At 51.1% G+C, this 142,736-nt stretch overlaps 1 protein-coding gene and 1 long non-coding RNA gene across 2 annotated transcripts; both read left to right on the forward strand.

The window, feature by feature from the left end:
- Positions 1-6,561: 6,561 nt before the first annotated feature.
- On the forward strand, positions 6,562-77,684 carry Lmx1b (LIM homeobox transcription factor 1 beta). The gene is made up of 8 exons (XM_070006507.1): positions 6,562-7,270; positions 8,145-8,331; positions 73,917-74,149; positions 74,870-75,051; positions 75,183-75,260; positions 75,423-75,489; positions 76,735-76,878; positions 77,176-77,684. The coding sequence occupies exons 1-8, from the start codon at positions 7,132-7,134 to the stop codon at positions 77,331-77,333; spliced, it is 1,188 nt and encodes a 395-aa protein (XP_069862608.1). The 5' UTR covers positions 6,562-7,131; the 3' UTR covers positions 77,334-77,684.
- Positions 77,685-96,717: 19,033 nt separating this feature from the next.
- On the forward strand, positions 96,718-114,880 carry LOC138816628 (uncharacterized). Its single transcript, XR_011368699.1, has 5 exons — positions 96,718-96,802; positions 97,885-97,961; positions 112,508-112,652; positions 113,934-114,088; positions 114,507-114,880. It is a non-coding gene; the product is annotated as an uncharacterized lncRNA (long non-coding RNA).
- The last annotated feature ends 27,856 nt before the right edge of the window (positions 114,881-142,736 follow it).

Here is a 142,736-nt window from a genome sequence, read left to right on the forward strand (position 1 = left end):
AGAAAGCTCAGGGATAGTGCCCAGGCCCTGAGTTCAAGCCCCAGAACTGGGGCGGGGGATAAACCTTCTCTGGAAGGTGGTTTGAAGATTCCTCAAAACAAAACAAAACAAAACAAAACAAAACATAGAGCCAGCCATATCACTTTTGGGCATCTACCCAGAGCATTAAAAGTCAGGACACTATAAAGACACTTGTACATCCAGGCTCATTGCTGCACTATTTATGATAGCCAAGATATGGAAACAGCTCAGATGCCCTACAAGGGATGAATTAGCCAAGGAAATGTGGTACCTATAGTCATTGGAAATTTACTCATCTATCAGAAAGAACAGTATTATGTCATTTGCGGGGAAGTAGACAGACCTGGGGAGGGGCAGGGAATCATGTTATATGAAGTTAAGCTCAGAGAGCACATATTTTTCTCATATGTGGATGTTAGATCCCATAACCATACATACATGATAACATATGCAGGGTCATATATGCATATACATGTGAACAAACTGACTAAAGGATGGTATACTTAGGGGAGGAGTCCAATGGTGTAGCTCTTCTGAATGACTAATGAACTCTTTCACAAAATGAATACCAGAAAGTGGAAACGTGTTCTGGTGTGGAGCATTAACAGGAGGGGGACAGAGAATGGGGAGAGGAAACGTGAGCAAACACAGTCATTATATTCAATGCACATTATGCAAAAAATGAAATATGTAACTTGAGGGTAGGAATGGGATGGGAAAGGATGAGGGAGAAGGATGGAAGGGATGACAATCATTAAGATAATTGTACTCACAATCTGACTTCTGTAACTAAAACTCCTTTGTCTGATACTCAATAAAAATAAATAGTTTTTTAAAATAGGGACCAGGCACCAGTGGCCCACATCTGTAATCCTAGCTACTCAGAAGGCTGAGATCTGAGGATCATAGTTCAAAGCCATGCTGGACAGGAAAGTATGAGAGACTCATCCCGAATGACCCACCAAAAAGCCAGAAGTGGAGCTTTGGCTCAAGTAGGAGAGTGCCAGCCTTGAGCACAAAAGGTCAAGGATAGTGCTCAGGTCCAGAGTTCAAGCCCCAGGACCTCAGGACCAACACACACACACACACACACACACACACACACACACACACACACACACACACATCCTCCTAAAACCTAAATGCCACCAAGTCTCCCACCCAGCCCTGAGCACCCCCACACGGCTACCCCAAAGGCGGCAAACTCAGCTGGCAGCATCCCGGTACCCCCTCCCCCACTGGAGCGCACACATCAGAGGGCTGTTGATGGGCAATGCGCCTGCCCTCGCTCCACCCTCTGCCTGATTAGGAGGTCTTAGTTTTATTTTTATTTTCACCGTCGTTCTTTTCTCTTCCCAGGGCCAACAGAGCACGCGTGCACCTCCTACATCAAGTGGCGCTAGCCAAAAACAAATGCACATAAGATGCATTTATTTGCACAGACACTCATAAAAACTTTACTAGACACCAAATAATTACAGGAAGGGGCGAACCTCCAACTCCACGGAGCCTCGGTGTTTTGAAGTGGATTTAAGATAAAGATCAAATACAACGGGCACCGGCCCCCTGCTCACACCCAGGCCCCTTCCCCAGCCGCAGACCCTTGGGGTGGAGACCAATGAATTCCCTAGCTTTTGGGAATTTGTGTCCAATTCATATAAAATGTCTTTTTGTGAGTTTTTCTGAGAGTCTTGATGGGGCTTTTATGACTCTGACTATGGTCCTTGGCCTTTGTTCTAGCTCGGGTCCTTGGTTGGGGATTCCCTCCCCCGCCTCAGTTTTTGATGGGCTTGCTGAAATAATCCCAACATTTGGCAAGAAATCCGAAGATTCTGGGAGAAAGTGCCTGTTCAGAATAAATGTAAGAGACACCTTGGGGGTCCCACATGGTGGTTTAGATGCAATAGGCGCAGGCAACTGAGCAGTGGCTTTTCAGCCTCCAATTCCAGTGCACGCCCTGGGATCTCGTCTGTACTTGAACTTCACCTGCCCTGCGGAAGGGAAGGGACCATGGCTGTTTTCCCTCCAGCTCTGGCTGGCAAAGGAGGTAGCTGCGATGCCCCCTGTGTTCTGGCATGCACTAAACTCATCCAATTATTTGCCAACTATTTTCAGAAGCCTACTACGTGCCAGGCCCGGGGCAGGCGCTTCTGTTTCTTCCTCTGTGGGACGGATGCTGGCGCTCTCTCCCGGGTCTAGGTCACCATTGTACCCGGACGCTGCCTTACACAGACGCAGGATCTGCCGGCCATCTCCTCCTACCCAGACCCAGACCTTGACCACTCCTAGTTACCACCGGGAGACCTCAGGCCTCCGCCACCAACCTGGGGCAGCGACCCGCGAGAAATCCCACAGATTCCTGTAGGATTCATGGGTCTGTGGCCAGAGGAAGGGCGCTGAGGACCGGGCAGGGAGGACTTGGCTGGAGATTGTTTTTGTTCTACTTCCCACATTGGGCACAAGACACAGACCCACACTGGGCCAAGTCCACACGCAAACTCCTCACCCCGCTTCTCCCACCACGCCTCCCACACCCCCAACTCCAAGCACCCCAACAGGACCCCCTCCAGGGCCTCTGGGGTTCACCCACCGGCACTCTGCCTGGGGCTGTGGGAAAGCGGCCGTGTGACTTTACGATCGCATGACCCTTTGACCCGCGTGTCCTGGGTCAGGCCCGGCCGGGCTGCACCGAGGGGAGCGGCCCTCGGCCTCTGCCGTGTCTCGGGGCGTCCAGGCTCCATTTCCCGAGTCGGGGCGCTTCTCCCGGAGCCCAGGCCAGCAGCTCCCGCTAACCTGGCCCCTGCTGGGGCCGCTCTGGTCCGGTGTGGCTTCCGCAGAGTAGAGGCCCCCGGCGGCCGGGGCGGCTCAGGGCGGGCCTGACGCCCTCGGTGCGGGCTCTGGGCGCAGGAAAGCCCGGTCGGCTCCTTCCCTGCTCGGGCACCGGCACCGGGGCAAGCCGGCGCCCAGGGCTTCGTCCCTGCCGCCATCTGCGACTCCAGCCGGAGTTCTAAACTACAACGGGGACCCAGCTCCGGCTCGGGTCAGAAGCACAAAACACCCCGGACAGCCCGGGGCAGGACGGCCGCGGCCCCGGGCCGGGAGCGCTGCCCGCCGCGCGCGCTCGCAGGAGGCGGGTCGCCCCGGGGAGAATCCGGGAGAAGCACCAGGCCCCGGGAAGAGAAGCCCGGGAGGGAGCCGGGCGGGGTTCCGGGGAGACGCGGCCCGGCGGACTGGGAACCGGCCAGGACCCTTCCGATCTTGCTTCTTAAGAACGAAAACGACCGGGCGACTCGCTCCATCCTCCGTAAAGGAAATCCCGAGCTGTTTCTGCAGCTGAAGCCGGAGCCCTCGCATCCCGGGTCGGACGGCATTTGCCGGGCGCACGGACCGCGGGCGTCGCGGGTCCCGGGGCCGCGGATGGCCTCGAAGGGCGCACCCGGCTCGGGGCTCGCATCCCGCGGGGCCAGCTGCCGCTTGACTTCCTCGGGTGGAAGACGGCTGTGAGCCTGGGTCTCTGCCCTCCCGTCCAGTCCGCCCGCTCTTCGGCGGAGGCGCGATCGGTAGGGGCAAGCGCCCCGGTGATGGGGTGGGGGGGTCTGGGAGCTTCTGTGTAGCCGTCTGCGAAGGACCCGGGACGGCCAACTCGGCAGCCTGACTGGGGGGCTGGCGGGGAACGGAGACAAAGGGCAAGGAACGGAGCGTGGTGGGGCGGTGAATGGAGAGGGAGGGAGCGAGGGTACGGACGGCGCCCCCACCCCGGCCGGAGGAGGCTGACTGTCTCCCCGGTGCACCGAGGGAGTACCGCCCGGTCGCGGCCCCGCGCTCCGGGCCCATCCTGGTTGCAAGGGCTGTGACTTGGACGGGAATCTGTGAATCGAATGCATGCGTCCCTCCGGGGTTACGGACGCGTCCTCGTGAGCTAAGACCAGGCCCCCAGGCGCCCCCCAGAATGCGCCCTTGGATACCATCACTGACTTCGATCCCAGGGTCAGGAAGCCCCAGAAGCAAGGTCTTCATTCAACCAAGTGGGGCACGGAGAGTTATGGAAAGGAAGAGGCCGGGAGCAGAGAAGGTGGACAGTGGGAAAGAGGAGGGGACGGGCACGCAGCACAGGAGTTAGGCCCCAGTGTGGACCTGCCGGGCTCGTGAGATGACAAGATACTTCCCACGCGCCCCGAAGGAGAGCACAGGGATCTGGGCCTGGAAGTAGGACTTCAGCCCACAGGCGGTGCCCAGCGAAGGGTGTAAGGAGTCACGGTAGCCAGCAGAGGGCGGAATGCGTCCGGTCCTCCCGCCAGCCCCGCGCGGGGTTCGGCGCCACCCGGCTCCGCACGCCCCAGCCTTATCTGTGGAGGCGCGCCCGGGCCGCGGCGCCCAGAGAAGGCGGTCCGGGCCCAACCTCAAGGCCCAGGGCTTTCCAAGCTGAGCAAAAACAGGGGACGGAAGGAGAATGAGGGAGAAACTCCACACCCACTTATCCATCCTCCCCAGTACAGGCACACAAAGGCGATGAGAAAGATGCAGAACACAAAGCCAGACACACATTTAAAACAAAAACAAAACCCTCTGGGAGATGCATGATCATTCAGAAACTCCAGGATAGCACAAAGGTAACATGGAGCTACATGTGCACACACACCCCAAAATCTCCCACATTACAGAGACGGAGATGCACACAAAGATGTAAGTGCCCTCGTAGAGTGACACCGCACAGACACACAGGGACGCTCACAAAGACGTACAAAAACACCTTAAGACACAGAAGCACAGAGCATCAATCTGCAGGTTTTTGAGGCACGCACAAGGATGCAGGGAATCGGAATCGGATGCGGATTCACGGAGCCTGGAAAGTGGCAGGGACACACGCGCGCGCACACACACACACACACACACACACACCGGGTGTAACTGGGTGCTCACGTACGCAGTGGACTCGGGCGGGAGCCTGGACACACACAGTTGCACACGGATACCCACCAACACACACGCAGGTACTGGGGTGGGGCGGCAGCCTCTAATCCTCCACAAAGCCGGGCCGCTCCGACCCCCCCCCCCCCCCCGGCACAGGAGGCCACTTCTGACCGAGCCTCCCGTAGGCTCCAAATCCGACCCGCCCTCTCGCCTCCAGCGGGGTCAGGGGACCCGCCCCCCATGCCCTCCGCCCCCGCCTGGCTCCGCGCCGCTGCCCCGCTCCGGGAGGGGCCCGGTCGCCCCGCAGCGGCCCACCGGGCTGGGGGGGGGGAGGACAGCAGTGCCTGCTCTTGGGCCTCATTCGCCCTCCAGCGCGTGGATGGGCCGTTGTTGGGGATCCGGGGGCCACAGCTGGGGCGCAGTCCTCGATGACCCCCCGACACGGTGTCTTCTCGCATCCGATGCTGGTGTCAGGCCCGACGGGCGCAAAAGTCGCCAGCTGAGTTCGGCTGGCCTTTGGCCTCATGGCCCACGCCGGTTCAGCTGGTCAGGGCACGGTCCCAGACCCGAGCTGAACAACCCCTCGGCCACGGAGGCCTGTGCCAACTGTGGACCCGAGGTCCTTGGAGAGGCCGAACCCAGGTCCCCCGCTAGAGCTTGGGAACCACCGCTCCCCGCCCCCCACGCCTCGCTTCCGAACCCCAGGGCCCAGCGGTCGGCCCCTATCGTCCCACTAGCCCCCCCCCACCCGGCCCCAGACCCCCTGCCCACTCCTAATGGTCCTCTCAACTCTCCTGGCCTGAACCTGGGCCTGACCTTCCTGTCTACCCCATGTCGCCCATCCTCGGCCTGCAGCCCCCTTTCGGCTCACCTCCTCCGCCCAATCTCTGCCAGGCCCGAAGCTTTCCCACAAACCCCGAAGTCGCCCCCCGCCCCGCCTCCGTTTCCCCCCCCGGGGCCAGAGCCACTTTTGGAGAGTCCAGAGCCAGCAGTCCTCTCCTTCGTCCGCCTGGATCCCGAGCGCGCGGTCCCGGACCGGCGCTGCCGCCAACTCGTCCCGTCCCTCCCCCCCGTGCGGTCCCCACCCCCGGCACCGCGTCCTACCTCGATTTACCTCGCCGGCATCCGGGGTCCCCCGGCGGCCGCTTCCCCGGCCGCGGCGTCGCTGCGCAACCCGCCGTCTGCGCGGTCTGGCCTCGCCGCGCTCGGGGCCACTCCTCCCAGCGCTGGAGCCTTACGAAATATTAATAATAAAGAAGGCAAGAAAGGAAAAAGAATGCCTTCATTCCCCAACTCCCAAATCAATTTTTTAAGGGGGTGGGGCAGGGGATTTGTTCCGAAGGAGATCTAAACTTCGGAGAGGGGCCGGCGGGCCGACCGGGCGGGCCGGGGTTCCCCGGGGCTCCCCCAGCCGGCACTCGGGGCCAGACGCGGCTCGGGGCGCCGGCCGGGGGCGCGGGGAGCCCGCTGGGGGGAGGGGGGCCGGCCCCGGCACTATTTGACGTGGAGCCGCCGGCTCATCCCGGCGCAGGGATACGAGGCGCACCAATGAGTTCAAATGTCAGGAAGTTTGAGGAGGGGTGAGGCGGCTCCCGGCCGGAGTATCCCTCCGCCGCCAGCCCCAGCTCTAAACCGAGCGGCTCCTCGGGCGCACCATGGCACTGGAGTAGCGCGGGGAGCGCGCCCGGAGCCCCGCGGCCCGCTGCGCCCCGCCCGGGACCCCGCTGAGCCGCCCGCGCCCCCCCAGCCCGCGGGGCCGCCCCTGCACCCCCGCCCCCTCCCCCGCCCGCCGCCGCCGCCGCCGCCGCCGCCGCGGCCGCCGCCTCCTCCCCGCGGCTCCGTCTGCCGCCGCCGCCGCCGCTGCTGCCGCCGCCGTCGCCACCGCCGCCGCCGGGCTCCGGGGCTGACGAGCAGGTGACAGAGGAGCCGGCGCGCGTGGCCGCGAGGGCCCGGGAGAGCGCGGCGCGGGCTGCAGCCGCCCCGGCCCACCCGCACGACGCCGGGGCCCGGGGCCAGCGCGCCGCCGCTCCGCGGAGCTCGCCGGGGGCAGCGGGCGGCCCCGGCCGCAGCCCGAGCCCCGCGGGGGCCGCGCCTCCCCGGCTCCAGGGCCGCGGCCGCAGCGGCGAGCGGGCGGACGGGCGGGCGGGCGGCGGCGGCGAGCGGTCCGGCCGGCGAGGTCCGCGGCGCGCCCCGCGTCCCATGGATATAGCAACAGGTCCCGAGTCGCTGGAGAGGTGTTTCCCTCGCGGGCAGACCGAGTGCGCCAAGATGTTGGACGGCATCAAGATGGAGGAGCACGCCCTGCGACCCGGGCCCGCCACTCTGGGGGTGCTGCTGGGTGAGTGCGAGGTCGGGACGGACTCCCCGAGTGGTCACGAGTCGGAGACGGGGGGCATCCCGGCCAGCGGATGAAGGAAACGGGTTGGCAGGACGTGGGCACCGGGCACCGGGACAGGACTCCTGGAAAGACCCCCGAGGGGGGCAGCAAGCACGCCCAGGGCATGCTGGGGAGGGTGGACCGAGTGCGGGGACCTCACCCGGGAGGAGAGCACCGGACGGCTGCAGCCGCCGCCACCCTCTCCGTCCTCAGCGGGCCGGGACCTAGAGTTGTCCAGGCGGGGCGAGGCTAGCGGGACGAGCGGCGGGAGTGATGCGGGACCCCAAGTAGTCACCTTGGCGAGGCAGGGATTAGTGCCAGGTCACCTGGAGAAGGGGAGATTCTAGAAGGAAAAGGAAAAAAACAAAAACAAAAACAAAAATGTTCCCTGGGTCATCCAAACCACAGGCTTGGGGGAGATCGGGGAGAGAAGATCCCCAGCGCCCCGTGTGGGGCGTGTCCGCCAGCGAAGCGCCCCAGCCTCGCCTCCCTCGCCTCTTTCGGTCCCAGCCGGCGACCCCGCGCGCGCGGGGCTCCTGCTCGTTTGTATGAACCCCGAGCTCTGGATCTCCCGAGGACCGGAGAGCGCGAGCACCGGGGCCAAAGGGGCTCCAGGCCCGTGAGGCCTGTCGGTGCCAGAGCCCATAGCCTGGGAAGTACCGTTTGGGGCTGCCCGGCTTCTGCGGCGGAGGCCAGGGGACCGCTGGCGGCGGGGATGGGGGGAGCGCCCCGGGGCTCCCAGCTTGGGGACTTGGGGACCCCGCGAGATCGGGGCGCCGTGGCTGGGCCGGGCCAGGCGGCGCTGACCGCCGGGCTCTCGCTGTGTGCGCCGCAGGCTCGGACTGCCCGCATCCCGCCGTGTGCGAGGGCTGCCAGCGGCCCATCTCCGACCGCTTCCTGATGCGAGTCAACGAATCGTCCTGGCACGAGGAGTGTTTGCAGTGCGCGGCGTGTCAGCAAGCCCTCACCACCAGCTGCTACTTCCGGGATCGGAAACTGTACTGCAAACAAGACTACCAACAGTAAGCGCCTCTCGTCCTCCTTCCCCGCCGCCGCGCCCGCCGCTGCAGCCCGGCCAGCTCCTTCCCCGCCGCCTGCTCTGCGCTCCGCGGGGAGCCCCCCGCGGCGCCCCGAGTTCTAAGAGCTGCGCGTCCCCCGTGCCGGCTTCGGAGAGTGGCCCCCCTACGTGCCATCTGTGGTCCCGGAAATCTGCGCGGGGTAGCCGGCTGGGGGTACAAGACAGAAAAGCTCTGGGGCCGACTGGCAGATAGGATAGCCTGGGTGTGGGGAAGGGCTTTGGCCCCATTGAGGCCCCAAGTGGGGACCAAGAATTGGTTTTCAAATAAACGCAGTGCTTTAGAGAGCCAAGCCTGGAGATGTGCTTTCCTAGCCCCAAAGCAGCTACGTTGGGGGTTTGGGATTCCTGGAACAGGGAGGTGGGCACTGAAATGTCTTACTTAGACTGCAAGGGCCCCATCTGACCAGGCTCCCTGCTGCATGTTTAGTCCCTGGTTGGGAGAAATGGGTGTCCATCTTCCCCCAGACCGTTCCATGCGGGAAATTCGCACGTACAATTTTTTTCTTGGCCGGAGAAGCAGTGTAAGCCGAGGCATCTCAGTTGAGGTGGGAGATTGACCAGGTCAGCCCTCTGCTAGCGGCCTACTCTGTTGCAGTGTGTTGGGTAGGGGTGGCTCATTCTTCCCCTGGTATACTCCAGCCCTTGGGGCTGAAGGGCTTGAGCTATGGGTTGAGCAATAGCTAGACTTCTGTGTTTAGCTGTGGCTGTAGATTTGCCTGACAAGAAGCTGGGGACAGGGCAGACTAGGGAGAGGATTTTTTTCTTTTGACCTTCTGGGGTTTGTGGGGATCCTCTGGAGTGGCATTGCTGAGACAAGTGGGTGTTTGGAGAACTTTTGAGAGATGCTCAGAAAACCTTCTTGATGTGACTGCGGGTGGGTAAGTTGGCTCCGTTGCTTTAGGCTCAGAGAGGGCCCTGTCTGCCCAATTCTTTGAAGGGAGTCTGAACTACAAAGGCAGATTCTTAGTGGTGAGTGCAGTCTACCTGCTTTTCAGACTGCTCTGCTGGGGCCTGAAAATAGTAGGACTCTGTGGCCAGAGCCTTAGATAGGGCATTGGATTTTACCCCAAAGATGCTTGGCTGGGTCCCCTGGGACAGGCAAGAGCTGTTTTCTGCACCTTGCATTTTCTGCTGGCTGGGGGTTTCTGTGGACCAGCCCAAGGACTGATTCTGCTGGTTCTGGAGCACAGCTGAGACCTCTCTCCCTGTGCTCCCCAGTTTTAGGTACACAACCAACAATTGGTCTGGTCTGTGCCATGCCTTAGTGCCCTGGAACTCTTTAATTCTTCAAAAAGAAAAAGGCACTGGTCAGTTCACTGGCAGCTGGGCTTAAAGCAGGACAAGTAAAATGGGGATGCTATGGTTGGGGGTTTTGGGTGGTCCAAGGAGCACCATGCCATAGGATGTGCCCAGCCTTGCTTGCCTGTATGACTGGGAGGTGTGCTCTTGGCAGTACTGCTGACCTCAGCAACTCAGTATGTGGGGTCAGAAGGCCTGAGAAACTAGAAATAGGCCTCTGAAATATTTGTGTAGTTTAATTTTTTGTTTTAACCATCGGAAAGACTTTTTACTATGACCTGTATGTATTTGTGCCTGCAATTATTAAGAGGCTTCTTTTTAAAAGAAAGCAAGTATGATCCCCCCACCCCCACCCCATCCTGCTGGCAGACATAGAGCCACAAGATCACAAATTAGAGATGAATGGCAAACTCGTTCATTTTACAAAAACAATTAAACGTTAGCAATTGCTTTGTCTGAAGTATATTTGTTTTTAAAATAAGAGAAGTCTTTTCAGATAGTCTTCACTGCAAAATGATCCTGGTGTTGGGAATGAATTTGTTAGTCTGTTGAATCTCAAGTTGGGAGTCTGGAGTGGGTCCCGTGCTACTGAAGTCTGGGTGTCCTCAAAGTTTCCTCCTTCTCTTCCTTAGTCCCCTCTTTCTTCCTATAATGCCAATTAAGTATCTGCACTAGATGGGCCTCTGGTGACTGGGCCCCCAGTGGCCTGGCCGTTAGCAAGACAATGTTGTGGACAAATTCCCAGCCAGCTATGCTGGAGAAGCAGTGTTCTTTACTCAATAAAAATACTTTTTATTCACCATTTCTTTTTTTTTTTCCTTTGAGAATCGCAGATGCATATTTGTTTCATCTGTGCACAAATGCTTTTCAGACCAGAATCCAGGCAAGTGGCGCAGAAACGTGCCTTCTTGATTCTGCGGTGTCTGTGTCAGCGTATTGGGAAATTAACACCCCCCCCCTCAACTTTCCTAAAAATGCATCCTTACTGGGCTGCAGAGAGCTGCAGGGTCTGTCCTTAGAAAGCAAGAGGTTGACATTTTTAGTATCTTTCTGCTTTCGTTTTGTTCTCAAAGATTCCCGGCAACCCCAAGTGCAAAGTTATTTTACGCACCATGGGGGTGATTAATTGACGTTTGTGTACTTTTTAATAGTATTTGATAAAATTCACTCGTTCCTGTTGGTAGAGCCAAAGAGATGACAGACTAGGGCATTTGGACATTTTCACTTGTAATTCAACAAATTCCTCTTTTTCTCCAGGTGTATGGGTTGTGTGTGTGTGTGTATGTGTGTGTGTATGTGTGTGTGTGTTCTCAACACAAAAACAAAAAAGCAGCCATGGCCTCAGCTCCTTTTCCAACACAAAACCCAGTTAGGAATCAGTAGGAAACACAGCCTCTGCAACATGGGGCTGGCCTTTCACATCCTCCACAGAAAAAACCTATTTTAAAATAATAATAACAACAACATCGGACGCATGCAATTTTTTTTTTTCCTAGCAGTTTGGCTGAGTAGAATTATGTAATTCTCGTTTCTTGCCGTCTGTCGCTGGCTGTCTGGAAAGGGTTTTTATCCTGAGGAGGTGGCGAATTCCTGGAGGAGGCTCCGGAAAGGGGGAGGGTCGGTGGGAGAGTCCAAAAATCTGTCACAAAATGGAGTCTAATCGCTTGTAATACAGCTCCAGGTCTAGTGACCCGGGCCTTGTTGGTGTGCGCTGGGGGCCTTTGTGCGAGCTCACGGGACGGACTTGGGGCTCCAGCCCAGAGCGCTTACACGGGGGCAGAGGCTTGTGGTGCGTTAAGCGGGCGGGCAGGCGGGAAGCAGGGCCTAACCCGGTGCCCAGCCTCCTCTCTAGCTCCAGTTCACAGAAGAAGGGGCATCCAGACTTTGATGGGCTTTCAGAAAAAGCCTTCTCAGGCCTGGGTTGGTCTTTGGTTTTGGGGTTTTTCTCTGTTTTGTTTGTTTGTCCTTAAGAAAAAAATCTCCCCAACCTGGCCAGTGGCTCCAGTGGCTCTACTGGGTTGTTCCAGCACATTCCTTTCCTTGGAAGTGTTTATACCGGCAAGGCCTTCCTGGGAGGGTCACCTTGCCCACCTGCCTCTGAAGTCTTAGCAGTGTGTTTGGGTGTGGCAAGGGGGGCACAAAACCAGGCTCCAGTCTTCCTGGCTGCTGCTCCTGTGCCCTAGGAAGGTCTCCGCAGGCCTTACTGCAGGGTACCTCTTCCTAGCAGTACTCCCTGCGCAGTGGGGAACCTAGCCCACAGCCTCAGGTGGAGTCTGCTTCGGATTGGGAGCCAAGACTTCGTTTTACATAAAGGCTCTCACGCTCTTCCCACAGGACTAAGGGCTCACGCTGCAAGCCCCAGTCCTTGGCCCCTTAGAGGGCGCCTCTCCACTTAACCCCAGCACCTTGGGCTATGGGCAGGAAGGTAGCAGGCAGGCCTTCCCGACGCTTCAGTCATCTGCTCAACTCAGGCATTATTCACAGCAACTCCTAGTTCACCTCCTATTCCCCAAGCTCCAGGCTGGTGTGGTCTTATTTGTTTGCTGGATTTTTCTCAAGTGGAGGAAGCAGGCTGCAAGGGTCTGCTCTGTGGTATGTGATTGATAACCCTTTACTCCTTTTTGCCTTGAAGCTAAGCTTCAAACCCTGGCACCTGCTTGATCTGTACAACCTGCATCGGGGAGGGGGAGGTGAGTTGCTACTGGGACAGAAGCGTTTTTATAGACAGCAGATAAGGTGCCCCAATTCTTGCTTACCATGTCATTAGCAGCATTGATGTTGTTACTATTGTTGTTGCGCAGAATGCCTTGTCTCCAAAGACACATAGGCCAAGACAGGTTCCATGCCCAAGGTGTGGCTGGTCTGCTAGGCTTTCCATGCGTGAGCTTGTTGGTGTGGAAAGGGTGAGGGGCATTGCCAGGAATGAGAGGATACTCTGAGGGTCCCGCCTTACTCCCATGTAAAGAGTGTTAAACTCTGAGGCACAGCCGGCTCACCTTCCAGCCCCAGTGCTCAGCCTGTCCATCCCAGAGCCTGGGTTCTCTACTGGATACAATGATATCACATTGCAGGGTGGCTGTGAGAATTGCAAGGGGCAATGTTTCATTCCAAACAGATCCATTATTCTCTTCTGCTGGAGGAACTTCTGGCTGTGAAGATGAGCACAGGCACACAGGCACTGGATGGCAGGGCAGGGTGGGTCTGATGTGTTACTTTGTTTTTTGGGGGGAGGGGGCATAGAGGTTGGCACACAGCAATGATGTTTCCACTGGGGAACATTTGACATCTCCAGGGTCTGCATATCACTTGGAAAAGCAAACTCAATAATATAATTTTATACTTGAAGAACTGTCTGTGCTCATTGTTTTTGTGATTCAAAGCTCAGCCTACATTTCCAAGGCTGATCTGGAAGAGGGGACATGCAGGGGAGAGATTCAGGGTTGTGTGCAGTTCTTGGAATGGAAGCAAGGCTTAAAAGCTAGAGAAGAGATTTCCATCCCAGGCTCTGTAGCCATGTGAGGTTTCCACTGTGCAGGGCTAGGCTGCCTGGCTGCCTCAGGGAGCTTCCTCTGGCCAATGGCCGTGGAGTTTTTAAAAGAGAAAGAAATGGAAGAAAGTTTGGGGGGGGGGGCGGCATCAATTTGGCTGAAGGACAGAGGATACTCCCAATGACATGAGTTATAACTTACAATTTGTTGGACACCACAATCAGGCCTTGGCTTGCAAGCGGGAGGCCGGAGGCTGGGTTAGCCTTCCGTCCAGAAGTGAGTGGGAACTGTCAGTCAGCCAGGGATGAGGGGTACTCTAGGTCTTCGCCTCGCTGGCTGACCCAACCGGAAGTTCCTCGATTTCTCTCCAGCCCCCAGACTCTATGCTGATGGCAGCAAAGAGCAAAATCAAAATTATGTATATTTATTGCCACTGCAGCCAGAAAGTGGGGGGTAGGGAGTGAGACTGAAAACCGTATTTGAAAAAGTTGATTCAGGAAGGCAGAGGAAGCAAAGTGGCAGACGTTTGCCATTTCATCAACTGGCTGGTGTTCTCCATTCATGTCATAAATGTCTCCTGTCATTTGATGCCAAAAGCAACATGATTTGGTTCCCCGGTGGCCTATAGAGTTTTTCTCTCTATCGCTCGCTTTCTCTCTCTTTTTTTTGCAGTAAATGTTTATTTGTTAATAATATACTTTAAACAGCCCAGCCTTGACCTCGAGTCTCCTGAAGCATCCATCTTCTCCTAGAAAAATGTTTCAAGTTTGTGTAATTTGGGGGTAAGGTGTAAGTGATGGCCAGTGAAGGGCCTGTGTTTGCTCTAACTACTGCTGTGGTGTGGACTGGTTGTGCATAAGGGGCCACTGTGCTCCGAATGGCAACTTTCTTAGGTTTCAGGCCTGGCTGACAGCACTTCCTCAATGTCCTTTACCTTTTGCAAAAATTGCCTGATCAGTACAAATAAATTTCTGCAGGAGCCCTTCCTTTGTTATTCCCTGGGCAATATTGCATCCATCTCCAAGCTTTTGACTGGCAGCCTTGGGCCTGCCCTGCTGACCCTGGAACCCAGACGAGGAGGGGAGGAGGGGAGAAGGTTGTGTGAGTGCATAGTAGGGGAAGCTTTGACTCCATGAAAGCCTAATGAGTGCCCTGGTGGATAGCTGAGCACCTGGCTGGCCTGGTACTGGGTGAACTTGCAGAAGTGCTGCTGCCAGAAACCCCCAGTGTTGGAGCCTTGGTCCAGAAGAAACAAAGATTTTTGCTTCCTGGCCTTCCAGTGTGGAAGGCTTCTCCAGTGCCATGGGGAGCTTACTAGTTGGGGAAGGAGGGTTCTCAGGACTTCCCTGAGCAATGGAGGTGCCCATACCTAAAGGAAGAGGCTGGATAGAGGAGCATGCTGGGACACGTGGTGCAGGGGAGAGGGGGGAAAGCTGCCAGGCATCTCCTCTCCCCCCCCCAGCCCCCAGCATCTTGCATCTTGGGGATGCTTCAGCAAGGATGATGGTGGGAGGGGTGGAGCAGCATTGCATTGAAACAATCTGGGTGTGACTGGCTTCCCCTGTGGAGGGTACTCAATGACCTTTCTCATGTGCCTAGATTGTTGTGGGAATGGAGCTGTGGGCCATGGGCCTCAGTCCAGGCCTGAGCTGCCTAAGCCTGGGGAGATCAGAGGTGCTATGGGGGTGATTTCCAAGTAGAGGGGCAATTTCTCAAAGGTAGAATAAGATGGTTGGCAATTACAGCTTTGGGATGGAGAACCTTTTAATCTCCCAGTGACACAGACCCAGGGCCTTTAGGGAAGAACTGGTAGCTGTCTCCCTGAGACTCAGTGCCTTCTTTACCACAGGTGATCATTCCAGCCTCACGGGATTGCTTTGGGGATAAAGTAGAACACACCCAAAGGTGCCGGCCTGTATGGGCATTCAGTCCATGTGCATTTTCTTTTTTCCTGCCGGGAAGAGCTAGAAGCTGCTCTGTCTGGCAGGAATGCATTGTCTGCTTTGCGTGGGAGGCCTAGAAAGTGCTGCGGCCTAGAAAGGTCTGTGGAGGGGCCTTGCTCACCCTTTGCTGCTCGCCAAGTCTGGGATCTGGGTTCTGAATCTTGCCCTTGAGAGGGGAATGAGCAGGTCTGGGTGCCAGAGGTTGCGCCTCCCTGTGCGGGCAGCGTAGATGAACTTGCAGGGGACAGCGTGGGGCTGGGAGAGCCCAGGGGGGCAGCAGCATGTCTAGAAGGGAAAGGAATGGGTGCCTGCTTCGTGAGTGCCTGTGAAGTTTACCAGCTCTATTGCTCTAGCTCGGGTGTGTGCATGAGGAAACTGAGCTGGAGGAGGTCAAACACCTCCTAACCCCAAGGGATCCCTAAGTCCTCAGGTCCTGACCAGATGTTAGGTCTGGACTGTTGTAGCTCTCCCTAGAGGCCAGCCTACAAGATAGGGTAAGGAGTGTCACGGTTGCCCAGCACAGAACGACCAGCCTTAGCCAGAGGAAGGAAGGTCAGGTTAACTCCTTCCCCCGAGCCAGCTTCCTTCACCACCCAGCGCCAGAGCGCAGCGGCCGGCGGCTTCCCGCGGCCTCGGCCCGGCGCTCTCCTCCAGGTGATCCCCTCAGCAGCCCCGGCTCCGTGTGGCTGTCCCTTCCCCGGAGAGCACAGCCCCGGTGCACTCGGCTTCCAGGGCCGCGGGGCTCCCACGTTCCGGGCCGAGCGCGGCGCCGCGGAGGTTGATGAATTTCGGTGTCACCAGGGGTTTAGCCCGGATTTGGGAACCGAGCGCTCTAATGCGCGCAGGCGGCCCGCCCTCTCCAAAGCGCAGCCCTTTCACCCAGCCGCTGATTTATGAAGGAATCCGATCCCGGACCCCAGACGGGCTGAGCTGGAGCGGGGAGCCTGGGCCCCCGCGGCAGCCTTCGGGTTCCCGCGCGTTTGGGAGATCCTGGGAGAACCGGAGGCTCTCCCAGGTTGCAGCCAAGGTGCCCGGCAGAGTGGGAAGTGTGGTGGCCCAGAAGGCGCGGTTCCCCCGGGGAGCCACTGAAGGCTGCAGGGAGGAGGCTGGAGGACGGGACAGAATTCAGTTTTCCTTTGGGGTAGAGCAAAGCCCGCCCCTTCCCCAAGCCCTCCGGCCGACCCCTGAGGGCAGGCGCAAAAGTAGTGAGTTTGAGAGGTTTGTTTATGAAGGGAACAGAAAACTGAAGGGAAAACGGCTTAAGATACACACACACACACACACACACACACACACACACACACACACACACACACACACACACACACACACACACACACACACACACACACACACACACACACACACACACACACACACACACACACACACACACCTCTCCCTCTGAGAAATGTGCAAAGTTTCTGGGTTCCTAAAAGCACTACGCTGCCCAAAGCCCATGCTGAGTTGGCTTTGCCGGCTGAGCAACCTTCCCGTCCCTCCTCCAGCACCCCAGCCCCAGGGCAGTGGGCCGGGTTCCCCCCTCCCTTTCTTTTAGATTTGGTTTGCTGGGGGGAAATGTGGTTGTATCAATCCACAAATATTTACTCTTAACAGACTTGTATCTGTGGAGATTTCGAACAAAGACAGTTTAGGGGGATTACAAAACCCCTAAACCTCCGTGTTTTTTTTTTTTCCTCCAGGACTTGGTGCTTTAAATGCCAATTACAGGCGAGTCATATCCAACAGCAACGGGGGAAGGGGGCAGGATCCATCCATTAAATGTAACTTTTCATTATGAAAAGGATTTCGCTGGTTTTATCTTCTAATAAGATTATGTCAGGAACACAAGTACCTAGGATGGTGCTGAGTGACAGGGCTCAGTCGTTTAATCACGGGCTGTACGGCTCAAACCGCAGGGCCCATTGTCCCACCGAGTGAACTACGGAAACTTGCCGTCCTAATCCCCTTATTCATGTCAAACAGAGAAAAGAAGCGGAGCACCTTACAACCGTGTCCCCTCCACCCCTTCCGAGGGCAATGGGAGGGGGCTTGGAGTAGCCATGAGCCCCCTGGGTCCTTTCCTTTCGGAGGGGTCTGAGCCTTTGGCCCTCCAAACCATACCAGCAGAGGTGAGCCAGAGCCCCAATTGGCAGTATCTGGGAAATGGAAGCATAGCTCCACTTTGGACGGAGTTTTGTTTTGTTTTGTTTTCCTTCATTAATGAAGGAAGAATACAATCTCCTCTTCCCCAGGCAAGATGGCATTGGGGGACACCTACCCACCGCCCTGGTCGAAGCAGGATTGATTGATGAGAGAGAGGCTAAATGGAGATTCCAGTCCTGGGTCCTCAGGGGTGGAGTTCGTTGGATCACCGGGACTAATGTGGTAGCCCTTGCAAGCCCGCAGGTCTGCGGGGTTGGCTGTTCCCAACTTCTGGGCTCAGCCAATTCTTCTTCAAAGGCCAGATTCCTTTTTTTGTTAAACTCCTCCCATACTCCCACCTTCAGGGAAACCCTCACTGGGCACTGCTTCCCTTATTCCTACCCTTCTATGTCTCTTCCCAGGACATTTCTGGCAGAGCCAGCCGAGTTTGCCAACCTTGCATGTCACTGATTTGTCCAAGCCCCAGGTGCCTGCTTGGACAAGTAGAACTCCAGCCTTGGCTGCCGGCGGTGGAAGCATGGGCTCGAGCCCCTGGCCTTCCCCTCTGGGCACAGTGGGGAGCCTCCAGCCATGGAGAAGCAGCGGCGCGTGCTTCCGGGGCCAAGAGTCTGCCGCCGAAAAAAAACCAAAAGTAAAACCAATACCCAAGTGAAACCCAGGCACTCCCAAAGATCCACTTCATACCACACCTGCCTCCCAGCCCTTCGGAACTGCTCCTAGGGTTTCAGGCAAGGCTCCCATTGTCTACGGAGCAGGAGGGGACCTCTGGAGTGATTTGTCTCCAGTACCTGGCTCCTTGGACTCCTCTGAAAGTCCTTAGGTGGGGCTCCAGGGATGCCTGACTGCACCCAGTCTCTTCTGCAGAGCCGATCCCAGGCTCCTGGGCACAGGGAGGATGGGGCTGAGAGCAGGGTGTCACCTCGTAAAAGCGACATGCTAGGGCTGTTTTATGGGGAGACAGAAGGACAGGAAGTGATGCTTCCATCTCTGGCTACACTGGGACCCAGAGCTCCAAAGGAGGGGGTCCAATTCACTTCTGAAGGACAGGGTACGGTCTGCAGAGAAGCGGAGGGACTAGGCAAGACCAGAGACGGCCGGATCTGTGGCCATTAACTATGGGACAGACCGATGGACATGGAACGCCAGAGCTCGGCTCCAGACCATCCTCAGAGCCCCCATGTACAGCACTCTGTCTCGCCAACCACAAGTCCTTCCTCTGGGTGATGGAGGAAAGACTTTTTCTCCCTCGAAACACTTGATACCAACTTTGTTTTTTTGGCAAGAAAAATAAATCTTGTTTGGAAAGAGGGGGCATCGAGCGAGGAGGGAAGGAGTGAGCTGGCGGCAGAGCAAACTTTGTGGATTAGGTTTCAGCGCCTCCGCCCTACCCCCAGCCCCACGGCGGTGATTTGTGTGCGGGGGTCTGTGACCCTGCAAGCATCAAACGGCCCGCGGGAACCGGCCGAGTTCAGAGGGACAGTGGGCAGAGGGGCAGCCTAAGACAACGCAGATGGTTCATATCAGCGGGGCTGGCCGCACCCTGGGCTCCCAGCATCTAACCCATCGTTCTGGTTCCTCCACTGGGGAAGAGAAGGGGGCTCAGCCTTGCTCTTTGGGGGCAGGGAGGCACAGCATGAGCTTTCAGGGGGTAGAGGACAGAAGTAGTCATTGGCCTCCGCAGAGACAGCGGAGAGACAGCGAGACCACTTCTTCCACCAGGCTGTCCAGATTCCTCCAGCTCAGGGGGTGCCTGGGGCTCTTGGCTTGGCCGGAGTCACCTTGGAACAGAAAAAGAGGTCCTCCAGTCCCTTGCAAGTGGCCATACTTGCCTCAATCCAGAGCTGGAGCTCCTCCTGGTGCAGTTTGTCTGCATGTCCCCTCACACCTCTCCCCTCTGTAGGTCTCATTCTCCCGTGTCACCCATCAAGCACCTTCCTAGCCTGGGTGTGGGAAGCCCCCTCCTCCTGGGACATTCCTTCACTGGACTCTGGCGGAATGGCCTGCAGGCTTGCTTAGCCGCCTTCTGCCTAGCCTGACCTGAAGGAACCCTGCTGTTCTCTCCTCCTAGTCTCTCAGGAAAGCTAGACACACCCTGACCCACAGCCTTCTTTGCATGTGGTAGGGGGGCTGCTTAGTTGGGTGGATAGGCTCTTCCTTACACCCCACCCACACCCTCACAGGACTGGCCTCTGAACCAGTTACCTCTCTATGCTCAGAGTGGGAGCTAGGCATTCAACCTTAGCAAGCACAGACCTCCAGGCCAGGTCTCTAGACCTTCCAAGGACCCTCAGTTCAAAGAAGGCACCACAGGGGCCTCACACACAAGGTCTCTGGGTTGCTTCAGAATGTCTCATCTGAAGGCTCTTCAAGTTCTCTGTAGCAGTGGGGACACCAAGGTAAGGTACAGCCAGACCTTGTCCAGGCTCATTGGGTGGCAACTGAGCGGAGACAAGAACCCCACTCATATGCTGTCCAGCGAGGTGTCCACATGGCAGCTTCACAGTTCCTTCTAGACATGTCTCCTGGGCTCTGCCATTAACGTTGGCTTTCTCCATCTTCTCTCCTGCTGAGGTCTAAGGACCCTAGCTTTTAAGAAAGGCTGACAGGTAGCCTACAAAAGGAATGATCTTGAGACTTTTCTGGGCCATGTAGACTTGGGACTTCATTGTCTGAATTGGGGCATAGAGGGACAAGACTCAGGTGAGCACAGTCCTGTATCCTCTAGTCCTGTGTTATCTGACTCCCATACTTCCTGGGCTTGGTTCTTCCCCTCCACAGTGGATCACTGAGAGGCTGCAGCCTGGCCAGGGCACTAAGAGCCCCTGGTCCTCAGGGACCTCTCCAGATTCATCTCCCAAGGTCCCTGCCTCAGGGGAGCAGCAGCTGGGTCATCCATGCACGTAAGACACATCTGTCCTCCACATGTTAGAGGCTAAGCTGAGGACATGTGGTTTGGGACGTGTTATCTTAATCATATTTATTAGCCAATGGGGGGGGTTTGATATCATTACAATTTGGAAAAGAGCTCCAAATCCACATGATAGATGAGAAAGGGCCGCCAGTAACAACCAGGGTACAGCTGGTCTGGGAACAGCAGCTCTGTAAGTTCTTTGGGTTGTCCCTGTGCAATGGGACAACCCGGAGACTGAGAAATAGCACTTACCATTTTCCTTTTCCTGAGCAGAGATCTGAAGCAAAATTAATTACCCTGCCTTGACTGATAGTTGTGCTATTGGAGTATGCTTCTAATCCTTATTAACATTCTCTAAAGTCAGGCATGAAATATGACTATTGCACCACACTCTTTGGCATATGTTTTTCTTTTCCAGGATATTTTTCAGGCTACCTCCAAGTCTCACTGTTGTTCATGATTATTACTTTTTTTTTTTTTTTTTGCCATAGGTCTAAAGTTGCCAGCCCCCAAACCAGAACACAGCCAAGAAGGGGGGTGAGGGTAGCAGTATATGACAGGTCCCTGCTCCCAACACAAATTGCTTCTGATTATTGAGCTTTGAGTATTTTCCTCCATCATGTTTTTTATTAAAAACGCCAGCATATTTACGCTTGATAGTGTCTTCAATTAGGTTTAAAAAAAAAGTGGGGGGGGGGGAGCTTTTCATAGCAGTATGTAAAGAAAATAGTTGTTATGACCGCAAAATTACCATCTAAACCTGGTTCGCGTAAAGGGAGCCCTGCTTTGACAAGCCCAGCAGGCTGGGTGCTTTTTCTACATGTTCCAGCTGCTAGGGAAAAAGAGCAGAGAGGAAGCCCTTCGCAGTCCTGTCTGCAGGGTACCTAGGGTACAACTCAGTAGCTAATATTCTCCAAGTCTGAGAGCTAGGGAAGCAGGACAGCTCTACAGGGCAGGGCAGGCTCTGAAAGCAGCAGTTATTAGCCTGAGGGCATGCTGCATGCTTCTATCCCTGAGGATCAGCTCTCTGCTGATCTCTTTCCTTTCTTCTGTGACTCTAAGAGGTAGGTGCTATTCAGAGAAATTGAATAACTTGGGCAAGGCCACACAGCTATTGGGTAGAATTAGAACCGGAGCTCAAGCATTGTGGCATAAGGAAACTTCTAGAGATCCTTTGGAAGCCGATTTTGGTCTCTTGATGGTAGCGGCCTGGCACACTGCTTCATGTTGTTTATTGAATCAACAGTTCTTGATGAATGGCTGGTGTTCCTCGTGTCCATAAGGTTAGTGGGAACTGTCTCACAGACAGGCTCTTCTCCCTGCCTCCGGGACAGGCTTTCTGCATGTCATTTCCCCCTTTTGCCCAGGTTGAAGCTTGACGGGAGAGATGCAGTGTTTTCTTTTCCCTCCAAGGTCACACTGCTTCAGAGGGCAAAGTAAAAGTGCTGCTGTCTGCTGGAAACGGGAGAAAGCTAGGCACAAAAACTAGGACCTAGGGGCTGGGAAGGTGGCTCAGTGGTAGAGCGCTTGCCTCACATGCATGAGGCCCTGGGTTCAATTCCTCAGCACCACATAAACAGGAAAAAAAGGCCGGAAGTGGTGCTGTGGCTCCAGTGGTTGCATGCTAGCCTTGAGCTGAAGAGTTCAGGGACAGCGCCCAGGCCGCTTAGAGTTCAAGCCCCACGACTGACCAAAAAAAAAAGAGAAAAAGAAAAGAAAGAAAGACAGGGGAAAAAAAAGTAAAGAAAACTAAGACTTAGAAAACAAAACCCTTGGCTCCCCGAGTTTGAGGAGTGTTTGAGGAGTGAAAGTACTCTTGATTGTCTGGGTTTCCACTGGGCTCGGATAAAGCCACATACTAGAATCACACAGTCAGTGGGGGGCTCAGAGAATGGATGGAGCCAACATCTGTGGGACCACAGCCTAGCCTCCTGATCACTGCTCAGCCTGGAGCCACCAGAGCTGGGGACATCCAGGTCTCACTTAACCTAAACTTCCATCCTTCCATCCTAAGCAATAGCAGAGCACATTTTGGCACTAAGGTGTATGTGTGTGTGTGTGTGTGTGTGTGTGAGAGAGAGAGAGAGAGAGAGAGACAGAGACAGAGACAGAGACAGAGACAGAGACAGAGAGACAGACAGATAGAGAGAGAGAGAGACCTGCCCTATGTGAATAGGTGTGAATAGGGCAGGGCGGCTCCCTATCTTAGTCCCATTTTGCTGAGCAGGAACCAAAAGCACAGAGAAGTTAAGAGGCTTGCCCAGATCACAAAGCTAATGAAGGACTGAGTGTTTTGAGGGGGTGAGTTACTGTCGCCAGCCCTCTGAACCTTCAGGGTGCTTTGTAAACGCCTTAGGAACAAGATGGTACACTTCCCAAGATTGCACAGCAAGGTATAGCCAGCCTCCCTGCTCTGGATAATGGAGGTCCTCAGGGCAAGAGATTTAAAGGAGAGAGGGAGTAGAGGAACATAGCCGGCCTCCTAGGCCAGGCCCTTCTTTACCTCAGCAGTGCCTTCCTGGCTCCGGACTGACTGCTGGTACAGCAACCCCAGGGCAGGCGCTGTCTGCCCTTTGAAGGGACAGCCGCCGGAGAGTGGCACTTTGAACTGCAAAGGGGCCTGTGGTGAGGGCTTGGCCCCTTCCCACGTGTCCCCTGCTGGCCCACTCCTCCAGGTCTGGTTCCAGTCGGCAGGCGTGGAGCCGGATGGGCGGGTAGGGAGCAGCCCCCTGTGGGATGTCAGCTTGATAAGTAAGCAGTGACAGACCCCTGAAGCTGGCAGCCCACTGGTGGGGGCTGTCCCACGTGGCAAGAGTTCAGGCTGGTCACAGAGGTGCCATCCTCCTACAGACACGCCCTCTTGGCTTCACGCACATCAGCATCAAATGCAAGTATCAGCAATGATGATCCTATTTTGTGCATGCACGTGTCAGTTCTGGGGCTTGAGCTGGGCCTGGGTGCTGTTCCCCAAGCTTATTTGCACAAGGCTAGCACTCTGCCACTTGAACCCCAGCTCTACTTCTGGCTCTTTGGTGATTAATTGGAGATAAGAGTCTCAGAGACTTTCCTGGCTGGCTTCAAATCATGATCCCCAGATCTTAGCCTCCTGAGTAGATTATAGGTGTGAGCCACGGGCACCTGGCTAATAATAATTTTTGTTTGGGTCCTAAACTCAGGTCCTGGGCACTCTTAGCTTAACTTTTCCTGCTCAAAGCCACAGCACTTCTTCTGCCTTTTTGCCAGTTAATTCGGGATATGTCTTGTGAACTTTCTGCCCAGGCTGGCTTCAAACCACAGTCCTCCAATCTCAGTCTCTTGAATAGCTAACAAGTGTGAACCGCCAACACCTGCTTAATAATTTTTTGTTGTGTTGTTGTTGGTTGTGGGGCTTGAACTCTGGGCCTGGGCACTGTCCCTGAGCTCTTTTGTTCAAGTGCTCTACCTCTTTGAACCACAGATCCACTTCTGATTTTTTGAGTGGTTAATTGGAAATCAGAGTTTCATGGACTTTCCTGCCTAGGCTGGTTTTGAACTGTGATCCTTAGATCTCAGCCTCCTGAGTAGCTAGTATTGTAGGTGTGAACCACCAGTACCCAGCTAATAATAATTTTTAAAAGGAAACGTCTTGGGGCTGGGCCTGGTGAGCATCCTGGTAGAAGGTAAGAGACAGGGTCATCTCTACCAGTTAACTGCCAGAGCTTAACTGGGAGCCTCAGGTTTACCTCATTCCTCAGCCAGGTGCTTGCTAAGCTGGACCAGGAAGCTCTGTATTTTATGGATGGAACTCAAGGCCTCATGTGTACATGCCTCATATGCCCATTCCCAGTTCCTTAGCCATGTTCTTCAACAGAGCTTTCGAGCTTCTGATTTTGGAATTTGAGTCTAGGTTCTGCTATGAGATCGCCATGATTTACCTTTTAGGGCCTCAGTTCCCTCAGTATCTATTGAAAATCAAACACCTGCCTCAGGGCAATCACATGTAAAGGAGAGAGTGGGTGCAGTTGTTTGTTTGTTGTTTTTTGTTTTTGTTAGAAGTGGGGCTCTTGATGATTTTCTTGTGGCCGCTCCTACAACCCTTTGTGTTAGAACCCAGCAGTGTGTGTATTGGGCTACAGCAAGAAGAGGACCATGATAGGTGCTTAGTACCAAAAGACATATGGGGGAGGGCTGGGAGTGGCTCAAGTGGTAAAGCACCTGCTTAGCAAGATTAAAGGCAAGAGTTCAAACCCTAGTGCCTCAAAAAACCAAGACAAACAAAAAGCTGAAAGGAGAGGGAGAAAGGGAAGGGAGGGGAGGGGAGGGGAAGGAAGTGCCTGCTAACCAAAAGACTTACAGGGGGATTGGTTAGGAGTTAGACTGGCTGGGCTAGCATCAGGGATTAGACTGTTTGTGACTATGTGACCCTCGGCAGGTTTCTCAGCCTCTCTGGATCTCTGTTACCTCACTGGTAAAATGAGGACAGCAAATAACCTCCCCTCTGGGGTGGTGGGGAGAATGAAATGGGTTGCCTTGGTTAGAAGATGGGCCTGGGTGGATCTAGTTAGTAACCTAGGAAGATAGCAAGGATCTAAGGCAGGCTCCCCTGGCAGGCATTTGTGAGATGGGAGGATTGAGGAGGGCCTTCCAGGTAAGGTACTGGACTGAGAAAGGTGGGCGGGGCTGGCGAGTCTGGCGGGAAGGGCTGCCTAGGGGCTGCTGGGACATGAAGCTGCCGAGCAGGGCAGGGGCCAGTAGCCCTGCTACAGGGCTTAGTGTTTATCCTGTGGACAGGAGGGAGCTATTGAAGGTTATTGGACAGGGGAATGACGGGAACTGGAGAGGCACTTTATGGAGATGATGGTGGTGCCGTGTGCATAGGACTAGAGGCTGGCAGAGGAGGCTGCTGCCACTCTGGAGGCAAGGACAGTAAAGTGAACGGGAGAAGGGACAGAGCCAACTGTTAGTGGCAGTTCTGAGGATTGAGGGAGGATCACAAAGGCTTGGGATGGGCTACATATGGGCCTGGCTAAGACCTTGGGGACCTTGTCCCAGCAAGGGTGACCCACTTGCTGGGTGTCTGGAAGTCTGGTGAGAGGATGGGTGGCCTGTGAAGTCAGTCACTCAGGGCCCCCACATTTCTGTGCTTGGCTTAATTCTCTTCCTAGGAAGTTCTTGATTTGTGAATGGGTAGTCCTGAACTTCTGTTTTGTAGAAGGTGAACCCATGTATGAGACCCTTGTTCATTCTGAGACGGCTGCCCAGGTCCTTCTGCCTCTATAAAGCAGACCTGGCATAAGAGACCCCATGAAATGGGATCTGCACACCTAACCCCATTGTGGGCTGGGGCATGTGCCAGGCCTGCAGAAGAACTGGAACTCTCAGGGTGGGGCCTATGGATCTGCATTCCAAGCTCGCTCTGGAGGGTACCCTGAGCACTGGGAAGCCCTGTCCAAGGTGCAGAGGCTGGCACCGGGTAGTTTCTGGGTGTCCATGGGTCATTTCATTGCAAGAGAATCGATGAGCTGGGGCTTCTGTCTGCTCTTGGCCCATGAAGCTTCCTGGGGACTGGCCCTTTTCCTAGCTTGCAAAGTAGGCAGCGGTGACTGGGATGACATCAGATATGGGACTGGCTGAGAATGGGTCTCTATCTGTCCCTGAAATCCCAGGGCAAAATTGGCACCCTGTCAGAAGCAGAAGTGAGCAGAGGCTGCCTCAGTTCCCCAGCAGATCCTCCCTCCATCTCTCCCCTCCTCTGGAAGGGATGTGTGTGCCAGCCTGCTTCTCTCTGCACATCAGCCTCGACAAGTCTGCCATTGTCCCCATCCCAGAGATGTGGAAACTGAGGCCCAGAAGGGGAAGCTCAGTTATCCAGGGTCATACACTTCAGCCTCCATCAGCCTGAGATTCTTGAGGCCCTGTGGCTCCCCCTGGCAAGGGCCCAGGGAAGCAGCTGGCACTCAGTAGGTGCTGGAGATCGAGGGAAGCAGGAGAGGCTGGAGAAAGACAGCCCAGCCCACCTATCTGCTTCACTGGATCAGGATGCTACCAAGACCCACACTGAGAAGAAGTGTCCCAGCCTGACATGCCTGGGGACAGGGAGCGGGCAGGGGAGCTTGAGAAGCGGCACTGGCTTTGACAGATGAGGGGGAATTGGGAATGTTGCTCTCCTCAGGAAGCCTTGTATAGCCAAGACTGGAGAGCCATCAAGGGTGGCGGCCAGCTGGTCTCTGAATATCACATCCCAGTTCACGGGTGTGTGCAGAAACACACCTCTCCCTGCCCCCCAGGCCCTGCATGAGGGCCCCAGTGCCTAGGAATAGATGGGGGCCTGGGTGCTTGTCTCTAGCAAGGGATGATGCCTGCCAGCACATACTAGATACTCAGGGACTGTCCCCATTGAGGTATGCTGTGGGCCTCTGTCTGGAGCCTCTTGGCCATTCTGAGCCCCAGTTTTCTGATCTGTAAAATGCTTACAAGTGTTGCTCATCCTTCAGAAGTTCAAGGACAGCTAAGCTAGGAAGGAAAACACTCAGGCAGGGCATGGCTTGCATCCCATTTGAAAGTTAGGTAGACTGAGTGCAGAACTCCCCTACCCCTCTCCCCGCCTCCTTCCTCCCCTCCCAGTCCACAAGCTTGTTGCTCCTGCACTGCCCTGTCTCACTGAGCAACAATGAGCAAGACCTCTGGGGTCCTCACAAAGGCAAGGGGGTGCCCTGTGGGACCTGGGGGCGGGGCATCAGCCATGCAGAGTAGGCAACACAGGAAGGCAGGTTCAGACCGAGGAGGGTCCATGCCCAGCCGTGCCTGTGATTGTCCACACGTGATTAGTGACACACTCAGTCACACATGTCCACACATGACAAGTGACATGCACAGTCACACAAATGACCTTGGTGGCTGAAAGAATGTGCATTTCTGGTGGTTCTGACCTTGGTTCCATCACTTCTTTCCTTTTAACTTTATTCTCTTCACCAATAAAATAGGGATTCTAAAATCTCACATCAGAATTTCCAGGAAACCCAGAAAAAAAATTGTTGTTATAATTGTGGTGATTGCTCACGTTTTTCAACCTCATGATGGAGGAAACTGGTTCAGAGAGGTTGAGCAGCTGCACCCACGTCTCCCAGCTGCAAGGCACCCAGAGTAGTGCCTTGGGCTGTACCTCTTTGCTGCCCTGAGCTACAGCACTCAGAGGAAAGAGGCGCAGAGCCTGAGCTTGTGCAGGTTGAGCCAGGGCCCCTCTTGGCCCCTCTTGGGGAGCCAGCGAGGAAACCCACTCCTACAGTCTAGGAATGGGCCCTAGGGACAGTGACAGAAGTGGCAGCGTCATTGTTCCTCAGTATCACGGCATCCTTCCTGCCGGCCCATCTGCAGGTTTGGCTATCTGGCATCCTTAGAGCGTCTTCCTCCCTCCTTTCTGATATTTGCTGAGAGGTCACTGTGTGCCTTGTCCTGTATTCTGGGACAGGCACGGCTCTGTCCCCAAAGAGCCCACTGTCCAGTGGAAAAGGGAAACATATGTCTGATGGTGACTGATCAGCTCTCCAGTGGACAAAGCCCAGGCTTTGTCCCTCAAACCGGGACAGGGCTGCTCTTCTTCCTGGAGGAAGGTCATCTGTCTCATGTGAGAGCAGATTTGGGTCAGAGGTGGCACATGCACGAGCCTAGAGGGGTCAGATCACACAGGGTCTCTAGATGGCTATGCTAGGAGGCTGGTCTTTACTCCAGGGGACACTGGGGGCCGTGGCAGGAGTCGTAAGCAGGAGAGTGCTGTATTGAATGAATCAGAAGTAAGGCAAGGCCCTGACTATGACACAGACTATGGAGAGAGGCTGGGAGCTGGAAAGGAATCTCTGGCCTCTCCTTGGGAGACCAGGAATGGCTGTCAGCAAGGTGAAGGGGAGCTGCAGAAATATTATCTTAGTGTGTGCCCTGCAAGCACATGGCTACACATACATGTGGCGGGAGTATCACTTGCTGGAGTCCCTGAGAGATGCTTGACCTTGGTTCCTACCCAACATCTAGTACAAGGCCTGGCCAGTGGCAGGGACAAATGTGAAGGGTCACTAGGTATCCACACCTGCGTTTATGCATGTGACCATATGTGTGAGTTCTTCAGCCATGGTGGTACTGTGTCCCTGTCTCTAGAGGTGGGGAAGGGGTGTAGGGGTGCACACGTGCACCCACACAGCCAAAAGCCCTCTGTCCAGTCACACACAGTCAGGAGCCTAGGACAAGAGGACAGGCAGCTGTGGGCTATCTGGAGCTGCCCAGCCTGGCATAGACACCACCTGGTCTTCATACCCAGCACTCAGCCACTAGCACAAGTTCTGCTTAGCATTGTTGCCAATGCTGTCTATCTAGGGGTTATAGCTGCTGCAAATTGTCCCAGTTTCTGGCTGCAGTACCTGCTGGCTTGAGCTGACACAGGCAGGTGGTCCCGCCCGACTCCGCTCTGAACACACAGCATCTGGAGAGGCAGGCTCTGCCTCCATAGGGACCCTGGCTTATTCCCCTGCATTCCAATACCAGTGCATATGGCGGGGTGGGCAGCAGGGAGGGCGGAGCACGTGTCCAGACATTTGTACATGGGTGTGCACCAGCAGGCTATGCTACACATGTGTCTGGGGCTGCCTGTCTTCCTCTGCTCATGGCCAAGTGTGCCTGTCTGTCAATGCCACTGTGAGCACAGGATCAGAGTCGGCGCAGCCCCATGCATAGTGAGTACCTTTCCTGGGGTGCATGGCCTATGTGCCTGCCTGAGGGACACTGGCGTTCTGGGTGGCAGTGTATGATGTCATCCTTGGCGGGCCCAGTCATGGGGTTGCCCTTGTGTGGTGGGTATGACATGCTGGGCAGCCTCTGTGTGTCTTGACCCATGACACCCACAGCCAAGGCCCTGCGGCTGGCAGAACCTCCTCTCACCTTCATCCCTGGGGGCAGTGGGGGCAGGAAGGCGTGATGATGGTCTCCCCTCCTTTTCCTCCTCTTTCTCTTCTCAGGGACTGGGCTCAGGCAGGCTTCCGGACTGGACCAAAGGGACAGATACCTAGGTGGGACACAAAACCCTGAGAGGAGGCAGCCAATCAGCCCCCGGGTCTACTTTGGGCCTGTGGTGGACAGGAATGTCATCAGTGAGTACAGACTGGCCAGGGAAACAAGAGGAGAGATGGCAGTAGGGCCTGGGGCAGAAGCAGGTTCTGAGGAGCCCCACCCAGGGGAACCCCTCCCTGACGGTGTCCCTGGCAGGTGGGTCACCCAGGTGTGCCCCGGCTGGTATGTCCACACAGGTGTGTCTACCCTTATCCCCCAACAGGTGTGCCCTGCCAGGCATGCCCTGTCAGTTTCTCTGGGAGGAGCCAGACGAATGGTTGGGCCTCCCACTCCCCCTGCACTGTGCAGCCTGCGCAGCCCCCAACCCAGGAGGCCAGTGCCCTCCCTGCCCCTGCGCCTGCCCTGCCCACCGCCCTGCCACCCTGGGGAGCTGACCCCAACCCCACCCGGCCCCCCCACATCCCAGCCCGGGGGCGGGGCTCACAAAGGGAGAGGAGGGAAGAGAAAAATCGCAGAGATTTGTCTTGTCTCTGGCTGACAGCAGAGCGAGTGATTGCCAGGCCCGCTTGGCAGTTTTTAATCATTTTATCTCTGTTCTCGGCTCTCGGGGGAGACAGCCAGTGCTTAGCAGTCTGCTCAGAAAGACCTCGGGGCGCATGGCGCAGCGGCGGCTCCGAGCTCCCATTATTAGCTGTGCTCTTCGGAGCGCGCTGCGATCTCTCCCAGGGGAGCCGGTGAAAAATTAACACGGGCCGGCGGCGCGGGCGCCCGATGTAACTGTAATTACTCCATTGATATTCCTCACACAATAGCGCTGTCATCAGTCATTTACATAAACTTTACTCCCCTAGACGGGCGGAGGTGCCTAATCCTGTTGGGCGCTTCCACCGCATGCATTATACATGGCAGCTAGCTCCTAGGTGAGCTGGGGAGGGAGGGAGGGAGGGAGGGAGGGTGCTGTTGGGAGGGAGACTTGGAGAGAAGGGGAGGAGAGAAGAGGAAAGGGGAGGAGAAAGGAGAGGTGGGATGGAAATGGGCAGGAGGAAGCAGAGAAGAGAAGGGAGAGTGATTGGAAAGAGGAAAGGAGAGAAAGAAAGGAGCTGAGCAGCAGTAACTGAGTGAGGCAAGGCAGAGCCAAAAGCCATTGCCAGCGAAGGGCGTATGCTGGGCTGGAGTCCAGTGGGGCTGGGGTCTCGCTTGGCCTCACGAGGACCCTCTGAAGCAGGGATGGTTTCCTGGCTGAGTGTGGTTGCTTCCGGCCAGGAGCCCATCATCCATCTGACCTGGAGCAGGTGAATCTGATCCTCCAGGGTTCTCTGGCCTCTGCCTAGGCCATGCCCGCCTCTTCCCACCTCCCTGCAGGGCCATCCTAAGCCCCTCAGAGAATCTCAGCTAGGCCTGAGGCTCTTCAGCTGCTAAGGAGTTAAAACCTCCCTGGAAATTACCCTGTAATGACCTAATTAAAGACTTGGGGGGGCACCTACTCTGGGGTGAAAGCTAATAACACCCGCCCAACAATTATAATCCCCATGGAGCTCCTGTTATTGCTGCAGCCTCACCCCCTCCCACCACCTTCTCCGACCCCCTTCTCTGGCCCAGCCTGTGCAAGCTGTCAGGGACTGGGAAGGGCAGGGGGCTGAGCCCCAGCTGGGGCCAGGAGGGCCAGGATGGGACCAAGGGGACGGGCCTGGGATAGTCAAATTTCCGTTGCTGAATATTTAATGAAGCCTGCTCGGTTAATTTGGTTGGCCTGTCGATTTTTATTCTTCTGTCAATAGCTTCTCATATGTGGGGCTGTGATCTTTAGCAGTGCCTCTCCAGGGACGGCTGCCACTAAATGCAATTATGGATTTTATACCTCAATGTGTTTGATATTTCCACTGATCTAATTTGCAGCCTGGTAGTTTATTGTTTGGCATTTTAATGGCGTTCAAATGCTATGGGAAATTTGATTTCTTTTTATAATTCCTCTTTAACACAGTTAATGCGGGTGGTAGGATGGCCCAGATTTTAGAGCTCAATGTATAGAGGGAGGGATGGGTAAAAATAAGAGTATACCTTGGTATATACTTCGAGATGTGTGCATTGAAGGAGGTCTTCCTTTGAACCACAGGCCCAGATGGTCACCAGGTATAGGGAATCTGCCGGTACCATCCAAGGGCAGTCCTCTAATTCCAGCTAGCTGAGCTCCAGTCCCTCCTGCAGGTCTTATCTCCAAGTGGTTTCAGGTCCCTCCCTTGCCCTCAGGTGGGCAGCCTTCCAAATGACACCACTTTTTGTGTTCTGAATTAGGGTCAGAGACCTGGGGCCAGGGATGCTTCTGGGACAAGCCTATTACTTGGGACAAGTCCACTACATTCAGCACCTGTTCTTGGTCGGGGGGGGGGGTGTCTCCCTTTAGTCCCTGCTTGCTTCTCCCCTTCCCCTTCCTGCCACTTTTAGCATCCTAGCATCCTAGACTCAGCTTCTTGAAGGCTGGGCTTCCCCCCCCCCTCCGCCCCTCCTGGCTAGCCTGGAGCAGAGAGGTCACTCAAGTCCTCAGAGAGGGCTGGAGGTCCTCTACCTCCTTGGGGCAGGTGTCCCAAGCTGAGCCACCTGATAGGAAGTCTATAGAAGGGACGGCTTAGACGGGACAGCCTGGCTAAGGGTGGTTAGGTGGGACCTCAGAGCCTAACCTGGGAGCTGCCTTCCATGAGCTGCAAAACTCTTCCCTTGGAGTTAAGGTGGCCAGAGAGTCTCTTCCAAGGGGCTTGCCTTGGAGGGATGGGGGGGGGGGTTAACAGGGGATAGGCAAGGTGAGTAAATTGAACCCCTGTAGCCCAGGCTCCAGGACTCTACTGGGTAGAGGAATGAGTAGGAAGACAGACAGCCTGGCCCAGGGCCTGTTAGGGAAACTCTGGAGAATATTCTTGGGCTTTCTGGGGGTCTGTGCAGGCTTCTCTGGGCCTGTAGACTCTGAGCTATGGTCTGGAAGATACTGTTTTCTGGAGCACAGAGAACTGGAGTCTTAGGTTGTAGGGTGAGGCCTCGCTGCTCTCTGTGGGGCCCTCACTCTGTGCGGAGCCGCACTGGGTGCTCTATAAATTGCACCCATTTCACAGAAGCACAGATTGAGGCTCTGGGAGTTCTGTGTCACTCACCTAAGATCACAGCTAATACAGGACAGGACTTGAACCCAGGCATGTGTAGATGCCCAGACCCTAGTTCTGATAGGATGATCTTTCCAGGGCTGGGCGTCCTGTGCAGGGAAAGATGGTCTCCCATTGTGGGAGTTTCCTCCTCCATCTGCAGCCCTTCCATTCTGAGGCCCAAGCTTCTGTCCTGGAGCCAAGGCAATCCCCTAGCCCACAGGGCACTGGCTGAGCCCCACAGGCCTGTGTACCCACTGGGCTGATCTCTCTGTCTTTATGAGATTCTCACCTCACTATCTCTGCCAGGTTCCTCCTGGGTCCAATCAGGAAGGGATCTACCTAGCTGCTAACCCTACACCTTGCTCCAGCCAGCCACTGCCCTGACACACGTGAACAGTTGGGAACAATGCACACTCAGAATCCTGCTCTAGGTCAAGCCCTGGACAGACATTTCACAAACATTATCTCCATGAGGCAGAGGCTGAAATCACCCTCTCTTACAGAAGAGGAAACTGTGGCACAGAAAGACCACATTTCTGCCTAGCTGAAACTTTCCTAACACACTCCCTTTCCTCCAGGCAGGCCAAGTGTCAAACCCCATAGCTTTCTGTGGCATCTAATGCTGTGACGGTTAGGCCCAGGTATTTCTCCAGCCAGCCTAAGAGGCCTGAGAGGACCAGGACGTGATCTTTCCCACTTACAGTCCTTGGCTACTGCCACAAGGCTGGCTCTTCACCTCAGACTCCAGGGAGATTCCTAAACCCAGGACTAAATGGAAGTATGGGTGGCTGGGGCATGAGCAGGAAAGCCACCCAGTCACGTCCTTTGCCTGCTTGAAGCCATCTCCAGGCCTCCTGGCACCCATAGGAGAGACAGAGTCAGGATTCCCTGTGCTCATGGCCGTCCAGTTTTACTCCCACTTCCCCCTCCCTTGGACCCATCATGAGCCCCTCAGCTGTGTTCCTTCCCCCAGACATGAAAGCTCTTGCCCACCTTAGTGTCTGCCTGCCCTGTCCACCATCAGGAACATTCCCCCACACCATCCAGCTCCAGTGACCATCAGCCATCAGCAGGTACCCAGCCCTTGTCACATGGTTTTGCCACCATGTTCCCCACACCCTGGTGTTACCCAAGGATGGGTACACACCATAGCAGACACTGGGAAGAATCCAATGAGTGAAGGAGTGAAAGAACGGAGAGGAATGTGGGAGACACTTCTGTGGGTCACCTGGGTCCCGGCCTGTGTGTAGATAGGAGCTCTGTCAGCAGGTAATAGATAAGCAACCGCTTCATAGCTTGGCCTAGTGTCTAGGTGTTAAGTGGCTGCCCCCTTCCCACCCCCAGAAGGCAGTGAAATCAGAGCTGAGTAATCTGATGTTCCACTTAGGAAAGAAAACAGGATTCCCCAGCCTGGGAAGGGAGGAGCTGAGGTTGCAGTGGGCAGAAGTAGCCTGGACTCTGATAAGATCTCCACAGCTTGTTATCCTTGTGTGCACAGCTGGGGGGTGGGGCTCTCCAGGTAGCTGGCCTGCTCTCTGTGACCTGCCCTGGCGGGTGAGGGGCTGTGTGTATTTTTGGAGACAGCTGCAGGAGGAACTGGAGTCCCAGGGCCCTCGTCTGTCCCTGGGAAACCAAGTGTCTGCCTTTGAGCCTCTGCTGCATTTGTTTTAATTGAGCCAATAGAACTGATGGATGCAGACAGCCCAGAGCCCTGGCTCCCCCGCCCCCCTCCCAGATGGGGATCCGTGTGACTCTAACTTCCTTCACTTCCTTCGCATGTCCTTGGGCAAGTCACACACCCTCCTTTGAACCCCTCTTGTTTCCTTTGTAACTCTACTCCTCAACTGTGGTGAGATTTAGTGATATAGCTGAGCAGCTCAACAAATTAGAGACCCTATTGTTTATTGTCCAACAGGGCCACTTTCGGAGTATAAGGGAGTATTATTAATTAATAATGATACCAGAACCATGGGTATAAACCAGGATGGTCCCAAGCACCTAGGACCACCTATGAGTAACGTCTCCTACAGTTCAGTGACAAGGTCCAGATATCTGTGGGTTCCCCTCTCTCTGGCTCATACTTTCCCTGAGGGCTGAAGGAAGCGCCTATTGTGTACCCTTTATGGAACACTTGCATATGCCAGGCAATGTGTTCTATGGATAGTCATGGTAACCCAACAGTCCTACTCACTTTACAGATGAGAAAACTGAGGTTCGGAAGGGTCCAATGTGTGCCAAGCACTGGCAGCTAGGAAGGAGTAGAACTGACAGTGGGTCCCACCCACTCTGAGCTGGAAACTAACCACTGGGTTACACTGCCCGTTTCCAGTGCCAGCAGCAAGGAAGAGAGGAAGCTGTGTTGGACAAGGCCATCTGGAGGCCAGGTGGGAGGCATCATGCCCTGCCAGGTAACCAGGCTTAGCAGCCTCCTGGGCCCTTGGTGTCCTGTACCCCACCAGCACTCTCTGCGGCTGCAGAGTATCCCCCATCAGCTCCACAGCTGTCAGGTTTAAAGAATGAGATGAGGAGAAAAATCTATATATTAAAAAAAAAACAAAAAACAGTGCTTTGAAAAACCTGTTTGCTGGTGAGCTATTGATTGTCTGCAAGGATCCTCCCACTATACTTCCTGGCCACAGAGGAAAGTGGGATCAGGCACAGAACAGGGAGAGGGGAAGATGAGACCCTCCTATCCTAACACCTTGCTTCCTGCCCTTGGGGCGGGGGACCAGGGGGCTGCACCGCCACCCACATCCTCCGGACAGACATCTGTGGAGACCATTTGTTCTCTAAAACTGATATTCCCAAGCCCTGTGGCCCCCAAACTGTGGCTTCCTAGCTGTGAGGAATATTCATAAGGAGCCCCCCTTCACCAAAACTGGGCAAGGAAAAGAATAAGGGAGCCCCCTCCCCCAGATGATCCAAGTGAAGATTCTAACCTGCCCCTTGCTAGCTGTGGCAGGCACCCGTAGGCATGGCTGTCCCTCCCTGGCTTCCTGTCTTGTGAAGTGGGACACCTTGGCCATGCCGAGTGTGGGTCTGGGCTCTGGCAGATGCTGAGGGAAGTCCCTGGATGGGCCCTCCAGCGTCAGGCGCTGGTGGAGGCAGGCATGTTGGCTGGAGATTCTCTCAGGCAAGACAGGCCCTTTCAGCAATGACGTGGGGTTCCTCAGAACCTCTGCCAAGCGCTGACAGGGACAGAGGGCCTGGGGCGCCTCCTGCCCTCCCAGTCTACCTACTGTCAGTCTTCCCCTTAGAGAGGCTCTGAGCCCCCCCCCCCAACCTGGTTTCCTGTCTCACCGTGCCTTTCCAGTTCCCTTATAGTGTGCATTTGGACCTGTTACCCTGCCCCTGAGGGCCTTGGAAAAGAGACCATCAGACCAGGGAGTCCAACTTGCCAGAGCGGGTGGGTACTGTGGGAGTGATACAGGGAGGACTCAGATCAGGACCCTGTCCCTAGAGAGGCAGACATGGATCCCATGGTTACCAGACCGAGGGTGATCCTTACTGTGCTTAAGAGTGGCCCCACAGCCCGGCAGGGCACAGGACCCTCTCTAGCCAACCCTCCCCTTCTAGAAGGATCATGGTCAAAACCATGCTGAATACAGGTTTTCAACCCATGCACACTGGATGAGCTGCACAGCCATATAGGATGGCTTGAGATGGGGAACCGTCCATGCAGAAGACAATAATGTAGACCCCCCTCAAGCCAGATGGTGTTGGCAAGGCTGGAGGGTGGTCGTCCCTCCAGGAGCCTTGAACATCTAAACAGGGAGGGAAACAATGGTGTCACTCAGGAAACAGCTCCAAGGGGACCTAGAGAATTTGCCTCAGAATCCTTGTACACCATCTTGAAGAGTGTGAGTTGACTCTAGGGCCCAAGGGGAGCCATAGAAAGGTGGTAAGCAAGGGAGAGATGGTTCCCCAACTGCTTTATGGTGGGCAGATTGGGAGGAAGCTGATGGGGATGGAGGTTTAGAAAAACAGCTCTACTGTTTCCTGGGATACAGAATCAGCAAGGGCAGGGCTGTTCTACTGTGCCATGAGCTGATGCCATAGGGTAGAATAAGAGGGACATCTTAAGTGTTGAGAAGAACAAGACAGTATGAAATCCCTCCTGTTTTCAGTTATCCATCTACCGTCTACCCACCCATGTGTCATCTATCCATCCACCTACCCACCCACTCACCTACCTGCCTATTCATCCATCCATCCATCACTCATCTATTCAGTCATCTACCTGTCCATCTGTCCTGACTTTCTATCCTTGTACTCATCCATCTGTCAATCCCAACATCCATCCATCTGTTGTCCATCCTGAGAAAACTCCAGAGCAGGTGGGCACTGTGGAGGGATACAGGGGGACTGTGTTAGACAAATGGAGACACAACAGTAAAACCCACAGTCAGAACCTGTCCTGGTGGAGCCTGCACCCAGGGGGAGCTGGATGAATCATGTAGCTGGTGCAGCGTGCTTGCTTCCGAGGGGCCAGGGCCCATGCATGTGTAGGATGAGGCCCTTGGCCCCTGGGTTCCATTTTTGGCAGGTGAGCACAGTCTGGCTCTTAGAGATGAGGTTTCCTAAAGCAAACTTTTGGTCTAGGCACCACATTTTTCTTGAGTTCCCCACTGTGCCAGACCCTATCCTACGTCTGGGTCAGAGTGGACAAGGTCCCTGTCCACCTGCTGTATAGCTCTAGAGTTGCCAAGGTGAAATGAATACCCAGCTCCTAATGTTGAGAAGCTCATGGTCTGATGGAGACATAGTCTGTGTGATGTGTTCACATAGTCAGGACTTGGCTAGGGAGAGGTGAACACATTTTGCTCTGGTGGATCAGCAAAAGTTTTATGTCAGAGGAAAGTAAGTTCCCTCTTTTAGACAAACATCCTTTTTAAAAATAGTTATTATCAAAGGCAATGTATTTTAGCAAAATTCAAGTCAAACAGGATGTATTTTATTTATCCTTATTTTTGTCGGTCATAGGGCTTGAACTCAAGGCCTGGGCACTGTCCCTGAGCTCTTTTGCTCAAGACTAGCACTCTACCACTTTGAGCCACAACACCACTTCTGGATTTTGAGTAGTTAATTGGAGATAAGAGTTTCATCAGGACTTTTCTGCCCGGGCTGGCTTTGAACCATTAGTCTCAGATCTTAGTCTCCTGAGTAGGATTACAGGCATATGCCATGGGTGCCCAGCTAAAATGAGAGAGAGAGAGAGAGAGAGAGAGAGATTCCCCCCTTTTCTGTATCCCCTAGCCACATCCAGCCACTGAGGTGAAGTCCTGTAGAAAGTAAGCCAAATTCTAGGCACTCTCAGCCCTGTTTCCTGCAGAAATACCCATGTAACTTGTGCATCCCTCTTGACAATGTGCATTTCCCCTTTGGGGACAGTTCCTTCCACAGGACATTCAACCCCTCCTCACTGCCCGCTGGCCCCTTATTTAATAAGAGTTAGTGAGATTTGTACCTTGGCCAAGTGCTTTGTCTGTCACGTATATCTGCCTACTTTGGAGAAGTAGCTCCCGGAGGCTGGCTGCAGTGATGTGGGCCTTGAGGGGGAAGTCTGTGATCCACACTTCTGAGGAAGCCATTGAAGCCATGTAGAGTCAGCAGTCCCTGCTGTCCAAAGGTGTCTCAGCCTTCGCGTAAGGTGGCTGCCTCCTGGGAGGCCCAGCTCCACAAGCCACACTGGCTCCTTTTGAGAAATCTGCAGCTCCAGAGCGGCCAGCCTTGCAGAGGTTCCAAGCGGGAACCGAGTGAGTTCCCAGGGATACAGATTTCTTTCCCCAGAGATCCAACATCTGCCCCTACCCTCTATCCTCCTGTCCCCAGGGAGCTGCCATGGCTGATGTCCTGACCCTGGCTGCTCCTGTGGACACCTGAAAGGTCACTCTCTAGCCGGTGGCTTGGGCTTATGCGGTATACATTTTTATTCTTTCAGCACACTGTGAAATTCATAACACCCCATAATGACTTCCTCAGTGGACTGGATAAAGGGAAAGGGAGGAGAAAAATAAAAAGAAGCGTGGAGAAAAATGAACCGTGGCAGGCGTGGACTCCATTTGTAACAATATGGAAATTGATTGTTGAGTCGGAGGAATATTTTGTAGTTTGCTTAGCTGTGCTCGGCACTAATAGCTGAGAGCATTAGTGAGCCCGGGGAATGAATTATGGGCACATTAAAGAGGCCTTGAGGCTCCGGGGCCTCCCTCGAACGCAGGTTCCAGCCTGTGGGGCTGCCCGCCCTGGGTGATGGCTCCTTCTGCCTTGGAGGAAGCAGGTAAGCTTAGCAGCTGGAGGGGAAAAACCAAAAGACAAAAACAAAACCCCCACAAAACCCTGGGCCCTTAATAGCATGGCAGAGGTGGGACCCACCTTCAGATCTCAATTCTTCCTTCTTGAGTGCTATTACCTTGACCAGGTGACTTGACCTGTCTTGGTTTCCACATTTGTAAGTTATGCCAAGTGTCACTGTCTTTCGTAGGGGTACAAGATGCCAGGGGAAGACCACTACTAATGTAAAGCGAAGAGCATAGAGACTGGAGCCTTGAAGCAAGGTGACCTGGATAGACAGACATACACACAAGTGGATGAATGTCCACTGCAGATAATAGCTGGGATCAGGGAGCTTCTGGGCTGATTGGTGGAAGTACCAGGCCTGATAAGGCTGCCTGGGACTGTATGAGTCACTAGAAATGACCAAGCAGTGACTTCACAGCCTGCAGGTTGGGACCAGATGCTTAGATGGGAGGAGTCAGTGCCTTTTTCCTTTCTATAAGCAGGCAACTCTTGGATGCTGAGCTCCACCAGGCTCAGGCTTCCAAGTGATTTCTTCTAGTCCCACTAGGCCTTGTCTGAAGTTACTGTCACCTAGCCCCACTCAGCCAGAACCCGAGCCTATTTCCCCTACCTTGCAGAGAAATGCGGACAGACTCCCAGGTTTTTAGGTCCAAACTGTGTGCAGTCTCCCGCTCACCCCCTCCCTCATGGCCATCTGACACCTCACCATCACCCATCTCCATCCCCTGGGTCTACCACTGACCAAGGCCTCCCCATCCTTTGCCTGAACACCTGCATGGCCCTGTCTTATCTCCCCTCCTTCCTGAGGTCCAGGCAAACATTTCAGGATCTGACCTTGTCTCTCCCTTGCCTCAAACATGCCATAGACTGTCTCTAGCATCCTTCCATGGACTCAGGTCCTCCGGGGCCACCCAGAGACACAGTTCCTGCCCTTCCTGCATCTTCCAAGCCCTTTCTGTGGGTTATCCAGGACTTATTTCAAAACATGAGCAAACACTGGAATCCCTGGAGTCCACTCGGCTTCCTGAGCTTTCCCTCAGCCAGTCTGAACTGAGGCCAGAGCATTTGCCTGTGTACACAATCCCAGGTAAACTGAGACCCCTGTTCCAAGGGAACCTGCTTTTAGAAATCACTGATCTCTGCTTAAACTGCCTGGTTTTATTCCGGCCTCCTGGCCTTTGCACCTGCTGGACCCTCTCTCTTCCCAGCCTGTGAGCTCCTATCCATCCTCTCCACATCCTCAGCATCCTGATGTCCCTGTGGTTCCCAAGAGCTGGAAACCCCTGAGTGTACACACAGGTAGCTGGGGATAAGGGGCTTCTTGCCCTGTGTGTCTCAGCGCAACAAGCACAGGATCTGCTTGGCTGCTACAGCAGGAGTGCATATGTAGGGACACAGACCCAGCCCAGCCCTCCCAGAAGCCAGAGGAAGTAGAGGCCTCTGGGAGGCCAAGGCTGGAGCCGTAGCTCCTAGAAAAGCGGTCAGCTGGAAGGCAGGCACGGGCTGCGAAGGGGCAGCCTGTGTTTTGTTTTAATCACGGGTGAGATGCTGGTGTAGTCCTCCTTGGGGACAGGGAGGGAGAGACCAACCTCCCACCCCCACCCCAGTGCGGTGGAGGTGCTTCTGCAAACAGCCAGGGAAATCCAAGTCAGCACAAGGAGGGTTGGGAGGGACGGCGTCCTGGATGCCAGGGCGGCAGCTGGAAAGCCCCTTGGAGGGCTGGCGGCCGCCTCCTTCTGCCTCCTGAACCTGCCTGTGGCTCAGCCCAGGGCCTCCCTTCTCAGGGCAGTGAAGCCATGGCTGGGACCTCACAGGAGCCACTGAGAAGCTGGAAGTTGTTGTCCACAGCAAAACTTCCAGCGCATCCTTTCCGTGGGTGCCCTGGGCAGCCCTCGGCGGCTGGGAAACTGCTCGCCATACCTATTTTAAACACCAGTGTGATGGTTTATGGCCCATAGAGGGATAATTACGGAGTGCAGAACCCGGCTTTTATGGCCCCTCCTCCCCGGGGCGCACTTAGAGAACAGTATGTGTCATGTAGCCAATTTAGATAATGATTCTGATAAAGATAAACGGAATTGTTTATTATAAGTAATTGGGTCCGCTATGGCCCAGATGAGGCGGTAACGGGGAAGGACTCCGTTAAGATGTGGGGACTTAGGGACAGAGGCCTGGGCAGGGCTCCAGGGCTAGAGCGACAGGCCTGCCCTCTCCCTTCTCCCCATACTGCTCTCCCTCTTCTATAGCTCCTTATCTGCCTGCCCCCCCCCTTCCCCTCTCTCTTTCTTTCTCAGGGACTTCACAGATCTTCCTGCATCCTGGGCAGAGGCTGCTGCTCCTGGGCATAAATAAATCATAGGTTTTTCTGTTGAGTCAGCTGGGTGGGGGAGGCACCTGGAAGGAGGGGCTGGAGAGGGTCCCACCTGTCCCCAGCCCAGGCAATTTGTCCTCTGTAATATGGGTCCCCACATAATCTGGAGATCCCAGGGGGTCTGTAGTCCTTCTCATGGGGCAGCTGGCAAGTGCCAGGGTTTGGGGGGTCAGCCTGAGATTACAGGACTATTTCTAGGGAGGGGAGAGACATCACTCTCCCTCCATGAGGGTCTTTGTGAACAGTAAACAAAATGAAGGCCCTTGTGTTACACGCGCACGTGCACACACACACACACACACACACACACACACACACACACACACACACCCCTATATACCTACCTGGGACCTCTAATTCTGCATAGCTCTAGACAGGGCCATGGGAGCAGTGCTCCTTGATCTTGGTCTCACCCCTCACCCCCAAGTCCTCAGTCCTCTCCAGAGGCCAGACCTGGGTTCAAAACCGTGGTGTGCACAGAGATGAACGCCTCTGACAACAGGACCCATGTTGTAGAGCCTTAAACAGGAAAAACCCACAGCACAGAGGTCTGAGCTAGCAATTCACTCAGCAAGCTTAGAGGTCTCACTGGGCTCCCCAGAGTCTCAGATGGAGAACCCTACCATCCAGTTTGAATGGGGACTGCAGACATCAGAGCCGTGGAGACCAAAGTAAAGTAAAGGAGGAAGAAGTAAAACCTCAGGCCAAGCTACCTGAGACACAGGGGGTCTTTGAAGTGAGGTTCTTCTTGAGGCTTGGGTGTCCCTACAGCCAGGACCCCCGCAGCAGGTTCTCTACAACAGAGGCCCCACGGCCCCTGCAGACCCAGGTGTAGGAGCCCCCCCACCCCCAGGCTTGCCTGCCAGTGGCTGCGGCTCCCCAGCTCTCTGGATTGAAACCCAAACCGGAGGAGCGGCCTGTCAGGGTGCCTGTGATCCCATGATTGAGAGGGGTGGTGGGAGGGGGTGCAGGCCCCAGGGCAGCCCCTGTGTGGAGGGGGAGCACAGCACCAGCAGGAGACGGAGGGATTTTCTTTCTTCCCCTGCTTATCTGATGGCACTGAGGGAAGGGAAGGGCTCCCTTAGTTCAAAGGCAGCCTCCTTATCGGTGGGGGGAGGAGCCAGTGAGTGCACCTGGCAGGACCCTTCCTCATCTGGGGGGTGGGGCATTTGGCCGCAGGTCTGGGTCCTAGGGTGTGTCCACAAGGAGTGGCTAAATACACTTGAGTGTGTGTGCCACCGTGCTATACTGTATGCCTGCCTGGCCAGGCTGTACTGCCCCATGAGTGTGAACACATGGGTAGGGGTTGAATACAGAGCAGGTCTGTTGTGCAGACAAAAAGACGGGGCTTGGCTATGGGCTTGGGACTGGACTGGGAACCGCTTAGCCTCTGTCCCGGTGCTGTTGTGTGCCAATTCACCTGTCCTCCATCCTCCTGAGGCCTGTGGGAGCCAGGGGTGAGGGGTGGGTGAGTAGCTTCTTGTTCATGGGTTCCACAGGAGATGAGATATGGACTGGGGAGGCTGAAGGGAAGACAGGATGGAGCTGGAGCTGGGGGGGGGGGGGGGGAAGGAGGGATGCAGATCTGGTGAGCACAGCAGAGCCACACCAAGCCAGGCCAGACAGTAAACGGGGACCCAGGCAGGGGCTTCCTAAAGGGAGGGGCAGAGAGCCTCCAAAGGGCTGGGGTCTCTTTGTGCTGGAGTTCTATAAGCCTGGTATGAACTTCATCCTGACCACGTGCGCTGGGTAGTGTTTTTCAAGATGTTTCACTCCATGTATAGTGGTGAAAACTAGTTCAGGGCTTCCCTGCCCTCTTCCCCTCTTCTGGGGGGACACATCCCATGACATCACCGCTAGTGTGGACATCAGGGCCCCGCACCCGTCCCACTCAGATCGGCCTAGTGTCTGGGGGATGTGTTCTGTGCAGCGGCACCACATGCCAGAGCACAGAACACAGAACTGGTCCTTCCCCACAGGAATCCCTCGCTGGGACTTCAGCCACACCTCTCCCTGTCTCCCTCTCCAGCCCTGACTCCTAGGCTGGCTGTTTGGTTCTACCTGACTTTACCTGAGGACACCTCCACCTACCAGGCCTCCATGCTGAGCATCAGGGTTCTACATTGGTATCTTTCATCTCTGTTCTCCACTGCTTTGCCTCCCTGATCAGTCCCCAAGGGGGACCAGGAACTAACCTTCCTGGTCATTTCCCCTTTCTCTCCATTGGACCTGGGCGCTGTGCCTCTGGCCCCTGTGCTATGCCCAGCTCTGTTCAGACACAGCACTGTCACATCTCATCTCACAACCCCCTTCCCAGGGTAAAACCCTCCAGTCCCACCAGCCTCTCCAGCCCCTGTCTTCCAGCCATGCTGAACATGTACAGGATGCCATGCCATCCTGCCGTCCTCTGCTGATGCCTGGCAACCTCCTGGTGGGTAAGTGCTGGCATGCTGCAGAGTCCGCCAGGCATCCTGTCCACAGGCTCTCTTAGCTTCTGATCATCCCCAGAGACAGCAAGTGCAGGACCTTGTCTGGGGAAGCCTGGATCTCTGTGGTAGTGAGCCTGTATCTACATCTAACTTGTGTGGATGATAGCGGGTGGATGGATGGATGGACAGGTGTAGGCACATTGGTCTACCTGTTGCTCTCTTGCAGGGTGGAGAGAGATTCGAGGGGAGGAGGAAGGAGGATTGTAGCTTCTCTCTTTCCAGACTCTAGCCATCCATTCCAGAGTGTGGCCCATCTCATGTGGCCAGTCCTCTCCTGTGTGGCCGGACTGACATGGCACAAGTGTCCACCTCTAGAAAAGGAAACAGAGGTATACCTGCCAAGCACACTGTGCATACACTGGTATGAGAGCCGGCCAGTGGGAAGAGGAGGGAGGAGGGCCATCTGTGACACTCAGCCCTGGATCTTGTTTCTGAGCTTTGTGTTCCTGGACAGGTCCTTTCCCCGAGCATTGCGGGAGGCAGCGTTGGTGTCCTTGTTCACCTCTAGGAGAAGCCAGATCCAGATGTGGTGGTGGCATGAATGGATGGACGGCTGTGCTTAGTTGAATGTGAACAACTTTTGGGAGGTCCCTAAAGATGCCTTGACTTAACATGGGCAGAAAGGTGTCTCCAGCCCAGCTCTGACCATCCCTCAGCCCTTGAAGTCCAGCCAGCATGACCCTCAGCTAGATGGGATGTCCTGAACTGTCCTAGGCCATCTCTCTCTACAACCTCTACAGGACATGGCCAAATGAGGGAAGAAGACAGTGCAGGTGGGGCTAGAGCTACAGGCCAGAGACACCTGCTAATTCAGGGGAATTCTGTCCCAAGATAGCAGTCAGATGGTGGGAAGTTAGCGATCCAGGCCGTCCATGTTGGATGGAATCCTGGCTTTGTCCTGACAAGCTAAGTGTTCTAGCACACGGCAGCAAGGAGGGAGAGATGTTTGTCATCTTCTTCACCAATGTGTTCTCAGTGCCCAGAACCATGTTGGCACATAGTAGGTACTCAAAAAAGCATTTGTTGAGTTGGACATGGTGGTATATACTTGTAATCTCAGCACTCAGGAAACAGAAGTAAGAGGATTGTAAATTTGAGGCCAGCCTGGGCTACGTAGCAAGACTCTCAAAAACAAAAATGATAGCTGGTGAACCCTGTGGCTTGTGTCTGTATCCCAACTACTCAGAAGTCAGGGATTGGAGGATCGCGGTTTAAGGCCAGCTGAGGTAAAAAGTCAGTGGAAAGCAGTAGGTAGGACTGTAAGTAGTAGGTAAGATAGGCAATGAGCAAAATTCAAGACCCTGTCTCAAAAATGACCAGTACAAAAAGGGAGCTGGAGGCATGACTCAGTGCTAAAACATCTACCTAACAAGCAGTAGGCCTGGAATTCAAACCTCAAACCCCAGGAAGAGAGAGAGACAGACGGACAGAGGGAGGGAGGGAAAGATAGACTTTTGTGTGAGCAAATCATCATGGGCAAAGTTCTGCTCCTCTTAGCTGAAGATGGCATGTTATAGCTGTGCTGTTTTGTGCATAACCCACATGACATCAATTTCTTTTTTAAGTGTTTTTGTCTATGAGGTGCTAGAGATGCAGCCCAGGGCCTCACACACCAAGCATGGACTCTACTGTGGAGCTACAGTGCCAGCCCAGGCTCACTGCTTTAGTGTTGGGATCCTGTGGGGTTTAGTGTGGTCACGGAAAGTGGACAGGGAATGAGCTATACGCAGGGCCCTGGCTGCCCACAGCTGCTCTGGGGGCGGTAGTTTATTTTTTCCTTCCTGTTGTGCACCAGCTACTTCCTAGAGGAGTAGGTGGAAGGAAACTTCCAAAGGAAATAAGACCAGAAGGATCAAATCCCTGGAGAGCACAGAGGAAGTAATTCAAAGGCCAAGGCTAATAGCTTGTAAAGATAGAGGATTAAGTTGAGCTCTGAGCATCCTAGCAGCCAAGACAGAAGGGGAAATAGGATGGAGTAGAGAACTTGTTCTGATGAGTGCACTGGGAGAGGTTTGTTTTATTTTGTTTTTCCTGTTATCAAATATATTTGTTGCAGCTGTTTCGTATGCAGAAGGAAAGGGGGCTGGTGTCAGATCCCTGGTCCTTTCTCTGTTCCATCAGAGACTCTAGTTAAGCTTTTGATGGAGTGAACAAGATCCTCCCAGGCCATCTCCCTAGATTCAAGGACTCAAGAGAACAAGGAGGAGGAAAGCTTCAGAAGCAAGTGTGGAGGTGCACTGCACACTGCCCTGTGTCCAGGTGGCCTGAGCAGGGGTGCTTCAAGGGGCTCTCCGGCAGGCAGGAAGCAGGGAGGTGGAGGAGTCTAGCTGGAGATCCATCCTCAGGTCCCACCTCCACATTGGTCAGTGTTGGGTTCACTAAGACACGTGGTGACACTGCAGAGATTCCCAGCTGAGGCTTTGCTGATGCACTGAGTCACATCAAGGCCTGGGAGGGAGGCTGTCAGGGAGTAGGGGTGTCCGCAGCCCCTGAGAAAGAGCCTGGGCACCACACCTATTTGTAACCTTCCAGCAGGCTTCCAGACATTGCCAATGCCTGGGCGGGGGTTGGGGGGGGGTGTCACCTCCAGTTAGAACACTAAGGTGGGAGCCCCAGAGTACAAGTGACCATGCATGCAGCCTGATGTGGCCACATCTGGGGGTGTTAGATGTTGAACCCCCAAACACCACACTCATGGGAAGAGACTGTCCATCTCCTGCCCCTGGCCTGGTCCTGCTCCACCCTCTCCTCTGTTTCTTCCTCCCTTTTTTGTCCCCTCCCTTCCTCCCTTCCTTTCTTCCTCCTTCCTCCTTCCTCCCTTTCATCCTTCCTTTTGTTGTTGTTGTTGTTGGTCGTGGGGTCTGAACTCTGGGCCTGGGCGCTGTCCCTCAGCTCTTCAGCTCAAGGCTAGCACTCTACCACATGAGCCACAACACCACTTCTGGCTTTTTTTGTGCTAAGGAATCGAACCCAGGACCTCATAGATATGAGGCAAGCACTCTACCAGTGAGCCATCTTCCCAGCCCTATCCTTCTTTCTTTCCTTCCTTTCTCCTATCCTCCTTCCCTTCTTTCCTTTCTTCCTTTCTCTCTCCTTCCCTTCCTCCTATTCTCCCTTCTTCTTCTTCTTCTTCTTCTTCTTTTTTTTTTTTTGGTTGGCTGTGGGGCTTGAACTCTGGGCGTTGTCCCTGTGCTCTTCAGCTCAAGGTGAGCACTCTACTGCGTGAGCCACAGCGCCACGTCCGGTTTTCTAGTGGTTTATTGGAGATAAGAGTCTCACAGATGTTCCTGCCCGGGCTGGCTTTGAACCGCAATCCTCAGATCTCAGCCTCCTGAATAGCTAGGATTACCGGCGTGAGCTACCGGGCCGGGCTTCCTCCCTTCTTCTTTTCCTTCCTCCCTTCCTGCTTTCCTCCTTCCTTCCCTCCCTCCCTTTCTATACCGAGTAAGGTTTTGACTCAGGGCCTGAGCTTGCTAGGCCACACTACCATTTGAGTTATATATCTGCTTTTCCTTTTAGTTTTGAGATTGGATCTTACTTCCCACCCAGGTGCATGTCTGAGCTATGATCTGCCTATTTTAATTTAGGCTTCCTGTTGTTTCTGAGGTGACAGGCACAAACTTCCATGTTCTGCTTCCCTCCACTGAGAGGGACTCTTCCAGACTTTTCTGCCTGCACTGGCCTGGAACTGTGATCCTCCTATCTCAGCCTCCCATATCACCTGGGATGTCAGATGCATGCCATTGTGCCCAGCTGTGGGTTGAAATGAAGTCTTGTAGACCTTTCTGCCCAAGCTGCCCTTTAACTGCCATCCTCCTATTTTCAGCTTCCCCAATAGTTAGGATTACAGGTGTGAGCCACCACTGCCCAGCTCCACGGCACCTTTTAAGCATTCTGAGATTTAAAAAAGAAAAGAAAAGAAAAAAATTGAGCTGGTGCCGGAGGCTCACGCCTGTAATCCTAGCTACTCAGGAGGCTGAGAGCTAAGGAGCGAGGTTCAAAGCCAGCCTGGGCAGGAAAATCCATGAGACTCTTATCTCCAATTAACTACCAGAAAACTGGAAGTGGCACTGTGGCTCATGTGGTAGAGCGCTCACCTTGAGCTTAGGGACAGCGCCCAGGCCCAGAGTTCAAGCCCCACAACCAAAAAAAAAAAGCTAGGAAGATGAATGATAGATTATGGAGGACTCAGAAAATGCACAAAACAAGCCAAGCACATGTGGGAATCTGACTCCACCTTTGAGGCCTCTCTCAGCCTGTGGAGTGTGTGAGTGCTCCCCCATGGTGACCCCTCCCAGCTCCTGTCCAGCCTCACCTTCCCTGTGCAAGCAGGGGCTGCCTGATCGGGGCTGGGGTCACAGATAAGAAGACCTGCGGGTGTGCAGTGGGGTTGCTCTCAAGCAGCCTCCTGGAGAGTGTGGCAGGGAAGCCTCACTGTAAAGCCCCCGCCATTTCCATAGCAGCATGGCTGCCCTAAGTCCTGGGGGCTCCTGAGCCAGAGTTTCGGGATTGAGAGGATCTGGATGTGTTTCTATTCAATAAAACAGACATTCAGCATACAACTAGTGGGGGTGTGCTGCATCAGTCACCATAGAGATCATGGCACAAACAGGTAAGTAGGAGACCTCAGGAAGCTCCCAGTCTTGTGAGATCCCCTGAGCTGTTCGTGTACTGTTGTGCAGGTTGTTCACTGTGCAGGGTGAAGACTGGAGCCCACCTTGCTCCTCTGGTATGGGCCTATGTCTGGCCAGAAGAAGGAGTAAGACCTAGCACAGACTAGCCATTCAGTAGTCAGCACCTCTGCAGAAGGAGTGACAAGAGGCTTTGGCTCTTCACTTGGGAGAATTAGAAATCACTGGAGAGAAACCAATGGACCTGAGCCCTGACAGCCAAATTGGAGATTCCTTCATGTGAAAGGGACTGCTGAGTGCAGTGCCCTGGAGGCCTGGCCAGGGAGGCCATACTGGTGGCTGGTGGGAAGATGGAGCAGGGAGGGCAAGGAGGAGGCCTATAGCAAAGGAGGGGCCAAGCCTGCAGAGGCCACGAGATGCCAGGCTTGGGGAAGGGGAGTGAGAATGTGTCTCCAAAGCCCTGGCTTCCTTGGCCTGGGCTAGAAGCACCAGCCTCAGACTTAGCCTGCCCCTCCCCCAGGCCGCCAGGGCCCAGGGCACCCCGCCTGCTGACCCCTCTCCCTGCCCTGCTGCCTGTCAGCCCCCTCCCTCCGGTCCAAATTCCCACCTCCTGATTAGATTTGGGAAGGACTAATTAGATATAATTCATTATCCTCAAAAATGAGATCAGAAATCAGGAGCTCTCCTCAGAAGAAGGTGGCCTCGCCCCTCATCCATCATGCCTCTAAGTAACCAATTTAAAGTCAGGTGGACGCACGCTGCAGCGTTATTACCTTGTCATAAATAGTTAGGGGAAGGCCCCCGAATGAGGCAGCCTTATAAATGGTTTTTATCACATTAGTTTGCAGTTATTTGTCATCTACTTTGCTTAAGATAAATGCTGAACAAATAATCAAATTATCAAGCTAAAACCTTGCAAAGTCATTTGCATTAATTGCGGCAGGGCAGGAGAGGCCAGACTTCCAAATCCAGAAAGCTGCTGCCCCGGCAGGACCAGGTTTGGTGGTGAGGGAAGAAGGGGACCACGAGGCACCCAGGACCTCACGTGGGCTGGGATGCAGGAGACATGGAGACTACCAGGAGTCCACTCAGAGCCTGGGGCTGTGGCATTTGTGAGTGGGTTGTTGAAAGTCTGCTGTTTCATACAGAGAGAGAGAGAGAGAGAGACCAACTCCTATGGACACAGACACAGACATGCTTCTTATTGGCTGTTGCCAGCAAGTCAGCCTTTTGTCTGGCCCCAGAAGGGCCCTGTCACAGGCCTGAGTGGACCCCTTCTTCTACAGAGCATGACAACTCTGCCTCAGGCCTGTCTGGTTCCTGTGCCGGCCACCAGTGCTGGGCAGGTGGTGAGGAGCGTCCCGGGCCTGGGTGGAACATGTCCAGGGGCATCCACTGACCCCCTCCCAGCTGGGCCCAGGAAGGCTCCCTCCAGCCACAGCCCTGAGTAGAAAATAGCAATTTCACGCTGTCCCCGGGAGGCCCTCCTGAGCCCCAGCTGGGCCAGGGCTGCAACACCTCCTTGCCCCAGCAGGACCCGTCCTGACCTGTCCAGCCTCTTCCACACACAGCAAGGCAGAGCAAGGCAGGGCAGAGCTGTGTCTGGCTGCAGAAATGGACTTCACTTCCAGGTTGTCCTGTGGAGAGAGTCTACACTAGCCTTGGCCAAGGTTTCTGGGGGAGGTCTACGCCGACCTTGGAGACTGTCTACCACAGCCACGGGGTGTGAGTTTGTGGTGATGGGCATAGACCTGCTGGGATCTGCCCAGCAGGCGACTTCTGACACCAGGGTTCACTCTCAGAAGATGAGCATAGGCCTCAAACCCAAACTTTGGGCAACTCACAGAACCTGTCTGTGCCTCTGTTTTCTCCTCTGTGGCCTGGGGTGGCCACAAGGGGTGAACATTTGCAAGGCGCTCCTATGGAAGCCTAGAGCACAGGTGCCCTTGAGGGTGGGGAAATGCCATAGGCTGTGTGAACGTGGACTGACTGCCGCTTCCTTGTGTCACATGTCCCTTCCACCAGAGTCTAACAGCCAGTGTTCCCTAAGCACCCGGGGTCAGGGCAGCCGCCTTCACCAAGTCTGTGCTTGCTGTGGTTCTTAGGGTAAACTGGGCACCCAGACAATATCATAGACGGCGACAGGGCACTCTGAGGACAGACAGACAGTTGCTGAAGAGGCAAAACAAGAGCATGTGTAGTTGGGCTCCCCCCTTGCGGCAGCCATGGACCCACTAAGATCTGGACCGGGCAAGAGAGGATGAAGGGTTGGAAGACATCCACACATCCTCTGGTCAACCTCTCTCCACACACAGAATGGTCACAGAGGCCCCCAAAGCCTCTGGGACCAGCATGGACCTCACAAGGTGGCTCTGAGCCAGCGTGGGCCTCTCAGGACAGCCTCCACGTCCCAGCTGGGTCTCTCAGGAGTTCCATCCGGGACATGGGGCTGGAAGCAGTCTGGCAGGCTGGAGCTGGGCTACTGCAGACACCATCTCCCTGGCAGCTGCTCCCAGCGAGGTGCACGGAGGGCTGCTGTGTGGGGGCACCAAAGCTGAGCCGTAGCACATGGTTGCTGTCTGTTTATTGAGCAATGGAGCAGGTTTAATGGGCCAGCCCTGAGGCCACAGAGAGGTGGCCTCAGAGGAGCTATACATGAAGGAGGTCCCCCCCTCCCTCCCCGCCCAGTACTGCCCTGTTCAGCTGGGCCTGCCAGCCTGGGGCTCTCTAGGGCCTGTGGAGCCCCTGCCGCCCCTCCCACCAACCAGCCTGGGGCGGGGCTGTGGCCTGTATTTAGCAGACACCTGGGAATGCCTGGCCCTGGTGGGAGGGGCTGGACATGCCCCTCACTCTCTTGAAGCCTCAGGGCTCCCTGCAAGGTGTGGTCACCACCAGTAGGGAGGGAGGACACCTGGCCAGACGTGACCTCTGCCCTGCCCGCCCAGGCAGGCCTGCAGCACCCCCAGGCCCAGTGGCCCCAGGAGCCCCGGCCACCACCATCAGTCATCTCCACACCGTGCGAACAGCTGGTGCTTCCAGGGAAATTACCTAATGAATCAACAATGCAGGGACTGTGGAGGCGGAACGGGACGGGCAGGGGCCTGGCTCTCAGCGCTGGGCCCACAGGGCACAGGGAACACCTGCGGGGCAGCAGAGCCCTGACCTCCACCCCCACCACCCCCGCCCAGGGCTTCATCACCCCTGGCACCTTGCCAGATAAAGGAAGCCAGACCCAGATTGCTGTCCATCCCTGCTCCTCCACTCCCCAGCTGTGGGACCTTTCACAAATCACTTGACCTCTCTTGGCTTCACTTCCTCATCTGTGCAAATGGGTTAACAGGGCATCTTGGGCTGGGAAGCTGTTTCTGATGGAGAAGTAACGGTGTGTGTGGCGCTTAGCACAGGACTGGAAGGTATGTCTGCTTGATAGAAGTCATTATCATTATTACTCTACCTGCCCAGGAAACACTCATTCATCTGTAGTGCCCAATGACTCTTACAGGTGCGTTCTCCATGACCCTCAGTCTCCTCAGCTGTAAAGTGGGTCCAGGAATCACTATGCTGCAGGACAGCCAGCCACTGGCTCCGGCCCCAGGTCCTGGCTCCCAGCCCAGCCTAAGTGCTGACAGCCCAGAGAATTCTGCAGAACAAGTTCCCTGGTCTGGCCAACTGCGCTCCCACGCCCTGCCCTCAGGAGAAGTGATGCTTGCTCCCAGGGTGGGCATAGGGGCCTGGGAGGTGCAGGCGGAAGTGTGGGGCTGGGCTGGGAGACGGTGGGCGGCCTGCTGGAGCAGGCCCTGAGCTGGGCACAGAGGGCCCATTGTTGCTGGGTCCAGCCAGGCCAGGCCCATGAGAGCGGCCACCACTGCTGAGTTTCAAGTGTCTAGACAAGGGCACCCCTGGGCCCTGGTCTGGGCAGCCTCTGGGTAAGGCTGTGCCACTCAGGCAGGCAGGAAAACTGTGCCCACAGCTCAGAAGAGACCCAACAGACAGAGGTGGCTTGGCCCCAGGTAGGGCTGCCAGGAAGAACAGACTTGATGCAAATACTACTGGCCAGGAGGGCGGCCTTGGCCGTGGTGATGCGCTTGGGACCTGGAGAAGGGCCTTGACTGGAAAGTTAGAAAGCCCTGAGCAGCCAATCCCAGCTTTTGTATGTGGTTTGGGGCAAGAGAATACCCCTCTCTGAGCTATCCCAGCTCTCACTGGCAAACAACCTCAGGTCTAAGAACTCTGGGGTCAACGAGACTGTGATTTGAATTCTAGGTCTGTCTCTCCCAGAATTGTGTGACTTTGGCAAGAGCCTTGAGCTCTGAGGACTTCAGTTTCCTCATCTGTAAAATAGGGATAATCAAAATCCTCTCAGCATTTCTACAATGAGAAGTTTAGAGTGGTGCCTGGTGCGCGGTGGGTATGCGGTAAACACTGACAAGGCAAGCTATTGTTACCATCACCATCGTCTGCGTTTGTTTTGGATGGAGCCAGGGTTGTAGATCGCTTGCCAGGTACTGCCTGGCACAAGGCCAGTGCACAGTACTCAGCGGTGCCTTTTCTGAGATCATGCCCCGGGGCCCTGGCCCTGGTTGCCTTCCCAATTCCTAGACCAGGCCACCCACAGGACACGGGCGAAGGCCAGGCCTTTTTGGGGGGGAGTCCCCTCTCATCTCTGCCTCCCCATGGGGGGCTATTTTTAGTCAGGTGGGTAGAAGTTGCCGCTCTTATCTCTGCCTGATATTTTTGGCACATCTTGACTGACAGGGCCCCTCTGCCCTCCTGTGCCAGACACACCCATTGAGCCTAAGGCCTGGATCCTGTGCCATGCTCTCGGCCTCCTAAGCCCAGCCCAAGGGACACCAGGGACAGAGGATGCCTGTCCAGCCACCTTCGCCTCGCACAGCCTCCTGACCACCCACAGCTGGCCTCAGGTCTGAGGCTGTGGGGGTCTCACATCTGTAAAGGGAGCTGCGTGCCCCTCCCCCTCCCTATGCTCTGTGTGGTTTCCATGGTGATGAGCACAAATCCCCCCAGCCCTTCACAGAAGAGCCTTGTTTGTTTTTCCTGCATAACTTTGGAGACCAAGGCACAGGCACAGGCCCCCCAAGTTTCCCTGCCCAGCCCAGCCTAACCCCCTACTGATCAGATGGGCAGGCCCAGAGATGAAGGAGCCAAGGATGAGGAAACGGGAGGGGGGACCTGCAGGCCCCTCCCCACTTGCAGCCTGCCTCCCCTGGTCTGAGGGACAGGGACAGATCACAGAGACAGCATGTGGCCTGTACGAGATGTTCAGTAAATGTACAAGCTATGTAAGTCTTTCCTGACCTTGCCTCAGTTTCTCCACCTGTGCATTGGAGGGCTTGATGAACCTACATTAGAGGGTGCCTGTGTGGGTCTTAGCCTGCCATGAGCAGGTCCCTCTGGGTGGTGAGTGCTTGCTTCTGACTGCTATTTTCATTGTCATCATCCTGTCCAAGTAGGAGGGAGGGTCCCTCCATGCCCTAGTGCCTCTCCAACTTCCCCCATTGCCCTGAAGCTGTCAGCCTAGCTGAATCCCTCTCTTTACTTGCCCCCCCCCACAGTCGCCTGACAGGGGGAGGGGCAGTGCAGCCTGGCATGGCCCAGGACTGGCCTCCCCCTCGAGCTGAGGCTGGGGCGGTGGGGGTGGGGTTACCAGCTGTGCAGTGACATTCCACAGCCCTGCTAACCACTGCTCCTGACTCTGGTGGCTAAATTGAGTCTCGGTTTCCTCAAAATGACTATTTATTGCTTTAATGCAGTACTGAGTATTTACTGAGTGTTAGAGGAAAGGTTTGCCCAGCACAGGGTTTGGTGGCTGCCTGCCTGCCGGTGTTCAGCGGGGCTGCTCCTGGAGGGGCATCTGGGAGAGGGGGGCAGCCGCTCTTCCCAGGGAAACAAAGGCCCCTCCGGTGTTCCCTGTGCTGAGCTGCTGGGCGGGGTCATTCAGTCTCTGATCTGGACCCCCCCCCTTTCCACTGGGTGGTATGTGTTCTGGAGAAAGGGGCCTACAGGACACTCCTACCCAGCCCTCACCAGCCGTGGAGAATTGCTGGTCTTTGAACAGAACAGGCACCAGCTGCCCCCTACCAGCCTCTGGGTAGACTGCCTCCTCAGTGGGGCCGGCCCATGCCAGCCCGGGGCATCTCAGCTGTGTCCCCCTGCCCACACGGGGGGGGGGCTTGGAACCCCCTGAGGGCTACACCATTGTCTCTGGGGTGAATGCAAATGCCGACCAAAACACAGAAAGCAATGTGCATGAAGCTGCACGTGTGCATGCAGGCCGGTGAGACAAAGGTAGGAGGAGAGATTTTTGCAGCCTGGCTACCTACACATTGTCTGTACCAGGCAGAGGCGCTGTGCTCCACATGTTGGCGGTCCTCCTTACACTCTTGCCTGGTGGAAATGATGTTTACCTTATTTTATCAATGTCAAAACTCGGGTGGTAGAGACTTGGTGAGGGGCAGAGACTGGGTCGAGCCTAGGAGGCACAGTGGCGTGTGAAGCAGCAGTAAGAGGAGCCTGGTTCTCAGGCAGGCTCTCTGCAGGAAGTGCTTATGGAATTTAGCCCTGGAGGATCAGAAGCACTCAAAGGACACTCTGGAGGGGCAGCAGGCAGTCTGGGGGGAACAGGGGACGTGCGGGTAAATCACAGAGTTGGGGGACTCTGCAGATTCCAGATTCTGGAGCAGCTGAGCTGGCCATGGAAGAGACCCAGGAGGTTGGGGGCCAGGTTGGGTCAGGGAGAGCAAGCCTGCCTTTGTGCAACCAGAACCAGGGCTAGTGAGTCTTTATGTCAAACCCTATTCCAATTGCTATATGTACAGAAAAGGTTCTAGAAGGAGAACTCAGGCTGAGGAAGAGGCCTGGTAAGCCCCACACTGGGAAGTTAAGCTACTCTGTTGGTTATGAGTGACTCTTTGATTTTTAATCCTGAAGAATTTGGGGATAGCAGAGAAGGATTCGGAGGCCAGCACAGGCAGGTGTCCCCCAGGGACAGGGGCCTGCAAAGGCGCCATGAAAATGAAATGAGAGAGGAAGAGAGGCGGACAAAGGGTCCAAGATTCTGGACCTTCATTCTGGAGAGGAGTAATGTCACTTCCAGAAGAGCTGAACTTGGGTGGAGATAACGAATTGGGTGTTTTCTGTTTACGTTTTCTTCTTTTTGGTATTTCTTCCACTGCTTTCTGTTCATGTTGTAAAAGTCATTGCTGCTCATTGTACATTAGTTCAGGCAAAGCAGAAGTAGGTTAGATAAAATGGGACAGTCTTTGTGCATCCAGTCGGTTTTCCTTCTCATGGGACCCACATTTCCTCTAACTAGGTCCTCTCTGCACTTGCTCCATGCACTTAGCCACATGGTAAGGACGTCTGCCCACATCAGTGCACACAGACTTACCTCTGTCTTTGTGAGCACGATGTAACCGTCCAGGGAATGGGTGAGCTTTGATTTATTAACCCTGTTCCCACTGACAGCCCTCTGGGCGGCTGCCAGGGCTGTGCCGTTGCCCCCTCCCCAATGTTCGTGAGCATTGTGGACATACATCTTTATGCACATGTGCCGCATGACAGGAGCCAGAGTGTGAACACAGGGGGCTCTGCTGCCCTGAGGCTCTCGCAGAGAGGTCCAGGAGGCAGGTGGGCAGAGAGGTCTGCAGTCCCAGGAGGAAGGGAGGAGGCTGGAGGAACAGTCAGGACTATACAACTGAAGGTGATGATTTGAGGGCTTTTGGCATCCAAGTGACAATGAAGCCACAAGAGGACAAAACCCTGAGGGTTCTGGCATTTAAAAGCAGGTGGAATTTTTTTTTTAATGTATGTGTGCTGGTCCTGGGGCTTGAACTCTGGGCCTGGGCATTGTCCCTGGGATCCTTTTACTCAAGGCTAATGTGCTCGAGCCACAGCTTCACTTGCACCTTTTTTGGTAGTTTAGTGGAGATAAGACTCTCACAGACTTTCCTTCATGGGCTTGCTTCAAACCAAGATCCTGAAATCTCAGCTCCTGAGTAGCTAGTATTACAGGCGTGAGTCACTGACGCCCTGCTTAAGCAGGTAGATTTAATCCCAGTGTTCAGGAGGATTGAAGGTTTGAAGCCAGTCTTGGCTGCAGAGCAAGACCTTGTACACACACACACACACACACACACACACACACACACACACACACACACACACACACACACACACACACACACACACACACACGAAGAAAGGAGAAACAAAAGGAAAGAGGAAGGGAAGAGGTGAGCACCAGGAAGGGGCCTACAGATATTCAGGGCATCAGGAAGGCTATGTGCCTTTGTAGAGTTTCCCAAAGAATGGGATGGCTGAAGGCAGTAACAGGCCAGGGAAGATGCGAGCATAGATGGCCAGTGTCTTGCCCAGCGACTCCCTTGTAGAAGCTGTCCAACAAACACTGGCCCGTTGCCTCAATGAACCCAGCATGGACAGAGAGGCCTCTGGGAGAAATGACAGCTGAGTCTGGCTTGGAGGATTAGCTGTTTAGCATCCCCCGTCTCACAGCACCTTTGTCCAGCAGGGACCCAAGGCAGATCATAGCCTTTTATTTACAGATGACGAAACTGAGGAAGAGTCACAAAGCTAAGACAAATAGAGGCAGGATGGGAATCTACATCATGCAGATCCCCAACCTTACACTGCCCAGCTCCCGAATGATGCTGAGCAGGGTATGATGGCAAGTGGAGAGAGCAGGTTCAGAGAGTGGGTCCCCATACCCAGGCCTGGAAGGCTTTGTCAAACTTCTGGTAGGCTATCAGGAATGCTTTCCTGGAGGGGGACATTGAGTGGTCCTTTTGACTGGTAGGGTATTTAGAGATGGGCCTAGAGGCGTTCACTGGGGTCCTGCCTCACGGGAGCTGGAGCAGTGAGCAGCCTTTGCCCTGGCGGCTCACACAGGCAGGGACAGGCAGAGACATTCCAGGGAGCCAGCCCTGCAGACCCTCAGGAGTTCAGAACCTCAGGGAGCAAAGGAAGCCAGTGGCTGAAGTGGGCACTTTCTGGTATCTAAGGGGAGCCAAGAGGTAAAGGCCTGACAGCCAAGAGGGCTGTGAGGACGGAGGTGGACTGGGCTGCCAGGCAGTCAGCCAGTCAGAGGTCCTGCCTGGTCACCAGCCAGCCTGAGCCAGACCTATGCAATTGCCGCACAGCCATGTTCAGATCAGGGGACATTTCTAAGACTCATTCCCCTGAAACAATGCTTGTTCTGTGGGGGGGAGGGGGGCGGCACTAGCCTATCCTGTCCACATGTATGTGAGTGTAGCCCTCTGTATTGCCTGTATGTCTCTTGGGTGAGTAGCTGGCATTGTAGTGATCCACATATAGTTGCCGTGTGAGTGTACAGGCACATGGGCTATGGGGTGTCCCTGTGCATGTCTGTGTCTATACAGCTCAGGGGTCACTAATCAGGGCAGGGCAGGAAAGGAGGCCATCAGAAGCCAAAGTCCTGCTGGATCTGGGCAGCCTGCATCTCTGTTCCTGCTTTGCTACAAAACCCCCAGATGACCTTTAGGACCCCAGGCCACAGCAGAACAAGAGCCACACTGACCATGGCTGAGGTAGGGGAGGCAGATGAGAGCTGTGAAACCTCAGAGGAGGCTCCTGGGCAAGAGGCTGATGACAGCTTAGGGCAAGGCCTACCTGACTGATGGAGGCCAGACCCCCCGCCCTGCGCTAGGGCCTGATCTGACAGGACCCTAACCCAAACTTGAACTCCTGAGAGTATCTCTAGGACTGGCTCCCCCAGAGCAGGTACCTAATTCTGGGCTGGTGAGATCTGTGCAAGGAGCAGACCCCTGAAACTGTCCTGGCAGCTGGGTACACTCAAAATACATAAAGACAGCTTGCGTCCCATGGGCTGAAATGCACATGTGCATGTGTGTGAATGTGTGAACATGCTCCAAGACCCGCCTGTAGGTAGTTGGAGTTGGCTTCAGGCATGTGCTATATGCATGCAAGGACATGTGGCCAGCACGTGTGCATAGATGTAGAACACTCCAACCTGCGAGCACTTTTGCATATGCAGGCATGTGTCAGCACACACGTGCATCTATGCAGAACACTCAGATCTGCAGACCCATTTGCATACAGAGCTGTGTGCACACAGCCCGGGCAGCTGCACATGGAGAGGTCTGTGTGAATTGCCATCTCACTGGAGAGCAAGTTGGTGTATATATGTGTACCAACAGGCACGTGCAGAGAACTCGGGCTTATACAGTACTAGTGTGCATACGTGCTATGTGCACATACCACCGTGGCAGTGCTTGTGCCAAGCAAATTGATGCAGTGGGAATGGGTAGAGGTCTGAGAATCAGACTCTAGCAAAGGAGTACCGAGCAGACACACATACACCAGCTTGGGGCACCCGAGGTAGCCGAGTCACAGCACGGACAGCCTCCAGCAGGGCTCTCCATTCTCCTGAGCTGCAGTTCAGTCCCACCCAGCCAATGTAGCTCAGCCTGGTGGCTCCCACTGCTTCAGGGCCACGAGCTGGGGGAAGGGCTCTGCTCGGAAATTGGCCATAAATTTCTTGAGATGCTTTAATTTTTAAAAAGCCCCACATAGATGCTTTGCATTGCGAAAACCCACAAATATCAGTTAAATGAGGTGTGCCGGCAGCAGGCCTGGCTGAGCCTGCAAGCCTTCTCTGCCCGCCCAGCAGCTGGGCCCCGGGCTCAGCTGGGGCCCCTGGCCTGGCGAGCCTGACCAGCCGAGGGGCCCATCTTTGTTCCGAGTAGGGCTCAGACTGCCGAGTGCCTGGGTAAATAGTGGCCGCAGTAATCGCAGGCTGATTCCAACTAATTAAATCCTGCGCCGAGAGCCCACTCCAACTAGCATCCCGAGAGGCCACGAAAACACAGACACCCCAGACGGGGCTTTGCTCCGGGTCCGGTCTGCAGCTCTAATCCCATATCTTTTGAAAGATAGGCGCGTCCCGGGATGAGGGGTCAGCGGGCCTGCCCTGTGCGGAGCGGTGGAATTTTTCAATAACCAGCAGCTGGGTCACCAGGCACACAAAGGCAGTGTAATATCCTGTGGGCTTTACTCAGGGAGAGTGAGCGGCCACGCAGAGAGCCAGCTCCCTCCAGGCCTAGTGCAGCCCCCCCCACCCCACCCCCCTGCCGCCTAGGCCCCCAGCGGCCAGCAAGAGGCCACTTGGCCAGAACTCCACTCCTCTCCCACAGAAGGGCAGGAGAACGGAGGCCGGCAGCCTCTGCCACCTCCTGCTCCTCCCAGACCGGGCTTCCAAGTAAATTCATCTTCCTTATTAAAAACCAGCTTCCACACTCCAGGCCTCAGCTGCAGCTGAGGTGGCTGGCCCCGGGCAGGACTGCTGGGACCCGACTCCTTCCAAGGGCAGTGAGGGGGATGAGCAGCTTCAAAAGTCAGAGAGACAGGGTTCAGATCCCAGAAGGCCTGTGTGTGTGAAGAGAGCCCGGCTGGGCCAGACACTACTGTCTGGTCACCTTGAACACCAGGGCCTCAGCTGTACTTCTGTGAAGTGGGATCAGCCATCACATTGTAAGGCAGGGGTGAAGTAGACTAGGCCAGGATCTCTCCTCTCCCTCTCCATTTTTTCCACTGTACAAGGTTGTGAGGGGGGGGAGTCAGCAGTATTTGTCACAGACCCTACGGAGAGGCAGCTCTGTGCCCGGGGCTTCCACGCTGTGGAGGGGGGCTGTCCACGGCAGGCACCCCCATAGCACATGTGAGAATGATTAGGAGCTGCGGAGACTCGGTTGATTTTATTTTATTTTATTTTATTTCCCAGAGAAACAATAGTTGCCCCTCTCCTGAGTCTGGAATGCTTTACACCCAGGGTCTGGGACCCCTCATTTAAATTGGCTGCGAAGGGACAGGCGCTGCGGCCCAGGGACGAGGTTGTTAAGGATGGAAAGCCCGGGGCCCAGGAATTTACAATCCGTTACTTGAGGGGTGTCCTGCCTCCCCCTCACCCCATCCAGGCCTTCATGGGCCCCGGCATGTGCCGTAAAGATGTCACATTGGACTGGGGCTCTGAGGAGCCATCCAAGGCCTGGCCTTCGGGAGGGAGTGTGACACCAGGGGCAGAATCCTGGCTGGGTGAGCCCTGGAGAGCTCAGAGCTCTTTATCAGACATCCCTCTCCTCCCCCTCCCCCCCCCTCCCGTAACACCAGCTGTGAGGCAGGCTCTGTGGTGAGGTGGTGAGGGCTCACAGATCCACAGTGGCTTGAAGATGGGTCTGAGTCTGTCAGCCTGTCTGCCAGCCTGGGCCAGGCTCATGGCTAGGAATCCACCACCAGCACCCGCTGTCCATGGCCAGATCAGACTGACTTTCTCTCTTCCTCCAGGCTCTAGCACCAGAGCTGTGGGGCTTGGCCCAAGGCATTGCATCTCTCTGAGCCTCAGTGCTCTCTATGAAGTGGAAAGAAGCATCTCTCAGACTTCTGAGGTTGGAGGAAATGAGATGAGTGTATGGCTGTGCCTGGAGTCAGACTCTGGGCAGGAGGAGCTGGGCAGGTGGCAGAGCCTCTCTGTGTGTGGAGGGAAGCCCAGACACTGTCATTCAAAGAACATCTCCCAGAGGAGTGGGCATTTGGGGAACTCCAGGAAGGAATGGGGAGCCACCAGCAAAGGAAGGGGGGCTGGACTCTGCGAGTGCCAGGAAGCAGGAGGTGCAGGGCCTGGGATCTGCACAGGAACGGACTTGCAGAGAGGCTGAGTGTAGGGGTGGGTGTGATGGGGAGAAGGGAGCTCAGAGCCACGGAGGCAGGGGTGAAGGATGGCGGTCAGCAGCATGGTTGTAGGGAGCTGTGAGGAAAAGGGAGGACAGGAAGTCCTAAGAGCCCTTCCCCCGCCCATGGGAGCTGCACCTGTTAGCAACAGACACATAGCTCAGAGGTGGTCTGAGACGGACCCCAGGCACCCAGCTTTGCCAGGTTCTCCGGGATGGGTGGAGAGGGCTGCACTGTCAGCTTCTGCTCTGGCTGTCGAGAGGGTAGCTGCGAGTGGGGGGACATCGCTAGGAAGAGCTCCCTCTGCATCGCACCCCAAGGTTCTCAGGGACTGGCTCAGCCAGAGCCATCAGCCATTTTAGCCACCAGTTTCTAGAGACCCCAGCGCAGGACAAGAGTGATGAGCATTTGGAAAGCTTCTTGCTGAGGTGGTGGCAGGGACTGGAGTGGAGGGCACCAACCCATGGTGAGACTTCAGGGAGATGTGTGTGTGTGTGTGTGTGTGTGTGTGTGTGTGTGTGTGTGTGTGTGTGTGTGTGTGTGTGTGTGTGTGTGTGTGTGTGTGTGTGTGGCGGGGGCGGGAGCAGAGTAAACAGCCTCTGCCCTGTCCTCTCTGCGGCTGTGGCCAGGTACACAGGCCTGTTTGGACAGCTGCCTTGTCTGTCTGTCTGTTTGGGAGATGCTGGCTGATAGATGGGGGTGGGCTAGATGTTAACCCCTGGCTGCCTGCAGGCCCACATCAGCTCAGAACCTCCTTCCCTGAGTCCTAGGACGGTCCTGGCTCCTCAGGAGAAGCACCTTTAGCTCCCAGTCAGGGGCATTAACTCTGCGACTGGGCAAGGAGGGGGGTACTTCGGAGCACTAACCCCTATCTTTATCAAAGGACCGAGATGCCCAAAGGGGGGTCTCTCCCTTCCCTTGGTCGGGACAGAAATGTATCTCTCAGCCTCTACAACCCTGGAGAAACTCCTCTGGTTTTATAAAAGAGCCAGTCCAGCGCTGCACAAGGCTGGTGTGGGTGGGGCTGCCAGAAGTCGCCCTAGTAAGTATGAACAGAGAGCTGGGGCTTGGGGCTGGCTGTGGGGCACCGGGAGAGTGCCTGCCATAGGGAATGAGCCCAGCCCAATGATGGACCAGTTCCTGTGCTGGCTGTCGGGCAGCTACCTACTGGGCCTTCTCATGGGGTTCCCCATTCCCCACTCTACACCCCCACTCCAGATGGGGCCCTCCAGTCACCAGGTACCTAACAGGATCAGAAGTAGAGCACCTTAGGCTTCTCCACCCAGCCCAGAGCCCGGGCCATCTCACACACTTTATCACCTTCTAATAGCTCACCCGTCTCCCACCGGGGCACCCCCTGAGCCTCCCAAAACAACGATCCCACCCCCCCTGCCCCCAGCAGTCTCCCACACTTGTGTGCGCTCCCAGACCCACCCCAAATCCCCACTCAGAGCCAAAATGATCTTTAAGAATGGAAATCACTCAAGCTACTCCCCACTTAGAACCTTCAATGACTTCCCAAGGCTCTGGAGATTAAGGCCAAATCCTTTAAATAGCCATCCATGGGGTGCAGGTTAAACGAATTAGGGTTTGTGCCCACAATGGAGGACCCAGAGGCTGTAAATCTCAGGCCATAGGCCTGCCTTAGAGGCCTCCCCACTGCTGGGGGCTGGGTCTCTGAGTGGTAGTGTTTGTGTAAAAAAAAAAAAAAAAAGTGGACAGAACCCCCAGCCAGTCCCCATTACAAAAACAAAAGGCCAGGTGTTCGTATGGAGACCAGGATTCTGGGCCCCTAACCTCCCTCACGTCGGAGTTACCTTCCCTGGAAAAGAAGCTCCAGAACTGAAGGCTGGGAGTGGGGTGGAGGAGGCTGCAGTGAGCACCTTTTGAACATTTCTGTGGTGAAACAATCCAGCTCATTAGCTCTTCAAACATAAACCCAGTTGTTTTGTCTTCGTTTTTAGTTTTTCTTTTTGCCAGTACTGGGAACCTGGACATGATCCCTTAGCTTTTTCCACTCAAGGCTGGCACGCTATACTACCGCTTGAGCCATAACTCCACTCCCAGCTTTTCGTTGGTTAATTGGAGATCAAGTCTCACAGATTTGGCCATCAATGTTGGGCTGTGGGGAACATAGGTGGCAGAGGATGCCTGGGAATTCATCCCTTCGGGCTTGGGGAGGTGCCTACCTGGGCTTTGAAGGACTGGAAGAGTTTGGGCAGAGGGCACTGCGGGGGGCAAAGACCAAGCAGCTGGATTCCCACAGCGCCCTGTGTGACAGATGCACGTCTGCCACAGCCAGACTGTGTGTCTCAATAAGTGACTCCCCCCACCCCCACACTAAAGTTTGCCCCGTGGCAGAAATGGGGTGTTGGCAGGGACCTTTCCAAGTTGCCCGAGGAGCCTCGGATCCCCGAGGAAAGGCGCGAGGGCGGTCGGAGCTGGTTAAACGCTGGCGGGGCTGCTCCGGGCGTCCGGAAAGGGTTAAAGCCAGGCGCTTTTTAATTGTCAAATGACTGCGGGCGATTAGCGCTGGCAGCTTCCTCAATAATCGCTCTTCTCTGTACCTGCTGGGAGCTTAATTAAAAAACAAAGAGGCTCAATTTAAAGGCCATTACTATGCTAATGCAGCCGGGCGGGCGGTGATTAAGCGGCTCTAGCGGGCAGCAGGCGGCTGGGGCGGGGCCTGGGGTGATCAGTTACCCACTAAACGGGCGGGCCGGAGCAGAGAGGGTCCCCTCCAGTGGCCAGGCATGCCCTTGCCCGGCAGGAACCCGGACCTGATCTGCCGCATCCACCCCAACCCACTGGGGCTCGGGCAGAGAATAGACAGCACAGCTCCCAGGCAACCCCAAGTCCCTTCTCCTGTCCACACCCCCCCCCCCCCGCTCCTGGGCAGCCCCACCCCTCTCGTGGACCCACTTCTCATGGTCATCTCTCAGGCCCGGGGTGGATGGCTCAGCTGGGGGACATGCTCGCCCACCCACTGTCGCTGTGACCAGGCAAGTAGCCAGCCCCACACAGGCCACTGGCCTGCCTAGAAGCGGGTCTCGGGGTCTTGTACTGGGCAGTGTTCTGTTCCCGATCACCTTCCCGACCAGGCAGGCCTGGGATGGAGCCGTGGCTCTGACCGTCTGGGGTTGGAACTCCTGGCTCCCCAGGTGGTCTAAAGCCTCCCAGGTGAAGCTCTGAGGCCCCGGGCTGGGCAGGTGAGTGTGACATTTGATCAGAGCCTTACCAGGTTATCGGTCTGGGTGGAAAGGATGAACCACATGGCAATGTGTGCCCTGGCCACTCAGGAGAGCCTCAGTCCCGGTCTAATGGAAACAGCTGGGCTAACAAAGCTGGTGTTATCTCTGGCTCCATCATGAGGAGCACAGAGTGGGAGGAAGGGAGGAGACGGCTGCTCTTACCTCTAGAGGAATGAATTACTGTGCCCTATGCCTTAAGGGCTACTTGGACAAACTCAGACTCAGGGTGACCAGAGTATGAGAAATGGCCCCAGGAACCTGAAGAGCATGGGAGAGGGAAAGGGTGCCACTATTCTTTGAGTCTCTAAAGGACAAGCAGGAACACACGTAGGCACTGCAGGCATTTGCATCACACATTTGACACCCCTTAAGTCTGTCTTCACTCCCACATTTTTTAATATGTTTTCATTAATTGCCTGGTAAATTTTGTGATAATAAACTTCAGTAATTCTGTTGTTAACATTGAAAGAGAACACCTTGCCTGAGCCTGGGGAAGATTTAACTTGTTTGGGGTTTTTTTGGGGGAGGGGTAGGGGGGGCAAGTGCTTGTGGCTCACACCTGTAATCCTAGCTACTCAGGGAACCTATGGCTGATTACAAATTCACTGATCCATGAGGTCCAATATGAGCCACAAACCTAACAGCAGAGCAAAGCCTTATTGAGAAATTCTTCATGAAAAAATCATTTATCTCAATGAAAATGATTTCAGTAAAATAAAAAATGAAAAGGCAAAAAGTTGTAAATTATTTAACTGTACTAGAAAGAAATTGATCAAAAAATTAAATTGCCCTAATGGAGTTTGTTCCAGAAAACACTTGCTCAAAGCAAGTTTATCAATGTTGTTAAAACCCTAATTAAAATGCTACCATTCACATACAGGGAGACCAAAATCCTTAGGGTCCAAATGATCTGGGCAACATACCAGTTTAATCGGGTGTTCTGCCTCCATTAGTGCCCCCAGGCTTCTGCTGGGATTGGGGATCCTGGGTCAGGCCCCCTCGGATCCACCAGTGGTGGACGTTGTTAAATGTACTAGAACCAACAAATCTGATACTGTGAAAACTTTAAAAAGACAAGGATGCTCAAGAGGAGCAGTCATAGAACTTGATTTGAAACTAGCAAGTGCTGAAGTATTTGTTGGGTAGATGGATTCTGTTTGTATGGATGGGGAAATAGTGGAGATGATCAGTAAATGGTTGGATGGATGGTTGGGTGAATGGATGGGAGGTAGGATATGTGAATGGATTGGTGGATGAGAAGAATGTATGAATAGCTAAATGGCTGAGATAATTGGCAAATGAGTGGCTGCATGGATGAATGGATGGTGAATGGATGAATGGGTGAATGGGAGGATGGATGGATGGATGGATGGATGGATATGTGGGTGAGTGGGTAAATGGATAGATGTGTCAGATGAAAGGATGGATGATGGATGGATGGGTAAATGGTTAAGATGACTGGTGAATGGAGGCATGGGAGGATGGATGGATGAATGGGTAGTTGATTGGATGGATGGATGTGTGGGTGGGTGGATAGATGTATCGGATAGATGTATTGGATGGATGGATGCATGGATAGGTGGATGGTTGATTGGATGGATGGATGGATGGATGGATGGATGGATGGATGGATGGATGGATGGATGTGGGGTGGTTGGATATATGTATCAGATGAAAGGATGGGTGATAGGTAGATGGGTGGACAGATGGGTAAATGGTTGAGATGATTGGCAAATGGATGGGTGGGTGAATGAGTGGATAGTAGGTGAATAGATGGGTGAATGAGTGGGTGGGTGGCTGGCTGGATGAGTGAATTGCACAGTTAGATAGCTAGGTGCCTGGGTGGCTTTGTGAATGTGATTAGGGCCAAAAAGATCTGGTCTGTTCTCAAGTCTTTAAGATAAGCCGGGCGCTGGTGGCTCACGCCTATAATCCTAGCTACTCAGGAGGCTGAGATCTGAGGATCACGGTTCAAAGCCAGCCCGGGCAGGAAAGACTGTGAGACTCCTATCTCCAATAAACCACCAGAAAACCGGAAGTGGCGCTATAGCTCAAGTGGTAGAGCGCTAGCCTTGAGCTGAAGAGCTGAGGGACAGCGCCCAGGTCCAGAGTTCAAGCCCCACGACCGACAAAAAAAAAAAAGTCTTTAAGATAACAACTCCAGCCTGATTTGTCTTAGCTGCTCCACCCTGTCTTTCTGTCTCCCTAACTTTGAAAAGGACCTCCATGTTCTTCATGCTTTACTTTTATTTTCCAGCTTCTTCTCCCCAGATGGTCTCTCTGCTTCCTTGTCCTTCCTTACAGAACTCAGCTCTAGAGTCATACACTCTTGGTCCGGCCCCAGCCCCCTTGCTTCCCACAGCAAGTCTTCCCAGACACCCAGCTCTGCTTCCCACCTGGCTGCCTTGGCAACTCCTGGGTCCATTCAGCCCACGTAGCACCCCAGAGAGAAACCTGAGGGCTTCTCTGTATCCTGGTGTGGGCTTTCTCATCTCCTGTCTTCATCTTTGTCAACTCCTCCCTGCCCTCCAGCACCTCCAGCCCCTGGCATGAATTTCAACAGTGCTGAGAAGACAGAGCAAGGGCAGCTTGCCCAGAGGTGAGCTGAGTGGAAGATGCAAAAGCAGGAGAGGACCTCAAGAGCGGGTGGCCTGGCAGAGCAAGCCCCAGGCCTCTGCTGGTTTCCAAGTCATGATGCCATCTCGCAGGCCCCGTGCACCTGCAGGAAACCCTCAATCAGTCCTGGTAATCATCCTAGCCATGGATCCTGGGTTTGGCACCAGGGGACTGGCTCAGAGTACATGCTCAGCAAATGTTAGACGGCTGAGTGAATAAGAGGATCATCAAAGGAATTGAACTGGCCAGGGAAGTGAGGAGTCGGTCCCGAGATTGGTGCCGCTAGCGTCCAGGACTGTTGTGCCCCACACCACCAATGTCCAGCTCTGCCCTCCTGCCTGCCCAAGTCCCCAGGCTTCGGCTGCCCATCTTCCCACCCTCTCTCTGGCATCATCTGGTGTCCCTACGGCCACCTTAGGATACCATCCTGTTTAGACCACTTCTTGGCACGTCTCCTGCTCGCCAGCCCTCTCCCACTTGGGCCCCCAGCTGCCCAGGGAACCCCAAGATGCCAGTCAGATCACATCCTCCTCCATTTAGAACCCTCCCGGGCTCCTGTGTCATGTGTTCCAGCCTGACTCCTAGTTCTCTGCTTATATTTCCTGTCTCCTCCAGGCACACTGGCCTCCCCCATTTCCCCAATACCTTAGATCTGTCCCCAGGACCTTTGCACTTGACATACCCTCTCCCTGGATCCCCTTTGCCTCAAGATGTCAGATGTGTCACATATTAGCCTCCCCTGTGTCTGCTCAGATGGCTCCTGACATTCTCTGGCCATCTTTCTGAAACTACAGCCTCTGCTTCATGTGTCATCAAGTTGCCATTGTCTGTTGTGCTGCGTGCAGTGGGGCTGTTTGTTAAAAGCAGATAAGTGTGCATTATTGTCCCCTCACCTCTGAGAAAGGGAAGCTGGAGGAGGTGGCCTGGGCATGGACTGGCTCTTGAGCCTGCTCTGCTCCTGCCTGCAGAGTGACTGGCACACAGTAGGTGCACATTGTGGACTCACCAAATACATTCCTGCTGGGCCTGGCTGACTTTTGGATGGTACCTGGGGCTCATGGCTAGTCCGGTCCCTCCCTGCCTCTGGCGCCTGACCTCCAGCCTGGGCTGGGGGCTCCCCACTGTGCCAGATCAAAGGGCCGAGGGCCAGGGTCGGCCCAGCTTTTCTGCAGAGCTGCTGCCCGCAGGAAGTGCCTTCAGCCTCAGTGGCAGACCGGGGGCCGGAGGCAGGCATTGGAGCCCTGCGAGGCCCGCAGTCCAGCGAACAGCTAGCGCTGGGCAAACTGCACATTCCAGCCGCCTGATTGACACGCACCGGGGCCCCTGCCTGCGGCTCCCGCCGTCACCGCCCGCCTGCCGCATCAAAGCAGATGTTTGCAGCTGGTTTGAGTTGGATCCCCGTCAACAGGCCCCTTTTTGTCTCCAAATAAAAACCAGCTACGCCCGGAATGATAAGGACGCAGTGGGCGCGTGGGGGAGATGTTGGGGAGTCGCGTCCAGCAGGGCGGAGGCCGGACAGCTCCCTCTGCTAAGTGACAGCCACAGCCATGGCCTGCAGAGTCCCAGATCCTGTCCCCCTGGCTTCTGGGACATTCCCTGTCAAAGTGACAAATGCAGTACCGTAGTGAATTCTCACCCAAACTGCCACGCACAGTCACCCCAGAACCCTGCAGCCACCTGGGTGTGGCCCAGAGAGGACATCCTCATTGAGGTGACTTCCTGCTTGGAAGGTGAGCTCCTGGAAACTGCTTTCCAACAGGAAGACAGGTTCAGCGGTGAGGCAGCCGCCCCAAGTCAAGCAGCCAGTAGGTGGCAGAGCTGGGATTCGTACCATTCCTTCTGCCTCCAGAACCAGGTTCTTAAACAAGTGCTGTGGCCAACCAGACATGGTGGGGAAGGGGGCATCTGTAATCTCAGCATGCAGAGGAAGGAAGGAAGGAGAGGGAGGGAGGGAGGGAGGGAGGGAGGGAGGGAGGGAGGGAGGGAGGGGCAGGAACATCACAAGTTCTAGGCTAGCCTGGGCCACAGAGACTCTCTTCCCTCACTCCATCTCCCCTCCCTTTTCCAGGAATTCCTGAGCTCTCCTCCATACTGGTCACTGGGCCTCTCTCTGCCTCGCTGCCTCTCTCCCTGCAAAACCCATCATACTGTGCTGTTCCCACGGGCTGAGGCATGGCCTGATGTACCCAGGCTATCTCAGGGGCCCCAGATCAGCACCAGAAAAGGCTTCATGGGGTCTTGAAAGATTAATAGGAAACAAAGGAAGTGGGAGAGAGGCAGCCCTTGGAGGGTGATGGGCTTTCAAGGGACCAGAAGGAACTGACTGTGTTTAGGGAGTAGTGAGAAACTGGATGGCTGGTTCAGGGGTAGGTGGGCCTGGGGTGTACTTATCTTGAACTGTTGTGTTCTCTTGAATGTTCTGAAACAACTAGGGTCTGAAGTCTAATTTTTTTTTATAAGGAGTGTGTTAGTCAGCATTCTGTTGCTCTGACAAAACACCCGAGAAACCAACTCATAAGGAAGAAAGGTTTCAAGAGATTTCAGCCTGTGGCCATTTGACTCCCTTATTCTGTGCCTGTGAGAGAATACTATCTCCTGGTGGGAATGTGGCAGAGGAAAGTAGAAGCAGCGGGGAGGGCTGCTGGAGTCCCGGTGTTCCCTCAAGGCCAGGCTCCAGTGGCCTAACTTCCTCCCACTAGGCTCCGCCTCCCACAGGTTAGAGCTCCCTGAAGCTCTGCAACCTAGATGCCAAACTGTCAAAGCCTGTGTCTTTCTGGGCCTCTTCCGCATGATTGAGCTTCTCCAACAAACCTGTTGTCCTCATGAGCTGAAAAGTTATATGATGTTTCCTCAATCAGAGGAGCACAGGAGTCCCAAGGTCAGAGGAGGCTGGGCTTGGCCTTTGGGGCTACTGAGTTGCCTTGAGACCTGGAGAAGGACAAACATGGGTGGGAATTATTCTGAGAATCCACTGTGGGGCTACATAAACTGTGAAGGGTAGCGATGGGGTGTGCAAGTAGGAATACAGAGGAGGAGGCAGGGGACCTCCCCTTCAGCAAGGACAGTGAGTAGATGCCAGGAAGCTTGGCAAGCTGGGGCTGGCAGTCATAATCCCCATTAACCAGTCCCATGCCATGTGCCTCGCCCAATCAGCAGGCCTCTGTCACTATCCCTGCGGGGCCACTGGGACTTGAGCAAGGTCCCAGTGCTCAGGAGTATCAGTGCCAGGATTCCAAGCCCAGTGCAGGGCATCTGGACCCCCAAGACTGGGAGCAGAGGCTTCTCAGAGAAGCTTGGAGACAGCCAGGGTTGCAGGCGCATGCTCAGTGCATCTCTGCCGTTGTCAACGGCAGAGGAGAAATTAATCCGATTTGTAATCCATGTTCAAATGCTCCCAAAAAGATTGGTTTTCAGAAATTTTGTTTATTAGTTTTATGAGTTTAATAAATTGAGCATTAAACAAATAAACTAGAACAAGCCAAGAGGCACTGGAGATAATGTGTTCACAGCCTGGGACTCCTCAAACAGGGTGTCCCTACCCACGGAATTCCTTCTTCTACAATCACAGTTGATCTCGTCAGGAGGAAAAGTCATTATATGTTTATAGGTAGGGGTATTCCATTTAAAAAAACAAAAACAAAAACAAAAACAAAAACTCAGTCGCTCAGCCCTGCTTGTGGGGCCAGGCTCATGACGAGTAGAAAGCGGGGGGTGGGTAGAAGAAGCTCATGGCGTCAGAAGCAGGCACAGGGTGAGCTGCCCAGGGGCAGGGCATCCACAGAGCATGCACAGACAGCCTTTCCCCTGCCCGGAGTCCATCCGTAAGGAGACTGGAAGCAGGTGATACAAAGTGTCTTCTCCAGATCTGAGCACAATGAAGGAGGTGATGCGGGAAGACAGAGCTGAGTGGTATCGGTGCACAGGGCTGAACAAGCAGGCCAAGCAAGGAAGGTAGCAGGGCCTCCCTGGCCCAGGGTCTTCAGGAGAGGCACAGTGGGGTGTTGGCACCGCTAATCAAAAGGAATCTTGGAGAGCCTAGCCAGGGCACATGGGGGTTAGGTGGAAGGTTTTTATGCCCACACAGCGTCCGGGGCCCTGCAGGCATCAGCCTGCACAACAGCTCTGTAGTCAGCTATGGTCATTCTCATGTTACAGGTGAAGAGATTGAGGCTCAAAGAGGTGAAACGCCTTGCCCAAAGTCACACAGCAAGGAAAGGGTGGCGCTAGAGTGCCCAGGCAGCACAAGAGGTTTTAGATGGATTTAAAAACAATTGTGCCAGTCCTGGGACTCTGGGCCTGGGCACTATCCCTGAGCCTTTTTTTGCTCCAGGCTAGCACTCTGCCACTGGAGCCACAACTTGGGGATGAGAGTCTCATGGACTTTCCTGCCTGGGCTGGCTTTGAACCTGGATCCTCAGATTGCAGTCTTCTGAGTAGTTAGGATTACAGGTATGAACCACAGGCACCTGGCTTGATTCTTTTTCAGAAAGGGATAAAAAGAAAGTTGCACAGCCAGGCTATGACTCTGGTGCTACCTGCCTTAAGTGAGCAGAACAGGTAACAGCTCGCTGAGCCCACTACACAGGCAGGTAAGCTGAGGCTTGGGGGTGGAAGTGGTACCTTGTATGTCTTGTCACCAGCCAGCAAATAGGCATGGAACCCAAGTCCCTCTGAGTCCGTGTCCTCTTTGGCCTGTGGCTGGAAGCTGGCCTGCTTCCCTGGGTCCTAGGAGACTTCTCAATGCCCTGCCCCGTCCATCCATGATGGTGATGGGGGGAGGGAAGGGGGGAGCAGGAGGGCGGGCAGCCCTCCCACCCGCCCACCGGTGAGCCACTCTCACTCTGTGCTCTCACTTGGTAGACAAAGGCAGCCCCATAATTGGGAGTGAGTATTTCATGCGTTCCCCCCCGATGTTTTATTGGGTGGGGAGATGCTTGGAGACCAAACGGATGGCACATTCCGTTTATAAAGTGCACGCCGTTTGTTTTATTTCCCGGGTTTTTTTGCAATCTAGATAACAGATGATGCCCCCAGTGGCTGTGCTGCCTGGTAATGGCGGCGCGGGGCCTTCGGAGGAGTATTAATAATGGATTGTGTTGATGAGCTGGGAGAAAGTAGCAATCGACCCCCTGCTGCCAAGGCATTAGCGTGCCTCTTCCCAAACACAGCCGGCTTGCAGGGCAGAGGCTGCGGTAACACCCTCCCCCCCCCCCCCCCCCCGCCCCAGCCAAGCAAGGCCTCCTCTTCTGGAACCCCCAGCCGGTGCTGACTTTGACCTGGTCCCCGCCCTGCCCCTGCCAGGCTGGCAGAGACTGGGCCAGCGCCTGTCTGCTCAGGCGGCTGCAGACCTGGATGGGCACCCTGGCCAGGCACATGGGGGGGGGGGCAGGGCACGGGCAGCCTCCACGATGGGACATCAGCCTCCAGACTCAGCAGAATGCACAGGCCTCTGTCTATGGCCACCACGGACTGTGGTGAGGCTCTGTGGAGTCACTCCACTGTGGTACTTGGTGAATGGGTCCATATCATCAAATCCCAACCACAGCCTTTAGGGGAGATCCTGTTGGCACCCCCATTTAACCAAAGAATGACTCTCAAGGCCTGGGAAATCAGGGGAACATAGAAGCCACCTTCTCCATACTTGGGTGTCACAGAAGGCTTCTCAGAAGAGGTGGCATTGGAGTTGGGCATTACAGGATGAATAGGAGCTTGCTGGGCCAAATATTGGCAGGTGGCTGGCAGACTTGCTGGGAGGTATCCCCAAGCTGAGTGCTCTGGCCAGTGCCAGGATGACAGGCAGAACTAGAGGTGGCTCTGTCTGCACCCCCCGCCCCCCGCCAGCTCACCGTGGGTGGCACCGATGGCAGCCCCCGGGAAGACAGGCAGGCCGAGAGCCTTGCGTTTATGGCCGCTCCTGTTCCAGAACCGATTAGCAGAGAATTGCAGCTGTAATCTGTGCCCGGGATGGCGGGCCATAAAGAGGGATGGGATGTGTACAGCGCTCCCAAGGTGGCGCCCGCAGACGTGGCCCGGGGACGCGGGGAATGAAAAATGGTTTTAATTCCCTCCCAGCAGCAATAATTTGATTCTTCATAAATTTCTCCATCAACGTGTTGTTGAGGCTGGAGTTCCCACAGAGCAGGCACGTGATGGCAGGGGGCATCGGGAGGAGCGGTCAGCCCGCGGCGGGAGGGACCGCTGCCTGGACTGGTGTCCCAGGCTGGCCACGGGCACAGAGGCCCCCCGCGCCTGGCTCTCTTCTGGAGATGAGAGATGAAGCCACGATGTGGTCCCGGCCTGCGAGTCCCCTAACCCGCACTGGGCTCCTCTCAACACCTCCGCTTCCTCACCTCTCAAGTGGGGTCGGTTATTCAGGAGAGCATCTCGCAGGTCTGTGGCAAGGATCAAAGGCACGTGGGCCCATACACTGCCTAGCACTGTGGCTGTCTTCTGGGCATGCTCAGTAGATGCCTGTCCACTGGGGACACCTGAGCTGAAAGGAAGAGCGGGAAGGTGTCAGCCAAGCCACAGGGCAGGGACAGAGCGTGCCCAGAGGTGATGGTGCTGTGTGGGGCCCCACGCAGCTAGGCAAGCAGAGGATGGTGAGGCGTACTGAGTGCCAAGCTCAGGAGCTCAGACTAGGGAGGCACGGCAGAGTTGGCACAAGGCAGGGTCAGAACTGGGCTTTACCAAAATCCTTCGGAATCCTCTGCTGTGGGAAGGTGAAGGAGAGTTAAAAGGGTTCAGGAGCCCAAGAAAGGGCCTGGCTGCTTTGGCAGGGGAGGAGAGGCTCAGGCTGCAGGGCTGGACAGGATGTGGGGGTGGAGGAGGAATCGGAAGAGGCCAGAGCAGGCCAAGGAGTGAGGCAGGTGGGACTCCGTCTCCCAGCCACTTGGGCCCTGGGGAAGTCAAGGCTGGCCCTGCACACTGCCCTCTAGTGGCTGCCATGGCTGCACACAGGAGGGCTCTGAGCTGACCCCAGAAGAGACCATTCTGGGCCAGAAGCCAGGCATCCGCCCTGGGGGCTGCTGTGGTAGGGAAGAGGAGGGTTGCGGGACCCCCAGTGTCCCGCTGCAGGCTCAGGAGAGAGGCCCCAGGTTGCAGTGGCCTCTGGGCAGAACCCCGAGCCCAGCCGGTGCGTCCCCCTTTGTGCCCCCAGGCTCTTCGCAGCCAAGTGCAGCGGCTGCATGGAGAAGATCGCCCCCACCGAGTTCGTGATGCGGGCGCTGGAGTGCGTGTACCACCTGGGCTGCTTCTGCTGCTGCGTGTGTGAGCGGCAGCTGCGCAAAGGCGACGAGTTCGTGCTCAAGGAGGGCCAGCTGCTGTGCAAGGGCGACTACGAGAAGGAGAAGGACCTGCTCAGCTCCGTGAGCCCCGACGAGTCCGACTCTGGTGAGCCCCGGCCCGGACCCGGCGGCTGCTGGAGGGGGTCCTGCCGTCTACGGGCAGCAACTGGGGCACAGAGCACACACATCCACATGCGCGCGCACCTGCGCACCCTACCCCAGACCAACATGCCAGCTCCATGGTGCACACAACCAGTACACATATCCTTGCGTGTAATCACACGCACACGGATCCCGTAAGCTCACATGCCCAGGTACACACACACACGTGCAGCACACATGACCAGCATACTCATATACACGCTTGTTCTCTGGGAAGGGCTGGGAGGCGTTTTCCTCCTGTCCCCTTCATCTCCTGCCCACACCGGGAAGGAGAGGTGGGAGTAGCCTACCTCTCTGCAGGGACTCTGGATCCTGGCAGATCCGCCCTGACTTGTGAGCATCAGTGAGCCGCTCACACTGGCTGGTGTGTCCACACCCCGGGCACACTCACAGCCGTGCCCTGTGCCACGTGTGGGCCTGCCTCAGGCCTTCCTGTGTGCGGTGCCTCTGCGTGGCTGCATGTGAGGTCTGCGAATGGGAGAGGTGGGAAGCGAGGCAAGACCAGCCTGGAGGAGGGGTGGGCTTTATTCTGAGGGCGCCAGCGAGTCACAGCAGGTGCAGCAGAGGCGATGGCCCCAGGAGTTAGGTGTCAGCTGGGGGTACAAATAGCTAGGATGCAGGGCTGCCATCGGCCGTCCCTGAGGGGCTGCTGTGTCCCCCGCAGTGAAGAGCGAGGATGAAGATGGTGACATGAAGCCGGCTAAGGGGCAGGGCAGCCAGAGCAAGGGCAGCGGGGACGACGGGAAGGACCCTCGGAGGCCCAAGCGGCCCCGGACCATCCTCACCACCCAGCAGAGAAGAGCCTTCAAGGCCTCCTTCGAGGTCTCCTCTAAGCCCTGCCGGAAGGTGAGGGCGCCTGCGCGGGAGGGGGCCGTCTTGTCTGTCTGGGTACCCCCCACCCAGCTCTCCCTGGGGGGCAGGGTGCCCCCCCCCACTGCCATCCCTGCAGGCCTGACCCATCGCCTCTCTTGGGTTAGGTCCGGGAGACGCTGGCGGCTGAGACGGGCCTCAGTGTGCGCGTGGTCCAGGTCTGGTTTCAGAACCAAAGAGCAAAGGTGAGAGGGCAGGCACTTGGGCAGCCCCAGGAGGACGGGACAAGGGGTGGGTGGGGAGGGACACGGAATAAGGGTGGGCACGTGGGGAGGGGATCGTGGCGTAAGGGGCTGGGACTGAGTGGGGGCAGGGAGTAGGGGCCTCTGACCTGTGTCTCCCCACAGATGAAGAAGCTGGCCAGGCGGCACCAACAGCAGCAGGAACAGCAGAACTCCCAGCGGCTGGGCCAGGGTAAGCTGGGTGGGGTCAGGGTACACCTTGTGCTGGGCCAGGGCAGGGAGCTGGGACAGTAGCCACCAAGCCCTCGTCCTTACCAGGCTCTTCCTCGCCACCCAGCCTGCTCAGCCTCCCTGGGTGCTCAGGCCAAGGGACTGCCATAGCCCAGCACACCCAAGCCTGTGCTCTCCCGGGGTGATGACATCCTGCCACCCATGCTAGGGCTCATGGGAAACAGCCGAGAGTTGTTCTGGGTGTTGAAGAAGCTAGGGTGTGCTCCTCGTGGGTGCTAAGGGACCCCGACATTGGTCTTTGCCAAAGAAGTGAATCTGGGACCAGAGCTGGCCTCCCGGGTCCCACGGGCGGGGGGCGGGGGCGGGTACTGAGGGTGAGGGGAAGAGGTGGGTCTCTGAGGATTGCCAAGCAGTGTGGGGTCCGGCGCCACCATCTTCCAGTGAGTTGGAGGCTCCTGAGCAGATGCTGGGACACCCAAAGGCAGCTTTTCCACTCAGGGTGGGGGACCAGGCCTGGGTCCCAACTTTTCCTCCACGCCCCTCTGCCTATCCCTTCCTGAGGCTATAATCAACCACCCCCAGTCTCCAGGCAGACCTGCGCCCCCTTCGCTAGGTAACCCCTGGCTGAGAACAGCCCACACCCCAGCCCAGCCCAGCCCTCATGGCCTCTCTAGCACGTACACCGCCTAGCATCTAGGCAGCATTTTTACACCCCCTCTATGAGAGGCCCCGCCTCCCCCCCTCCGGCTGCATTGGTCGCCTCCATGTTCCGCTCTCCAGCCCCCTCCCCATGTTTTCTCTGGGCCTTGGAGGAAAGCCCCACCCAGCTCAAACCCCAAAGCACCCTTCTGACTCCGCCCTGCAGTCCCCTCTCTCTGCCCCTTCCTGACTGTTCTTCAGGGCATACTGGGAGGCACTCTTCCTCAGGCCCCATCCTGGCACTGCCCACTGCGGGGCGTGTGCCAGGGGGGCATGTGGTGAATGGCTCCTGCCTGCCAGGGCAGCCACCTCCAGTCCCAAAGTGCAGAGGAGGTAGAGGAAAGGGGGGAGGAGGGACGGAGGGAGCCCTCCCCCCCCCCCGCCCCACCCCATGGCTCTGGGAAAACTGATTGGGGAAGAGAAGCTGGTGGGCATGTCTAGAAGAGAGCCAGCTATCCAGACAAACTCAGGCCAAAGGAGGCCTTGGGATCCCTTGGGTGATGGGAGGTGGGCAGGGCCCGTCCGTGAAAATGTGCCCTGTCCCCAGAGGTCTTGTCAAGCCGCATGGAGGGCATGATGGCCTCCTACACGCCGCTGGCCCCGCCGCAGCAGCAGATCGTGGCCATGGAGCAGAGCCCCTACGGCAGCAGTGACCCCTTCCAGCAGGGCCTCACGCCACCCCAAATGCCAGGTGACCACATGAACCCCTATGGTAAGCCGCCCCACCCCACCCCCGCCCATCCCTTCACTGCCCACTGCCTCGCCAGGCAGGCCTGGGGCCACCATAACATGGGCTGCCCCGGACCCCAGGGCCAGCACAGCCCCCGTCCCCCTCCAGCAGGAAGAGCTCAGCCTCTCCGGTCAGGCCCTGGCCAAGCCTCTCGCTGGCCAGCCTCTCCCTGGCCTCGGGCTACAGCACCTGCAAGGCCGACAGGACCCCTAGGATCCCCCTGCCTGTACTGGGTCCTGACACCTCCTCTGCCCCCAGGGAATGACTCCATCTTCCACGACATCGACAGCGACACCTCCCTCACCAGCCTCAGCGACTGCTTCCTTGGCTCCTCCGATGTGGGCTCCCTGCAGGCCCGCGTGGGGAACCCCATCGACCGGCTCTACTCCATGCAGAGTTCCTACTTCGCCTCCTGAGAGCCAGCCAGGACACATGGACGCTTGGGCACGGGCCTGGGGTGGGACTACGGGCCTCAGCCGCCACCCAGACACCCCACGCCTGCTGCCCTACACAGACTGCAGACAGCCATACGGTGCCCTCCCCTCAGCCAGCTGGGGCCTGGCTCGAGTGCCCATTTGGGCACAGCTGGACAGGCAGATGGGCAAAGCTTGGGCAGGGGCTGTATCCTGCCCGCAGAGACCTTGTCACCCCCAGGGACCTAGAGCTCTCGGACCGCCACTCGCCTCCCAGCCCCATCTCACCTCCATTGCCTCCTCCTTCCTCCCTCTCTCTTTTTGGGAAGCTTAAATTCTCTCTATTTTTTTAAACGTCCTCTCTGTGTCCAGCCAACCTCCATGCCCCCCCCACATGCCCCACCCCCAGGATGGTGACATTATGACACTGTGCCTGGTACCTGAGAAGCCTGGGAACCAATGCCCCGTGCTGGTGCCCACTTCTCCACCAGCTAGCGCAGGGGTGGCAACTGGGTGGCCCAGGCTCACCCCTCCCAGCTGAGCCTGAACCAGAAGTGGGAGGAGCCAGGCAGCTGTGACACGCCCACCACACTCTGCCTGATTGGAGAGTCAGGGGCAAGAGGCGGGGTATGGGTGGAGCTAGGCAAACACCAAGGGACTGTAGTACACATGCAAAGGCATGCACAGGTATAGGCACACACTCTACACACACACACACACACCCCAGAGAGATGCGCTGTGGGTCTGTCCAGCCTTATTAGGAAGCAGAAAGGAGGCCAAAAGGGACAGGGAGCCCACCTCTTATAGCAACTGGCCAGAGAGGGAAGGAAGAGGCCAGTGAATCTGAAGCATGTAGGACCTGTGGACTTGTTGGGGGCTGGCAGGGAGGGGAGGGCAGCCCCAGACCTGCAGAGAGAGAAAGGAGCCTGGTGGTCAGAATCAAGCCAGATGCAGAAGCTCCAGGTGCAAAGGGACCTCAGAAGTCACCTGCTGGGCACACTGATACTGCCTCCTGCCATGCTTCTGTGAGCCCCACCCTTCCTGCTGGTTCAGCCGGGGCCCTCCCTTCCCAGACTCAGCTCTCTAACTCTTGCTCCTGACACTGTACCTGGCCTGGGCCCCAGCTCCTTTGAAAGGTTCAGAGCCGTGGTAACCTGACTTTCCCGTTGGCACTAGGCAGCTGCCAGTGAGCAGACCGTCCTCTCCTCTGCTTTAGACGCCCACCTCTGTTCATGTGGCCAGGGCCCCCGTGAGGACTAGGGCCATCTGACCTTGGAGACTCACCATGCCCTTGGTCCCAAACATAGGCAACCAGGCCTATGTGTGTAGGGAGGGGGGACTGCATCTCTGTGTGCAGGGAGGAGGGAGGACCACTCTCTGTGCAGGGAGGAGGGAGGACCGCTCTCTGTGTGCAGGGAGGAGGGGGACCGCTCGCTGGTGAGGCTCCGTGAAGGAGCTCAGGGTCCTTGTTTATGGCTGCATTCCCTTTACCTGGTTCAGCCTGTGGACTTTTCCTGCACCCCAACTCTGGCCACTACTTTCCCTTCCCTCACCCCAAGCACTGTGTCCCTGAGGTGAGAGGGCGTGGGGGCCCCTTCCTGCGTGGAGTAGGCCTCCCCGGCCCACCTCCTTGGCTGGTGAATTCTGAGGTCATTCCAGCCCCCGGGCAGTAGGTGGCTGCTCAGAAGGCAGGTGTCCTGCTCTTCCCCATCAGAAGATGAATTGAGGTAGGCTGGGGGGCGGCGCTCAGTGACCCCACACTGGCCCCTGGTGACCCCTGTGCCTTTGTGCAGGTGCTCCTTACCCTGCCTTGAACTCTTAACGCCAAGCCCCAGGCCATCATACCCTTCCCAGATCCGCCTGGCTCAGCCTATGAGTGGATGAGATCGAGTCTGTCTCCCCTGTGGCCCCCTCGGCATGGGGGTGGGGAGCTCTGGAGTCCTCTGAGTTCGCCTCAGTCCCTGCCTCATCGTTCAGCAGGTCGCCACACACAGTTGTCAGAGGGAAGATATGACAGAGAGCAGCCTCCCTCTGGTCCCCGCAGGAAGCCTGACCCTGTGCTCTTGTTACAAAGAGACCTTTGCCAGGAGTCCACTGATATCCTTGGCCTTCCAGGGCCAGCTCGGGTCCTCAGCACCACAGCCAGCCTCCAAGGACCACCCCCCTTCCTTCCTCCCCGTCACACACATGGCCACAGGTAGATGAGGACTAGGTGCTCAGTCCCCCAGCCCTGGCCTTCCCATACACTCTAGGTTGTAGAGAGCATCAGTAATGTCTCCTAGCTCACCCCTCGAGTTGCAGCCGAGCCAAGAGAGGGGAAGGCACCTCCAACAGCAAGCTAGAGACAGCTGGGGTCCCAGGTCCAAGAGCCAGAAACCCTGCTGACCCCCAAGGGCCACCTCTTTCCACTCTGAGGCCTCCAAGACCCAAGTGAAGCTCTGGCTGCCACTGTCTCCATGCTGGTGTGGAGGCGAGGGTCGGGCAAGGGCCTCTGAGATCCCCTCATGTCAGATGAGCCACCGGCTGGGTGTGGGTGGCTCACTCCTGTCCTCCTGGCTACTCAGGAAGCTGAGATCTGAAGATCGTGGTTCACAGCCAGCCCAGCCAGAAAAGTCCAAGAAACTTACTGGAGATGCCTATCTCCAATTAAACAGCAAAAAGCCAGAAGTGTAGGAGTGACTCAAGTGGTAGAGCACCAGCCTGGAGTGAAAAAGCCAAGTGAAGGTGTCAGGCCCTGAGTTCAAGCCCCGGTACCAGCACCCACACGCACAGATGCTGAATCAGTGACCCCTCACTGTGGCTCGCTGTGGCTACTCACACACCAGAGCCCACGCCCGGCCATGGACTGCCCAGGACAGGCAGAAGAGGCAGCTGCACCCAGGATCTGAGGCTCGGAGAGGGGAGGCTAGCTGGCCGAAACAGGAAGTCCCTGGCCTCACAGAGGACCCCACGGAGGGGTAGCAGGGACCATTGCACCCACCCTGCCTACATGGAGGATGGGACCCGCACTTTAAGGCTAGGCTAGGGGCCAAGAGCTTCAGCAGAAAGTGAGAAGGGCGTTGGGGGGAGACCTTGAAGAAAAACCAAGTTCCACCCCGTCCTTAGGAAGTGGAGGCTGAAGAAGAGGAAAGAGCTGGCCCTGGGTAACGGGCAGTGGAGGCACAAGAAGCCAGGCTTTGCCCAGCCGGGGCCTCTCCTGCCAGCTCCAAGCCACACAGACAGGGCTGCTGAGGCTGCAGTGTAGCCAGAGGCGCTGGCCTGGCTCAGCGACCTGGCTGGGGGGGGGGGGTGGATGTGGACGCAGCAGACCCCTGCACCCAGACGAGCAGGCCCTAACAGGGTGGGGTCCCCAGCCCAGGGTTGGGTCTCCTCAACCTCTTCTCCGTTAAGCGGCCCCTGACAATGAGTCTGCCCCCATCTGGATGCCCCTCCCTGCACACAGGAGACCAGGAGAAGTGGGGGTGCTGCCCAGCTTTGCTTGATTGCAGTCCTGAGCCTCAGATTGTGGGGTTCCTGCAGCCAGGGGCTGGCTCTGCCCTGTGAAGGGTTCCCATGCGCTCTCTCTCTCTCTCTCTCTCTCTCTCTCTCTCTCTCTCTCTCTCTCTCACACACACACACACACACACACACACACACACTCGCCTGACAGGTCCACACTCACAGGCAGGTGCCATTGCCGGTGTGGGACTGTCACCCCGTCCCCACGCGGGGTCCCACGGGAGAGCAGTACAGCCAAGTTGGGGCCAGGTCATGGCAGGCATTCCTGTTGTCCTTGTACAGACTCTGCCCACCCACCGCCCCCACACACATTTTATTTAATAACGTGTCATTGTTAAATTATTTATTAGCGTTACCATGTCACCAACCCCCCCCCCCGCCTTCCATGCTCACCTTCTGCCTCTTCCCACAAAAGCAGAAAATGGAAACAACCACAAGAAAAGATGAGACGTTGGTATATTTGTAAATAAACAACCTGTACACGCCTGTGTATGTCTTGTGGTGGGGTTTGGGTTCAGCTAGTACTGCCTGGGACAGGACCGGGAACTTCAACGTCATCCCATAATCCTCTTCTTCCATCCTCCCCTGAGCCATCTCCAGCCCTGGGACCAGTGCATTCATTTTCCACTGCTCACTCATTTCTTCATTCAGCTAGCTGGTGTCTGTGAAAGGTTTCCCAGCATCTCTAGACTGAGAACAAGGGATGAGGGGCAAAGACGTAAGTGTGATATGAACAGAAGGATGCGCATGCTAGAGGGCTTCTTGGAGGAAGCTACATTTGCAGCTGAGATCATGTTGCCTGGCATGGCAGGATGGTGCCAATGGGAAGCAAGGAGGGACCAGATCCCAGAGACATTGGGAGGGGATGGTCAGGCGGGGCACAAGAGGAGGTGTGGGGGAGGGAAGAAAGCCTCATGTCTGGAAGATCTGGGTGAGGATGAGCAGATTGGGGGCTCAAGGAGAGATGTGGGGGAGGGGGAGAAGTTGGTTCTCCAGGTTATGAATCCAGAAGTCCCACAGCTCCTTTTGAGTATCTTGAGGTGGGTAAGGGAAGTGTGTGTTTGCACACGCATGCTGAGTGTGGATGTGTATTCGTGTCTACGGAAATATCTCACTCGCCAGCACATTGTGTATTGGAGTTGGGTCAGTGGGTGTCAGTGTGTCAGACCTGCGGTGGGCAACCCTTGGCGTGTTGGCAATACCTGTCTATCCATATGAGTACATGGCCTCTCTATGCATCCATCGGAGGCCTGGGCCTTGTGTCTTCAGATCCAACATCCCATTTCTTCCCTCCCCCGATCCTTCCCACCCTACTTCTGAGATCACCACTGCTTCTGTCTATGAGCACCAGCGCCCCCTAGGGGCAGACTCTGCCCTCCACTTCTGCTGAGCTGACCATATTGATTCTAGCCTTTGCCTACCTTGGGAAGGGACTTGACTGTACCCCCTCATTTGTCCTCCCAACAACTCTGGGAGGCATAGCCCCATGTCTCAGGAGGGAAACTGAGGCCACAAGGAGGAATAGCCACGTAACAGAACAAAGCTAGCAATGGCAGAACCAGGATTGAAAACCAGGTTTGGCTGAGGGAACTACCTGGGGACAAAGAAACTCTACCTTGGGAGAGCCCCACTAAGGATTAGGGAAACTAAGTCACATAGCTGGACTGCATGGCACTGGGCAGAACTGAGCCAAACCTTGATGTCCCAGCCCGGGGCCTGGGCTCACCCCTCCCCACCTCTCTTGCCTATAACAATGTTGGGAACCCTGTTACTAAACTATGTGTGGGGAGGGGGACTGTGCGAATCTGTTTCTCCCTGTCACCTGCCTGTCTTTTTCATGGCCCAGAAGGTGAGGGCATGGGATGGGGGAGACTTCTGGGCCAAGACCCCCCAGGGCAAGAGTGAGGGAGGAGACCTGTTTGTGCTTAGAGTTCTACTTCGGGGGAGGGGGCAGATTTGGCTTCCCAGTATCTTCAGACTATGCTGGGCAGGCCTTGACCCCCAGCACTGATGGACTAAGTCCCTTCATGACTCTGACCTTGGCTGGGAGTGGGATGTGCCCCTGGACTGGTCTTCATCCCAGGGTACAGGCCACCAGGGTACAGCATGAGCAGTTATAAAAAGACATCAAGGGCTCGACATGGGGAGAGGTTTGCTGGCCTTGCTTGGGAAAACCCTTCAGGAGGAAGCATTTGGACAGAACCTCCACAGATCATCCAAGAGAAGTGAATAGAGATGGGAAGGTCATATCCAAGTGGAGGGCTCAGAGGTGAGAGGCAGGGAGGCCCGGAATACCCAGCTTGCATCCGGAGCCTGAAGGTCAGATGGCAGAGGTGAGATCCGAGGCGGAGCAGAACGAATCCGGGTCATGCAGAGTGGGAGAGCCAACCTAACGTGTTCTATTTCCCACTTCAGCACACTATGAAATATTGACTAATACCAAGGAGTGTTTGTGTTCTCAAATCTACGCAGAGAGATAATAAAACCCCTGTGGTGATTCCCTAGACACAGCAAATGTACATTTTTCAGTTCCTTGGAGCCCAAGGGTCCCCCCGCAGCCCTCCTTTCTTCATTTAGATTACAGGGAGCAGCTGGGCTGCACAGGACATTCTTAGTTTAGCATAGGATCTGGAAGGAATGGGCCAGTGGCAGGCGGCCCCTGGGGCATCTCACATCTGCAGCTAAGCACCCAGGTGGCTTTCGTGGTGAGCAGCACCTCCCTTTCATTCCTGGCCCGCTTTGCTGCTAAATCCCCAAGACAGAACAGAAATGGATTTGGATTTCTGCAGTGAATGTGCAGTCCGCCATCAGGCCACGAGGTGGCGCTCGGGAGTCAGGCAGCTGAGCGTCTAGACCAAAAGGCGCTCGGCGGATGCTGATGTCCAGAAGTCAGTGAGCTGGGTTCTGGGTGGGGGTGATTCGCGGCGGAGGGGGGGTAGGGCGGGAGTTGTTCTTACCGCACCCCCTGGGAAAAAGCTGTGAACGTCCCATCCTACAAGACCAGAGCGTTTGCAGTGCGGGTGCAGAGATAGTAAATAACTTTCCAGGACAGGGGTTCCCCTCGCCACCCCCCACGCCCCGCCCCACAGCGCCACAGCACTTCCCAACCCCCACCCCGGGTTTCATTCTAATAACTGCAGTCCCTGAGACTCACCACAAGGGGGAGACTGATCCCCCTCAGTGGTCAGATACCCCACACCCTTGCAGGACCCCAGCCCTGCTGGACATAAGGGGATGGGGGAAGATGAGGGGAGCAGACATCTGGGTCTCCCATAACCACATGGGCCTCGCATGGGGAGGCTTGAAGGCTTGGGCAGTGGGATCCTGGCCCTATTGGTCATCCTCTGTGACCGGACCCCATTCTCTGTGGCAGGCCCAAGGGTGAAGTTGGAGCCACACAAATGTTTGCGACCATGTTCCTACCCAGAAAGTGGTGCACTGGAGACTCAGGACAATCACAGGCAGAGGAAAGAGGGCAGGTACATGGAAGTACTGAGGAGGTTATAATTAAGTAGCTGATAAAACCATTTGTTACTTAAGCAAATTCAAGTCTCTATCAACTGACTGACTAAAACACACACACACACACACCACATACACACACATAGGCCACATACACACACACACACACACACACACACACACACCACAGCCACACTGAATGAAGAAGAATTCCAAGTTGTGGTATAAAAATCAGCACCTGAGGGCCGGGAAGGTGGCTCAGTGGTAGAGCGCTTGCCTTGCATGCCTGAGGCCCTGGGTTTGATTCCTCAGCACCACATAAGCAAAAAGAAAAAAAAAAAAGCTGGAAGTGACGTTGTGGCTCAAGTGGTAGAGCGCTAGCCTTGAGCTGAAAAGCTGAGGGACAGCGCCCAGGCCTAGAGTTCAGGCCTCACGACCAGACCCAAAAAATAAAAATCAGTACCTGAGAAAAGTGGTAATCAAGATGGTTCTTAACAGAATATAATAGTAGCCTCTGCACCTTTTTCCTTCTATATTAATTCTGGTTGCAGATGCTCTAACAAAATACCTGAGGCTCCATACTCATTTGGGAGAATAAAAGTCCAAACAGTATGGGGAAAGCTTCATGGAAGATGTGATCGTGATGGGGCACACCCAGGAGGGGGGAGAGGGGAGGGCGTGAAGAGACAGAAGGTGCATTCTCATATGACCCTTTTATAGAAACGAACGAGGACCCATAGGGTTATAACAGTTCCTTCTGAGGGCTGAGCTCTCAAAACCTAAGCACTGTGGTTACTGTGGTTTGAACTCAGCGGCTCATGTTCTCCTTCAGCTTTCTTTGCTCACAGCTGCCTCCCTAGCATGTAAACTATGCCTCCAGGCTGGCATTTTGCTAGTGGCCTGGAGATAAGAGTCTTACAGACTTTTTCTGTCTGGACTGGCTTTGAACCAAGATCCTCTGGATCTCAGCCTTTCGAATAAGTAGGAATTACAGGTATGAGCTACCAGCACCCAGCTCGGAGCTCATCTCTTAGGGTTCTGCCACTTCCCAGGTTTGCCACCCTGCAGTCCAAGCCTCAATGCACAAATCCCCCGGGGATGTACTCAAGCCACAGGCAAACAGAGCACCCCCGAGTTTTGCAATAACATCTCACTTTGTAAGGTTTGTAAAAATTCTGCCTAACTATATGTGCAGAAGTTGAGTTGGTTTCTAAGAGCTGGTGGTGTTTTGAAGGTGTTTCCTCTACCAATTGCCTGCCAAGACATTGCCAGCGATTTCCTAAGAACAAATGACAACAGTGATTGTTGGCATAAAATAGACAATGACGACACACAGAAAGTTCCTGCTACCTCTGCACCTGTGCTCACAAGCACCAGCCTGGGGTGGGGCTCTCCAGCGTTGCACATGTGTACATGAAACATCTCTGGCCACCCACAGCTGGAATTGGAAGGCCTTGACACAGGTACAGGTGTGCAAGTGCAGAGGAGGGGATGTACTTTATATGCAAAGAGTACCTGCAAAGGTAAACTAGAAAGCCAGGTTCTGGTAACGCTTGCCTGTAATCCTAGCTACTCAGGAAGCTGAGATCTGAGGACTGCATTCAAAGTCAGCTTGGGCAGAAAAAGTCTGTTATCTCCAATTAATTAGCAGAAGCTGGAAGTGAAGCTGTGGCTCAAGTGATAGAGTGTCAGCCTAGAAAAGAAAAAAAAAAGCCAAGCAAGAGTGTGAGGCTGGAGTTCAAGCCCTTGTACTAACAAAAACACATTCAAAAAGAAAGGTGAATTACTGGTGCGGAGTGGTAAATAAGCAAACGCTGAGGTTGTGCCCAGTAGAGACAGCAGAGCCCAGACAGAAACACAGAATCCCATTCTGCAAAACTGAAATGAAGTTGCAAGTCGTAGGGGAAGCACCTTCTCCCATCTGCTGAGACACCTGGCCATCATGAGAACATGGCGAGCCGTGACAATCAGGAGAGCTGTGTCCTCTCATTCAATTCTCACTCTAGTGAATAGTATTTCTTGCCCCATGAACAAAGCTAAGAAAGGAATGTTTAAGTTCCCACGGCCAGTGAGTGACAGCTCCTCAGAGCAGCTTACTTGATCCAGCAATCCTGCCTAGAAGGAAAAACAGGAGAGGAAAAACCATTCTGGGTGTGTGTGTGGTGGGGTGGTTGGGGAGACAGGGCAGGCTTCTGAGCCCAGGCTCCAACGTAGTGCTCCTCAGAAGGCAGAGGCAGAGCTCAGACAAGGCATGAACGGAGATGATGCTTTATAGAGGTCAGATGACCATCCTCCCTCCTGCCCCCCACCCCACCCCAGGAGAAGGCACTGGGTACCACATTAGCAGCCTGGACAACTGGCAGACATCAAGCAGGAAGAAGGCAGGACTAAAAAGCCATTATTGGAGCAGATGCAAGGGTGGGGCGTGGAAAGCAGGAGAAAGTCAGACCCCAGACCCATGGAAGCCTGGCCACATTCCTTGAGCCCTTTACCAAATGAGTGGATAAAATGGGGGCGCATGTCTGAGGTCATTTGTCGACGCCAAGGCTCTGCTCAGGTGTAGGCCCACCCAACAGCCCCCATCTGCAGGAGGGGGGTCTCCGCCCGCTGAGCATGAAGATGGTAAGGCAAACCAATGAATAGTTTACCTGGAGATTTTTTTGTTTTCTGTTTTTTAAACTTAAGTCACATTTATTGCATTTCTTGAGCAACTTCTAGCCCCTTTTAAGTGGAATATATACGCTTGAACAACTATACGTAGTCACCTAATTATCCCTGTGATCACAACATAGAAATATCCCAGAAAGTACTCTTTTGCTTCCTTGTAGGCAAATCTTAAAGTTTGGTTGTCTGCAATCAATCTGGTCATTTCCGCCCCCCTCCCCCCCCCCCCCGCTCCCCACCCTCTCATTTTCTAGGCTCTCATAGAAATGGAATCATCTGCTACCTAACCACCAGTGTCTGACCCCTTTCATTTGGTATGTGTTTGAATTGTATCCATGTTGTGTGCTTTTTCCTGGAGTTTTTGCTTCATATAATGGATTGCTTTGTTGGTTGGCACAAGGTTTATGATTGTTTATCTTCTTCAGAGAATGCGTAGTTCTTTATTAAATGGTGTCTCTCCTTGTGTAGTTTAATGTTTTGGCCTTGAATTCCATTTTGATCATAATGTTGGTACATTCTAACTCTCCACTCCCAATCTCCCAACCTGTCAAGATCTTCTCTTCCCCTACACTCGTGTGTGTGTGTGTGTGTGTGTGTGTGTGTGTGTGTGTGTGTGTGTGTGTGTGTGTGTGTGTGTGTGTGTACTGGGGCTTGAACACAGGGCCTGTGCACTACACCTTTGCTTTTTTTGTTCAAGGCTATCACTCTCCACTTGAGTCGCACCTTTACTCTGTTGTTTTGGTGGTTAATTGGAGATAAGAGTTTCACAGACTTTCCTGCTCAAGGTGGCTTTGAATCTAGGTCCTCTAATCTCAGCCTCGTGAGTAGCTAAGCTTACAGGCATTAGCTGCTGGTGCCTGGCAACATTTTATAATGTCTTCATGGCACCTAGAGCAGGTTCTGCCACCATTTCAAGACATCTGAACTTCCATATTGGTTTAGAATCCATTTCTAAAGCACCTTTCCAAGCCCTGTGAGGAGTTTGGTTGAGATTTCCTCATCTTGGGAGAGCTGATGAGGCTGAAGGGAATGAGTGTGTCCCACCTTGAGCGGAAGTGCTTTCCCACACACCTGCGTGCTCTCTCATGCTTTTCAATAAAGCTCCCACGGCTTCCACATCAGGTCTTGCACCTCTTTTATTAGACTTATTTTTAGATTGCTTTCTTTCTATCACTCTTCTAAATATTATCTTTCTCAGAATTGTTTATTTTTATAAGCAAGTGTAGAGAAAACCAATTTAGTGTTGAGTACTGATCTTCTATCTTGCCACTTTGATAAACTCTTTCATTAATTCTAATCATCTGTCCGATTAGATGACTTCGGATTTTTGTTTATCATATCTCCAGGAAGTAATGAGAGCTTCTGTCTCTTTCTAATCATTAAACTTTTCCTTCCTTTTGACTTAGACACTCTGCTGGAACTTCCAATAAAGCACTGCTGAGAGGTCACCTGTTGGGTTCTTGTCTTGTTCTTTAAGGAGCATGCGTCTTAGCTTCTGCTACAGTGGGTGATTGCACTCAATTCTACAAGTTAAGAAATCTGTCTTCTGTTACTAACAAGATCAGATTTTGATCTTGCCCTCCACCACCAGGGCCTTGCGCATATAGGCAGGTACCTTTCCAGCCCAAGTGCTTTAATCTTGCAAAGATATTCCTATTCAACGCTTGTACCGTATACATTTCTCTCCTTTAATCTGCTAATGTCTCTGTATATCCTTATGCCCCTTACACTTATTTTATACTCTACTGTTATTATATAACCTATAAGTTACATGTATGATATATGTATATATATATATATATATATGTCATAGTTTAAATCCAGTTTGGTCATGTTTATAAAAATATTTGTGTGATTTGTTTTTCAACTTTGTTTGAGGTAATGGAAATCAAACCTGGGACCTCACACAGGCTACCACTGAGCCACACCCAACTCAGCCCCGAGATTCATTCTTAACTTTTATCTAGGTACGACTGAGGTTGTCCTGGTTTGAGTAATAAGATTACACATTCCCTCTGTTCTAGTCTCAAAAAATTGCATGAAATTACAATACCGATTTTCCAAATACTAAAATTATCTTTGTTTGGTGTTTTCTATGTGTGTGTGTGTGTGTGTGTGTGTGTGTGTGTGTAATGTGCATGTGCTTGTGTGTGCATGTGCGTGTGCATGTGTGTGTGTGTGCGCGCGCGCACGCACACATGGGTCCTGGGGCTTGAACTCAGGGCCTGGGTGCTAACCCTAAGGTTTTTTGTTGAAGGTTAGTGGTCTACCACTCAAGCCACAGCTCCAGTTCTGGCTTTTTTGGTAGTTAATTGGAGATAAGAGTTTCCCTATCTTTACTGTTTGTGCTAGCTTCAAACCGCAATCCTCAGATCTCAGCTTCTTGAGTAGGTAGGATAACAGACCTAACTCAGGATTTTTAAACTTCTTGAGTTATTTTTTTTCCTCTTACCATTTTTAAAGTTACTTTTGTTACTCTGTAGTAATATTTCTTTCCCTTTTTTTTTTGTCATAGTACTTGAACTCAGGGCCTGGGCACTGTTCCTGAGTGCTTTTTGCTCAAGGCTAGCCCCTACCACTTTGAGAAACAGCACCACTTCATTTTTTGGTGGGTAATTCAAGATGAATTTTCTGCCTGGGCTGATTTTGAATCATAATCCTCAGATCTCAGCCTTCTGAGTAGCTGAGATTACAGGCCTGAGCCACCAGCATCCTGCTAAAATAATTATTCTTAAAAGAGTTATACCAAGTTCACAAGTCTAAGCTCATGATGATTTCATCTCATTCTTCATTACTGATCATTATCTGGTCTAATTTAAATCGTAATGTAAATGATCATTTTAATAAGTTCAATGTCTTTAATGATATTTTCCTACTTCTTCTGGATTTCTGTTGCAACTATTAATGGATACATGGCTACCATTCTAAATGTCACTCATTTTGGGGCAATTTGTCTCCCCCACCCCCCAACATTGATTCCAAGTTTCTCTTTATTTTACAATGACTTGAGTCATTTAAATTATTAAAAGTTCTTTGCTGTAATCTCTCCCAATTTTAGCTCTTTTCTTTCCTGTGTGTGTTAGTTCTTTCTGTCTCTCTGTCTGTGTCTCCCCGCCCCTCCCCCTACCCCTCTCATGCTGTCACTTGGCTTTTTGGCTCATGCCTGGCTCTATATCTATATCACTGGAACTAGAGCTCTACTTCCAACTTTTTGCTGGTTAATTGGAGAGAAGACTCCTCCATATCTGTCTGCCCAGGCTGGCTTCAAACCACAATTCTCAGATCTCAGCCTCCTGAATAGTTAGGATTACAGGTGTGAGACACCAGGTGCCAAGCATCTCTGGTTTTATTGCTGTTTCATTGTGACATTTCCATGCATGCATGCAATGTGTCCTTGTCAAAATGTCTATCACTCTCTGAAACAATTCCAATCAGCTTCATTGTTCTTTTTTATTTTTTCCCTAGTCCTGGGGTTTGAACTCAGGGCCTAGGCACTGTCCCTGAGCCTCTCTGTACTCAAGGCTAGAGCTCTACCAATTGAGCCAGAGCCACTTCTGGCTTTTTCTGAGTAGTTTATTGGTGATAAGAATTTCACAGACTTTCCTGCCCAGGATAGCTTTGAACCATGATCCTCAGATCTCAGCCTCTTGGGTAGCTAGGATTACAGGTGTGAGCCACCGGTGCCCAGCTCACTGTTCTATTTTCTTTTCTTTTCTTTCTTTCTTTCTTTTTGGTCCAGTCGTGGGGCCTGAACTCTGGGCCTGAACTCTGTCCCTCAGCTCTTCAGCTCAAGGCTAGCGCTCTACCACTTAGCCACAGTGCTACTTCCGGCTTCTTTTTTCTTATGTGGTGCTGAGGAATTGAACCTAGGGCCTCAGGCATGCAAGGCAAAGCGCTCTACCACTGAGCTATCTTCCCAGCCCGCCACTGTTCTATTTTCTTTCTTTTTTGGGGGGGGAGGGGTCCGGTCCTGGGGCATAAACTCTGAGCCTGGGCTGTCCCTCAGCTCTTAAGCTCAAGGCTAGCGCTCTACCACTTGAGCTACAGCACCACTTCTGGCTTTTTTCTTTTTGCTTATCGAACCCAGGGCCTCAGGCATGCAAGGCAAGCACTCTACCACTGAGCCACCTTCCCAGCCCTCACTGTTCTATTTTCATATGTGCAAATAAACTTTTCTATATTCATCCTCGTTTATCCTCTCTCATTTCTTAACCCCCTTCCTGCTAATCCTTTTTTTTTTTTTTTTTTTTTTGCCAGTCCTGGGGTTTGGATTCAGGACCAGGACACTGTTCCTGAACTTCTTTTGCAAGGCTAGCATTTTACCACTTGAACCACAGTGCCACTTCTGGCTTTTTTGTGTATGTGGTACTGAAAAATCAAACCCAGGGCTTCATGCATGCTAGGCAAGCACTCTACCACTAGCCACATTCCCAGGCCCTATTGCTGACTTTTTTTGGGCAGGTTCTGGCTATGGAGATCAGGCTGGCCTTGAACTTGAGATCTTCCTGTGTTGACCTCATGAATGCTAGGATTACGGGTAGGTACTACCATGCTTGGCTTCACTTCTGCTTTCTTAATCTTCCCTTACATTTAAATCTCCTTCCCTCTCAGTTTTGTATTCTGGTAATTTCTGCAGGCCTATTTTCTAGTTCATAATTGTCTCTTCATCTACATCCAACCTGCCATTTAATCCAACTGATAAGATTCTTTTTTTTTTTTTTTTGCCAGTCCTGGGGCTTGAACTTAGGGAGTGGGCACTGTCCTTGAGCTTCTTTTTGCTCAAGATTAGCACTCTACCACTTGAGCCACAGCACCCCTTCCAGCTTTTTCTGAGTATGTGGTACTGAGGAATCAAACCCAGGGCCTCATGCACGCTAGGCAAGCACTCTACCACTAAGTCACATTCCAAGCCCCTGATAAGATTCTTGTACACAGTTATAATGTTCATTTCCACAAGTTCTACTTGGCTTATTTTTCAATCTTCCCAATCATTTTTGAACTTTTTTCTAAAATCATTTGTGTGTGTGTGTGTGTGTGTGTGTGTGTGTGTGTGTGTGTGTGTGTGAATCCATCTTGCATTTCTCTTTTTTTGTCCGAAACCAGGACTTTTGCTTTTGCTCACTGGCTGGTGCTCTACTTCTAAGCCATGCCTCCAACCCTATCTTGTATTTCTTTAAACATTCTCTATAGGATTTTTTATATTCTGTTTTTGGGAATTCCAACTGCTGCGGTACCATAGGGGGTGTCTAACTATATTGTTTCATTGTTGTCTCTGACTCATGGTAGTGTGTTTCCTTGTAGTTTGTCAGTCACTGGCTGTGAGCTCATATTTGGTTGAAGTTAATCTGTGGGAATCATAAGATCCTAAATCACAGATACTTTGCTGAGTGACTTAGAGTTTGTTCCTGGTAGGAGACACCAATACCCATAATTGGCACCACTTTAGTCACCTGTCAGAGACTCTGGCTCAGAACTGAGCTGGAGGGGAGGAGGGCGAGGGGAGGGCTGGTTCGGAGGGAAGGAGGTTGTGGTGGGCTCAGTTTTCTCACCTTGCCTCTGGCCTAGGCTTAATTTGCAAAACTTATGTAAATGTGTTCCCATCCACTCCACGCTAAAGCTTCATTTCCCCACTGCCTCGCCATGGTTTTCTTGGAAGAGGGAATTTAGTCCCAAGAGATTTTTCTAACTTTCTGGTAAGCCCAGCCACACATGAAGAAGAATGGTTTGCACTTAGCACTGGTGGCTCACACCTGTAATCCTAGCTACTCAGGAGGCTGAGACCTGAGAATTGTGGTTCAAAGCCAGCCCAAGCAGGAAAATAAGACTCTTATCTCCAACTAACCAGCAAAAAATATAAAGCCAGAAGTGGGGCTGTGGCTCAAGTGATAGTATGTCATCCTTGAAAGAGAAAGGTAAGGGACAGCACCTAGGCCCTGAGTTCAAGCCCTAGTACCAGTATGCACACGCATACGTGCGCGTGTGTGTGCATGCGCGCGCGCGCGCGCACACACACACACACACACATTCACTCTGCTCATCATATTTTCTTAGAAGATCACTTCCCATGTCTTGCTAAAAAGTGGATCCCATGGTGCTTCTCTCGTCCCTGTGTTAAGATGAGAAAAGCAAGGTCTGGAAAATTAAATATCTAGTTTGAAATTACCCACCATACCAGAGACAGGCTGAGGATCAGAAGCTAGGCTCTCAGACTCGGGGCTTGAGTCTTTCACCAGAGGCTTGCTGCCTCTAAAGAAGTGTGTTTAGAGAGTTGTGGCCTTGGCCAGGACTCAGGAGAGAGGAGCCCAGAGCTCCTGCTGGGACAAAGAATGAGAACGCCACGCCTGGCAGGGAGCTGCTGTCTCAGTCAGCTCCCCCCACCCTGGGAAGGAGCCAGCCCGCACCTTCCTGCACTCCTGTTTCCATGGCAACCCGAGCCCTCTTCAAGGAGATACAAAAGCCATAAGCAATGTATGGAACATTCCTGAACTGTGAGTCCTCATCACAGGTGAGCACAGTGTGAGGCTCAGGGGAAAGAGAACACGTGGGAAAGGCTAGTGTTCATGGTGGCCATCAGGCCCCTCTCTGGCCCCTCTCTCCTCATCTACACCCCAGTTATGATGTCCCGGAGTTCAGAAACAGGCTGTGGTCAGCCAGGTGCTAGCACCTCACAGTGCCCACTTTCCACTCTGCTTTTAACAACAGTCCCCCCACACCTCCTCCATCCTGATAGCTGAGGACCCCATCCTCTGTGAGCAGACAACTGCAAGACCCATCCAGACCCTAACAGCCAATGAAGACCAGGAGACAAGGGGCCCTGATGGCATAACAGAGCTAGAGATCCCCACCAGGCTTGCTAGCCCAGGGATATGGAAGTTCGGCTTAGAAGGGTGCTGAGAACTTAGTCTGTTAGAGAAGGGAGAGAGCCTAGGCTCAGAATGAAAGAGCTGATTTTCCTGAGCAGAGTGGGGTGAGATGAGCAGGAAAAGATGCCCCAGAAAGGAGCCAGAGAGAGCTTAAGGCATCCTAGAAGGATGTTAGGATGGTAGGGGGTCCAGGGGGCGGGCTTCATTGTGCATCATGGGAGTGGCTTTACAATAGCACAGCAAAACCCATTGTTATCACAGGATGGAGGAAAGACAGGGGTCAGGGACCCCAGCAAGGACCCCCATGCAATAAGCAGAGAGAAGAAAGGGGTGTACCTAGGGATGGTTAGAAGGTGGATGGACAAGACAGGTGAAAAAGTTGGGTGCACTGATTCAGACAACTTGGAGACAGGAGGGGGCGTCATAACAGGCCCTTGCTGGGCCATGTGGAAACCTCCACTCCTCCTAAGATGCACGGCTGCCATGACATTTCCCTTCAGCTCAATAGGGGGAAAGAACATTCTAGAGACTCCTGCAGCCTCCAACCACCAAGTGGGTATTTGGCATGCCTGAACTGCCCAGCCCTGAGACTGACAGCCTGAGAGGCACATGAGTGGCTGGTGTCTCCAGCGGGCTGGGTGGCTGGTCCCCTCAGCTCCCAGTTCTGTCCCAGGCTTGTGTCCCTGTTGTGTGGACACGCATGTCACCAGGTCAGCGATGCAGCTGCTCCGCGGCACTGCCGGAGGCTCGATGAATACCAAGTAAATTGCTGGTGATTGAACATTTAAGAATGGTGGCTCAGCAGTGAGAAGTGTCCTCAAATCCTGACTCCACCCTCAGGGGCTGCAGGCCTTTGAACAGCAGGGAGTCAGCAAAAGGGTATTCACACCCAGACAGTCATTCCCTGTGGGATCCATCCCCCTCCCCTCAGCTACTCACACCCCTCCCCCTCAGCTGCTCACACTCCTTCCCTCAGCTACTCACACCCCTCCCCCTCAGCTGCTCACACTCCCTCCCTAAGCTGCTCACACCCCTCCCTCTCAGCTACTCACACCCCTCCCCTCAGCTGCTCACACTCCCTCCCTCAGCTGTTCACACCCCTCCCTCAGCTGTTCACACTCCCTCCCTCAGCTGTTCACACTCCCTCCCTCAGCTGTTCACACCCCTCCCTCAGCTGCTCACACTCCCTCCCTCAGCTGCTCACACTCCCTCCCTCAGCTGCTCACACTCCCTCCCTCAGCTGCTCACACTCCCTCCCTCAGCTGCTCACACTCCCTCCCTCAGCTGTTCACACTCCCTCCCTCAGCTGTTCACACCCCTCCCTCAGCTGCTCACACTCCCTCCCTCAGCTGCTCACACTCCCTCCCTCAGCTGTTCACACCCCTCCCTCAGCTGTTCACACTCCCTCCCTCAGCTGCTCACACTCCCTCCCTGAGCTGTTCACACCCCTCCCTCAGCTGTTCACACTCCTTCCCTCAGCTGTTCACACCCCTCCCTCAGCTGCTCACACTCCCTCCCTCAGCTGTTCACACTCCCTCAGCTGCTCACACCCCTCCCTCAGCTGCTCACACTCCCTCCCTCAGCTGTTCACACCCCTCCCTCAGCTGCTCACACTCCCTCCCTCAGCTGTTCACACTCCCTCCCTCAGCTGCTCACACTCCCTCCCTCAGCTGTTCACACCCCTCCCCTCAGCTGTTCACACCCCTCCCCTCAGCTGTTCACACTCCCTCCCTCAGCTGTTCACACCCCTCCCTCAGCTGTTCACACCCCTCCCCCTCAGCTGTTCACCCTCCATCCTCCTCAGCTGTTCACACTCCCTCCCTCAGCTGTTCACACCCCTCCCCTCAGCTGCTCACACTCCCTCCCTCAGCTGTTCACACCCCTCCCCTCAGCTGCTCACACTCCCTCCCTCAGCTGTTCACCCTCGTACCCCTCAGCTGTTCACACTCCCTCCCTCAGCTGTTCACCCTCGTACCCCTCAGCTATCCACGCACCTTCTCCTCAGCTATTCCCATCTCTCCCCTCAGCTGTTCACACCCCTCCCTCAGCTGTTCACACCCCTCCCCTCAGCTGTTCACACTCCCTCCCCTCAGCTGCTCACACCCCTCCCCCTCAGCTGTTCACACCCCTCCCCCTCAGCTGTTCACACCCCTCCCTCAGCTGTTCACACCCCTCCCCTCAGTCACACTCCCTCCCTCAGCTGTTCACACCCCTCCCCCACTGGTCCCTTCTGCTCTTCACACCCTTCCTCTGCTATTCCCACACCACCCGCTCAGACCCCCTCTCCTACACCCTCCCTCTCAGTTCCCCTCTGCTGTTCACACTGGCCCCTGGTCCTTCCCTCTCCTCCTCCCTCCTTGCCCTCTCCCCCTGGCCACTCTCCTCTCCTGCCACACCGAGGCAGGTTCCGGGGTCTCGAGACTGACCCTGGTCAGGACCTACAGCAGGGTCACAAAGGCTCCTCACTGCCACGCTTTATCTCCAGCTAGGCCTGGCCTCAAAACAGGCCCCAGCCTTGCCACCAGGGACCTGAGTTATCTGGTTGGCCAGGTACACTTGACCTTGACACCATCCCACCAGGGTCAACTGGGGTATTAGATATGGCAGGCTCCACTTCTGTCCCGCTTCGGCTCCCATCACACTCCCTAACAGGACCCAGGTGCAGGAGAGGGGCGTGGCCAGGAAGGCCGGGGCGGGGCCATGGGAAGATGGGCGTGGCCTGAAAGGCTGGGGAGAGCTGTGGGAGGATAGGCCTGGCTGCTGGAAAGGCAAGGGGCGTGTTCTATGGGGTGGGCGTGGCCTGGGAGACGAGGGGCGTGGTCGTGAAGGAGATGCTCCAGGCAAGCCACGCCCTTGGGGTGACCGGTACCTTCTGCGCTGGGGCCACCCCAGGCCCAGGAGGGTGGGGGAGCCCAGCCAGCACCCGTTTCCTCCCCGGGGCGAGAGCCCAGCGGCCCCGGGCCAAGCGCCATAAAATTTAAAGAGGTGAGAGAGACACTGCGCAGAACCTCAACATCTCGGGGAAATGAAATAAGGCCTCCCTCCGGGGCGCCCGCCCCCGTCCGCCGGGTCACCCCGCGGGGTCCAGGTGCGGGCCGCGGGGCGGGAACTGCGCGCCCCGCCCCCTCCCCCTCCCGGGAAGCGCACCCACAGATCGCCCCCAACTCCTCCCCAGGCCAGCGGGGGGTTCCGCTGGGGAGGGTCCGCTGGGAGGGGGTCCGGGCCTGGTTCCTCCGCCCTCCCTCGCCGCGCCCCATGCGCCCCCCCGCGGTACCCCCCTCCCCACGGCTGCCCGCCCCCGGTGATGGATGGAACCTTCGGGGAGCCAGCGCGGGCGGGCTGGGCGAGAGCGGAAATGAAGAGGATAAGATCTGAGCGCCGCGCTGCCGTGACACGGTGATATCCGCTCGCCCGCCCGGCTCGCCGCGCCCCGCTCCGCTCCGGGTGATGGATGGGGCTCCCCCACCCTTCCCCCACACAGCCGGCGCCCCGCACCTCTGCGCGCGCGCACAGCCCCTGCGCGCGGGGCGGCCTCGCGCGCGCGCCGCGCTCTCCACAGGCCGCCACGGTGCCCCCGGCGCGCCCGGGGGCCGGGGTCCCCTTCCTAACCCCTGGTACCCCCTACTCTGTCCTGGTGCAAGCCGCACCTTACATATCTGCCCATCACACGGCCCCAGACACACTCCTCTCTCCAAACCCTCCCTCTCCAGCGCGGGCTCCTGGGCCAGACGAGGGTGTGGCCGGCCGTGCACCTCAGGCCTGGGCGGGGGGCGCCGAAGGGGAGTCGGACAGAGCAGCTAACTGTGCCTCATCTTCTCGGACCACCAGACAGGTCAGGCTTGGCGTGGTCCGGGGCAGCTGCAAGGCCAGTTGGGTCCAAATTGGCCTCACCCACCGTGTTCCTATGGTTACCATCTTCCTGGAGCAATCACTCCTCAACATGTCGGTTACTACGGTTACAGCCACCGCATCTCTCTCGGCCGCATTGCTACTGTTTGATTCCTATCGCCACTAGCATTCATTCATTCATTCACTCCGCATTCTGTTTACACACTTATCTCCTCCAGGTATTCATCAGCTGTGGGCGCAGAGATGAGTAGGTTGATGCCCAACCTCCGGATGGCCCAGCTGCAGGGACAGAGAGGTAAACAACCAGCAGGGCGGTACCTTCAGCAGAATGAACAGTCAGGCCTCACTCGTAGTTGGTTTGGGGGTTTGGGAGGAAGAATAACTGGGTGTCACCAGGCAGGGAAGAGCAACAGAAAGAAGAAAGGCGTAAAGCCATCGCCAGCATCCTTGCCACTTGGAGAAACATCGTGAGCAGGCATAAGGAGAGAGGGGTCAGCTTGGGTCACCCTGAAGGGTCTTTAGGGATCCCAGTTTCCCTTGGCACGTGGTTGAAAGCAGGAATTTGGAAATCTGACAGATCCCAGTTTCCCTTGGCACGTGGTTAAAACCAGGAATTTGGAAATCTGACAGATCCAGGTTTGAATCCTGCCTTTGCCACATGCTAGCATAGGAACTTTGTGCACTTTTGTCTGTGTACAGTGTTGGCCTTAGGGAGTGCTCTGGAAATAATTTGGATTTCTTCATATTCCTCCCCCCCCTCCCCCAAATGAGCTTTAGAGAACCACTAGCATTAATTCTTTTGGCCTGTAGGGGCACTCACATTCCTCTTTCCCCTAACCTACTTCATAACCCCCATAGAAGCGAGATGGGTTAGAATACTTTTAACCCTCCCTTAGCTGAGTGTGCAGCCATCTGATATGAAGGGCCGACTGTAGAAGTCGGTGTATATTTACATAAATGAAACTATCACTACCTTGTTTTCAGTCAACACTATTTTCTATTAATAACATATAGCTAGCCTTAGGTCATTTATTCTACATGGCCATGAATGAGTAGGCCACTGTGTAAAAACACCATAATTTCTTATTGTGTGCCACTATTGCTAGACAAACAGACTGTTTTTCTGATTCTGTTGCAAATGACCCTGCAGTGAGCATCCTTGAATGCCTGTGTGTCTCTTTGTGCATAATAACAAGATAGCTCTGGTGTACGTACTAAGGGGAGAAATTGCTGGGCCCTGAAATGTGTACCTTGCCAAGTTGTAATATTTCCAAATTGCTTTAATTTACCTTCCACCTGCAGTGTGGAAGAATCTTCATTTTCTCACATCATCACCAATATTTGGTACTGCTGGACTTTCAAATTTTTGCCTATTTAAAGGATCATTTTAAAAAAATCAGTGTGTGTGTATGTGTGTGTGTATTGCTTTCCAATTATCAGTGAAATTGAGCAACTTTTCATTTCTTACAGGAAATTCCCATTTACTCTTTTGCATATTAGCTGTTCATATTTTTTGTTTCTATTGGCTGTTTGCCTTTATCTTATTGCACTGGAATTGTTTATATAATCTTAATATTAACTTTTTCTTTCTTCTGCTTTATGATCTAAAAATGTTGTCTGCTCAGCTGGACACAAGTGGCTCCCTGTCTTCAATCCTAGCTATTCAGGAGGCTGAGATACCAGGGATTGAGGTTCAAAGTTAGCCTAGGTAGAAATGTCCTGGGGACTCCCATTTCCAAAATAACTAGCAAAAAGAGGTGGGGTTGGGAAAGATGGAAGTGAATGATGGAAAGGGTGACATTGATCAAGATGCATTGTACTTACAAACACCTTTGTACAATCACTTTGTACAACTACATAAAAATAATACAGCAATTAAACTAACCAACATAAAACAGGTCTGGAGGTGTGGTTCAAGTAGTAGAGCACCTGCCAAACAAGCTCAGAGATTTGAATTCAAACCTAAGAACCAGCAAAAATAAGTCTTCTAAAGTGTATTTCAAATATTAATTTTATAGTAGAATGAAAATAATAATTGTGTATTATGAATTTGTAGGGCTTAGGGTAATGTGCTGATACATGTTTACATTGTAGAATGATTACGTAAAGCTGATTAACAAAAACCCTTCACTTCATTTATTTATTTATTTTTTTTGGTCGGTCGTGGGGCTTGAACTCTGGGCCTGGGCGCTGTCCCTCAGCTCTTCAGCTCAAGGCGAGCACTCTACCACTTGAGCTATGGTGCCACTTCCGGTTTTCTGGTGGCTTATTGGAGATAGGAGTCTCATGGTCTCTCTTGCCCGGGCTGGCTTTGAACCGCGATCCTCAGATCTCAGCCTCCTGAGTAGCTAGGATTACAGGCGTGAGCCACCAGCGCCCGGCTCATTTATTTTTCTTTTCATAGTGAGAACATATAAAATGTACTTTAGTAATTTAGGTAGCACAACTTTTTGGTTGTTACCGCTAGATCTCACTATATAATCTTGGCTGGCTTCAGATTTCCTCTGCGGTCCAGGCTGGTCTTGAACCATGCTCCTATCTCAGGATTACAGAAGTCAGTCCCATCCAGCTTAGAATTTAATTTGACACATGGCCCTCCATATATTATATATTATGTTATGTTGGCTTTCATACAGATGGCCAGTTGTCCAAACACTATATGACACATGGCTCCCTACTTCCCTGCTGGCTTATGAGGTGACACTGTTATATTCAAACTTCCCTACCTCTAATTTAGTCTCTGGACTCACTTGTTGTTTTTTTTCTACTGATCTATTAGTTTATCCCCTACCAAGCAAGAAATCACAACAGATGGCAGATGTGACAGAGTCTGGCCTGCTCCTCACACAATGTTGTCTTGTTCTTGCGATCATGGTAGGGCTCCGAGTCACAGCTGCCTTTGGAGGCAGGTGAGGCCACGTAAGTCATTTCCACTCAGTGATGGAAATGCAATGCATACTATTGTTAGACCTGGCTATAAAGTTTCCCACTCATGGCCTTCAGTCTTTCTCCCCTTCCATCACCATATTTCAAACAAGAATAGTAAACCTGGAAAGATGGGAACCAAAAGACAGAAGCCTGGGTCTCCACACTGCTACTCAAAGAGAGCTTCACACTGATCAGGAACATCTATCTTGGATTACACACCAACTGGAAGTTGACACTTAAGCACATTGGGATTTGTTCGTCTCAGCAGCCTGTGGTACCCTCATACCATATGGCTAAGTACCTCCTGTTGTACAGGTGCTTTGATCCAGTAGATTGAACTGAGACTTGGGCAGGTGAGAGAAAATAGGTGGTATGGGAGAATGGTGGTCATGCTTTATACAAAGCTTTCTGCCCACAGACTCTCCAGCCACAGTAGCACCTTATCCAGCAGCAGTATGTGCATTATACTCCCGCTCAACAAAAGTGGCATCTGGCCCAGTATGGTTTCATAAGGCAGTGGATACACTCATAGTCTCAAGGTTAGATGCAAGGTTACTTAAGGTAGCAAGTATGAACAGGACTTCAAGGTTACAGGACTATGCTGGACCAGCTGTATCACAGCCCTCTGGAAGAGCAGACCCAAAGCCTTCCAGAAGTTACCATGAGGGAGCCCAGACTCCATGTTCCCTTACCCTTCTTTCCCTTCTTTTCTCTCCTTAAAGTTTTGTGGACTATTCTTGGTTGCTAGGCTTATATCCTGTCCCCAGCAGTTTTCAGGTCAGTTGGCTGAGCTCATTTGAAAAGCCCTTGCTCTTGTCTTTGGTTGGAATCCTATTTAATGACAATATTGATTTCTGGACAATTACTATCTTTATAATACTGTCTTTTCTTTAATAAAGATAGCCCATTTATTTAGATGGCACTTATTAGATGTTAGGTATTATTTTGTTAGGTCTTATTAACTCAATAAACAGTTGTGATTTATTTTAAACATATGCTTTCTATGTGTTATGTTTGGATGTTTTTGTGCCAGTAGTGAGGCTTGAACATAGGGCCTCACACTCTTGCTTGGCTTTTTTGCTCAAGGCTGGCATTCTACCACACTTCCATTTCTCTTTTTGCTGGTTAACTGGAGATAGGAGAATCTGCTGGCTTTGAACTGTGATCCTCAGATCTCAGCCTTCTGAGTAGTAGGGATTATAGATGTGAGCTGCCAGCACTGTTTTTTTAGTTGGGTTTATTGTCACTGTTACTTAAATTATTAAGCTTACATCACCTAATTGATTTCTACTATTGAAGTAATCCTACCGGTTGGTAAATATTTATCTTGTATCTAGCAACCTTGCTAAATTCTCCCTTTAGTTCTAACAATGTATGTATTTTAGATTTTTAATATAGAAAGACATATCAATGATAGCTCCTTATGGTATTGCATCTGTCCAGAACTCATTTATCCCAGACATGTGTGGACCACTTCTTCATGACCATTAGGTATCTGTTTAAATATCCTCTAATCAGTCAGACCTTCCTTGACCTCCTGCATAAAGTACTGCACAACAGAGTGCTCTTTATCCCCCCTACCCTAGAGTTATTTTCTTTTTTTCTTCATAGAATTAGCATAATTCTCTCTACTCCTTTTCAATATAGTCCTGGAACTCCTAACCAGAGAAAAAGGGCAAGGGAAAGACATGGAAAAAAGGCAAACTATCCCTAGTTGTAGACTACATGATCTTGTATCCAAAGAGCTGATTGATAACTTTGGCAAAACAGCAGGACACAAAATCAGCCCATGAAAAGCACTAGCTTTTCTGCATACCAACAATGTGCATGCAGAGAGGAGAATCAATCCATCTGAAATAGTGTAAAAAAATAAAATTACTTAGAAATAAACCTAATCAAGGAAGCAAAATACCTCTATAATAAAACCTATAAATATCTGAGGAAAGAAATAAAAACTGACATCAAGAAATGGAAGCTCACCCATGTTCCTTGATAGGTAGAATTAGCATTGTGAAAATGGCCAAAGGTGTTCTACAAATTTAACACATGCCCATCAATCCCAAGGGCATTCTTCACCTAGTTATAGGAAAAAAATCTAAAATACCATATGGAACAATAAAAGACCTTGAATAGCCAAAGCAATTTTAGGCAAAAAATAAAAAGCAATCACAGATCTTAAAGTGTACTACAGAGTTGTAACAACAAAAACAACTTGATACTGGCACAAGAGCAGGCCTAAAGATCAATGGAATAAACTATAAGACCCAGAATAAAGCCATACATGTACAGTTAACTGATATTTGACAAGGGAACAAAAAATGTACAGTGGAAAAAAGATAGTCTCTTTAATAGTTGGTGTTGGGAAAACTGGGCATCCATATGTAGAAAACTAAAATGGATTCCTTCAAGTCACCATGCACCAATATCAACACAAAATGGATCAAAGACTTCAACATCAACCTGATACTTTGAAACTGCTACACAATGGAGTAGGAGAAACACTAGAACTTATAAAAAGTTAGACCTGATACTTTGAAACTACCACAAGATGGAGTAGCAGAAACATTAGTACTTACAAGTATAGGCAGGAACTTTTTGAGAAGAGTCCCAGAGGTACAGCAAATAGGAGAGAGATCTGACAAATGGGATTATATAAAAATAAAAAGTTTCTACACAGCAAAGGACATCATTACTAAAGTCAATAGACTAGGAGAAATGGTTATCAGCAATGTATCCATCAAAGGCCTAATATCCAAAATATACAAGGAGCTCAAAAAATTACCCCACCAAACTAATAAACCAATCAATAAATGAGCAAAGGGGCTAAAAAGAGATTTCTCAGAAAAAGAAGAATGGCAAATAGATAATCTGGCCATAAACTGGAAAGCAAATCAAAACATCTTGATTCCATCTCACTCCAGTTAGATAGGACAGCATCAAGAATTCAAACAAGAACAAATGCTATTAGAGATGTGGGGGGAAAGGAACTCTATTGCATTGTTGGTAGGAATGTACTAGTAGAACCTACTCTGGACAGCAGTCTGGAGGTCCCTCAAAAGACTAAACATAGAACTTTCCTATAATTCAGCCATATTACTCCTGGGCATCTACCCAGAGCATCACAAGTCAGGACACAGTAAAGACACTTGTACACCCATGTATTTTGCTGCACTATTCATAACGGCCAAGTTATGGAAACAGCCCAGATGCCCTACAATACATGAGTGGATACAGAAAATGTACCTATACACAATGGAATTTTACTTATTCTCTAGAAAGAATAAGATTGTCATTTGTAGAGAAAAGGATAAACCTAGAACAAATCATATTAAATAAGCTAAGCCAAGCTCAGAAAGACATACAACACATATTTTCTCCCATATGTGAAAGCTAGGTCTGAAATATACCAGGACATGGTAACTTACACAAGACTCTAGGCATTCACACACAAATAGACTAAAGGAGGATACTCTTGGAGGAACCCAAAGATGTAACTCCTCTGAACATTTAAAGTACTATTTATCTAACAAATTCCAAGAAATGGAAACATGGGTTTTCTTTTTCTTTTCAAGGGTGGCAAAGGGAGGGTGCAGAAAGTTAAGGAGGAAGGGTAAACAAATGTAATCATGCTATTAAGTTTATACTTAATAGCAACAATGCTATTACGTGTATGTGGAAAATGAACTATGTAACTTGTGGGCAGGGATGGGAGGGGAAAAACTGGGGAAAAGTGAAGGAAGGGGTGACATTGTCCAAAACAGAAATGTGCTTGTGACCTGACTTACAAAATGGTAACCTTAATACCTTAATAATAACAATAAAATTATACTAAAATTGGCTTATCATAATTTTTTGGGGGGTGGGGTCCAGGCCTAGGCTTGAACTTGAGGCCTGGATGCTCTACCTGAGCTTTTCTGCTCACATCTAATGTTCTGCCACTTGAGCCACAGCTCCATTTCCAGCTTTTTAGTAGTTACTTGAAGATAAGAGTCTCACAAACTTTGCTTCCCATTCTGGCTTTGAACTGCCATCCCCAGATCTCAGCCTCTTGAGCAGTTAGGATTACAGGCTCCTGGCTGGGGGTGTTTTCTTCCGCCTTCTTTATTGGCAGCTCCTTCTTTACGGTAAGCCCCAATAAGCAGGCAGAACCTTGTTGTTTTACTTCTGTATCTCCCAGTGTTTAAATCAAGGTACAGCATTTTGTTTTTGATGATACTAGAGTTTGAACACAAGGCCTTATTCTCACTAAGCAGGTGCTGAGCCACTTGAGACACAGTTCTACTTCCTGCTTTTTACTGTATTTGTCTGCCTGGGCAGGCTTCAAACCACAATCCTCAGATCTCAGACTCCTGTGTACCTAGGATTATAGGCATGAGCCACCTTGTGCTTGGCTTTATAGCTTAAGTTTTAAGTTTTTAGGGGTGCATTTAATTGGCTTACATTTATTTTGTGACTATTATTTTATTTAGGATTACTTGCAACTTCTTGTTCTGTGTTTCTGCATCTCTTAACTCTTCTTCCTTAATTTTCTTGCTTCCATTGAATTCCATTCATTTCCCTCCCCACCCCCAACCTGCCACCATCAGACTCTAAGTTAGATATTCTGTTTGTAGTATTTGAGCAATTAGCCCTAAGTTTGTTTGTTTCTTTCTTATTGTGATACTGGGATTGACTTTAGGTCCAGTTATTTGCTAGACAAATACTCTACTACCTGAACTACATACCTTAGTCCTGTCCTTAAATTTTTTTTTAAATTTTTGTATATATTTTTATTGTAAAAATACTGTATAGAGGGGTTACAGTTACATGAGTAAGGCAATGAGCACATTTTCTATCAAGCGTTGTTACCTCTTCCTTTGTTTTTCCCCTATCATCCCTTCCCTCCTCACCTCCCCAACTCCTGTCCCCCACACCCCCATATCCTTTTAACTCCCCCCACCAAAGTTGTAAAGTTCATTTTCAATATAGTGTCTTGTACATCTCATTGTTACAATGGGTCAACCTGTATCCTTATTTCAGCATTTTGTTATTTCCCTTCACCTCCCCAAATTAGAAAAATGTGTATAAAAGATGCAGGGCACTGGAATCAAATACAGTGAAAACAGGGGTTAAACCATGGGGAAGGAACATAAAAATCACATGGTACATTATAAATGCATTAAAAATAATAGCAAGAAAGATAAAACCACTTGTATCCTTATCTTGGGGTTCATTTCACTTAGCATCATCTTATATGGTCATATACTAGTTATTGCAAATAAGGGAAACCATGGGACCTATGTTTCTTTGGTCCTCTCTTACTTCACTTAACATAATTTTTTCCAAGTTTTTCAATTTCCTAACAAATGGGGCAGTATCATTCTTTCTGATGGAGGCATAGAATTCCATTGTATGTATGTATACCTCATTTTCTTGATCCGTTCATCTACTGAGGGCATCTGGGTTGGTCCCATATCTTAGCTATGGTAAATAATGCTGTGATAAACATAGTTGTGCTGGTAGTTGTGATCATTTGGGTAAATGCCCAAAAGTGGGATTGCTGGGTCATAGGGAAGTGGAGTCTTTTGAGGAACCTCCATACTGCTTTCCAAAGTGTCTGAACAAGTTTACACTCCCACCAACAATGCAGTAGGGTTCCCTTTTGGCCACATCCCCTCCAGCATCTGTTGTTATTAGATTTCTTGATTATAGCCATTCTAACTGGAGTGAAGTGGAATCTCAATGTTGTCTTGATTTGCATTTCTTTTGTGGCTAGAGAAGTTGAACATTTCTTCATGTGTCTATTGACCATTCTTATTTCCTCTTTATTGGGCAGTTGTTTCTTTGAGGATTTGTTGTTAGGGATTTTGTCCTTAAATTTTAATATAAATAGCTGACACAAACACAATCAAGCATTAAAGCAATATCTTTAACATTATTCATAATAAGGACTAAGATACTTCATTCATATATCACCTACATCATCTGTATTTTTATTGTCTAACATTTAGAGGAATGTTACTTTCAGCTCTCCCATTAGTTAGCTACTTATGTTTTATAGCTAAGGCTTACCATATTTTATCAAATCTAGGATGTCATCGATTGTAAGAAACATGAGTATTTTATGTACCTCTGAGAAAAAAAAGGGGTGACGTCAGTAAAAATGGCAGAGCAAGGATGTCTGAAAATTCTTCCATAAAAGCAATGAAAATGTTACCCCCCAAAATTGTCAGAAACAACTTCAGAGCGCTGGAAATTAACCAAAGGTTTGCAGCAATCTGGAGAGTGTTTATTTAAATAGAAAAAGAAAAATTCCAACGGCTGAATTTCAGTAAGAGCAGAGAGCTTTGTGGCATTTTAACTTGCCCTAGTCCCATCTGCCCCTCCTCCGCTCTGCAGGAGCCTTTTCATGGAATTAGGGGGAAACCCAGCAGCCTGGTAGCCACTCAGGAGGCACCGAGACCTGGGGCATCCTTGAAGCTCCATTCCCAGGAGAGTTCCTTCCTCAGTGGTTCCATAAAGGGTCCCACTCATAAAACTTATTAGACTTGAATGACAGCTCATTCTGTTCAAATAACCTTTTTTTCAGGGTTTTGTGCAAAAAAAAAAAAATAGAGATAAGTGCCAGTGGCTCGCAGCTATAACTTTAGCTTCTTAGGAGGCTGAGATCTGAAGATAATGGCTCAAAGCCGTCCCGGGCAGGAAATTCCATGAAACTTTTATCTCCAATTAACCACCAAAAAGCCAGAATCTGTGGGGCTGTGTCTCAAATAGTAGAATGCTATCCATGAGCAAAAAAGCTCAGGGACAGCACCCAGGGTCTTGAATTCAACTGCAGGACCAACACACACACACACACACACACACACACACACACACACACACACACACACACGAGAGAGAGAGAGAGAGAGAGAGAGAGAGAGAGAGAGAGAGAGAGAGAGAGAGAGAGAGAGACAGACAGACAGACAGACAGACAGACAGACAGACAGACAGACAGACAGACAGACAGACACAGACACAGAGACAAAGTGAGATAATTAGGACCACAAGTGGCTTGCACCTGTAAGTTTAGCTACTGGAGATAAAGATTGAGGAGGAATGTGGTCCAAGGCCAGCCTGGGCACAAAAGTTCATGAGTCCCCATATCAGCTAATAGGTTAGTTGGGGCAGCTATAATGGGAAGCACAAATAAGAGGATCATGGTCTAGGCCAGCCCAGGCAAAAAGCAAGACCCTATCTCAAAAATAATCAGAGCATGGGCTAGGAAGGTGGCTCAGTGGTAGAACACTTGCCTTGCATGCATGAGGCCCTGGGTTCGATTCCTCAGCACCACATAAGCAAAAAGAAAAAATCTGGAAGTGGCGCTGTGGCTCAAGTGGTAGAGTGCTAGCCTTGAGCTGAAAAGCTGAGGGACAGTGCCCAGGCCCAGAGTTCATGCCCCACAACTGGACCCCCCCCCCAAAAAAAAAGAATATATAAAAATAACCAGAGCAAAAAGAAATATGGCTCAAGTGGCAGAGTTCTTACCTAGCAATCATGAATCTCAAGTACAAACTTCGGTCCATCCCTCCCACACACAGACAGAAAAGAATTTGAACCAACTGTTGAATAGTGGCTGTCCGAGTCTGTAATGACAGTTGGGGCAAGCCAACCATAAAGGTCAAAGGGAAAATAAGAATGGTTTGGGAAAGCTCTGCCATAACCCAGAAAATAAAGAAGGCCACACACAGAGAGCTTTGCACATGCTCAGGAAAGATATGAGAAGGACTTAAGTTCTCACCCTGGCTACCTTTGAGGTTTTGTACAAGCAAGAAGTAAAGGTAAGGTGTTTTATCCTGCATATCTGAGTTGTTGAAAGCATACCCCCCCCCTGCATGCATGCATACACAGCTTCTTCAAAAGACGTGGAAACTTACTTTTTGTAAGCATGTAAGGAAATTTTTGTCCAGTTATTTGCTGACCAAGCAGAGATGTGAGTGGCCACATGTAACAAAGACCACAGACTTTACACAATTAGTTCCCAAATTATGCAAAAGCTCACTAGACAGGCAAACAAAAACTGGCACCATAAATCTGAAGAGAAGGAAGAAAGAGTGATTGTGTTTCCAGAGTTGCCACATTCAGTTATTTGAAACAGCTTTTCTTTTGTTCTGTTTTTTATTGTTGTTCTTGCTGGTATCAGGATTTGAACTCAGTGCCTCCTGCTCACTTGGCTTGTTTGCTCCTAGAAGGTGCTCTATCACTTGAGCTATGACTCTAGCCAGGCTTTCTGGTGGCTAATTGGAGATGGAATCTTGAGAACTTTTCTACCCACGCTGACTTCCAACCATGATCCTCTGGATATCAACTTACTGATAGCTGGGATTACATACTTAAGCCACTGGCATCCAACAAATGTCCAGTTCTTAAGATTCATACACACAAAGAAACAAGAAAATATGGCCCACAAATGGGAAAAAGTCAGTCAATTCTATGAAAACACAGATAATAAACTTATTTATTTATTTATTTATTTTGGATCTGGTCGTGGGGCCTGAACTCTGGGCCTGGGCGCTGTCCCTCAGGTCTTCAGCTCAAGGCTAGCGCTCTACCACTTGAGCCACAGCGCCACTTCTGGCTGTTTTTCTTTTTGCTTATGTGGTGCTGAGGAATCCAACCCAGGGCCTCAGGCATGCAAGGCAAGTGCTCTACCACTGAGCCACCTTCCCAGCTCCAGATAATAAACTTATGAATAAAAGATTTTTAATTAACTATTCAAAAGTATATTCAAAACTGGGTGCCAGTGGCTCACACCTGAGATCTGTGTATTGTGGTTTGATTGTGGTTTGAAGCCAGCCCAGGAAGGGAAATCCATGAGGCTCTTCTATCCAATGAACTATCAAAAAAAAAAAAAAAAAAAAAAGCCAGGAGTGGAGCTGTGGCTCATGGTAACCTTGAGCAAAAAAGCTTAGAAACAGTGACCAGGCCCTGAGTTCAAGCCCCAGGACTGGCACACACAAAGACTATGTCCAAAGAAATTAAACCACTTTAAAAACAAAAACAAAAAAAGAAAATGTGAGAATAATGTCTACAAGCAAATACCAATAAGTAGAGATATTGTAGGACATAAAAATTCAAAAAGGCAACCCAATATTGAAAAAAAGTCCCAAGTCAAATGAGAATATGTATCTTGCAAAAACATCCTTCAAAAATTAAGGAGAAACTAAGACATTTATACTAGTGAGAGAATTCATCACTATCAGATCTGCTCTAGCCCTGTAAGAAATAATTAGTTTGCCAATGACAAGACTAGATAAAAGAACACTAAATAGTAATCCCAATTCCTATAAAGAAATACATATTAAGATGGAAATAAATTCAACAGAAAATAACAAAGCCAAAAACTGTTTTTTGTAAATCAATAAAATTGTCAACCCTTTAACAAATTTGACCAAGAAAAAGTCAAATTATTAAAATCAGAAATAAAAAAGTACTACTGATCTTCAGGAATAAAGGAACTATAAGGGAATATTATGAAAAGATTAAATAACCTATACAAAAGGTATGTCTGAGGAAGACAAAAATTAATGAAGGTAAATTAAAAATGTAATAAATAGACCTTCTTCAAAGAAAAGCCTTGAATCAGATAGCCTTACTACTGAATTATACCAAATATTTAAAATGAAATTCACATGAATCCTTCATAAACTGTTCCAAAACCAAAATATTTTCCATGGCTCAATGAAGTCATCATTATCCAGATACTAAGAGCAAAAACATCATACAGAAGAAAAACTACATAATTTCCTGAATTAACTGACATATAAAAGTCTTCAATGAAACTCTAGCAAAACAAATCCACCAACACTTAAAAAGCATAATATACCATGACCCAAGGGGATTTACCACAACATGTGAAAATCTATCAATGTACTACACCGTGTTAGTAGACTACAAATCCAAAGCCACAAGATCAATAATATCGAAAAGCATGTAACAAGAAAGTTTAAAGCTGATGAATTCAACTTTTATGTTGAATTACTAAAAGGTATTGGGTGGGGGAGGCTAGTCCTGGGGCTTGAACTCATGGTCTGGGTGCTATCACTGAGCCTCATTGTGCTTAAGATTAACGCTCCACCACTTTGAGCCACAGTGCCACTTCTGGATTTTTCTGAATAGTTTATTGGAGATAAGAGTCTCACAGACTTTCTTGCCCAGACTAGCTTTGAACCGGATCTTCAGATCTCAGCCTTGTGAGTAGCTAAGATTACTGGTGTGAGCCACCAGTGCCTGTGTCAGGTAATTAGAAGGCTTGAAAGTTTGTTTTCTTTTTTCTTTCTTTCTTTTTTTTTTTTTTTTTTTTTTGCTGGTCGAAGAGCTTGAACTCTGGGCCTGGGCACTGTTCTGAGCTCTTCAGCTCAAGGCTAGACTCTACCACTTGAGCTATAACACCCACTTCCAGCTTTTTCTGTGTATGTGGTGCTGAGGAATCAAACCCAGGGCCTCATGCATGCAAGGCAAGCACTCTACCACTGAGCCACCTTCCCAGCCCCCAGTTTGTTTTCTTTTTAACACCCACTGGAAGACTTATTTTGACACAAGTATTTATATATTATTCATGTTAATATATAAAAGGAAATATATAAAAATATATAAAAGGAAAACTAATTGATGTATTCCCAAAAATGCTTTCACATTCAGAGAGTAACTCTTCTGAAGAATTAATACATATGGCTGTATATTCCTATATTCACACTCAAGCATTCCATTAATTTCTGCATTCCATTATTTCTGCAGTAGTTGCAATCAGCACTTATTTCTGGTGTGTGTGTGTGTGTAAGACCAGGACCTGAACTTATAACTTGTACCTGATGCTTTATGCTCATTGACAGGTGCCCTACCACCTGAGCCACATGTCCCTAACTCCAGCACTGTCAGCACTTACGATTTTCTTCTTCCACTAATTACGTCATTATTCCCTTTGCCCTCTATAAACATTCCATTAATTTTATTTAGCTCCTTCCTGGTGGGAAAACCAAAAGTTTCACCTTTGCAATGTCTCCCTGTACTGTTAACAGACTTGCCTACTGTATTAGTCAGTTTTTCACCATAAAAAAAATTACCTGACACAGGCTTTTTATGAAGAAGAAGAGGTACATTTAGCTCATTATTTAGAAGTTTAAGGATATGGTGCTGGCATTAGCTCTGTTTTTGGTAAAGGCCATCTCTCAGTTGCAATACATCATGGCAGAGGGGTGTGTGTGTGTGTGTGTGTGTGTGTGTGTGTGTGTGTGTGTGTGTGTGTGTGTGTGTGTGTGTGTGCGTGCGTGTGTGTTCATGTATGTATGAACCAGACTTTACATAGTTAAACGGGAAGCTGGAAATACTAGGTTCCCATAGTCCTTTCTAAAGACACATCTTGAATTACCTGGAAACCTCCCATTAGCCCCCTTACCTTTTAAGATTCCACCTCCAATATCACCATCTGAGGAAGCAAGTCTCCAGTCACAGTGGACCCTTGGGGAACACAACTTCACCATATCCAAAACACAGAATCTGTTGTAGGGATGTTGTAGACCTCCATTGACTTTCATTTCCGGACATGAAGTATTAAAAGTATCCCCATCCCCAACCAAGCTTCCCTATATTCCAGACATTCCCCTCTTGCCCTCACCATAGTAACACAAAATCCCGACTGATTCCAGGATTAAGGACCCAGTGGGTCCGACATACCTTCTGTCTCCTGTTGGCTCATTAGCAGGAGGAACTCAGTGTGGCCAGAGCCACATTAAACTTCCCAGTTTAATGAAACCACAGCTATGCCAACTCATGGAAACACTCTTCTTGGAACCGACACTTCTAAGTCAACATAGTCCCAGGCACAGGGATAATTAGTGGACCACTGAGGTAAAAGTGAAAGGAGCCATTCCCATTTTTACCCTTTGATTACAGACCCGTGAAATCTGTTTAAATAACAATTAATACTGTTGGCACAATGCATCTGCCACATCCAGGAAGACTGCTTTTGCCATACCTATGGGTCATGAATGGGTCTCCAAAACGTCATCTCTTTCTTTCATCAGGCCACTGCTACCAGGTAATGGGAATGTGGTAAAAGCAGACAATTCCATCAGCCATGAGTCTTCTTCCACATTTATTTATTTGCTATAAGAGAAGTCAGAAGTGACACTGTGAAATACCATAACCATGGATAAGACCGTAAATGGGGAATTTGAAAGAACAGTAGTCAGGGAAGACATCAGAATGAGTATCATTCCAATGAGAACAGTGTTTCCCCACCTGTACTGTAAATGGTCCCGACATCCATCCTGCAGCCATGTGGCTGGTTATTCCAGAATGGAATGGTACCACAGAGACTCAGTGCTGCTCTCACCGTGAGCAATAATTATAGCCACATTAGTTCTGATGGGAAGTTCATATTGCCAATCCCAGGGGAAACCTCCATCTTGGCCTAAAGAAAGAAAGAACTAGGGAAGGAGACTTACTGGAATTCAGAGAATGGGACATCTTATTGACTGGAGTATTAAGAGTCTTCTCTGCCAAAGTTGCTCTTTGAGGAACACTTAACATGAGATGTGATAGTTTGGAGAGATTTATATGTGTAACTTTTTTTTTTTTTTTTGGTCATGGGGCTTGAACACTGGGCCTGGGCGCTGTCCCTCAGCTCTACCACTCAAGCCACAGCACCACTTCTGGTTTTCTGAGTGGTTTATTGGAGATAAGAATCTCACAGCCTTTCCTGCCTGGGCTGGCTTTGAACCGGGATCCTGAGATCTCAGCCTCCTGAGTAGCTAGGATTACAGGTGTGAGCCACCACTCCAGGCTTTATATGTTCATTGTTGTGCCTAGGTGGCAGGACCCCCACCAAGAAGACCACTGAGAGTCAGACTTTACACCTGAGTCAGACTTTACAGCTGTTTTAAGGTTTTATTTAAATAAAAAGCTTTTCCTCCTGAGCCTCAGTACTCCCAAGAAGACTTGGAGTGGATAAAGAAAATTCCCTAGGCCTATAAACCCCCGGGCAGAGAAGAAAATAAAGACTGGTAGAAAACTGGTGAGGGGAAACTTATCTTGCCACAAAGATTGGGCAAGGGGATTCTTAAGAGAATCCATCGGGTCTCTCACATGGGAACCCGGAGAATGCAGGACTTGCTCCGACACTCAGAAGTAAAAATTAGGCAAGGAAATCAACTCATTGAGGACATTGTTAAAAATTGTAAAGCCTGTCAGCTCACCAATGTCCCCAATCAACCGGTTACAAAAGGAGCTCGCCTCCATGGAGATAGGCCAGGTGTGTATTGGGAAATAGACTTCACAGAAATTAAAACTGGAAAATTTGGATATAAATATTTGCTAGTTTTTGTAGACACCTTTTCAGCATGGGTTGAAGCCTACCCAACAAAGCATGAAACCGCGAACGTCGTGGCTAAGAAGATCCTGGAAGAAATCCTACCCAGGTATGGCTTCCCATCCACCATCAGGTCAGACAATGGACCGGCCTTCATCTCAAAAGTAAGTCAGGGAATAGCTACAGCACTGGGGGAAGATTGGAAATTGCACTGTGCTTATAGACCCCAGAGTTCAGGGCAGATAGAAAGAATGAATCAGACTCTAAAAGAGACCTTAACTAAATTGGCCTTGGAGACTGGCGCAGACTGGGTATCACTCCTTCCTTTTTCCCTGTTTAGAATAAGTTCACCCTATCAGCTTGGCTTTACTCCTTCTGAAATAATGTATGGACACCCTCCACCCATTATCCCTAGCCTTCAGACTGAATTGCTTGCTGATATGATACTGAATTTCTGTGTAAGCTTGACTATTTACAGCTGGTGCATAAGAGTATGTGGCCCCAGCTTAGAGCATTATATGATTCTGCTTCTATTCCTACCCCCTATTTGTTTAAACAAGGGGACTGGGTGTTTGTTCGAAGGCACAACTTGAGATCTCTGGAACCACGGTGGAAGGGACCTTACATGGTGCTACTGGCTACACCCACTGCCCTTAAGGTGGACGGCATTGCTGCTTGGATCCATTGCTCCCATGCCAGACCGGCTGACCACTTTGCCCTGGACGACCGTGGGGAAACATGGGAAGTCTCCAAGCATCCTAACCAACCAATCTGCATACGCCTCAAGAAAGGAAAAATGAACTGATTGTTATTGGTATTGTTGTTTAATAGTATGGCTAAGGTCAAAGAGGGACTATACCCGTTCAAGATCAAGAGCTGTTGGAGTTTAGTTTTGGGCCGGAGCCACAAGATTGTGTCTCAGGACCATAAGTCAAGGGGGGTAATGAAGGGTTAAAGTTTAGGCAGTGACCACTTGTTGCTTGTTTCTAGCAGAGCAACACGTGGTGGCAATCCAAACACCTGGTTGGTTGTGTGTCTTTATAACCTCTGCAAATCTTTAGCTCAGGACTCTCCTCCTAGGCTCTGCTGTGTTGGAGTGTAGGACGAGGCCCGAGATGCAGCCCATTTAATTAAACCTTAAAACAGCTGTAAAGTCTGACTCTCAGCGGTCTTCTTGTGGGGGTCCTGCGACCTAGGCACAACATTTATCTTTTCCCTAGATTTCTTTTCACCAATTTTCCAATCTAAGTCCCTGACTATCCAACCAAACTAGATCTATGTTAAATCTGTACTGCTTGCTGTCTCTCTTTTAAGACAAAATGAACAATGAGGTACACTGCCCAGGAGCCAACCAGGAAGATTTCCCTTTCCTACTGCTCTTCAGAACTGTTCTAAGATAAGGCTTAGCACTATAGGGGTTCCCTTGCAGCTAGTTCCAGCCTGCCATGCTGAACCTTTTTTTTTTTTTTTTTTTGTCGATTGTGGGGCCGGAACTCTGGGCCTGGTGCTGTCCCTCAGTTCTTCAGCTCAAGGCTAGCACTCTACCACTTGAGCCACAGCGCCACTTCCGGCCTTTTCTGCTTATGTGGTGCTGAGGAATCGAACTCAGGGCCTCATGCATGCGAGGCAAGCACTCTACCACTGAGCCACCTTCCCAGCCCAAGAACCATTTGTTTTCTAGTCCAAATGTTCTCATTCTCAGTTAACTGGCCACAAGGAAACTCCTCATGGGTGCAAAGGTGAAGATTAGAAGGAAGGAGGAGAAGTAGCAGAAGTGGGGCTGGTGGGTTATCCAACAAATTCATCCTTCTAGGCCCTCTCAGCCCGACCTGGTGTAAACCAGTAAACCACTTCCATCTGAAGACAGGTGATGGGAGTTGTCTGGGCACCCATTTGGGCTCACAATGAAACTGACAAAAGCCAAACCCCTGTTAATTGCCCAATTACTGTAATCCCCTGCTCTAATTGTTGGTGACATTTTGTGTTCTTAAGCATGCAATGATCCTCCAGTGTCTAGTTATTTCCCTTCCTCTCTGCCTTGGCACCCTGTTAAATGACTACAGAGCCCTTTCACAAAGAAGACCTAGGAGGAAGAGTCGTGAAAGTTATAGAATATAGTTTTGGCAGTGTGGCATTTCTTCAAGACTCTTCAACGTTATTCAAAAAGTATCAATCTATGAATTGGCCCAAGTTGAACTTGCTTTAAAGAATGCAACTCTGGGTTGGGTCATTTCAGGGTAAGCCTTTTCTTCACCAGACTCAGAACTTTTTCCCCCCTCATATAAATCAAGTAAGATTGTTGTAGGTTGCCCAGCTATTTCAGTCCTAGAGTGGCTGCAATCAGTCAGCCATTCAGCATTCTTCACGTCAGACCATTCCAAACACTACTTCCATTTCCACTGTGGTACCCATGCCTCCCTTGTCTCTGTCTGCCATGTATCACCATGTCCCTGCCACCCCCAGGATCCAGCGCCTCTACTTATCTTGGGGAGCTCACTGTTTTGCCACCATTTCCCACTGTAATTCCTCACTTGCAGAGAATAGAGACTCTGAAGCTCAATTAATATTTTGAAGTTATTTGTTCATTTGGGATGAGGATTCACTATCTTGCCTAAGTGGGCCTTAAATTCCTGGGCTCAAGTAACCCAGCTCCAGACTGGATCAATATGTGTAGAGCCAACATATCAAGGCTCCACATCCAAGTTTACCAATGGATTTCTTCTTTTGAAATTGTTATTATAAAGGGTTATAATTAAATAAGTCAGGTAATAAGTACATTTCTTCTTGAACAATGTTAGCCTTTTCTGTGCTCTCTTAGATTTTCAATGCCTGTCTTTCTGTCTGTCTTTTTCTTTCTTTCTTTCTTTCTTTCTTTCTTTCTTTCTTTCTTTCTTTCTTTCTTTCTTTCTTTCTCTCTCCTTCCTTTCTTTCTCTCTCCTTCCTTCCTTCCTTCCTTCCTTCCTTCCTTCCTTCCTTCCTTCCTTCCTTCTTCTTCCTTTCTTTCTTCCTCTCTTCTTTTCTATTTTGTCAGTCATGGGTTTGAACTCAGGGCCTAGGTTCTGTCCCTGAGCTCTTTTGCTCAAGGCTAGTGCTCTTTGAGCCACATCTCCACTTGTGGTTTTCTGGTGATTAATTGGAGAGAAGAGTCTCATGGAATTTCCTTCCCAAGCTGGCTTTGAATGGAGATACTCAGATCTCAGCCTCCTGAGTAGCTAGGATTACAGGCATCAGCACCCAGCTGCAATGTATTTTGGAAAGCTTTGATGAGTCCTTAGGTCGCTAGAAGGGGATAGAACAAGAGGGTGAATGAACAGGCTTTACTAACAAATCCTGTCTAACATTCTGATTTCCTGAACTCTTACCTCAAGGAAAGTTATCAAACCCTATTCAGTATAAACCTTATTGAACGCTGGGCAAGCCAGCCTCTGACCACTGCAATCAACCTGGAACCTTTGCTTGAACATTCTTATCAGTAAATTCAGATAGATCCAATATTATATTCCTTCCATCATGACTTGACACCTTTATGGGCTATCTCTATATTAATTTAAGCTGTAGACAGCTTACATTCTTTTTGGTATACACAATGCCTCTTCGTATTTTGTACCTGATCCCTTTAAGCTTTGGGACCAAGTCACTGCATGGGAAATATATAAGACCAGGTGCTTGGGGGCTGTCGTTACATTAGAATGTCACCTGTCAGTCAGGGGAGGAAGGAGGGGAATCTGGGCAAAGCCCATCTTATGCTAGCTCACCTGGTTACCTGGCAGGCTGTTCATGGCCTATTTGTGGGGATGTTGAAGCATGGGGGGGGAGTAACTTTAAAAATGGACAAATCAGCTAGGAGCTGGTGGCTCAGGCCTGTAATCCAAGCTACTCAGGAGGCTGAGATCTGAGGATCATAGTTCCAAGCAAGCCCAGGCAGAAATGTCTGTGAGACTCTAATCTCCAATAAACCACCAGAAAACCACTGTGGCTCAAGTGGTAGAGTGTGAGAATGTGAAGGAGAAGGAGAGGCAGGAGGAATGGGTACACTGGGGTTTGAGCCCAGTGGAGCAGCCCTAGGGTCCTCTTTCTCCCTCTCTCCATCTTCCCTCCCACTTCCTTCTCCTCCCTCCAGACGAGATGAGGCGGCTGGGCCCGTCTGTGGCTCAGTGGTTAGCGGTTATATATTACTGGTCACATATTTTACACTCAGCAACATGAAAAAAAGGGGCATAAAACTGCAATTAAATGTCTGAACTGTTGCTATTTTGGAAATTAAAACCGCCTCCATTATCCTCTGTGCAACTTACGATTACTGACTCAGGGCTGAGGAGCGGTTATTCCCACCACTTTAACCGACTTCTTTCCCATAAAAACCCGTTGTTAATGGTTCCCCAGGGACCTCTGAAAATAACACAATCTGTAATAAAGAAATTAATAACATGCAGAGCAGGCCACGGTTAAAAAGCTTTTTAGAATACATTAATGGTTCTGTTCCAAATGAGGAATACTTGCACCCAAATTCCTCCCTCTGATGTTTGATGGCCATTTGGTGCCAGGACGGTGAGAGGCAATGAGTGAGTGGCTTTCTTGACATCAGAGATGGCAAGGGGGTCATCCTTAGGATGAGAAGGGCAGTCACCCCCAAATCAGCAACCCCCAAATCTGGCCTCTCTGCCTCCTCTGTCTTCCATTCTGCCTCTCTCCCTTGTCTTCCTGTGTCTCTGTCTTTGTCACTTCCGGTTTCTATCTGTTCTGATGCTACTCATTGACTTCGTTCTCCTCCAGCTCCTCCTTTTCCTCCTCTTCCCTTCTTCTCCTCCTCCACCTTCTTTCATTCTCTCTTCCTCCATCCCTCCCCAACTCTCTCCCTCCCCATTTTTGTCCCAATCTGTCGCTCTGCCTTTTTCCTTTACATCACCTCCTACCTTTTTACCACTGCCTCTGTGGTTTTGGAACTGCCCCATTTTCTTTACTCTGTTTCATCAATTTATTCATCTCTTGATTCCACATTCTATGCTTGGCCAATATCTCTCTACTGAAATGCTTCTCTGTGCCTTCCTATGCTCCTCTTGCTCTTTGTCTCGATCCATACATACCTCTACAGTCTTGCAGGGCTTCATGATGACATTTGGAGAAATGCCTCTGAGGTGATGTCATCATTGTGTGACTTTCCTAGAGTGAACTCATCCAAATTCACCCCCTGACATCACTGCACGTGTCTTATGGGGTGGTTGTGGGACATGCAGTCCATCATGGACTGAAACATTGCTATTGGTGCATGACATGGAGGTGTATGTGTGGCGATGCATTTGGATGTGTGTATGTATGCAGGTTTCTGTATTCATAGATATCACACAGATCTACGCATGTGTTAACCTCACTTTTTTTCAGTCACCCTCCTTCTACATCTTAGCTTCCCTTCCTCCTGCTCTGCCCATTTGTCTATGTCTCTTGAAGCCTTTCTGCTCCTTTCTCATGCCCCTGGGCCTGTTCCTCTCAAAACCCCACATCCACTATATGAATCCGAAGCTCCTGGTGCTGTAGTTCACTTGAAGTAACATTGTAAATTTCCTAGACTTGATTTAGAAATGAAGTGGCCACTGAGAAAATGTAACTGCCTAGAAAGTGTCAAGCTTTCCCTGAATTCTGTGACCCGGTCCACATGGGGGCCAGGAAATGACAAGAGAAGAGAGGGCCGTTCCCCCCATTTGTCGCCTCCCCAGGGTTGAAGATAGAGCATTGGAATCAGATGACCTTTTCTTTTCTGTGCCATTGCTCACTTCTCCACTGGCTGTGGGACCTCAAGGAAATTACTAGAACTCTCTGGACACCAATTTCCTCATCTGGAAAATGGGAAGGTAAACAGTTGGTGCACATTAGTGCTTTCTAGAATACATCAACGGTTCTGCTCCAAATGAGGAATACCTGTACCCAAATTCCTCCCTCAGATGGCAGGGAGAATGGAAAACAGAAAGAAGAGGGCAGAGATCCTCTGCAAGTGTTGCTGCAGCTCCTCAGCCTTAAATCTGGGCTGGCCTCATGCCCTGCCACGATCAGTGGAGTATGGTGAAGCAGCCACATGTCATTTGGCCCCTGATCTTCTCTCTTGAGGTTCCTGCCGTGGAGGATGAGAAGCAGTGTGGGCAGGGCCAAGCTGTCACAGCTGAGCGAGGTGAGGGTCAGGCAGCCCACAGCTATATGTCAGACACGTGAAGGAGCCCCACTGAGCTCAGCCCAAACCACTAATCCTCAGAATCATGATACAAAGTAATTGATGTTTGTAAATTTTTAGAAATGGCTGCTTATTAGTGATGTTAAGTCACACATAGTCACAGGGCTGTGCAACAGAACTCCAGAGAACTGAAAGTCTAAACACCTCAAAACCCCTCCAACTCCCCACGCCTGGCAGCCACCATGCCCTTTTCTGCCTCGATGAATTTGTCTCTTCTTGGGCCCTCACATAAGTACATTCATACAGTAATTGTCTTTTGTGACTGGCTTATTTCACTTATCAAGAGGCCCAAAGGATCATCGTGTTTCTGTCAATATATTTAGGAGTAAATAGAGATGATAAACCTGCCTTCCTCTTCCTCCTCCCCAGAGCACACAGATTCTATTTGCTACTCTTACTTTGTCCTCTAGAATGTTGGAAGTCATACAGTCAATATCTGTCCTTTTGTTATCCTTAAGCATTTCTTTTTCCCCTTGGATATTTTTTAATGCTCATTTACAAACATAGACTTAGTGAAATATTAATCAGAATTTATGTGACTCACCTTAAAAATGAGAAATTTGACACTTTTAAAAATTCTATCCTCTACAAAGATACAAACTCACTCCTTTGGAGTTTGAATTGTGATTTCAACTTGTTATTGAATTTTTGTCTTGTTTTTATTGCCAGTATTCGGATTTGAACTCTGTACCTTGTACTTGTTATGCAGGGGTTCTACCACTTAAGCCATAGCCCTAACCCTTTCTTGAACAAAAAGACAGGAAGGAAGGAAGGAAGGAAGGAAGGAAGGAAGAAAGAAAGAAAGAAAGAAAGGAAAGAAAAGAAAGAAAGAAAAATAGAAAGAGAGAAAGAAAAAGAAAGAAACAAAAACTAGCACTAAGCCAGATGCTTGTAGTTCACATCTGTAATCCTTGCTACTCAGGAAGCTGAGATCTGAGAACCATGGTTCAACCCCAGCCTAGATAGGAAAGTCTATGAGACTCTTATTTCTGATCAACTTCCAAAAAGTCCTAAATGGAGCTGCGGCTCAAGTGGAAGAGCACTCGCATTGAGCAAACAAAGCTCAAGGATAGCACCCAGGCCCTGGGTTCAAGCCCCAGAACCACAATGGAATTGTGGAAGTAGGGCCTGTCCGACTAGGAGGTATCTAGTGGGGGTGTGTCTTTAAAGGCTCTATGTCTTGCCCTGGCTTTGTCTCCCTGCTTCCGGTGGTCATGAAGTGAGCAGCCTTTGCCACAGGCTCTCACTTCCAAGACATCTGTCTCAGCTGAGGTCCAGCCAACCTTGGACTGAAATCTTTGAAAATGGTTTCTCTCAGGTATTTGCCACTGTGGCAAAAAAAAAAGAAAAGAAAAGAAAAGTAAAAAGAAAAGTCTAACATAGTCCTCTGCTTCTTCTGACTTCATTTTTCTTCTTTCTGGATTTCATTTTGTATTATCTCTAAGTGGGCCTGGGAGTGGTATGCCTTCTGTTTCTGGATGTATGATAAGCCCTCATTTCATTTGGCCTTGAGTAAGCACATTAAAGACATTATTTCTTCTTCCATCCAGTGGAGCTGACGAAAAGTCTGATGTGTGTTTGATTGTCATTTCTTTGTAGGTAAGTTTTTAAGTGGTTTTTTTTTGGAGGGGTACTTTTATGATTCCAATAACTCTAGTGGATAGATGTTTGCATTTTAAAATCTACTCTCCACATCCCTTAACTTTCCCATCACACATTTCTTCTCTTTTTTCCCCCCTCTGTTCTAGAAAGTTATTTCATCTCATTATTTCACACATCAGCATAGGAAGTGCCTAGCACACCTTCTCTTGCCCTTCTGGGTTTGATTTTTTTCTAATTAATCACTACCTTCACCATGGCTAAATGTCTCCCTAACTATAGTCACATAGCTGTTCAATCATCGCCATCCACCTTCAGAACTCTTTACCTTGCAAAACGGAAACTCTGTATCCATTAAACACTGACTTTCCCTCTTAAACTCAGATGTTTACTACACATACAGACTCATACACACACACTAAGTACACCAGCACCTACTGAAGACAGTGCTTGGGTATAATTCTCTCAATGTTCAGTGAGTGTCTTGTCCTGAATAGGTAACCACTGTATGAATTACAAGGCCAGGCATGGTGGTATGGCCTGGGAACACATCAGCTCTGTCTATGCTTGTACCAGAAATGCATAGACTTCCTGAAGGTGTGCATTCTGTCAGGTGAGCCTGCTCCCACTGCCTGAATCCCCAGGACCTGCATCTGTCCGGCCTCACTGGGCATCAGCCAATAAGGAAACATCCTAGGGAGTTGGGGCAGGATGAGGTCCAGGCCAGCGAGGCAGGCAGAGCACACCATGTAAGGAAGTGCCCAATCGTGGACACCTGCGCTGCCTTGCGCACCCCTGAGAGTGCATGCCTCCTTGTGTTGTACTCTCTGTGTCCCTCCTCTGCCTCTCCTGAGCCATTCCTGTAATAACAGCCTGACAGCCACATCTGGCATTCGGGACATGACCATCATGTGCCATGCTCTGAGCTAGTCACTTGGCAGGCATTAAGTTCCTCAACCCACCTTTGCACATGCCGGGCCAGGCACAGAGTTAAACAGGTGCTATGTTACCCCACATCCTCACAGCTGCCCCAGGCAGTGGTGCCCTGGTTCTTGCTATTACAAGTGGATGATCAGTCTGGAGCCAGGCAGTGTCCATCCTGTGGCCACCCAGAGTATCAGCAAGGGCACCTGGGAAGTCTTTACTTCCCCGGCCCCACCCCCACCCCACCCCATCCCACCCCAGATGTCTTCTGTGAGACCTTCCACCAACCCTCACCTCATCCGGTATTTATAGCTTTGCCCATAAAAGGACAAACCATCTCGATAAGATAGAAACATTTTATGGGGCAACAAAAATATAGATAAAATTTTATAGTGCAAATCAGGAGGAGGAAAGTATTAAGTTCCACAAACACCTTTAAATTTTAAACAGCCCCCATCGTGGGGTCCCCGGAGCCAAGCTTAAATAATGGATCAGAAAAGGAATAAATCTCCCTGGTCCCCCGTGTGACTCTGGGAGAGGCCTGATCGACAAGCAGACAGGAAGGGGGAGGGCGCGAGCCGGCCGGAGCAGCGCGGGCCCTGGTGGGCCGCAGTGCGGGCACACAGCCTCGTCTTTATTGTACTTATAAAATATACATGGCCCTTTATTGAATTGCCTGCTGTCGAAATCTGCAAGAACGTTATTGCCTTTTACTGTCCTGGAGAGAGGCAGAGCAGCAACATCTGTGTAATTTCATAAGATGCAGGAGTCATAAATCTGATTGTGCCGGATATAAGATCGATCGTAAAAAATCGCGCATTGAACAGAGATTGGGGATGCTGGGAAAACAGCAGGGGAAGAGCAGCTCGGGGGGTGCCACTCTGCACCCCGTGTGGGGGGGGGTTGGGTGTGGGTGGGTGGCAGGGTGCCAAGCAGGACCCTGGCCAGCAGGTGTCTTGGAGGAGCAATGCCCTGTCTGGGGTCAGAGCCTCTCCCCGGGGCTGGGCCTCTGAGGACAGGGTCCCAGTGTCGGCTGAAAAACCCTCTCAAGCCCAGGATGGAAGCAGGAGCTGGAAGAGGCCTAGGAGTCACTGGCCTTGGCTCCTAAAATGGACAGAAGGATGTAGATGCTCACACAGGCACATCTCCTGCTTGCCATGGCCTGTCCTTCAATGGTCACCCCCACACTAGGGGACATGCCCAAGGAGACAATGGGCACACACACACACACACACACACACACACACACACACACACACACACACACACACACTGAAGCCCCTATCCCAAGCCCTCTGACCACCACCCACAAAAGATCAAGCTTCCTGATTCTTCCCTTCTGTCAAAACATCCTTGGGGGCTGGGAAGGTGGCTCAGTGGTAGAGTGTTTGCCTTGCGTGCATGAGGCCCAGGGTTTGATTCCTCAGCATCACATAAGCAGAAAAAGCTGGAAGTGGAGCTATGGCTCAAGTGGTAGAGCGCTAGCCTTGAGCTGAAGAGCTGAGGGACAGTGCCCAGGTCCAGAGTTCAGGCACCAGGACTGGCAAAAAAAAAAAAATCCTTGGGACAGACATAGTGGTTCATGCCTTTAGTCAAATCTACTTGGGAAGTAGGGATCAAGAGGATCACAGTTCAAGGCCATCCCACCCCCCCAAAAAAAATTAGCAAGATCTGATCTTAACAAACAGGCTGAGCATCGTAGTACATGCATGACTGATTCCAACAATGTAATGGTGGCAGAATTCTGTTTCATGTAGGAAAAATGAGCCTTCTTATGTACTATAGGTGCTATTGGAAGTATAATTTGGTTTGGCCTTATTAGAGAGTAATTTGAGTATATATGTTTCCTGGACACTCTACCTCTAATCCTCACCACTAGCCCCTGGTTCTATCTGTTATACTAGAAAATGCATAAACTCTCTGACCATACATCAATCCAAGAGAAATCATTGCATACATGTGTGATGTGATAAGCATAAGGATTTTCATTTTCCATGGGACACTTTGTTTCCATCAGCATTTGAGAAAATGTTTGCAATACATTATTAAGTTAATAAAAAATGTACCGAACTACAAAGTTTGGATGATCTCAATTCAGACAAATTGTTAAATGACAAAGTCAGGTGACATATAAAGTCACGCCTGTAATCTTAGCTACTCAGGAAGCTGAGATCTGAGGATTACAGTTTGAAGCCAGCCTGGGCAGAAAAGACCACAAAACTCTTATTTCCTAGTAACCACTAAAAAGCTGGAAATAGAGGTGTGGCTCAAGTGCTAGAGGACCAGCCTTGAGAGAAAAAGCTAAGCATGCAACAAGAGGACTTGAGTTCAAGCCCTAGTACAGGCACTAAAGGAAAAAAAAAAAAAGACATACAAACCACACCCTGGTAGTGAACTTGAGGAATGGACAATCTTTATTTAGTTGTTTTGTATTTCTTCTGTATCTGACATGGTTTTCAATGGGAAAGAGAAGGAAGAACAAGAGCAGCCTAACAGGTTGGGCACTGGTAGTTCACGCTTGTAATCCTAGCCACTCAGGAGGCTGAGATCTGAGGATCGAGGTTCAAAGCCAACCAAAGCAGGAAAGTCTGTGAGACTCTTATCTCCAATTAACCAGAAAACTGGAAGTGGCGATGTGGCTCAAAGTGGTAGAGCAATAGCCCTGAGCAAAAGAGCTCAGGGACAGTGCTCAGGCCCAGAGTTCAAGCCCCACAACCGACACCAACAACAAAGAGAGCAGTTTTACAGCTGCCACATACGGGTTGTGGACTCCTGCTCTTCAGAAAACAGATTTCTGAAAATACAGAGGGACCAGTGAGCAGGAAGAAGGCCAGCTAAGCCCACGTGCCATCTGCCCACTGCTCAGCACCACAGCCCTACGGCTGGCTCGAAGTACTTGCAACGTCTCTGACTTCTTGGTAGTCACAGCTAGTACCAGCAAGGAGCCAAGATGGACATTTTGTACAGGTTGCTATTTAACAACACTTCCTGTCATATAGAGCAGGAAAGCCTCCTGGACGATGAGTCCCAGGACCTGGGTGAGGGACAAGATGGTGTCTGCTCCCAGATGGGCAGCAAGACCCATTGTAAGCCCTGTCCCCAATCCTGCTGGGTGAAAGCAACTGTGTGCCAACTAAATGCTGGCCTGGTCTTCATCTCTACCTTGTCCAAAAGCTGCCTGGCCCCTCCTCCACCTTCTACCCCATAATCCTATACTTGTACACTAGGCCCAGGTGAGGCCCAGGGTACAAATGAGAAGGAAGGCAGGAAGAGCAAGGACATTAATTCTTTACCTACAGCCAGGAGCCAGGAGGCCTGTTGTAGGAATTCAAAGGTAAGCTTTTGCTTGGGACTTAATATGGTCCCTTGAAAGAACTTCAAACACAGGATTCTCTCCCCTTGAGTTCCCTGACCCAGGCAAATGCCGCGTACCCCCTTCCCCTACCCATTTCAGCTGCCAGGTGTCTCCCTCCTCAGCTTTGATGATCCAGGCACTACTCCTAGAGTGGCTCTTTGTGGTGTGTGCAGCCCACCCTGCTGCCTTCAGTGAGGGCCAAAGACAACCCCTTGTCTACAGGACAAAGCTGGCCCATAGATGCTTCTTATTTAGTCCCAGCAGCCAGCTGCCCTCTAGACTTCTTAGATGGGGGTCAGACACAAGTTCTTCTTCTGTGACATGTGAAACTCTCCAGTTAGCCAATTGAATCCCCCCCGCCTCTCTTTCTCTTTTTTCTTTTCCTTCCTTCCTTCCTTCCTTCCTTCCTTCCTTCCTTCCTTCCTTCCTTCCTTCCTTTTCTTTCCTTTCTTTTTTTCTTTCTTTCTTCCTTCCTTCCTTCCTTCCTTCCTTCCTTTCTTTCTTTCTTTCTTTCTTTCTTTCTTTCTTTCTTTCTTTCTTTCTTTCTTTCTTTCTTTTTTCTGTTTTTTTTTTTGTGCCAATCCTAGGGCTTGAACTCAGGGCATGGGTACTATCCCAGAGCTTTTGTGCTCAAGGCTGGCACTGTACCATTTTGAGTCATAGTTCCATTTCTGGCTTTGGGGGAGTTAATTGGAGAAAAGCCTCACAGTCTTTCCTGCCCGGGCTGGCTTTGAACTGTGATCCTCAGATCTCAGCTTCCTGAGTATCTAGGATTATAGGTCTGAGCCACCAGCATCTAACTTGGCGCTTTTCTTACTAGACTTCAGGTGAGGGACAGGCGCTCCCTGCCTGTGCATGTTGGGTTGAGGACCCCAGACCCACGAACAGTAGCCTCCTGAGGTCATGTCACAAATCTCCTCAGTGGCCACCAACCTGCCTGCTTTGTGGGAGGGCTGAGAGGTGTCTCACCAGCTTCTCTGTGGCTGCTCCCCTCATGCTGCTGGGGTTTGATGTCTATTGCTTAGTGCTTAACCCAAACTCCAAACAACACAAAAATCACAGCTACAAATTTTCAGAGAGATGAAACTGGCTACTGATAAGGGGAAAGAAGAGAAAAAAACAACAAATTGTCCACAACAAATGCTGCACTAACCATGAGATGGAAAACATTATTCATAGAGTTTTACTCAGGGCAGGATTGCTAGAGTGCTATGCCAACTCAGAATATTATTCATGTAAGATAAAAGAATTTCCGATCTGGGAATGTAATTCAACAGCATAGCATGTGCTTGGCAGGTGCAATGCCCTAGGTTTGATCTTCAGCAGCAGCACACACACACACACACTCACTCACTCACTCACTTTAAAATCTGTGCCATCAAGATACTTGAGCACCTCGTCAATATAAAGACTGTGATCTGCAAGAAATATGGGTTAAAACAGAAAGCAAACCTAGAAGCCAGGTGCCAGTGACTCATACCTACTCAGCTACTCAGGAGGCTGAGATCTGAGGATGGTGGTTCAAATCCAGTCTGGGCTAGAGATTCTTTGTTTTTGTTTTTGTTTTTTTGTTTTTTTGTTTTTGTTTTTTGGGTACAGTCATGGGGTCTGAACTCTGGGCCTGGGCGCTGTCCTTCAGCTCTTCAGCTCAAGGCTAGCGCTCTACCACTTGAGCCACAGCGCCACTTCCGGCTTTTTTCATTTTGCTTATGTGGTGCTGAGGAATCGAACCCAGGGCCTCAGGCATGCAAGGCAAGCGCTCTACCACTGAGCCACCTTCCCAGCCCTTGGAGATTCTTTTTTTTTTTTTTTTTGGGTCCGGTTATGGGGCCTGAACTCTGGGCCTGGGCACTGTCCCTCAACTCTTCAGCTCAAGGCTAGCGCTCTACCACTTGAGCCATAGCACCATTTCCGGCTTTTTTTTCTTTTTGCTTATGTGGTGCTGAGGAATCGAACCCAGGGCCTCTGGCATGCAAGGCATGCACTCTACCACTGAGCCACCTTCCCAGCCCCCTTGGAGATTCTTATATCCAATTAACCAAGAACCTGGAAGCAGAGCTGTGGCTCAAGTGGTAGAGCACTAGTCTTAAGAACAACAGCAACAACAAAGCTCAGTGATAGTGCTCAGGCCCTGAGTTCAAGACCTAAAATAGTACAAAATAGTACTACTACTACTACTACTAATAATACCTGTTAAGTTTATAGCTCATTCTGAACAATGGCTATACAACATGAGCTGTGAAATTTTAAAGTTTTTTTTCTTTTTTTCTTTTTCTTTTTTTTTTTTTTTTTTGCCAGTCCTGGGGCTTGAACTCAGGGCCTAGGCACTGTCCTTGAGCTTCTTTTGCTCAAGGCTAGCCCTCTACCATTTGAGCCACAGCACCACTTCCGGCTTTTTCTGTGTATATGAGGAATCGAACCCAGAGCTTCGTGCCTGCTAGCAAGCACTCTATCACTAAGCCACATTCCCAGCTCTCAAAAATAATTCTTAACCCCGGCCCCATATTCCAACGACCATGAGGCCCATACCTCGGTCTGTCTGTGGCTGCTCTGCCTGAGCTGGGGAACAAACTCAGGCATGACTCTGGCCACTGGGAGTCAGGCAGACTGCAAGCCAGCTCCCCTCCTCCCCCCACCTCCCATCCCACTGCGAAGGCACGCACCAGCCCTGGCCCGTTCCTACTAACTCCAGCCCAGGAAGGAAGGGAGCAAGGCGCCAAGGCTGAAGATGACCTAGCCCCAGGCCCATCTGTCATCCCATGGCTGCCACCTCCCCCTGAAAAATACATAATAAAATATAAGAAGTACTGGGGCTGGGAAGGTGGCTCAGTGGTAGAGCACTTGCCTTGCATGCCTGAGGCCCTGGGTTCGATTCCTCAGCACCACATAAGCAAAAAGAAAAAAGCCGGAAGTGGCTCTGTGGCTCAAGTGGTAGAGCGCTAGCCTTGAGTTGAAGAGCTGAGGGACAGCACCCAGGCCCAGAGTTCAGGCCCCCTGACTGGACCCCCCCCCCAAAAAAATATATGTATATATATATATATATATGTGTATATATATGTGTATATATATATATATATATATATATATATATATATATATAGTACTTCTGGAATTAAACCCTGCTGTACAGCTATTTAAAATTAAAAAAATAAAAGAAGCATATGATGAATTGGGCATGGTGGTGCATGGCTGTAATTCCTGAAGTGGGGAAGTTGAGGCAGGAGAATCCTGAGTTCGAGACCAGCCTGGGCTACCTGGTGAAACCTTGTCTCAGATAATAATAACAAAACAAACAAAAGACACAGAAAAAATGCATAATTTGCCTTAAAAATGTAACCAGAAAAAAATACAAAAGAAAAGAGAACAGAAAAAATAACAATTTAACAGTGTTTCTGCAGATGATAAAAAAGAGGCACGAATAAGTTCTAAAGGACAAATCTTATTCAGGGAGTAGAGGAGGTTATAGATACCTTTTCACTGTTGACATTGTTAGAAATATTATTTTGAATATATTGAATTACATATACCAAAAGACAGTAATAGAAACACAAAGCATTATATAGATACATATATACACATATACATATACATATATCCCTAAAGAAAAGGACAAGAAAAAAAAAAAAAGAGTTGCAGATCGAATAAGAAGAAAAACACAAGCTAGCTTTCTTCTAGCTCTAGACATCTACTGCTCAAAAACAAACTACCCCCCAGAACTTAGTAGCTTGAAGCAGACATGAGCTGCCATTTCCCTTGGGATGCTCACAAGGTGTGGCTGGGGTCTTCCTACCATAAGGAAAGGACTGTGGTTGGTTGTTCAGCTGCATTCTGCCAGGACCTGGGTTGGTAGGGCCAGCAAGATTTCACTCCTAATGTGTTCGAGTTAAGGCCCTGCCACTGTCTGTCTCCAGCTGGGTCTCATTCCCTAGAGTTCTAGCTTGAGCTTCCTTATAAGATGGCAGGAGGTTTCCCCAACCACAAACAGGATATTCGGCCTCATAAAATGAAAACATGACTTCCTCTCTTTCTGTTGGCCAAGGTAGGACACAAAAAGGTCATCCCTATTGCAGGACAGGGGCAATATACCTCAGCCTCTAGTGAGTGGAGCCACATACTTACAGGCAAGGAAAGGATTTATTTTGGAGTCCTAAAGCATTATGCTTTAGAAGAGGACCAACTAAGCTACTATAGTGCTCACACATGGAATCTTAGCTACTAAGGAGGCTGAAATCAGAGGAGATCAGGAGGAATGTAGTTTGAAACCAGTTCAGGCAAAAAGTTACTGAGGCTGTGTTGATGGCTCATGCCTGTAATCCTAGCTACTCAGGAGGCTGAGATCTTAGGATCGTGGTTCAAAGCCAGCCCAGGCAGAAAAGTCTATGAGACTCTTATCTCAAATAAACCACTCAGAAAACCAAAAGTGGCACTGTAGAGTGCTTGCCTTGAGCTGAAGAGCTGAAGGACAGTGCCCAGGCCCAGAGTTCAAGCCCCACGGCCGACAAAAAAAAAAAAAGTTAGACTCCCATCTCCACTAATGAAAAGTTAAGTGTGATTACCTTCACCTGTCATCTCAGCTATATGAGAAACAAATAGGAGAGTTATACTCCAGGGTGGTCCAGGCAAAAATATTAGACTCTTATTTGAAAAATAACTAAAGTAAAAAGAAGTGAGTGTGTGGCTCAAGTAGTGGAGTGTTTACTTAGCAATCACAAGGCCCTGAGTTCAAACCCTCAGAACTACATAAAGAGAGAAAGACAGAGAGAAAAAGAAAGGTTGACCTCATAGCAATGAGAAGCATTCACTCCATTTCTCAGAAGAGAGTGCTGGGGTTTAGAACATCTAAACTAAGAATCCTTATACCAATCATGGAGTGCTTTGTTGGTCAGGAATCTGACTTACCTCCCAAAACAGACTGAAAGGAGGATGCAAGTAAAAAACTAAAATGCAAGGCAAGTTTCATAAGACCACAACTGGAGAACTAGAGTGGGAGATTTTTACAAGGCCTGTCTCAGAACTTAACAGACCAAATATTTGAAAGAATCACACACAGACGACCTAAATAACAAAATTAACAAGATTGCTGCAATATATCTAGGCAGGATTTGAACAGGGAATACTGGTTTGTCTTGTTGGGTTTTTTTTCCCCCTCAGATACTCACAGGACATATAAACAAATTGATTAAGTAATGAGTCTCAAAGTAAAGTACCATAAATTCCAAACATAGGCAATTTCAACAAATCAATAATAAAAAGACAAATGACCACATAGAAAAATGGACAAAGGAGAGAAAGTGACTATTTGCAACTGAAGATATATAAATGGCCAAAAAATACATATAAATAAAAAGGTGCTCAAACCTCACCACCAAACATGGAGCCTGAAATCAAATCAACAACCCAATGGGTTGGAAAGAAACATAACGTCTATCATTTGTTGATCAGGAAAAGGGCCTTTTGCAGTCCTAGCATAAAATAAATTGTCACAGCCACTTTAAAGAACGATGGGAAATATCAGCTAGTAGCTTAAACATATGTGACTGTTTTGCAATTCCTTTTGCAAAAAAATCTATCCTGAACTTTCAATGTTGGCCAAGAGAATGAAGAGCCAGGATGGCTTCTCTCTCACCAACTATGCCTGGAAGGTCTGGACAAAATAGCACCTGCCCAGGGACTCAGAGGATAGCAGGTGGGTTGGTAAAGGAGGTCACAACCTGAAGAAAGACCCTTATGGGGCGAGTTTTAGGGGTTTAATCTTCTTTTATCACCCAATATTGACCCAAGGGCAGCCCAACACGGAGCCATGCAGCAGGTGCAGGCAACAAAACCTCATCTTCCAGAGAGAAGCAAAAGGCCTCTGTGAGTCTGCTGTGCCTCATGTCCTCTCTTTTGACTTCTCCTAAGGTGTAGTCCCAACGCTGTGCTCAGATGACGAGGTGGTGCCAGAGATCCCTAACACCCCCAGGGAAACCTATCTTCCTAGCCCAGTGAGCCAGGAAAAGGAGATTGGGAAGAAATACCTCGGATTTCTCTCTCTCTCTTTCTTTACATTGCATTGAAGGGCAGCCCAAATCACAGGGAGCTGAGCCATAGCACAGGTGGCTTAAACTCTATGCACAGACTCATTTCAGTAGCCAGAGGACTGCACTCATCAACTATAAAGAGATATTGTCAGGTTGGATGGAAAACAAACACACACACAAAATTACACACATAAGCACACATACATACATATATACGCAAAGATCTGATCACCTGCTATCTACATGAAACCCACTTTAATATAAATCAGAGACTAAAATAACAAGAGAGAAAAGGAAGGCCTGTAGCTACTGATTAAAAGAAAGTAGAAGAGGCTGGGAATGTGACTTAGTACTTGCCTAACATGCATGAAGCCCTGGGTTCAATTCCTCAGTACCACATAAACAGAAAAAGCCGGAAGTGGGGCTGTGGCTCAAGAGGTAGAATGCTAACCTTGAGCAAAAGAATCTCAGGGACCGTGCCCAGGCCCTGAGTTCAAGCCCCAGGACTGGCAAAAAAAAAATTAAAGACAATAGAAGAACCAGGTACTGATGACTCATAACAATCCTTGGGAGGCTGAGGTCCAGAGGACTGCAGTTTGAGAGCAGTCTGACCATAAACTCAAGTCCCCAAATCAATCAATACCTGAATGTGCCCAGTGCTGGTGGCTCAGATCTATAATCCTGAAATAATTAGGAGATTGAGATCTGAAGGTTGAAGCCAGTCCAGGTAGAAAAGTCTTTGAAACCTCAACTCCAATTGATCAGCAAAAAGCTGGACTGGAGGTAAGACTCAAGTGGAAGAGCACCAAAAAGCAAGCCAAGTGAGAGTGTGAAGCACTGAGTTCAAGCCCCAGAACCATTAAAACTAAACAAAACAGGGAAGGAAAGAAGGAAGGAAGGTTGGAAGGAAGGAAGGAAGGAACGAAGGAAAGAGAAAGAGGGAAAAAGGGGGGCTGGGAATGTGGCTTAGTGGTAGAGTGTTTGCCTAACATGCATGAAGATCTGGGATTGATTCCTCAGTATCACATAAATAGAAAATGCTGGAAGTGGTGCCATGGCCCAAGTGGTAGAGCACTAGCCTTGAGCACAGAGAGGCTCAGGGACAGAGCCCAGGTCCTGTGTTCAAGCCCCAGGACTGGCAAAAAGAAAAGAAAAAAAAAGCTGGGATGCAGTCACACATGGCTGCCATCCTTGTGTGGGAATCACAGTGGATCACAGAGCAGGCTGGCCTGGACTATTGAAAAAGTAATGAAGGCAAAAATAACTCAGAGCATGGCTCAAGATAACAGGAGGCCTGGCTGCTGGTAGTGCATGCCTACAATCCTAGCTATTCAGGAGGCTGAGATTTGAGGATCACAGTTCAAAGCCAGCCTTAGCAGGAAAGTCTGTGAGACTCTTATCTCCAAATAACTGGCAAAAAGGCAGAAGAGGATCTGTGGCTCAAGTGATAGAGCACAAACATTGATCAAAAAAGCTAAGTAAGAGTACAGGATCTAAATGTTAAGCCCCAGTAACACACACACACACACACACACACACACACACACACACACACACACACACACACACACACACACACACACACACACACACACACATCTCCCCCTAAACAAAAACCAATATTATAGTTATACTATCAGACTGAGTAAACTTTAGAACAAAGTAAGATACTACAATAATATTAAGTGACATTCACCACAACATAGAAAAACCTACACATATACATATTTAAATCTGAGAAATGGAGTGAATGCTTCTCATTGCTATGAGGTCAACCTTTCTTTTTCTCTCTTTCTCTCTTTATGTAGTTCTGAGGGCTTGAACTCAGGGCCTTGTGATTGCTAAGTAAACAAAGATTCATAAGGCAAAAACTGACAGAATTAAAATGAAAACCAGAGAAGTCCACTGCTACAAGGGTGAATCAAACTCTCCTCTTTCAGTAAGCAACAGAAAAAAATGGATAAAAATTAACAAGGACATAGATGATCTGATCATTACTGCCAGCCAATGGGAGCTGATTTATTAGTTTATAGACTACTCAAGAAACAAGGTCAGAAAATACATTCTTTCAAGTGCTCATGGAACCACCACCAAGAAGAGCCATATTCAGTGTCATCAACCCTTAACATTATAAGAATTATACAGTGAGGGAAGGGGTGACACTGTCCGAATAGAAATGTACTCATTACCTGACTTACATGACTATAACCCCTCTGTATATCACCTTTATAATAACAATAATTTTTTTTGTAAGTCATGGGGCTTGAACTCTGGGCCTGAGCGCTGTCCCTCAGCTTTTCAGCTCAAGGATAGCACTCTACCACTTGAGCTACAATGCCACTTCCGGTTTTCTGGTGGTTTATTGGAGGAAAGAGTTTCACAGACTTTCCTGCCCGGGCTGGCTTTGAACCAGGATCCTCAGATCTCAGCCTCCTGAATAGCTAGGATTACAGGCATGAGTCACTGGCGCCCAGCTAACAATTTTTTTTTTTTTTAAGAATTATGCAGTGTTCTTTTTTAATCCTACACTTTTCTCTGACCATAACACAATTAAGCCAAAACCAATTTTAGGAAGCTATCTTTGTTTGTGTACGTATGCATGAGCCTGTGTGTGAATGCACACGTGTGTGTACGTGTTTGTGTATGTGTGTTGGCCCTGGAGCTTGAACTCAGGCCTGGGTTCTATCCCTATGCTTCTTTGTTCAAAGAACAAAGAAGAACAAAAACACTCTACCACTTGAGCCACAGCGCTACTTCCAGCTTTTTTTTTTTAATAGTTTATTGGGATAAGAGTCTCACAGACTTTCCTAACTGGGCTGACTTCAAACTGCCATCCTCAGATCTCAGCCTCCTGAATAGCAAGGATTACAGGCGTGAGCTGCCAGTGCCCAGCTATAAAGCTAACTTTAAAAATCTCCTTCTGTTCTGAAATTATATAACACTCTTCTAAATAATCCATAGCTTGAAGAAAGAGACTTCATCAGAAATTTAGAAAGTATTTTAACCTAATGAAAATCAAAACACAATTTTAAAAAATGCAGCCAGGTATCAGCAGCTCCTACTCGTAATCCTAGATATTTAGGAGGCTGAGATTTAAGGGCTGTGGTTCAAAGCCAGCCCAGGCAGGAAAGTTTGTGAGACTCTCCAATAAACTAAAACAAACCTTTAAAAGGCCAGAAATGGAGATATGGCTTGAGTATTTAAGTTCTAGCCTCAAGCAAAAAGGCTGAGGGACAGTACCTGGGCCCTAAGTTCAAGCCCCATGACCACTCCTCACCAAAACAATACTACATATAAAATGTTGTGGGAGGATTATAGCATGGTGGTCTAGGAGTGAAGCAGCTATCTTGAGAGTTTTTGATCAGCCTGAGCTACATAGTAAGGTCCTGTTTTAGAAAAAGAAAAAAACATTTTGGGTAAAATAATGGTTGCCAGGGTGTGGGCAGAAGGGGAAAAGGGGTATGGAGTTTTAATGACCCAAGATAGAAATTTCTAGAGCTCTGCTGAATGATAATGACTAACAAAACCATAATATATACTTTAAAGCTTGTTAATAAGGTAAATTTTATATGATATGTTTTATTACAACAAAAAAATGTGGGAGGAAATGGAGCTATGGCTCAATTGGTAGAGCACTCGCCTTGAGCTGAAGAGCTGAGGGACAGTGCCCAGGCCCAGAGTTCAAGCCCCATGACCAACAAAAAAAAAAAGTAGGATGTAGCTACACCATTGCCAAGAGGAAAATACATAGCCTAGATGTTTATAGTAGAAAGAAGACAAGTGCCAAATGAAATGCATAGTCTTTTACTTTCAGAAATTAGATCAAAATTAAATCCCAAACAAGTAGCAGAAAAGAAATAGTATAGGAGCATAAAATTGAGAACAGAAATGCAGGTCATCTGTGAAACCAAGAGCTGATACTGTGATTATTAGATTAATAATATATCAGAGCCTAGGGGTTATTGGTAGTCATTTTTTCCTATGACCTTTGTTAACCAATCAAAAAGATTACAAACAGATGATCCAAGCCCTTAGCTTAGAGAAAAGCTCTGTCAGGCCTGTGTTATCATCAGCTCTGTTTAAACCATTGCACAATCTGCTGAGTATTTTGTGAAAATCTGCCCCTCCCACAAAGCAATGGGAGCACAAAAAGCAAGTTAAAATTGAACATATGGCCAGGTGCTGATGGCTCACAACTATAATTGTAGCTACTCAGGAGGCTGAGATCTGAGGACCAAGATTTAAAGCCAGCCTGGACAGGAAAGTCTATGAGAATATTATCCCCAATTAAACACCCCAAAGTCAGAAGTAGAGCTGTGGCTCAAATGGTAGAACACTAGCCTGGAGAAAGGGGAAAAAAAAAAGCTCACGGACAGCAACTGGGCCCTGAGTTCACGTCTCAAGATTCATACACGTGCAAGCACGTGCGCGCGCACACGCGCACACACACACACACACACACACACACACAAATGTGACTGTATTTAGTTCAAGTGATAAAGTGCAAATTCTAGATCTGTTGAAAGGCAGCATGTGTTTTGTGGAAGCTGGCATCGTTACGTGCTAAATGAACCAAGCTTCTGCAGTGCAGGGCTGAACTCTGTGCATCGTGAACATCTGCAGCGTTTCCCCCCATGGTGGTATCCTTGGACCCTATGGACACTGGTCCACCTAACACAATGCACTGTGTTACCCGCAGCTCAAGCATACACCTCCTGTCTGCAGCACTCTGCTCTCTACCCTTCTCAAGTGGCCTCTTATTCCCCCAGGGACACTGTGGTTTGAAGGATTTGAGCCTCCCAGATTTCAGCTGTCAGGATTTCCACATGTGGGACTTTCATCTTAAGGGATCATGATTTTTTTTGGGGGGGGTATGGTACACATGGGGAGTTTTAGACTGTAGGAATTTTGATCTTTTGGGGTTTCAACATTTGGGATTAAAGCATTCGTGCTTGCATCCTTCAAGATTACGGCCAGCATCAATAATGAAGACAATTTTTAAACCAGAAGCTCATGCTGTGTTCTACTAAATAAACTTGAACATCACTAAATATGATAATTACTCCAGGAAATCCTAAATGACTCAATAGTGTGGAACTAAGAAATACTAATCACATAACACCAAGTTTAGAGAAACTGTCAAAGGCCCCAGAACCAAATGGTTTTTACAGATATTGCATATTCTTTAAAATTTTGTAAAAGCACTGGAAATATATGGAAATTTTCCAGTTTAATCAGTCTTGTATAATCTTGATAGCAAATAAAGATAAAACACATGAAAAAGGAAAACTTTGTCAAAAAAATCATCTCTATGCATAATTTCTATATATTAGTAAATAGAGTTGAATAACAAAACAAAATATTCCAGTACTAGATTTATTCCTGGAGGCAAAGGGCAAGGTCAATTACACTCAGAAATATAGATTTGAAAGGCAAAAGGCTAGGAACTGCCTGGGTTAATGATGTAATCTCTCTCTGTGCAAAATGGAAACAATAATATCTAATTCAGAGAGATCAGAGAATTAAATTTAAATTATTCATTGAAGAACATAGCTAAGTATTTGGTACACAGTAAGCACTCGACAAGATCAGATGAAAATTTTAAAAACACTTGATGATGTAATTAGCAATTTGTTTGCATCTATGTCTAGCCCAAAGTCTCCAACAGATGCTGGGTAGATGTTCTGAATTTCTGAGTGAAGAGAATGTGGAGAATAAGGCAGACTGGGAAGAAACTCAGACTCAAGGGACAGGGGGGTCAAAAAGGAATCCTTCTATTCCCAGTTTTCTTCCAGGCCAATCTCCTTAGATTGGTTGGCAGAGACAGCACCATGTAATCTAGGTAATTTCTGGTTTGCTGCTCTTTTCCTAGAAGTCTGAGCCCTGTGGGTAAAAATATCCAGTCATAGCAGCAAACAACCACCAGAAGGCAGCAAACAGCAGTTGAAGTAGAGGCCCATTGGCTATCACAGCCCTTCTCTGGGAATGCTTAGCCTGTTGCTGTTCAATTTGACTCCATTTATTCCATCAACATGGCAGCCATACAATCCTATGGTCTTGAAGTGTAATCTGAACCATATTTAATCCATTGTGGTGGAGTTCCATGATTTAAATGAGAGACACAGAGATGACCATTTGATCAAGTCCACTTCCATTTCTAATTAAAAATAAATAAGGCAGCTGGGGTTAGTGGCTCATGCCTGTAATCATAGCTACTCAGGAGGATGAGATCTGAGGATCATGGTTTGAAGCCAGCCTGGGCAGGAAAGTCCATGAGACTTTTTTTCCAATTAGCCAACAGAAAACTGGAAGTGGAGCTGTGGCTCAAAATGGGAGAGCACTAGCCTTGAGCAAAAACAAACAAACAAAAAACTTTAAAAAACTCAGGCCGGGTGCCAGTGGCTCACGCCTGTAATCCTAGCTACTCAGGAGGCTGAGGTCTGAGGATCACGGTTCAAAGCCAGCCTGGGCAGGAAACTCCATGAGACTCTTATCTCCAATAAATCACTAGAAAACCGGAAGAGGTGCCGTGGCTCAAGTGGTAAAGCTTTTGCCTTGAGCTGAAGAGCACAGGGATAGCGCCCAGGCCCAGAGTTCAAGCCCCACGATGGACAAAAAAAAAACCCTCAGGGACCACACTCAAGCCCTAAGTCCAAGCCCAAACTGACAAAAAAAAAAAAAAATGTAATAAACACTCAAGAGATGAGATCCAGGTGTGCTACACCTGTAGTCTTGGCTATTTGAGAAGTTAAATCAGGAAGATTTCCTGAGTCATCTGAACCCAGAAGTTCAAGGTTATAGAACAATGCCAGCCAGGTATCCTAGCTAAGTATCTGGAATAAAATCACACACATGAATGACCACTGCATTCCAGCCTGGGCAAAATAGCAAGACCTTATCTTGCTATTAAAAGTAAAAAAAAAAAAAATTAGATAAGCAAATAAATTTTAAAGTGTAAAATCATTGTAAAAGTAGGAAATGAAGAAAATAGTCATACCCTGATAAGTATTTTATTCATCCAACCAACAATTGTATCTAGAAATCCCTGAACAATACATCACACTTAATGGTAAATTATAATCAAAGTTCTAACCCTGCCCTGTGGCCCACCATCCCCAGGAAATCTTAAACAGTAAGGTATGAAATGAAAGGTCAATGATCAAGTTAAAGACATGTTTCTTAGCTGGGCCTGGTGGTTCACCTGTGTAATCCTAGCTACTCAGAAAGCTGAGATTGAGGGTCACAGTTTGAAACCAGCCTGGCAGATTCATCTTCCAATTAACTAGCAAAAAGCCAGAACTAGAAGTATGGCTCAAGTGGTAAAGTCCCAGCCTTGAGTGGAAAATAAATAACCAAGAGGACAAGGTACTAAGTTCAAGCCCTAGGACTAGCATCCCAAAAAACAACCAAAAACAAAGCATTCATATTGGTAGTGCAGAGAGAAAATTATCATTCCTTGTTCACTCTGAGAAATCAAGAGAATAAGCTGAAAGATACCACTGACTAATCAGAGCATTGAATAAAGGGACTCATGTAGGTGATACATATATCACTGTCCTCTACTCCAGCAATAACAAGTTAGAAAGCATCAAGGGACCAAAAAAAATGTGCTTAGCAAAAATACATGCAAAGATAGATGTTGAAATTGGATGCAGGACATTAAAACAAAAGACCTGAATCAATGGAGAAATGGAGCCTGTTCTGGAACAGGATCGGAAAAGTGTCAATCCTCCCTCCAGAAATCTATAAATTTGATGTGTAATTTCAATGAAAATCTTCTCTGGAGAAATGGATGCTGTAGGTCAAGAGCAATTGAACAGAGCAGGCAACAAATCTGGGAAGTTAAAAAGATGATAACAAAGTTGGATTAAATATTGTAAAACTAAAATACTGGGAGACAATTTGACAAATGATGCAACAGACATGGAAACGAGACAGCATGTATTTGTGGTGCTGCAAAGATCATTAACTCATTCCCATTAGTTGAATCCTACACAGGGAGTCATTAGAAGAATGCTGGATCTAGGTAAGAGATGCAAAAGCAGATCTCAGAAGGGACAGAAGCAGGACCAGCCTGAATCAGCAACAGAAATGTCATCCTCAGAGAGTGTCCTCCATTGGGGAAGCCCCTGCCTCTACCTCCCTTCCTTTCAGCCGTCTTCATGGCAAGTTGATGGAAAACAGCATTTGGTCCCCTCTGACCCTACCAGCTATGGCCTGGGGCTTAAGAACTTCCCCTGGGACACAGGGACTCATTTTAAAGATGCATGTAGGATTCTGAAGACCAAGGAAGTGCTTCCCAGACATGACCTCTTGCCCTTCCAGACATTCCCAACTCAACTGGAGAACTGGACCCAGGGTGTTGACCCTTAGCCTGAGCCTTTGCTAGGGGTTGTCTGTTACAGAGATGCCTCCATATGCAGGCTCTCGGGGCCATCCCAGTACCAGTATGCAAATGGCCACAAGGTCCAGCTGATTTAACCTTCCAAGCACTTCTAGAATCTGTCCACATTTGACCATCTTAAACTGTTCTCAGCCCAGTGTAGAGTGGACCTATTCCACGCAGCCCTCTAGAGCAGTGATCTGAGCTCATGGGTAAGAGTTCAGTCTATGCTGGTTCTCCATAGAACCAGAATCTTCTAGCCTTGGCCACTTAACCCAAGTTGGACACACCATGGAATCGTATAATCGCTTTTATTAAAGTTGAGAGATCACTTGAGTACAGTAAAAATCCACCCTTTTTCAGTGTACTGACAAACATATACATGGGCAAAACCAGCACTATCATGGTAGATGCAGATGAGTTTTGCCTCCTTCCAGGGTTCTCTGGCAATCCTTAGCCCCCAGGACCGCTGGTCTGATTTCTGTAATTACATTTTTGTCCTTCACAGGACATCACATAGGTGGATGCCACACACAGCCTTTGGGGTCTGGTTCTTCCTGCTTAGTCATGGTATAATAATGTTGATTTTTCCCTGCAGTAAGGAAATGAGAAACTATGCAGTCACCCAAGGCTGGTGTGGGCTTTCTCAACCTTTCTTTGCCCCCCCCCCTCCTTCATCACATAGCCATTAAGGGGAAATTTTAATTTAATTGAAACCCTCTCCAAAGAGAGAAATTAAACACAAAGGAATCATATTTTGCATCTATGGGTTGAGCTTTGGCAGGATGTCTCAGGCTGCCATGATAAATTACCAGAGTCTCAAACAACAAACAGTTCCATCTTGGTTACGGAGGCTGGAAAGTCCAAGATCAAGATGTCTGGGTGACAGCCCGCCTTTGGGGTACAGACAGCCATCTTCTTGTGGTGCTCTTACACAGCTCCTATTCTTTTCACAAGACATTATAATCTCCTCACCATGGCTCCATGCCCTCCCCTGAGCTAGGTGTGGAAAGTGGGAAAAAGGGCAGACATGTGCATTTCTAGCCTGGACATGGAAGTGCCATCCACTGAGTTAGGATGCCTGGTTTCATGGAGCACAGACAGTGGCATGAAGGTCAGTTCTGGATGCCAGCAATTGATTATTTGAGAGCAGTTAGCTATTGGAAGAGAAATGCAGAAGAGCTATTGGCCTTAGATAGAAAGATTGGGGAACAGCTGGTACAGATGTGATCCATTACCAGGCTGTGCAAGGGCCTCATCCAAAGGCAATCAGAATGAGAAGGTGTGGAGAGAAACTCCTGGAGACCAGCCTCACTGAAGGGTCAAGCCTGGCCTGAAGAAGATAAGATGCCTGTGTGAAATCAATGGTCCACACAGCATGAATGAAGAAGTGCAAGCCAAGAGTTTATTATTCTTGTTGTTGTATGTTTGTTTTTACTTGGGGAGGGAGAGATTGCTTATATAAATAACGCTGCCAAGAGCACCTTTGTGCAAAAATCTGTTTCTCCATGTAGGATTACTGTTCCAGGATAGATTCTGGGGACTAGGATAAATGGATGAAGAGCTCACAGCACTGATGACTTTGGGTGTATTCTGACACACCACTTTCCCAACGCTATGTAAGAACAAGTGAAACGAATCCACAGGCTTGGAAAGGGATTGGATGTGGAAGGTGACAGAGACAGAAAGGGCAAGCATGAGCCCTGGGCTGCCCACTAGGGCCCAGGGTAGATGCTGGGATGGACAATTAGAAGCAGACACATGATGAATTTGAGTTGGTCCTTTGACTCTGAGAAAGCCATGAAGCAGCTGGAATGCTAGGTGTCAGTGAGTCAACTGTGTGTGTGGATTTGGAATTCGTAACAGGCCTCCGTCCCAATTGGAAGGCCACAATAGCTCCTGACCCAAGAAGAGAGGAACATGGCAGCTGGGAAGCAACATTTCTGGGGACCTCAGAATCCCGGGTCCCACCCTCTCCACCCATCTTGACTCTCAAGTGCCATCATGGTGGACAACGTCACCCAAACAGACTCCCCTGGTGCTGCCAGCCTCTCCCACCACACCCTCTTCTGCGCTCTTTTTCCTTCTGAAATGCCCCAGCTATGAGCTCAGCAGACGCAGGTGCCCCCTGGAGATCCAAGGAGCACTTTACAGGGCCACCCAATGTGGGGAGCTGATGGCCAGTGCTTGTCCCTGGAGAGAGGAGGAGGGGCTTCTACACTCTTCACTGAGGCCCCAGGGGAGTTGAGCCCTCTGGCAGACAGCTATAACCCCAGCTCTGCATCTTGACTGGCAGTTTTCCTCCTCTCAT

This window comes from Dipodomys merriami, unplaced genomic scaffold (assembly GCF_024711535.1).
Source record: "Dipodomys merriami isolate MVZ:Mamm:240054 unplaced genomic scaffold, mDipMer1.0.p SCAF_11, whole genome shotgun sequence".
NCBI lineage: Eukaryota > Metazoa > Chordata > Mammalia > Rodentia > Heteromyidae > Dipodomys > Dipodomys merriami.

Excerpts from the sequence above, each read along its gene's own strand:
- Lmx1b (XM_070006507.1), top strand. The coding sequence starts at position 7,132 with ATGGATATAGCAACAGGTCCCGAGTCGCTGGAGAGGTGTTTCCCTCGC. Across the intron at positions 74,150-74,869 it reads CCCCGACGAGTCCGACTCTG|TGAAGAGCGAGGATGAAGAT; the intron begins GTGAGCCCCGGC and ends TGTCCCCCGCAG. Across the intron at positions 76,879-77,175 it reads CACGCCACCCCAAATGCCAG|GGAATGACTCCATCTTCCAC; the intron begins GTGACCACATGA and ends CTCTGCCCCCAG.